At 34.6% G+C, this 144,179-nt stretch overlaps 2 protein-coding genes and 1 non-coding gene across 3 annotated transcripts; 1 reads left to right on the forward strand and 2 right to left on the reverse strand.

The window, feature by feature from the left end:
• Window positions 1-11,514: 11,514 nt before the first annotated feature.
• TRNAQ-CUG (transfer RNA glutamine (anticodon CUG)) lies at window positions 11,515-11,586 on the reverse strand. The gene has a single exon. It is a non-coding gene; the product is annotated as a tRNA-Gln (tRNA).
• Window positions 11,587-43,343: 31,757 nt separating this feature from the next.
• Window positions 43,344-112,352, reverse strand: LOC146539668 (uncharacterized). The gene is made up of 7 exons (XM_085184993.1): window positions 112,184-112,352; window positions 54,338-54,432; window positions 53,723-54,087; window positions 51,203-51,422; window positions 50,885-51,059; window positions 49,850-49,986; window positions 43,344-43,641 (listed from the first exon to the last, which is right to left on the reverse strand). The coding sequence occupies exons 2-7, from the start codon at window positions 54,393-54,395 to the stop codon at window positions 43,436-43,438; spliced, it is 1,161 nt and encodes a 386-aa protein (XP_085041119.1). The 5' UTR covers window positions 54,396-54,432; window positions 112,184-112,352; the 3' UTR covers window positions 43,344-43,435.
• A 15,010-nt stretch (window positions 112,353-127,362) lies between these two features.
• Window positions 127,363-132,921, forward strand: LOC146539669 (uncharacterized). Its single transcript, XM_085185195.1, has one exon. It carries the CDS (start codon window positions 127,363-127,365, stop codon window positions 132,919-132,921), a length of 5,559 nt encoding a protein of 1,852 aa, XP_085041321.1.
• Window positions 132,922-144,179: the final 11,258 nt, after the last annotated feature.

Below are 144,179 nucleotides of genomic sequence, written 5' to 3' on the forward strand. Positions count from 1 at the left end.
TGACTGTATCCTGTAAAAATAGGATAGTTTTTCATATTTAATCCTTGAGGTATTCTTCTCACTCTCTCTACCACTTGGGGAGGGAGTGGGGTGACGGTAACAAGGCTGGGCCCTTTGACCGTTGGTATCTGTCGATGCCCATTAATATGGGCACGGCTTTAGGATTGGAGCGAACTCCGGGGGATTATACAATGTTGGAGGAGAAGGAAAGGTATTGGAGGGATGAGCGTGTGCCGAAGGGGCGGTCAACCCAGCCAGGTGAGACCCTTGGTTGCCCCAAGGGAGGCCCGGCTGGGCGACCAGCGACCACTGTCGGTGCTCAGGAGTCGGAAATGGGGATTAGGTCTCGAGGAGTGTTGCGGGCATCTGGAGGGCGTGTGTGTAGTGGTGCTATGTTTATGAGATGTGTGTGGCTGGAGGTGTCGGCTCGGCGGAACGCATTGGTTGCGAGTCGGCTCACATGTTCCTCCAGGCTCTCGATGCGGAGGTCTCTATGCAGTGTTGCATTCCTCACGCAGAATGGAGCCTGGGTGACGCGGCGAAGTGCGATGTTTTGCACGACTTGCAACTTCTTGCGGAGTCCGGGGCGGGCCAGCGCGTACCACGCCGGCGCGGCGTATGTTAGGTGAGGCCTAACGTATGTTTTGTACATCTGTGTTTTGATGCGTAGCGGGAGGCGGGATCGGAGGAGCGGCCCGATGATGTGAAGGGCCGCCTTTGCTGCGTTCGAAGCTTTGGTGACTTGAGGTCTCAACGTTAATCTGGAGTCGAGTTTGACCCCCAGATACGTGACCTCTCTCAGCCACGGGATTCGCTGTCCTGAGATGACTATCGGCGGCGGTTTGCGGGCTCTGGTGTTGAAAATGATGTTCTGTGTCTTACTTGTGTTCAGTGTGAGCCTCCATTCGGCCAACCATGGTGGCAGGAGGTCGAGGGCTCGCTGCAGCTTCCCTGCGGCGTGTGTGGCGTTGAATGACGTGGTTACTAGCGCTATGTCATCTGCATATAGCGCTAGTGTGGCATCGGCGGAGACTGGGATGTCGTCTGTGTAGACGGAGTATAGCAGAGGCGACCAGATGCTCCCCTGCGGTACTCCGGCGGTGATAGGGTGGCTGCTGGAAATCGCACTCTCCACCCTAACGCGGAAGCTTCTGTTGGTGAGGAAGGCCGCGACTAAGCGGCAGGTGTGCAGTGGTGTGTCGAGTCGGAGGAGCTTGGCCACTAGCCCGGGGTGCCAAACCCGGTCGAATGCCCGAGCTACGTCCAAGAAGGCTGCTGTTGCACTCTCCTTCTTATTTGTTGCAGTGGTGATGTGGTGAATCGTCCTCGCAAGCTGCAGTGTAGTGGAATGGCCGCTTCTGAATCCAAACTGCTCTACGCGGGGCGTGAAGTTGGCCTGGATCAGCGGCATTGCGAGCTTCTCGAAAAGTTTCGAGAGCGCGCTCAGAAGTGTAATCGGCCGGTACCCCTCAGGACTTCGCGTGCTCTTCCCAGGCTTGGCGAGCATTATAACTAGGCCCTCCTTCCACGACTGAGGGAAGTAACCCAGTCGCAGAATGGCGTTGAAGAGCCTAGTTATGGCTGCAATGGTGCGAACAGGTGCGTGGCGCAGGGCTCCGTTGGTAATACCATCGCCGCCCGGCGCTTTCCTGGCGTTGAGGCGTACGGCGGCCTTCTTCACTGCAGTCGGCGAGAAGAAGTGTGGTGTTGAAGTGGTTGATGTGGTGTCAGGCTGCAAGCGTCTCTCTACCTCCTCTTCGAGGCGCTTGTGGTGTTCGGGCTTCATGCTAGGGTTGGGCGCGAATTGTGTAGCCAGATAGGTGGCCATGATCTCCGCTCTCTCCGCCGCTGCATAGCGGAGAGTACCATCTTGGTGTAGTAGCGGTCTCACTGGTGCAGGCCTTTTGGTTATTTGCCTGCACAGTTTATGGAGGGAAGTCTGGTCCTCGCTGGCGACCATAATTCGCGCCTCCCATGTTTCGGCCGAGGTGTTGTCGAGGGCCGCGCGGATAGCTTCAATAAGGTGATTGAGGCGGGTCTTCTTTGCTGGCTCGCGGGTCCTCTGCCATTCCTTCCGAACTTTCCGTTTCTCCTCCAGCATTTTGGTGATGTGGTGTGGAGTGCGGGCAAGTCGGTGGGAATGCGGTGTGTCTGTGGCTTCTTCCATAGCCTTGGCGATGGTTTTAGCCAATGTAGCCTCCAGGCGGTCAATACTGGCTGGTGTGTCGAGCGTCTCCGATCTGGGCGGCGTATTGGCTTGTAGTATGGCCGTGTATTTAGGCCAACTGATGTGTCGTCGTGTCGGTGGGCGCCGCGCTAGCGCTAGAGTGCCCGCAATAGTGGCTAAGACCGGTAGGTGGTCCGAGCCGTGCGAGTCTTGCAGCGTCTCCAGCGTTAGAGCGTCCACGCCCTTGTGTACAGCAAAGTCGATCGTGGAGACTTGAGTGTGTGTTCGCCCCCAGTAGTGAGTCGGTTCGTCCGGTGCAGATATGTAGTATCCGTGTTGATTGGCGTCTGAGTAGAGTTGTCGACCGGCGGTGCAGGCAACGCGACCGTGCCAAGCCGGGTGTTTGGCATTCCAGTCTCCGGCGGCGATGGTAGGGTGCACTTGATGAAGCAATGCTCTAACCTCGTCTGTCACCAGAGAGAGATGACATGGGCGGTAAATGGCGTAGACGTGCAGAGTTTTGCCTCCCAGTTGTAGCTCTACGCCGAGAGAAAGGAATGACGTCGTGTTAGGTCCAGTGATCGGTGTGTGTACAAAGGTTCTTCTCACAGCTACTAGCAGGCTGCGATGAATGTTGTCTTGATGTTGTGCGTCTAAGCGTATGATGTGGTAGCCCGGCAGATTGACGTTATCCGTTGGGCGGAGATGGGTTTCGCTGATGAGGGCCAGGTCAATGTTCTGGTCCCTCAGTGTCGTGCGCAGGAGTTGGATTTTGTTCCTGATTCCCGCGGCGTTCCAGAAAATCAATCGAAGCTTATCCATTGATGAGTTTCATCATGCCCTCTATGACCGTCTTGACCGGGTCTCGACCTTCCCTCAGGGCGATTAGTACCTCCTGGAGGGTGTCGATGGCTCGGCCTAAGACGATGCTGTCACGTCCGGTGTTCAGTGTTGTAGCCGCGCCGGTGGTGTTGGCGTGGCTAGTCGCGGCTGGTCCAGAGGCCGCCGAAGATGTCGGTTTCCCAGCGGAGGGAAGAGGGTCATCTCTGCGAGATCTTTTCCCTTTCCCTCGCTTCTTGTGTCTGACGCCTCTCTCTGTCGGCGGGTTGGCGGGCGCCATGAGAGAGGCAGCGGTGGCTTCGGCGGCTACTGTGTTCGTCATAACCTGGGCAGGCCTAGTTGGCCTCGTGTTAGCGGCAGTCAGGGCGACGGTGCCGGCCCTCTTGTTTCTGGCCTCCTTCTTGAATTGCGGGCATGCGGTGTGGTTGGCGGGGTGTGGCCCGCCGCAGTTTGCGCATGTCGCGGGTTCCTCTTTGGGGCGAGTACAGTCCCGCGCGAAGTGCTCCTCCCCGCACCTCACGCAGGCCTTACGCCGATAGCACCCGTGGCTGGAGTGCCGGAACGCTTGACATCTGTGGCATTGGGCGGGGCCTTTCTTTCCACGCCAGGCCTCAATGGTTATGCCCGACATGTATAAGAGCTCCTTCACCTCGTAGATGGCTGGCAGCAGGTTGGGCGAGTTTGTTAGGATAGCGTAGAAGATGCAGCCAGGCCGCCCCATCCTGGCTCTGATAGGCCTCACAAATTCGGCCTGGAAACCCTTCTCTGCCAGGGCCTCGATGATTTCCTCGGGAGTTGTAGATGCCGGGAGCCCTCTGATTGCGACCTTTTTGTTCAGGTCCGAAGGGAGGGCGTAGGAGAACCATGACAGATTTTCCTCCTTTTCCAGGTCGTGTAGGTATCTCTGCACCGTCCTGTACTCGTCTGTGGAGCCCGGGGTGAATTTGATGCCCTTTCCGAGAGGGCGTGCGTTGGGCGCATGGCCTAGTAGGTCCTTCAGCTTCTTAAAATGCATAGTCCAGTTTGGGAGGTCCTCCACGATAAGCGGTGGAAGCCTCGGTTTGACTGGAGTAGGAGGAGTCGGTGTGGCGGTCGTGGTTGGTGTAGGCGTGGCCGGCGTGGTGTTGCTGGCTCCCGCGGCTAGTGCGCCGGCGAAAGTAGGTCCGGCTGTGCTTGGGCCCGGTTGAGTGTCCGGGCGAATGCGTGGGTCGCGGGGATTGCAGACCCTCTTAGGTGTGTGTGTCTTGTCTGACTGGTCCGTCATCTCGGTGTCCTGTCCTGTGGTGTCTATTCTCTGGCTCCTATCGTGCAGGAACGTGGCAATGTGCGCCAAGAGTGCCTGGGATATGGAGCCTTGTATCATGGCTACTGCAGCCAAGTCGGCGTTTAATACCGACATCTCGTCGGGGTTCTGTGTTGCAGCGGGGCGCGGCGTTGGCGGCCGCTCCCTGGTTGTGGTCCTCTCTGTAGATCTCGAGGGAGAGCTAGCTCTTCCCTCGGCTGTGGTGGTGGTGGCAGTGGGCGGATGCGCGGTAGTCCCGGCGCGGTCCTGCGTCCTCTGCTTGTCCTCGGGGGAGGAGAATCCTCCTGGCGGCGTTTTGTCTCTGCTGGCTGGTGTCGTCGGGCGTTGCAGCGATGCTCGAATGCGAGAGCGCGAGCGATCTCGCCTCAAGCCGCTACGGCCGGTCATGATGGTGCAGCGTCAAAGTCAAAGTCCGCCGGTGGTAGCCATCGATAGAGGTGTCTATCGCAAGCTCGATGTGGGCGACGACTGGCGTCGCGGTCTCGTCGCAGCGCCTCAGGGCGCAGGTGATATCCACAAATACTTTACGGGAAAATATTTGCAATATCAGAGGTAGTAAGGAAGGCTCGTACCACTGGAGATAGCAGATGCTTACTCAACGGCGGCTAGCAGTCCTTTCATATTTAACGTATCCATTTCCATCGTATATGTGAGTTGGAACACTTGCTCGTATGTGACAGGGACGAGCAGCGATGTTTACTTTGTGCTCACACCTGCGCTCTCGCCTAATTGGTGACAACTTTAATTAGAACTTAGAAAAATTACTCTTTGGTACAATTCACTTTGAGTTACATTTTTTTTTGCGTTACGCTCTAAACAGTTTTTACGTTCGTTTAATTTTTTTTTATTGAAAATGTAGCGTCGAGTGATGGAACTTAACGCTGCTAGCTAAGAGAGCTAGGATTGTTAATTAATTATTTTAGTTTCTAAACTCCAGCATCTAGGGAAAGATAAAAAAGTGAGAAAAATTTGTGAAAAATCATTCAATTTCGTTTTTAACCACAAAGAGTTTTCCCATTCAACCCACAATAAAAAAAAATAGTATCGAAAATAGCTTGGAAAGTAGTGAAAAGTCTTAATATTAATAATTTTTATTTGGTAAGATACAGCGTAAAGCTATTACATATATTAATTATTTAAATTTTGTATTTTTTAACTTTTCAAGGCATCATTATTTACTAAATGGCCGTGTAAGTTTCTATTAATTAATTAAAATCGTATCAATATTCTAAATATACGCTTAGAAATTAAGCTTACTCCAGTACTTTTCAAAGGCGATGTTTGAAAACTGCAGCTAGATTTCTGTAGAATATGGTTATTTTAACGACTTAGCGGAGCTTTCTAACAAAAGTTCCTTTCTATCAACTTAGTCAAGTGAGTATGGAAAGTTGAGACATATAGACAAAACTCGCTCGCTCTTTATAAGAAGGAACATAGAAATTAAGTTTTTATCAGTTTTTGAAAAAGATAATATTATAAGTTTTGTGAAATTATAAGAACTTACTCGTCACAGCCATTTGAAAAAAATATTTTGCATTTTTAAAATTTTCTTTTCTTCACGTTGCATTCTGTATAAGTAAGTATATAGCTGGGTAGACAGAGGGAACCTAGAGTTAAACCATTCTGTTCCCTACTTTCAGCTATGGTTTCGAGACATTGCGTGTAACGTGGCGGAATTCAACGCCGCGCTGCTTCACAAAACTACAGAATTTATGGCGTAATTTAAAAAAGAAAAACAAAAACTTTACAGTTATAAATACAAATTTCAATTGATGGAATTGTCACAATTTTTGATATTAAATTCAGAAAATATCTATATTTTAAATCAATTATAGAAAAATGAAATACGTAAACACTCATTTTATCTATTCTATATCTTTATTATTAGAAAAGAAAGAAAGAAAATAAACTAAAGCTATATAATATCACAACAGCCATTAATATCTTTCTTAACAGCTCTTAAGTTACATGTGCACTGGTAGTAGTAGTCTCTAAAGTGTAGATTGTGTAATTGAAGACTCAATTTGCAGGAGCAGCTGAATAAAGAGTTAATTAATACATTTATTTCTACGGTTTTATTCGGATTAAGTAAGGCGAAGTAAAAAAGTTATAATTAGTTTATATAGAAAATTTAAAATATGAATGCTGGATATAAACGCGACGATTGTAGGTAATAAGCGTATTACACTGTTCAAGAATACTTAGAGGATAAGCATGTATGGAATGAATGTCTATTGAATGTAATGCAGGATAGCTGCCAGCAAATGTAATAGATTGTACCATTGATTTTGAAAAGAGCAACTGTTGAGTTTCTTGCCGGCTCTTCTCAGCAGAACTGCCTTCCGAACCGGTGGTAGCTTTTTGTTCATATGTACATTCGACGATTCAAAAGTGCTTATAATAAGTTTATTTGAATAAAGAATATTTTGAATTTGAATTTGAATAGGAATTATTTATTTTCTTGCAGTGGTAACATGATACCTATAGTACGACGTTAAGTTACCCCGTTCAATTCGCAATGTTTCGAAAATTGGTCGATTCGTATGGTTCTTACACAACGACCGTGAAGTTGCAAAAAATAATTAAAATATTAATAGAATTTCAATAGTTTTTTGTTACGAAGAAAATGGTGTGTGGTAATTGTTTGTCGTTTTATCCTAGCAGGGTTTAGTGAAATAAGTGTCAATACACTACGTTTTCCACTTTGAATGAATTCCAAATTGTGTGTTGAGTCTCGGAACTCAACGCCACAACTTGTGAATTGTTGCTAAATCAAAAATAACTTTTAGAAAATTATAATCATCCACACATCTAAATTACGGCATATTGGTATCTCAATTAGCTAATTTCCTTTACAAAATCGAATTATCTAAGCAGCTAAGAGTGTCGTGACATTTTTATTATTGCATTAGATTTATTTGAGAACATTTTCCTCAAAGCCTATAGCGAGTTTTCAAATGAACGGTCGGCAAATAGGCAATCAATTAGACGGCGAGCTCTACGTACACTTACCAAAGGAATTGGAGCTGTCGAAATGAAATGCAAAGATTTCGCTGACTCGGTGGAAATAAAATTGTTATATCTAGTATATATTTGTCTGGTAATATTGCAACGGAAGGCAGAGAAATTTAGTGTTAAGATTCTCCATTCATCAGTTTCGTCTGTTAATATTAAGTTTCCATTCTGCTAATGTGCGATAAGTTAAAAAAAAATTTGAAAAATTAAGTAAAAACGTACATGTTTAAATGCAATGGTTTTAAAATGAAAATTAAAAAAAATTCACAAATGCGCCTCCAGCTATCTTTTTATGAGTGCTTAATTTACAGCTTAAACTTCCTTTGAAAAACGCAGGGAATGTGCTCAGCGAGGATTTATTGGTGCGATACGTCATTTCGAATGGTTGGAACTTTACTGTGAATGCGTACTACTCTACTGACTTTATTATTAAACTTGCATGGGAAAATGTATTTAAAGGTTTCGTTTTTAAATTTTTAAGTGTTAGTCCATTATTGATTAATTTGTATAAAATTTTCTCTATCAGTTTCTTAATATACCTTAACATAATCTGTATAATATTTGTAATCTTTTATTGTTTTCTTTTCTATTCTTTATTTTTGTTTTCTTATCTAACGCATAATTTTCGCTTCCTATCAAAAGGATAAACCCCCATACAAATCTTAATAGCTACGTTTAAAATCCATTATAGCATTTATAATTACAAACACCACTACAGTATCTATTTGGGTACCCCGACTATATAATGTAAATTTATTTATTTAGTCCTAGAGCAAATGAGCTTATTTGTTTGCGGTTGCTTTCCTAGATTGCTTTGTAATGAGAGTCGTTGCTAGGATGTGGTGTGTTTCTTAGAAGTTAAAATATATATATTTTTTAGTTCTTAGATTCTCGTTATTTTGTATTAAGACTTTATTATTAAGATATAGACATTTTCTTAATCCCATAAAAAAGGGAATTCAAAGATTGCTTTAGATCACACTTAAATTATTTTTTATATTAAAGCGTGACAGTTAAATATTGGCCTCAGGTATCGTTAGTCGCCTCTACCTTAGACTGAGTTCCCACAAGGTTTCTAAATAATTGGGTTTCTTAAAACTCGTGATCCATGAGGAAAAATATAGCTTTATAAAGAAAGTTATAGCTTTAATATTTAAATATTCTAAGCAACGACTGTGAAACATGTATTTTTTATTCTCTAATTCCAAATTAGGGCAAAACAATTAAGTACCATTTTTAAGATTGCCCAAAAATATTTATAATAGAAACCAAATCTCACAATAACCTATAGAAATATAATACTTAGGCACTAGGAAAATACAGCTATTAAGTAGGGAATGGCTTCTGTAAATAATAGGAATACTTGTAATATTTACATGGCATACCACCCACATATTACCTCGCAACAAATATTTGTATGATGACATATCTATATATAAAATATATTGTTTGTAGGATGTTTATGTTCTCTATATGATTGGAGATAATTCTCCATTAATTGACATAAAAAATTTGGGCGGTACACAGAAAACGGAGTGCCTTAGTACTGTGTAGTATGTTCCTGTAGCCTAGCCTGCGGGTATATGCGGAATGTAGTATGAAACTGAAAAAATAAATAATAAAAAATCTTTTTATATTTTATAAAGCAGATCCGAGATTTGCTTTTAAATAAACATAATATATGTAAAAAATTAAATGTGTGTAAGCAACAATATTAAAGATTTTCAAATTCTCAAATATTCTTATAGAAAAATTACAAGTTTATATTGTTATGGCGCAACAGTTTTTTTAGTTTCAATATTTAAAACAAAATCAAGTAACGCCGTAATATAGTACTATGTTACAACTAAGTGGTAGACGTATTTATTTGCTTGCACTATTTTCCCTTCCACTCAGCTTTCATCTGTCTTGCTCTTGTATAAGATTACTGTTTGCTTTAGGCCCAAGATAAGAAAATAAAAGGACCTTTACGCTATGAACGCCACAAACAATGTTGTATGTGATGATATTTCATAGAAATTCTATTATATATGAAAAATAGATATTAGGTTGACGCTGTCGGGGCGCAGCGGGCGTGTGCCTGTAAACGCGACGATTGTAGGTTCGATTCGCACTCGGGGGAATGCCTAATTTTATTTATTAGTATTCTTATTTCTTCACTCTGGTACAAACTGGGAAACAGACGTGACTTTGCAATCGCTCTCTTCTCAATTTTTGTTCTTTTTTATGCAATGAGACAATATTATGGGTTCGATTTCACTCAAGAGAACGAAATATTTAATGTTTCTATTTCTTCACTCTGGTAATAAGGCAATGCGTTGAATTCCGCCACTCAACACCCAATATCTCAAGAATCCGGCGCATAGTGGGCAACAGCAGTGAGAACAGAGAGTACTACTAGATTCCAGGTTGCCTTTACCTACTCTGCTATGTCCAGGAGAGCATGAAGCTCTCTACTACTACATTATGATACTAGAGTAGTATAACAATGCTATAGTAGAACTCAGTATTTGAATTTTTGTGTTCATTTCAGAAATATATACAAACGTTTGTTAGCGCGTGGAGCGGACCGTAGCCACTGGCCTCCTTAAAGAGATACTCGTCGGGTTGCTGTAAACATCATTTACTGTATGCGACACGATATGTTTGGAATAAAATTTTGTCTACAATAATAGTATTCAATAGAAATTCTCTTATATATTTTTTATTAAATTATTGAGATACGTCCATTTTTATTTTTTTATAGAATTTTTTTTTTCAGCTTCACACTGTATCCTATACAAAGTAGGGTAGATGGAAGGAATCTATTTTTAAGACATTCCGTCTAATTTTCAAGATATTGCGTGATGATTGGCGAAACTTCACTTTTTTCATGTTTTTCCTATATTGTTGCTTTAGCTTTATGTTTTATCACATAATTCTGTACACATCTAGGCGGGCAGAGGGAAAATTAAATATTAAATATTTCATTTTCTCGAGTGGGAATTAATAACCTCCGCAATAAAAAATATATTTTTTGTATATTATTTTGTTAAGTCCTTTTTTATATATTTTTTAATGTTTAACGTCTCTTGTAATTGTTCCTCCTTTAACGGTTGAGAGAAGTCTAGTGGCTGTGTACTAACTTAGTAGTTGAGTGTAAAAAAAATAAGACGACACTAAGGAAATACGTAAGTGGATCCTTTTAGGATTGTGGTTTTTTCTTATCCTGGCTTTTAGTTGGACCATTAATTATTAGACACGTTCTGTTAAGTAAATAAATAAAAATAACATAATTATTTTATTTATATTACATTTATTGTTGAAAAATAAATATATATATTAACTACTAAATAGTAGTTTTTTTAATACACAAAACTGGAAATCGGACCCAAAACCGTCACATTTACATCCAGTCGCTATGCCTTTTCGCTACGAGAGCTTTAATGATAATATCTTTCATCAATATAAATATCTATAATTGAAGAACTGAACAATTTTCTTCTATAAAATTATACAAGAGAAGATCTCTAGAAGCATTTCTTTTCTTGAACGAGGACTTTTTATATGTAAAACAGTTTCTGATTTCTGTAGAACCTTTCCAGTTTCATCATCGGCACCGTAATGTATTTACTGAAGTGAATGAATGGGTTGAAAAATTATTTCCATTCAATAGACCGTTGATAAAGGGAAATATCTTTTATTTTTTATCAAAGAAGATAAAATGTCTTTCGCGTATTTGAATGGGCTTTTTAGTATCCATTGATTCATATAGGACTAGTTGCTAGTTATTGAGACTTAGAAATTGAGTTTCGTAGGTTCGACGCTAGAAAAAGAAAGGTTTTCGTAGAAAATAGCGTATAGCAGTAAGCCAGAGGATTTCTCTTTGTCTTGTTATCAGAACACAGGCAATGTACCCACAACCGATCCGAACCGAACCGTTGAGTTCTGCCACTCAACACGCAATGCCTCCAGAATTAGGCAGGAAGTGGGGAACGGAGTATCTTAACACTAGCATCCCTCTGCCTATCCTGCTGTGTGCGGGATACAGCGTGAAGCTAATTTATTTGATTTCTGAACTTAGAAACAACTTTCGTCTGAAAGTTTGTTAATTTTCAATTAAGTTTTAGGTTTGATGGTATAAAATATTAAACATTTTAATTGAATAAATACATAATTGATTTATATTTAAAAACAAAAACAAGCCACTAGGTCCCACCGAGATTTGAACTCGGATCGCTGGATTCAGAGTCCAGAGTGCTAACCATTACACCATGGAACCGGTGCCCGGTGCCCGCTACCATCTAAAGGAGAAGCCTTTTTTTCGTGTTTCGTATTCTTTTTGGTTTTAATATAAAAAGTAATAAGCGGAGAGAGCCTAGCGCTAAAACATTTCGCTAGGCAATGTGTGATGAATGGCGGAACTCAACGCCACGCTAAGCCCCGATACCAGAGCGAAGGAATTTAAATATTCTATAATACATTCCCCCGAGTGTAGATTGAACCCACATCCTGACGTGTTTACTTATGCGCCTGCACCACACCTGGCTTCACAATAAAAGAAAAATACACATATATCGACCTGAAAAACCATTTTCTAAAACACCTCGCTTCAACAGGAGCAGTACTCGTAGTGTTGCGAAATGAACCTCACTTACTTGAGTGTCGTTCATTTAGCTCGCAATCGTTTTATCGTGTTTCCCGAAGCGAGAACAATACGGCTACGGCTCGTAATCTACTCATTTTTGTATTCATTTTGCTGTGTTTCTAAATTAAAATCTTTGAACTATAAAAGGATATTTAAATTTGTGAAAGTTAAATTTTAGCTTAGGTTTATGTTAAGTAAATTTATTTTTTACTTTTTAGTTTATTGTTTGAAGTCAGTCACTCCTTAAAGTAAGAAATTAAAGCATATACATGTATAGTGTTAAAATATTCTGCTTTCCACATTCCACTAAATTTCACAAACATTGCAAGTCGTATCATGGGCACGTTTTGTTTTACCAAAACAGGATTAATGAAAATAATTCACACCCTCAAGTGGAGTTCCACCACTACACACACGATGTCTTCAGGATGGGGCGGAAAGTGAGGATCGGAGTGTCTTAATTCTAGATTCCCGTTGTTTATTCTGTTACATAAGGGATACAGCGTAAAGCTAAAAAATGTATCAACAAAGTTTTAGCTAACTTTAATATTACTATTTCATTTAATAAATTTTATCTTTTTTTATTAATCCTTTAACGAATTCTTTTTAAACTCAATATTGTAATCACGTTAGCGTTATATATTAACAGAATGAAATTTAAATTTTATTACATTCAACTAAAAACTTTTCGGCAGTAATTTAATATAGTCAGAACTTTGTAAATTAATTACTATAAATGGTAATCTTCAAGTAATTGAATCTAACGATATCTCTGTATTGAAATTTACGCCTATTGATAAATATTTTTGCTAAATATCGATATTTTCTTAATAGACCAAACAATGAAAAAAAATTTAAAACAAATATTTTATTAATCTTTCTTTTTTTAGTATCGAACTCCTTTTTTTAGTACTGTACTGTAAGCGTGAAGCTGACTTAATTTTATTTTTATTATTATAAGGTATAAATAGAACAAACTTATTATTAAGAAAAGATAAAAGGTACCAGCATCTTTTATAGGAGATTTTCTAAGAATTCATTAGTCCACACATCTAGAATGGGCTATTATCACACATTGTTAAGACTAATTGGACAAGGCTCAATTTAATCTTTTCATTTAGGCTATAACAATGCCATATTATGCATGAACAGCTTTCGTTATAGCAATTAATAATTAATTATTTAATTGCATAAGCTTCTCAGTTTGTGGTGTTATTAATTAATTACAATTCATTTAATGGATTCTTACACGGTGCTGGTATACAATTAATATTTGAGACTTTCGAGACATTAACTGTTGAGTGGCGGAGCTCAAGGCCGTCTTAACATTAGGTTCCCTCTGCCTACCTTATTATGTACATAGTGATTCTAAAAAAGATACGATAATATAATAAGAGATAAAGAGTTTTAACTTACGAATATCGATTTAGTTCCCATTTGATGCAATAAGTCTGATAGAGTATGTAGGCCACTGCGCTCGCACGTGCATCTCTATCTTCCTTCCCGAGTACGTGCATGTTGCAGAACGAATTCGAATTTTTATAGAAAATTTACTATTTTGTCTGTTAGTCTGTTATATATATATTTGTTACGAAATGAAATATTTATTTAAATTTATATTTCCATTTCTTTGCTCAGTTGTCGAGGCAAAGGGCGGCGAGTTCCACCACTTACTCGTAACACGCAATGCTCTCAGAATTCGGCGGAAGCTGGGGAAAGGAGTGTCTTAACACTAGGTTCCTTCTGTCTAGCCTGCTGTAGGTATATTCGTTGGCACTTATATCTTTACATCAGTTAATAAAAATTAATAATAAATTGTTCTTATTGTAACTTTGCAATATTATACATACTCGTATATTACTGATTCAGTAAGTTACTTTAGTTACTAGTAGTTTACTTAGACTGTCTCAAAACTTTTCCACGCATCATCTTCTATTTATAGCCTATACAAATAATTGATGCAAATTGTATAGATTTCTCATACAGTTTTATTACACTAATGAAAATGGAAAAGAAAATAACAATCTGTACAGGAAATAGACGATCTAATACGCATCGGCAATCGTAGGAAGTTTATGTGATGAAAAAAATATTAGGCTCGTAAAAACTATCCAACTTGCAGAGTATTCGCATTATGAATTAAAGAGCCGTAAAAACATAGTACACTCGACGTCAAAATGACGTTATCTATAATATAGTGATGGAGTTAGGGTATTTATTCTTATTAGTTTTCAATTTTGCGTGGAAATTAAAATTCATTTTCCCGAGTGGGAATCGAACCCACATCGATCACGACATTTTGAACCTAATATCATCGTCAGTATTTTCAGGATAGCGTCATAACTGTTGTATGTTCTGTTTTTAATTAAAAGTTTCCAAAGCATTTCATCGAACTGAATGGAACTTTCGCAATTTAAATAGGATGTTGTTATAATAGTATTCATGTTAATAATTATTTGCTTTTAATGAGCTTTTTGTATCCAGATTTATATTATGTTACGGCCATAATTTTATTAAATTATTTCATAATTTACTAAAATATAATACATTTCATATAATAGATAGATTAAATAATATTGCAGAGGTGGTACAGAGACACAAAGGATGGGAAAAATGGCAGATAGTAGGTTCGATTTCCATTCGCAAGTCCAGTGGTAGCTCAGGTAAAGAGGCAAAAAGGGCATCGTTGAATTCCGTTACTCAACACGCATTGTTTCCATAATACGTCGGAAAATAGGGAACGGAAGATCCTAATGGGATCAGAGTGTCTTAACACTAGATTCAATAGTACCGCGAAACTGAAAAAAAAAAATTCAATGAGTGGTGTTCTATTCCACCACTCAACACACAAAAATATTTTTATGTAACTTATTACCAAAGTGATCAGATCTCATATAGAGCCAAGTTCTACACGTTCGACATGTTCCAACTTTATGTATCTTAGATAAAATTCTTAAGGCGATGAAACTCCCAAGCCAAAATATTCACGAAGGTATTATGTGCGTGTTGAGTGGCGGAATTCAACGCCGCGCTTTGTAATATTAAACTATAGTGTTTTTTGCCATTTATTTTCTCTCCAAAGCAAAATGATTTAACGCATTGATTTAATTCTGTTAATAGGTGTTAGAAATTTTTATACCCAATTAAAACTGAATCGTAAGCAATATTAATAATTTAAAAAGGTAATTATTGTATAATTTCAGCGACCTACATTTATTTGGGCGGGAGTACTTTTGTTTTGTTTCCAGGTTATTACGTACAAAGGGTGTAACCCTTGGGTATCGTTGGCCGCGGGGCGGTTAACGATGCAGTCCAATTTATTGCAAGCGCTTAAAAAAGTAATATAACTTTTTTAGCTTTACGCTGCCTCCCGTACATAGTAGAGTAGGTAGAGGGAACCTAATCTTAAGTCACTCGATTGCTATTAAGATGCTTTCGTACCTCACTTTCCGCTGAATTTTGGATATTTCATTTTCCCGAATGGGAATCGAACCCACAACTTGTCGCGTTTATAGTTGCACGCTCGCACCCCTTCGCCACGACTGGCCTCAAAGGCAAATAATATAAATTAATTTTAAAAGTATGCTGAATTAATTATTTATCCATACCTATATTATAAATTCGAAAGTAACTCTGTCTGTCTGTTTGTCTGTCTGTCTTTTACGCAATCAGGGCCAAAACACTAATTTAATTGTAATAAAATACTCATATAGAGATACTTGAGGGTCTCGGGATGAACATAGGATACTTTTATTTCTCATATTTGTAATATTTTCGATATGTACCAATATATTAAAATACTTATTAATTTGACATGCAATTTATTCCGCCATGTTAATAACAACTGTCGTTGCTAAGCAACGGCTTGCAAATTTTGTTGTTAGAAAACGTCACCTAAAATGAGCTTGCTTAACGCATCTCTCTATTGAAAACTGAAAATAATTTCATAAATATAGTTAATAAATATTCGTCAATTCGTTCACGCGGGCGTAGCCGCGTTCGGGTCCGCTAGTAGCTTTATATATTACTTATTAGTTGTTTGGCTTAGCTCTATTTGAAAAGTATTTTGAAAACATAACATCCTATCTACGATTGAGTTTCTTAAGCAAAGCCATTATGCACCATCATCGTATTTTTCTTGTATATGTAATAACCAGAAAATGGTAATAATTGGTAATAACCTCAAATAGGAATCGATCCCGCAACAACTGCCCATAAAATTAGACACTGTACTGCTGCACCACTACGGACTCTTTATTTTCTTTTTTTTATCATCTTCACGCAGTATCCTGTACACGGCAGGGTACACAGAGGGAACCTAGTGTTACCCAATGTTATATTCCCTTTATTTTCTGTTAGAAAAAATCGCATATAGAAAAGTAAATTAAAAACCACTACTATACCATTTGTTCCAGAATACACAACTGAAACTACTGTCAATAAACATTTTTATCGGCCCTCCCTTTTATTTCTTATTTCAAAAATACACGAAGGATGTTTCTACCCTATCGGATATCCAGCTCTCATACCACTGGGCTCCGGTACGATAAGGCGGATCGTATTTGATTTGTTCTAGATCTGTGTCTAGTCTAGATATTTCTAGTGTTTCTTTTAGAAATAATCTAGGTTTCATTTCAACTGTTCACTCGATATCGACAAATAAATGGGTCGTTTTATATTAATAATGACAAATAATATATGTAACCGTAACCAAGGCTTTTTATCAAAATTTTTAAGAAGTTTTCTGGTTTTCTGTAAACGTGGCAGGTTTGATTCGTACTCGTTCTTTTGTTGAGGCAAAGCTCGGCGTTGAGTTACGCTACCTGACACGCCACGCTTGTTCATCGTGATGCAGGCCGTTCTACAGCAGAATTGCCTTAACGCAGTCTCTATAGACACGACCCAGGCTCCCCAGTTTTTCTTTAACGTGATTATTCATAAAAGTATAAGAACAATATACATATACATAAAATAAATTAGAATTTAACATACACAAGCTTTGAATAAAATATAATCACAAAATTATCCAGCTATTTTCTCATACCACAGTTTACCCAAAATAGAAATAATGTATAAAAACAAAGTCCGATTTTCCGTTAGAAATAACATTAATAAACTTATCTTATTTCTTTGACGCCCAGAACAAAAAAAAAGCCTGAAAGAGAGTTACTGGCCCCGTCGATACAAACGTTCTGTAAAGATCTTTTGTTTCCATTGTTCTATTATTACATGACAACTCCAGATACAAATAAAAGAAGTAATGATTTCAAATAAAAATGTATTTGGGGAATCAAATTACGTATTAAACTGAAAAACTGGTTAGGTACGAGTCGGAGTCGCCCACCGAGGTTTTTATTTGTATAGTAAGTTCTCACTTTTTGTCAAATTCCACGGCTTTTCCTCGGGACCGTCGGAAGTAAACTCGAAGTGTTTCATTACGAGGTGAACTTACTATAAAATGCATCAAAAACGATTTATAAATGGACTAACTTGGAAGATTTGTAGACCTAAATATTTGATATGAATTTCAGCTTAATATCTCCACGCGAGCTCAATAGTCCTAGGTTTGATCCTCATAGAAGAAACTGATCGTATTTAAATTATTTTTACTTTTCTGATTTGCTAAGGCAATGAGTGGTCATGGCATCTGCTACTATAACACCACATTAAATAACGTTTTCCAATTTCCACATATTTTAGGAAAATGGAAAACAGTGTCTTAATGGTAAATTGCTTTGTTTGCCCTTTGCGGGAGGAAATATTTATTTTTCCACGATTTACAATCTATATGAACAATTTTCAATCCAATGCAATTAGTTTCAGCTTCACATTGTATAAGAAAAGAGATCCTTGTGCCCTATACATTTCGTTTACCATTTTCCAAACGAATATCTAGAAAATTGAGTGGTGAAACTCCACTCGAAAATTTAAAAAAAATGTTTCGAATGATAATCAAACCCACAGCCATCGGGGTTATAGTTATTACAGTATTAAATTTCCAATACCACAGCTAATCGAAAACGAAACTGAGATAAAGATATTGCAAGATATATTACAAAGTTGACCCTTAAGTATTTTGTTACCGAAGTATTCTATAAGGTTTTACGATCCTTTCACTGAGAGGACGATATTTTTAAATCATGTTCAAAGGGTAACTTACTTTTGTGTGTTTGCTTTGAAATTTTTCTTTTGGTTACAAATTGGACAAAGGCCTGGGTTTTTATTAAATGTTAAGCTTCAGGGCTGTTTATAATAAGGTAATTTAGACATTTTTTTTCAAGTATTATATTGTAAAATTTAATAAAATCGAAACCATTTTAAAAATAAGATAATTGTATTTAAAATTATTATAATTATTGATTGTCCATTTTAATAAGATTTAAATATTTGGATTGCTTTTAATTTAATTTTTAAGTTTATTAAATATGTCTCGTATATTATGGTACTCAATCCGGATACTCAATCCGCTGTTTTTAAAATGGATAGAATGTTGAGAACGGAGTAATTTATCATAACATTGTCTCTCCACAATTCAGCATAGTGATAAAATACGTTAAGCTTTCCTTGCGACACTCGACGATGGGGATCTATCATATACCTCAAGTTACCTATAGAATATAGACAAAATCGGGCAAGCTACAAATGTAAAAGAGTACCAAAGAGAAATCAAATGTTTACAACGTGTCTACATACAAATGAGAATGGTAAGTTGATGGCCGTGGATTCGCATAAATTACGAAGACTTGTCACATTGTGGCCTTAGCGGGCGTGGATGCGGTACTTCGACGCTGTGCTCACCTCATTCCATTTCGTAAATCCAGATATATACTGCAACATATTGGTAAGGTGTCGGAATGTAAAAATAAAATAGATTCTTCGTGTTACGTTGTAAAAAGTAATGTTGCTTTTATTTCTTGGTCTACGTCGATGTTTTGGGGTGATTGTGATTTAGTCTATATTTTTTAATTTTTTTGGAAAGGTTAGACATAGAAAACTTAATGTCAGAACACTCCGTTTCCCTCATTCAATTTTCGAGACATTTACAAGACAATTCGCTAAGTGACGAAATTCGATGCCACAATTCTTCTAGAACGGAAAAATGAAAAAAAAAAAACATTTTCCAAAGTGAGAATTGAAATCACAACCATTATTATTTTACGCAAACACAATGCTCGCTGCGCTACGACGGTTTCGAGTAATACAATACGTAAGAAGCTTTATCCTCAAAAAGTAAGTCACTCTGTTCCAAATTAACTTAAAATACCATTTTAATTGTAATTTGGAGAGATTACAAGCGGCTAATGAGATAGACATCAGGATCGGAGGGATTAAGTGTCGTCGGAAAAGCAATAATCTGCAATTAAGAAGACTCTCTTGACTTAGTTAATGTAAAATGTTTCTACTCGCGATATTATCTTCTGTCGACATAAATTAGGTTTGATCTGAAATTAGTTGGTACCATTTTGGCACAGTTCATGATGGGTTTAAATCCTGTAGGAGAAAGAAAGAAAGAAATTTAGTAATTCAGCTATGTTAAGATATTTCGTTATCTTATTTAAGGAATTGTGTGTTGGGTGGCGGAAATTAACGCCGTGTTTTATTTTGCCACAGCAGAAATGAAAATAATTTATTGTTCCAAGTGGAAATTGGATCTATAACTATTACGTTTATAGTAACACTAGCGACCCCCTTGCGGCTTCGCCCGCTTTTACTACTGGATTATTCATATAATGTATGTTTGCAAAGCACTTAAGATAATGTGAAAATTAATTAAACCCTAATGCAACCCGCATTTTTGTAGTTTCAATAAGTATTTTTCAATTGTTTTACTCGGCAAGGATTTTTTAGTAGGTACCGTAATTTTAAATCTGTACTACTAATCTTTTCAAGTACTTATTAAAATATATTTAAATGACTATTTTTATATAGTTAAATGACTATTTTTAAACGGAAGAAATTATAAACAAAAGCCTACCTACTAATAACTACTACAAAAAATATGAAACCAAATATATCGCGCTGAAATAATACATTCAACTCCAATTATCCAATACGTGCAAACGCATCTAAATCTTCGTTGCTATGCCTCTACAGCGGGCGGGTTCTTTTTTTCGAGCTTGTGGTTAATGCTGAAGAGTGTATTCTGTCCCTGATGAAAAGCAAGCACTACGTGGCTGCCTGTGAGGAAAATTAAATAGAATGGATTGGCCGGGAAGCGAACCCGGGCCGCCCGCGTGGCAGGCGAGCATTCTACCACTGAACCACCGATGACTGCTCATGACGCACTTGTATAAGCAAAACGTCGCGGGGCGCGTTTCGCAGCAAGGATGTTTTGATATTGTAACAACTTCTAAAGTACTTATTAAAATGAAAATCAGTAAAAGACAGTTTTGATCTACATTAAATGGCCAACGTAACTACTATACTTATTTATATGCTGAGAGTAAGGGATAAGTAAAACTTGAGTCGGCACAGCTGATGAGTCAACGGCGTGATGTGTCAATAATTAAATGCGTTTTTCTCTAAAACTATTCGCAATTTCGAAATAGTGTAAAGAGCAAATTTTATCTTCGTTTAACGTAGAAAATTAATAAAGTATTTTAAAGGATAAGGATTAATACCATTATGGAAAAATATCCCTCACAATAAAAAATATATTGAAATTACTATTTTTAGACAGAAATATGATCACTACACGTTATCCTTAAAAGATAAAAATATGCTCTCGCGGACTTTTTTGTAGATTTTATTAAGAGGCACAGTACTCCAGTACATTATTTTCATGTAGTACTTACCATTAAAGCAGCGCATGCGCGAAAGTGTCTCAACGGGTAGGACTTTAGACACATTTATCGTATTTATGTTAATTTACATAAGAATGTACAAATAATAAACTATATATAAACCTTCCCTGAGAAATACTCGACTTAATGGTGAAAACCGCATAAAAATCCGTTGGGTGGTTTAGAAGAAGAAGAGTTAGAAAGTTCAGACAGACACGAAAAGCGACTTTGTTTTATAAGATATAGGATAGGATGTCGTTTTTAGTTTTAGTCATACGGGTAGGTGTAAAGGGCGAGGATAGCTCACACCATAAGTTCTTTCTACTTTTCCATAATATAATAAAAGTAATGATTTTTTTCTTACAAATGGAAAATCTACTTTTCAGTGTGAAAATATTTAGTCGCTTTTTTCTTTTTTAGATTTTGTAGATGCAGGCCGCACATAGCAGGGTATGTAGAGCGAACATAGGTACCTACTGTTAAGACACTGCGTTCCCATTAGAAGACTTCCGTTTCCCTCTTTCCACTTCCATTTTTTTAAGGGAAACGCTTTACCTCGTTCCCAGATTGAGGAAATGAAAACATTAAATATTTTCTTTAGAACCAGTAACCTGTCACATATGCAGACGCTCGCTTGTACACCTTCGCCACGACTGACATTAAAATATTTAATATATTCCTAATAAAATAATTTTTAAATAACAATTCTGGAAATACTATAAAATTTCGAAATTACATATCAAATAAAACAATTTACGTTAACAACATCTGTTGATCCGTTGTTTAAACAATACATCATAAAACAATGTGGACAGAATTTACGAAACCTTTGTTTCGTTGAGATTTGTGACGATGTTTAAGTTACCGTTTCTTTAAAACGATTGCAAGTTGGTATTTAATTTTAAATAGTTTTATTTGGCATTTTTTAAACATTAATTAAACATAATAATATAGAGGCTAAATAGAGAGTGAAGCCAAAAACAATCATCAGGAAAGCAAGGCCAAGTTGGCCCCTAAGAACCTGGGCAGGACGAGATAGTACTTCCCACCAAAACACCCATTGGCCCTTTATAGGGTCCAGGTTCGTTCTGGTGTACTGTTCTCATCTCCGGACTGATGCACCCCAGTAACAGATATAGTTTAGATATAGAACTATACTAAAATAATTAACGAATTATATATTTTAATGATATAAATAAATATTTCGAATCAGTGACTAATATAATTGAAGTCGGTTGCATTAGTGTGACACAAGCTTACCCACCGCAGACACTATTGTATAACTTCGAAAGTAATTTAAAACGAAAGAATTTTAGTTGAATGAAAAATTCATATAGAAATGGAAACTTTAAATAGGCGTAACGTTTTGTCAAATGATGGAGGCCTCTTTGTGAAAAGCATAAATATTTAAATATACAAGCACATATATTGTTTAAAAGCTCTCAAAAGCTTATATTAACATCACACTTAAGTTTTAAATCTAAATAACATATTATACAATAAAAAGACAAAGGAAAATTGAAGTTAAATTTTCTTTTATAATTTTGCTGTAGAACTTTTATTATTGTATAATGTTTATGGAGTATTTCTATTTTGGTTGATTTTGTTTTATTTACATATATTACAGCATTTGCGGGCTTCCAATAGAAAGAAAATGTGTTTTTCATTAAATAAAAAATACTTGTATATTTATGTTCTTTTTTTGTTATCTTCTATATATATAAAAGGACTTGTCCTCACTGACTGAGGTAAGACGCACGCACAGCCGTAACCGCTGATGGTAAAAACGTTAAATTTGGACAAAAGTTTACTTTCGTAATCTGGACATCCACTAAGAAGGGATTTTGAAAAAATTTAACCCTAAAGGGGTGAAAGGTTCGAAGTTTGTATGGAAAAAAAATTAAATCGGCACCGATTTTTATAAAATTTGAAATTTAGATTTTAAAAAATATTTAATTGAATACGTATTTCATCATTTTCTAGAATTCTCCCCCTAAGGGTGCAAATAAGGGGTTGAAAGTTTGTATAGGATTTTTTTAAATCGTCACCAATTTTTATAAAATTTGAAATTCAGACTTCTAAACATATATAATTAAACACATGTTTCATGGTTTTCTAGACTTTACCCCCTAAGGGTCCAAATAAGGGGTTGAAAGTTTGTATGGGAAAATTCTTAAATCGCCACCGATTTTTATAAAATTTGATATTTAGACTCTTAAAAATATTTAATTGAACATATGTTTCATGGTTTTCTAAAATTCACCCCCTAAGGATGCAAATAAGGGGTTGTAAGACTGTGTGGAAAAATCTTTAAATCGTCACCGATTTTTATAAAATTTGAAATTTAGACTAAAAAATATTTCATTGAACACATGTTTCATGAGTTATTAGAATTCACCCTTAAATACGCAAGCAAAGCTGCGTGCGTCCGCTAGTCGTATATATATAGAATTTAAAATTTAAATGAGTGAATATTTATATTTCGTAGTCTCATGCTTTATCCTACATATAGCAGAGTAGACATGACAGAACAATAAAAAAAAAAATTGTGTATCGTAATTTATTTTTTACCTTCACGCCGTATGGGACATAGCACGGTAGGCAGAGGGAATTTTGTAACCTAGTATTAAGATACTCCGTTCCCATTAAGGCACTTCCTTTGCCCAGTTTCCCCAGACTGCACACGTGACAGATTTGGGTTCGATTCCTGCTCGGTGGAATGAATTATTTCCCTTTCCTCGCTTTGGTAACAAGACAGCGCGGCGTTGAGTGCTACTTAACACTTAAAGTCACAAAAATTGGACGGTAAATTGGGAAGTAAATGTCTTTTTTCTGACGATCCTATCATATGGGGAATATAGCGTAGAGCTACTTCACTTAATATAATTAAAACTACGAATCTCGATATAAAGCAACAAAAATATCTATAACATTAATATTTTTCCGCGAAGAGGATCAGATTTTTACATCAATTTTATATGAAATCACGACCAATTCTTAACAATAATCCACTAAACGTGCAAAGTCGAGAGAATGACATACGATACCATCAAGTTTTTATCTCGCGAGATAAAAAGGTGTTACCCTAAATGGAGGGGGAGCGAGATTTATGTTTGCTAAAGGAATTTGTTTTATATTATGAAAGCTGAAGCGCTTTGCGTAATTGTGGTATGCTCGGTATAGAATTATAGGAACAAGTGCGGAACATTTTGGTGATTATTTGTGAGGGAATTAGTTGTTTTTTTTTATGAATTTTATTTTTAAAAAATAATAGCATCTTCACGCTTTCTCCCCCTTATACAGGATAGGCAGACGGAACCTAATATTGAAATAATCCGTCCCCCACGCACTACCTAACTTTCGAGATATTGCGTGCTTAGTGGCGAAAATCAATACCAGACTTTGTCTACCAGAGTAAAGGAATAAAAATAATTACAATCAAAACTCAAATAGAGATCGAACCCACAGCTTTCGCGTTTACAGACAAGCACTGTACCGAATATAATAAATATATATTTTTACTAGTGGGCCCGGACGCGGCTACGCCCGCGAAAATATAAGCCTAAATAATTAAAATAAATTAAAAAAATATAATAAGTGGAGATTTATTATTAAAAAGAATATCTGAGTAACCGAAATGAACAAACAAAAGAAGTAAAAGTAACTAAAGGAAATTCTTAATATTAGAAAAAGTACCTAAAGATTGCCGTGCGCGCGTACTAAACATTTTTCTATATTAAATAATTATTAATTTTTGCGAACAATATTAAATAAAATACCAAATGATTAAAATTACGATATTTTAAGTGTATAACAAACATCGGTATAGGCAACCGAACTGAGATAAATTAATTATAAGCAGCAAATAATTACATAACGTATAATAGTAATTCAAAAATATATAAAAATTTACAAAATCATCAAAGTCATCTGCCCGTTCGCGTCAGTCATACTATACCACTCGTAGGCTAGGTCATTTGGAATCAGTGACATCTCCTTATTTATTAGAATGTTATACAGTAAACTATAATTTCCATCAAGATGAAATGCTAAAAGTGACTATTATATTTATTTTCATAAGGATGAATATCAAATTATAGAAATCATCTAATTTTTGTGAATGTATACAAATCTATATCGGCGCGCGCTATGTATGCATCAAGCAAACTCACTTTGGGTGACGTTTTCTTAAAACAACAAACTTTGCAAGCCGTTGCTTAGCAACGCGTAGCGGCGATTGTTATTAACATGGCGGAATAAATTGCTTGTCAAATTAATTATTTTAATATATTGGTATATATCGAAAATATTACAAATATGAGAAAAAAAAAAGTATCCTATGTTCATCCCGGGACCCTCAAGTATCTCTATATGAGTATTTTATCACAATTAAATTAGCGGTTTGGTCCTGATTGCGTAAAAGACAGACAGACAGACAGACAGAGTTACTTTCGAATTTATAATATAGGTATGGATATATATTTTATTTTCTTCATTCACACAGAAAATTAGGTTATGAATAAAAATCCACTAAGATTAGGACGTACCACGCTATGTGCATCAGTGGTTAACCTTTAAAAGTTAAAAATGTTAGACAATTTTCTTTAAATTTTTAATCCCTTTCTTGATCTCAGGTATTAAAGCCTGCAAAGTACCTTATATTGTTATTTCCTTAAATATAAATTAAATAATTAAAACCACAATCCTTACTCATATATATTGAGTATGTATTCTTTTAATTTATTGTCCCTTAAAGATATTAAAACTAAAAAAAAATAGCGGTCCATGAGACCTCGGGTCCATCAATATGTTACAACATTTTAATGTTCATATTTAAAGGTTAATATAGATAAATATGTATATATACGTATAATAATATGACGATATCCTCATATAAGTTACTGAAATATAAAATATATAATACGTACATATATTTACCTTGATAGAGGGTTATTGCGTAAACGCGTGATATACAAACATTTAGATGATTACTTTTGAAATCGAATATCCCTTTTATTGTTCTTTTTTGTACAATCTAAATTAACTTTTTGTTTGTAATAGGCATATTTTGGGCCAATTGTGATATTTTTTTATTTCTCTTTTTAATTACATTGTTTTGGTGCAGATCGTCGTAGCGCAGTAGAACTGCATCGGAAAATAGCGGAGCAGTGGTTACGCGTTCGTTTCTCACTTGCTGAATGTAAATGCAAATAAATAATTGTTTTTATTTCTCCGCTTACGGCTTTTATTTCTCTCTTCTACGGTTAAATAAAAGTACGGCGTTTACGTTGTTGACAAGGTTAACATGGCGGAGGGGTACAAGCGTGCAACTGTAAACGTGACGATTGTGGGTTCGATTCCTGCTCGGGGTAGTGAAATATTTAATTATTTTCATTTTCTCGCTCTGGTAACGAGGCAAAGCGCTGCAATGAGTTCTACCACTCAACACACAATGGCTCAAAAATTTTGCGAAAAGCAGAAAAAAAATATTTAAATAAAATATAGATAATATGTACAAGACAACTTCTTCAAAAGTAGCAGGTATCACAAACGAATGATCCTACAACTCTCTATTTTTCTTAAAAAAAAAACTTTTTTTATAACATTTTGTGGGCAACCATTAGGGTATTAAAATATCTTCAATAGTATTAAAAATGCATTGCAATGCGACGTCAATTTCGTTAATGTAAGTTGGAAAAATTGTCGGCGGTTGGTTGTATCGGCGTCGCTGCGCTCGGGGTATTAATTATTAGATTTTCAATTAAAAGAAACCAAATCAATTTAGTAAATGGATTGATGTCGTGACGCAATAGAGAGCTACGTCTGAGAGAACGATAGTTGTAGATTCGGTCTCGCTCGAGGATATGGTTGCTTTTGTTTGGTTAGTATAAGAGCGGCGTTGAACTCCGCCGTCTTCTACGAGCTAAAAAATCTTTTAAATTTGGGATAAGTAAAAGTTGTGTAATAAAGTTCTTAATCCACCTCATATTATTATGATGATATGAAAAATATTTAAAAGTAAAAAAAAAGAAAAATATTTACAAATAAAAAAATACCTTTTTAATGAAATTGGTTTATCCGACTGTAAATAAGATGGTATGTGTTCAATGTCCAGTCATATATACAAATTAGTCCTTTATCTTAAAATTACTGATTTGTGGCAGAAGGTCCCATTTAGTTCATTCATCCAAAACGCAATGACTCTGAATGGATGGATGGTTCTTCCTTTCCTCCCAAATGTGGTGCAAAAAAAGTAAAATATATTTTATATATAGTTTCCGCATGAAGCATTAAACTATGGAAGACTTAACGGCTTATGTCTTAGTATAATGGTAACCGCAATGTATAGTAAGGTGGAAAAGTCGTGGCTGCCTTAAAGTAAAGTTTGAAGCTCTTAGTTTTTGTTCACTCGGAAAAATAATTAAAAGGCACCTCCTCCAGCAGCCACGACTCGTCGAGCTTACTATAGTGTGCACTGTACATAATGTTGCTATTAACTGTAGTTACTATAACCGTTATGAGATCTAATGTTTTGTAATTAAGTTGTTATACGGTTCGTTACATTCGAAATAATGTTTATTCAGTAGTTCCTTACTAATAATTTTTATGATCTTAACATGTTTATATTATACTTATGTTTAATGTATTGGTAGAAAGTTAATTATTTTTAAATTTTCAGTTGTTGGCATCGACTATAAGCGCGCTAGCTGTGGGTTCGGGTCCCCGCTATTTTCATTTCCTCTTTTATCTTTTTTATAAGTGGGGAACGAAGTGTCTAAGCACTAGGTTCCCTCTAACTGTCCTGCAGTGTGCGTGATACAGCGTGAAGTTGTTTTTTTTTTTAAATATTTATAACAGTTTTTTATCTTTTGGAAAGCTGAATCACCGTCGAAAATAAGTAAGAAAATAAAAACAAATCTTACGAATTTTTGTTTCTTAAAATTCATTGATAAGTAGATGAATTGTATAACAAACTATTTTGTTGCCAATTCCAAGTTGAAGGTTTTGGCAACTTTCCATCTTTCTTTTCTCTTTTAACGCTTCAAGTCCGATGCCAAATTATATTAAAATGTCTAAGAACAATTGCTTTCACGAAATATGACAAGTGTACATTATTAGGATTTTTTGTATTAAATTCATACAAAATTTTCTTTGTTATCGTTAGTTCTGTCGAAGCTAACAATAGCGATAGTTCAATATACTTTATATATTACTTTGGTTTCTATTTAATTTTCAGTGTTCCGTACGTGTGAAGTAAAATCAGAACCTTTACAACTATACAATAGAACCCTTTGTTCTGTGTCTGTCTGTCTGTTCATCCCAGAGAAGTCAGCATCAACGGCAGATCGGGGAAATAAAAATAATTTAAAAGTAAACGTAAAATAAATGAACATACATTCATCGCTTTCACAGTCAAATAAAAAAAAAGTCCCCCTGAGTTTTTGCGTCGGTTCTTTTTATGTCTGCAGTAGTAACTTAAGAGATGAAGGGTGGTAAATTAATTGACGGTTCAAAAATTAAGAAATATTTGAATTTGACTTTGAAACCTACCCACAGTTCCGCGATAGCATTTTTTATGTACAAAACACTTATATAAAACCAAAAAAGCTCACAAACTTTCGGGTACCACTAAATTAAACATTCCCCAAGCATTCAGCCGACGATACTGTTACAGTGAACGAGTCCATGTAACAGGAAAGAAATATCTAATGGAACAGTTCACACGCGAGTTTCGTTCGTGAAAAGAGAGGAAATCGACACGGCTTAACCTAATGTTGGGATATCGAGTTATTTACCGGATGACTACGAAAACTTAGAGTGGTTTCGTGGATTTTTTTAGCTAATTTAATAATCATTGCGACATGTGTGTATGGGATATTTTTGAATATTTTTTTTGGGATTGATGACAGCTTGCCTTTATCTTGAGGTTCGGTATGTATGCTAATTTTCGTAAGTGTTTGTTTGCTTGTATGTCTATCCACAAATTTCTCTGAAACATATAGTCGAGATGATCTTTTCTATTAAAAAATTTAAAAAGTCAATGTCAAATAAAATGCATACGGAATATATTCCGCATTAGTCAGGGTATGCAGTGGCGAGATACTCCGTAAGAACAAGAATGTTTATTTAGAATCAACCGCCACATTAGATTTTTTAGTTTCACGCTGTATCCCGCAAAACTCAGGGTAGACAAAGAAATCTGAAAACTTAGTATTACGACACTCCGTTCTCATTTAAATATTTCAGTTCTAAACAATAGTAGGGGAGAGCGGGGCTAAAAGTTACCGAGGTAAGTTGTTCCGATGGAAATAATTTCGCGGAGAAAAGTGATAGGAATATTTAGTAAACATATAGTGAAATGCAATGTGATAGCGCACCCATGGCATATTGAACAATCCAGTAGCATCCGAAACCAATGGAATAGCACACGGGTGTCGTTGGTGCACGATTGTAAATATTTTTGCATTTCATATTTTTGGTCTATCTCACAAATTTTAACGATTAGCCTCGAGTATGTTAGTGTTTTTTTTACATTATATTACGTACTCTTTCGGAACACTATTTGTAAACTATTTATGTTTTCTATATCTTATTTATATTTAATTTTTTTTCAACACGTGTTTTTGGGGCTAGATGTTCCCTTTTTTTGGGACATGTTGTGACCTGTTGTTGTGACGAAAAACTTTCACCAATTCATTTGTACCAATAATGGGATGTAAATATTGTAATTTTTCATACTAAAAAATATTGTAATTTAGTAACATGCGGACTTATGCTCGGAAATCAACTCGAGATTATGTGTCATATGAGTTGATGCAAAAAGCAGCGGATGTAGTTTTCAAAGATTGCAGGAATAAGATAAAAACTGTTACCAAGGAATTACATATACATATTAAGTGCGAAAATCTAAAGGTATAAATTTTTGTTTATTATTTTGGTTTAACAAAATCAAAATAAGTTTTATTTTATGTAAAATTATCTTTTACTTTTTAGTTCCGTTGTTTTTCGGTTCGGTTTTTTTTGTTCAAAATTAATTTTTTTTACGATTTAAAGTGATAAGTAACCTTAAAAGGATATTTCTTAAACGAATCTTGGTTGTGGTGGTAGTGGTTGGTAACGAGTGGCATCTGTTGTGATATGTAATGCTTGACTCAATTAGGTATTATTTTTGTGGAAACTAACATTTTGGTATATTAACAAGAAAATACATAAAAAATATTCGGGCCAATTGGGAACCTCTCCCTTCTTTGAAATCGGTTGAAAATGAAAACTTCTTTTTTGAGGTTGGTTGAAAAGAAATGCAACGATAGGGAATCTTACTTCTGACAATAATTTTAACAAAGTTTTCCCTTGTAACTATTCTAGTATAATTAATATTTACCAAAATAAAAACAAATTTTCTTAATTTTGACCGGATTTTATAATCAAAACCTAACCAAACTTTCATCAAACTATCCTTGAAGTGTATCCTTTCAAATAAGAAAAGAATCATTAGAATCGGTTGGCGTGATATTGAGTTATTCGTCATTTTGTCGCAAACGTACCAATACAAATTTAATACTTATATGATTTGCTCATAGATACCATTGTCAAAAATAGACCAAATAAAAATTAGTTCCCACATGGGAAGTACTACCTTTCAAATTAACAAAAATCATCAAAATCGGTTCACCTAATCAAAAGTTATGAAGTAACATACATAAAAAAAAGAAACAGTCGAATTAATGATCTCCTTTTCTTACAGAAGTCGGTTAAAAAAGATTTGCTTTTGCGCCTGGTAGTTATAATGATACTATTGATTATTCCTTAAATAAACAGGCTTTGTTCGATTATTTATTGTTTTTATTTTGCAAATAATAGCTTTAAAAATATGGTAACAATTTACCTCAGTCTGTTAACAACTTGCCCCAAGTCGGGGTAAGTTGTTACTTTCCGACTTCAGTCATAAAAAAAATCATAATAAAAAAGACTTACAAAGAATACCCCAAATTACTGTTTTAATTGCAAGTCTAGATATGTAAGTTGAAATTGATTATATTGTATAAATACTAAAATCAAGTATTCGTAGCAATATTTGAGGTTAAAAAAAAATCGGAACTTTTGGCCCCGCTCTCCCCTACTCTGGAGAAAATAAAAATATTAAATAATTCATTTCCCGGAGTGGAAATCGAACCCTAAACCGTCGCGCTCATAGTCAAACGCTTGTGCTGCTGAGCTACGACGACCTCAATAAAAGAACATTCGATAGCTAATATAAACTACATACATACATATATACATTATTCATACAAATAATGAACATAGAATTAGTTGTACGTGCCTCTAATATTTGTGGTGAATTTAGAATTTGCTAAAAGTATTTTTGCTTGCGATAAAAAACATTTCAACGCACGCATTCATATTTTGTAAGGTATGCGAGACACGTTTGGAGTTTTCGGTAATTTCAGTAAATCCATTGGCAAATTGTTATTATTGAAGTTTTTGTTTTTTTTATATATGTACCCTCTTTTTGAGCACAACTCTCTTTATGGGTAGAGGGTTCCTAGTGTTGAGCAATTTTGTGTTTCATTTTCCATTTCGTTGACGGACATAATGTATTGATAATGTACGAATATTGAGGGTAGTGCCCAACGCACCGCTCTTTTACCATTAGGTGGAAATAAAAGTAATTTAATTACAAACCATTTAAATGAGTAGGATTTAAAATTTAAAAACCACAATCACCTCTTACATCTATTAAACTATTAGTTTATAGTTTCCTCTCCTCAAACTCAGATAAGTCATAGAACTGTACTGATGAGTTACATCGTCAGCAAAAGAAAAGGTGAATCAGTCCCTGAAAGATGAATCAGTCCTTGCCCGGACCCCAAACCTGTACCAACGAACTAAATGTCCACTGGTTCCCAAACAACCTCACATTTCAAACACAGTGTTGACTAAAAGGCAAAAATTTCAGTTTCAAAATTGTGTAATATGGGGAAAAGTAATTGTTAATATAAGAAACACTAAATTATACTGTATTTACATTGTGTTAAAGTTTGAAATTGATTGTACAATAAATATACAGTTTTTAAGCTCCAATGCCGGCTTTAATAAAGCTAATTAGCGGCGGTATTTTCTACGTCTGTCATTTTGTAAGCACTATATGAGCATATACAGCGTGCATATTGAGATGTGAGGGAAGTGTGACTTGAAATAGGTCGTTAATTTCGGCAGTGACATAACTCTTATTATTCCGTGTGCACAGTACCAGAGAATATACATTTTTGTTGTTATTTTTTGCGTATTTTTCGTTTATGGACCCGGACGCGGCTACGCCCGCTTGAACTATACGAATATTTATGAAATTATTTTCAGTTTTCATCAATAGAGAGATGCATTAAGCAAGCTCATTTTGGGTGACGTTTTCTAACAACAAACTTTGCAAATCGTTGCTTAGCAACGGCGGTTGTTATAAACATGGCGGAATAAATTGCATGTCAAATTAATAAGTATTTTAATAAATTGGTATAAATCGAAAATATTACAAATATGAGAAAAAAAAGTATCCTATGTTCATCCCGGGACCCTCAAGTATGTCTATATGAGTATTTTATCACAATTAAATTAGCGGTTTGGCCCTGATTGCGTAAAAGACAGACAGACAGACATAGTTACTTTCGAATTTATAATATAGGTATGGATTTATGTATTGCTAAATGATTCACTGACCTCAACGGAAGTCGGCGACTCATTATGTAAATATGTGAATGTCTTAACACTAAGTTTTCAGGTTTATAGTGAAAGGATACAGTGTGAGGCTAAAAAAAAGAAAAAATCAAGTAGAATCGTCGAACATACAACCATCGCGTTTACATTCCACTGAGCCACAATGGCCTTATATCAAATAGTACGTCATCCACAAACCTGGCATATCAGCGCATATCAGCGCGCCCAAACATCGCGGAGTGCGGGGTTTAAGTACAATATTGTGCTACTCCAATAGAGCCAGGTATTCACACGAGGCACGACAAGCACGCCGCTTAGTGAAAACATAATGCAATATATTGCAATTAGGAAGGTTAATTTAATCATTCTAGACGGTCGTCAATTCAGATCTATTATTGAGTATCTTTTATAATTTTTAACACACGTATTAAGAGTGCAGAATAAGCTTTTTTTCTATAATAATTTTATTTATATCTGTATTTACAATTTTTGAAGTATAATAAATAAGTATAATAGTTTTGGAAAATCATAATTATAGAATAACTAAAACTATATTTTTAGGAACGACTTGTAAACCCTCTTAGAGACCGTCCAGTGCTCTGTCTACCGACGCCCGCCAAGAGGCACGCTACGTTTTTACATTCCAATATGGTTGCGTGTGTTTCCATAACGCGTGCATGTGAAAGGAATGTGCTAAAGTAAACTTCACTCATATGCTTTTGTATACACACGGTGGCCTTTGTCGTAAAATGTTCCCGTATTATTGCAAAATTACAAGCTTAGCCTATTGTGGCAGTTTTATTTGCGTATATCTAGTAGGTACTATTCAAATTTTTATACGTTTGTAAAAATTTATATATTTTCCTAAGTATGGAATAACGCTTTAAAATTGTTAAAAATATTGAATAATATTTCTTCAAACAATACTAAATTATTTTGTTTTTATTAGAGAAGCCAATTCTCTTCTTCCAATATAAGCACATATTGTCTGAGAATATAAATCATTGAAATTGAAAATTTAATTTCTAGGCTTCATTTTCGTATAGTTAAGAAACAATGTTACGATGTTTTAATGAAAGTTATTAACAATAAATCTAGTCTATTCTGTATTTTAGTACTCTTATATAAAATTAATATAAGTTATATTATTAGTATCGTCGTCGTCGGAATGGAAGTCGAAATTAAAATATTAATAATTTCATCCCCTCGAGTGGGAATCGAACCCACAATCGTCGACGTTGTAAATTTTTATTATTTAAGTATAATCCGAATTCATCATACGTTTAAAATACAATTTCTAATTGATTAAGCTATCACATTTATATAAGCTGTGGCTAAAAAAGATATGGCGCAGATTTGATAAGAACTTACTCTATTTGCTTTCCAGCTCAGAATATGTCTTCGTTCGTTACATTGTAAAGTCACACATTTACTTTAATTAGAGATACGCGGTATTTGAATTTAAAACCTGTTTGAAATGGTAAAGTAGTAATTATATTTAGTATATATACTTTTTTATCGTCAGAACAGTGTTTGTTCTTCGCTTTCCGAGGCACTGCGTGTTGAGTGGCGGAACACTACGCCATACATTGTCTTGTTACCAGAGTGAGGAAAAAAATAATTAATTTCTCCCAATTGGGATCAAAAACACCATATTTCGTTTACGATCAGACGCTGTTCCACTGTAAAAATATTTTATTTCTTCAAGTGGGAATCGAACCCACAAACTAACGCATTTCTCCGCGCCACGACTAACCTTGGTTTTATATTTATAATTTGATTATTTACTTAAAAATAATGAAAGAAACAAAAGGGAACCTAGTATGTGGCATTTCACCCTTTGTTATCTATTCAGCTTACATAGAGTAAACATTGCAAAAAAACCTTAGTCGTTATAGTAAAATATATTTGATTGCAACTACACAACGCGCGTTCTGGGAGCAATTTGGAAGTATATTACTACAGTTCTTGTACTTTAAGTTGCGATAGCGAAACGTAAAGACGTTTTCAGGCGGTACAAATACAAAGGATATGCTTATTCAGATTTTAGTTTTTATTATTATTGTTTTATTTTTAGCTTTACGCTGTAGAATCGTAGGCAAAGGGAACCCGGGCCCTGGCGTTAAGACACTCTGTTCCTATTAGTACACTTCCGTTCACTACTTTCCGCTGAATTCTGGAGGCATTACGTGTTAAGTGGCGGAATTTAACCCCACACTTTGCCTCGTTACCCGAGTGACGAAATGAAAATCTAATGTGAATCGAACCCGCAACGATCGTATTTACAGTCAGGGTGAGCTAATGTGCTACGACGGTCTTTAAATTCCTCTATAAAGCCATATTTGCACGACTATTTAAATATGAAAAATGAAAATTATTTTAAAATGAAGTTAATTTATATATTCAGCTATTGTAAACCACTCAATGTAAATGATAACAAAGGATGGCAGGTGGATTTCGTCAAACTTAAGAGACGATGTCACTTTATAAATAGGATGTGAGTATGCAATAGGTTTAGAATATATTGTAGCTTATAATATAATAATTAAGTACTGAACTATATTTTATTTCCTCTATGAATTAATTACCTTCAATTTTTTCCAAAAATAATCTAGATAAAAATCAATGATAGAAAAATCCCGTTGCTTTCTCCCCCGTCTGCTTAGTTACTAATATTTTATATTTTATAATTTTGTTGCGGATATCTATATTTTTATATTAAAGAATGGGCATCCTAGTCTATGGGCGGCCATTAACGTTATTATTCCTATATGATAGTCCTGTCAATTGATAACAACTTATGTTAAGAACATAACCTTGTTTTGAGTCCTGCAAGGCTACACGCCACACGGTAACAGCGACATTCCACGCACAGATAAAATCGTACTTGCAATATCTGTCGACGACAACGCTTTTTATACCAAGGATCGCTCCAGTTACATCCTAGCTGAAAGACTGCAACGTACTGCCAGCGCCCTAGAGGATTCCGTTCATCGCTTTCCGTTCAAAATCCGACGTTCAGCAAGTGGCGGTTTTAGGTTATCCCGGAAAAAAGCATAGCCGTCTTTCTCCGTAACCGTTACGAGACTGTCTCGACTATTTACCTACAAAGCAAACTCACTCTTTGTGCCTCTGCGGTGAGACTGGCCTCAAATTTATATTACATTATTTTCATTTTTACAATTTTTAAAAATATGAAAATTGTTTTCATGTGGCATAATTATATCCAAATAAAATAAACTTACTCAACAGATATTCGCAATTATTCAATTGTACTCAGGGCGGTGTCATTATCAATTTGATCGGTGTTACTTTTTACTGCAAGTTCATTTTCTTTTTTTTTAATTCAAGCTATCGAAATAAAATAAATGTCTCTAAGGACTGATTATTGGCTATTATTATTTTTATACTCAATATAGAAGGGTAGGTTAGGTTAAGTTTGGTTAGTGTAAGAACGTTCTTTGAAATTTCATTACCCACTTTCCTCCCGACCTTTGAAGCCACAACCAACACGTTTACCGTCTGACGCTGTGCTGCTGCACACAAGCACCAAAGCTCTAAAACCGAAATAAAATTATTTAGTACAATCGTATATCACATTCAGAATTGTACATTCCAAATAATAAATGTTTTCACGTATCATCATATAAACCTCCTCCTCAAGTGTCTTTTGCAGGTATTCAGTAGAATTTTAAAAATAAATTTCAAAAATTGCGGTCACAAAGTGCGTTTGACGTGTACCGACCGGGCTTGTGTCAGGAACGTAACTCTGGAAATCGGAATTCTCATGTTGCTATGAACGAAAACCTTTATTTTAATTTTAACTCATTATGGAGGATTAGTAATATCATATATTTATTATATAAATCCATGACTTTTAGGCAAATAGTTACTTAATGGTCTTTAGTTAAATTTTTGGAAATTTCATTTTTTTAAGGTTCCGTACCTCAAAAAGTAAAAACGGAACCCTTATAGGATTACTTTGTTGTCCGTCTGTCCGTCTCTCAAGACCTTTTATCTCGAGATCGCGTGGAAATATTATGCTATAAAGTCCACACTACAGTCCCTTACAGACATATTCATGCAAGGGTCTATTCTGCTTTTATATTTAAATAAAATATGTATTTAGTGTAAAAAATACTAATAAATATTATAAAACCAGTCCATGCTAAAGGAATCAAGACTGTAATTCCTGAAATCCACTCGCTAACTTTGAACGATTTGCTATCACTGCTGTAATCTAAGGAAAGGAGTTTCAAGTATGCCAACGATGGAGATCTCTTAAGTTCAGATTACTTAAAGTTTGTTTTATAATAGAACAGTAAAAAATGTGTGTCTGTACATTTTTAAAATATACTTTACAATTTTATTAATTTTTAACATTTACATTTTGAAGTCATCGTTTGATTGTATGCGTGATGGTTGTGGGTTCGATCACTATTCGAGGTAATGAATTATTTTACTCGCTCTGGTCAAAGTGCAGCGGCGTCGAGCTTCCAGACCTAACATGAAAAACTCCTGACATTTGAGCAGAAAATGAGGAACGACATTACTTAACTAAGTTCTTTCTGCCGTATGCTGTATGCAGGATATAATGTGGGACTAAAATAAATCAGTAAAATTGCGATTGATATATACGGAAATATATACTTGTATATACTTGTCAATCTCGTGTAAAAGTATATTTTTGGATCTGACACATTATTCTCGAAAAGCGTCAGACACTTTGCAACGAAAATTATATAAGCTCGCACTATATTGTTCTTCAGTTTGTATTTTAACGAGTTACAACTCAGGGTTTATAAATTTACGAAATTTCTTCTTTCCTAAAATTTTAAGGTTCGATTCCCTCAGGACGAGGACAGATTGATGATGATGACACACAATGTCTCGAAAACTAAGCGGGCGGTTAATTCTATTTATCCTGATGTATGCAGTAAAGTCTGAATCTATTAGAACTAATTCTTTGATAACTTGCTAATTTAAAAAGCTAATATAATAAAAGTTACTCGTACGCTTGTTTGCTTTGTCTATTCCATAATGAAACAACAAACCTTGGAGCGACTAGCATTTTATAGTAAAAAAATTTAAAACTGAGATATGTAATATTTTAAATTTTACCTGTTTAGCGAGAATTACGAATGACTTGTAAATATAAAAAAATATATTCCGATCTATGTCAACATTCGTATTAAAAATACTTACAGAAACGTAGGTGCATGAAAATAATGACGTACATTATGAGGATCTCGGCGTCACAAGTATGTCGAGATTGTAACTCGAGGCTTTAGCGTCGAACAAGTAAGGATAATAACGTTATTTATGTAAAATATAGGGGGCATTCCACGTAAAGTGGACAGGTAAAAACTGGTTAAATAAGCAACAGCTTAGATGCATAACAATGCATCTATTACTCTTTTTATATAAAAACCTTTAAAATTGTTCAATCCATCGCTATTTAAATTAAAAAAATAATAATTTATTACGAAACTATATTTGAAACTATTATTTTTTGTTAAATTCTATTTCTCAAACATTGACTCATTTTAGTTAAAACAAAAAGGAATTAAATAATACCGTAAGGTGGCGGTGGAGTGACGAGTGCAGATCGCGGCAGCGCTCCAGAACCACCAGTGTAGCACACTATTAGCTGTTTTCAGACTTGACTTGGCTAAATTTAAAAAAATATAATATTATCTTTATACTACTGTTATATTCATTCTAGAGTTGTGAATGGCCGTTATACAAAAATCATGGTTGAAGAAATTATGTTCTACCGTTTAAACAATAATCAACACATTTCTAGTTTTTTGTGTTGCATTTTTTATTAATAATAATAGTCAAATAATCAGCTTCACGCTGTATCCCGCACACAGCAGGCAGAGGCAGTGAGCAGAGGGAATCTAGTGTTAAGATACTCCGTTCCCCACATTCTGCCGAATTCTTCACATCACCACGTCATATACACAGTTATTCAGTTCAGTTATCTTATCATGGTGTTTATAAACTTATAATACGAATTAACATATCAACTTTAATCAAATATAAACTCACAATCAAAATTAATTTAAGCTGTCACCAAGTTGTCATTTAAAATAATATTTATGGTAGACTAAAAAAAAGGTTTATTAATTATACTTTTTTCTTTTAAATTGTGGTTAAATAAAATAGGAATATATGTAGTAAAATTTATTTGATTTAAAATTAACAAATATATTTATAATTATATTATTTATATAATTGGCAAAAGTAAACACCACGCTGAACGTTCCCACAACCTGTCGCGTTTACAATCACATGCTTATACTCCTGTCGCACGATTTCAAATGTCGAATGTTTATATCATCATCATCATCATCATCATCAGCCTGTCCTCGTCCATTGCTGGACATAAGCCTCTTCATGTTTATAATATAATAATAGATAATACCATTAACACACGCAAATTCTAATAAAATATTATTCAACCAAATCTTTATTCCAAAACACTACATACACGAGACACCTATATGTGAGTATTTATTCCGTGGCTTACAACTCTATTTATATAGGACGAGGATAGATTTTTATTTTCTTGTACAAATAATATAGAAAAGGTTTCGTTTGTTCCTAGCTATCGTAAATACGATGATCGAATTTTAAGATCCAAAGCTTTGAAAATAGTGATGTGTTAAGAATTGGTTGTCGCTAATCTCAGGAACTTCTATTTCAAATTAAAAAAATATTTTTATATTGGATTCCAAATGGAATGGAGAATAATTATAGGCATTAGAGTTATCAACGGTGGTTATAATATGTCATACTCCTTCCTTTCCTTTGAGGCCGTGGTGCAGAGGCAAAAAGTGAGTAAGGGTTGTAAGTTCGATTTCCACACGAGGAAATGCAATATTATAAGTATTAAATATCTTCACTTGTCTTAAACTTTTAAGCTATTTAATTTTTTGTAGCAGCATAGTTGTAAAACTTGTTTGCTGTTGTTAAAGCTAATGTGTATCTCACGTTTGACCCCAGAAGTAGGGCACAGTGAAGAGGATTTTGTTCGTGACTTGCTTATAGGAAGCTCATGAAGAATATATAGGAAGTCGATTAAATATAAGTACATCTTCTTAAAAGTTGAAAAGAAAAATATACATGTTAATAAAAAATACGATTATAGTATGTACCTACCTATATGTTTGTGATTTCCGTTATTATAAAAAAACCATATATAAAAGCTTAAAACCTTATCTAGCAGTTCTATACAGAAATATTGTACACATTTTATACACAAGTCCATAGTAAATGGTGTTAGGCTCTAGAGAACAACGTGCTATAACCTTGTCGCACCTGTTACTCGTATGTTTCTCAATAATTTATTTTCTTCAAGCTAGAGGCCGTCATGGTGGAACAGCGCAGCGTCTGACTGACTAAGCGTGGTGGTTGTGGATTATAGCCTCACTCGTATCCTTTATTTATCTATATCCGTATCCTTATGTTTGTTTTATACTTTTTCTGATATACTGAAAATTAACGATAAACGACAACGGAAATAACTAAAGATTTGAAATTAAATGAAGACATTGAATATTTCCAAAATAGGTGGATTCCAATCCCAAGTCGCTCAAAAAGAAAAAAAATTGATTTACTGCCAGATAAATAATTTTTCTTAGCATCCGCATACCCTGCAGGGATATTCCGTGGCATAACTTCGCTCTTCTTAATTCATCAATCTCTTGAATGGGAATCGAACCCCATAACCGTCGCGATCACAATCAGATGCTATACTCGTATCGTATCTCGCTGTGCCTTCACGGAATTTGTGTGTTTTGAGTATACATAATTTAAAATAAACATCTACAATATATAATTGATATTTAAAAGCGACAGCCATCATTACTATTTCCATCTCCACATCCAAGACGCGGAGGTTAATGAATAGAATAGAATAGAATAGAATAAGATGAATTTCTAAACAACACATGTACTACTCATTTCACGGTTCAACTACCGTCGACTAGTGTCGTTGTGTTTGATTTAAATTGTTTCTAATGGAGATTAGCTTTCTGTGACGTAATGCTTTAGATGTTATATACAATGTTATATTATAATTAATTCTTCAAATTGAGGCCAGTGGTGGCGCAGGGGCACAAGCATTCTTCAGGGGGTAATGAGGCTGAGGGTAAAGAGGCTGATTTCCCGTTTCCAAGTAGAAATCGAAACCACAACCTGTCACGTTTACTGTCACGCGCCTTACCTTTGTGGCACGACGGTTCTAATATGTTTTTTACTAAATATTACATATATTTAAAGTTGGTTAAATCACATACAGATTCTAGTATTACGTATATATTTTTTAAATGATTGTATAATAATTAAGAGGTTTAAGTGCGCATTTCACGTTCACATGCGCCTGGTACATTAACGTAAATATACATTATATACGAGTATATTATTGAAGTACGAAGTTATTCGCCATGGTAAGGTTAGTTTAAATTTACATATATATATATATATGTAACAATGATAATCGACCTAGTCTTATATGTTGCCAAATTATGGAAAATTCCAGATTATATAGTACCTATTTATATATATTTATTTATTATTATTTTTTTACCTATACATATATACTCTGCAAGCAGCAGGGTGCTTATCTTGCTTAGAAAGCCTTAGTTTCAAGATACTAAGTTTTATGAAAAAACCTAGAAATTAGAAAAAAGCAAAAAACTTTATACGAAAAGAATAGATTGAATTGCAAAACTTAGTGCCGTAGTTGACTTATTACAGTGGGAAAATGAAAATAATTTATTCTCCTCAATGAGATTGAACCCTCAATCATCGCGTTGACTGACGCTATTGCAATGTACCATAGCGGTCTTAAACCCCAATTCTTCATTTGAAATATTCCAAATCTCTGGTAAAATTTCGCTACCTCTTTAAACTTGATCTTGACTGAGAACTCGAGCGCTTTCGTTACCTTGGCATCGTTGTTCGCGTAGTTTGAAATCTTTGTTTTTAATTTATATGAAACTGCAGCAGCTAAACGATTATCCGCAACTAGAGTGAACTGGTCTTGTGATTGAAGGGTTCAACTTTATATATATTCGGATTTGTGTGCCTTAGTAATATTTAAGATATAGATATATTTATGTGTGATATCTATATCTTAAATATTAATAAGACACACTGTATTCTGTATCGTAAAGCAGGGTAGGTAGATGGAACCAGGGAATTTAAAACCGCGCTTTTGCTTAACAGAGTGAAGAAAACTAAAACATAAAATATTTTATTCCCTCAAGTAGGAATTGAACCTAAAAATACCTTAACAATATGCAACAAGTATGTCCGGCAACCCTATAAATAGTTGTGGAATATTTGACGCACTAATGAAATTACTTAGAACTAATGTTGACTCTTTCTTTTGATTTAGTTTGACCTTTTAAAACAATTTCATTAGACCCGAGCAGTAAACGAGAATTTGAGGAAGTACAACAAATATTTATACTACACTTCAAGAAGAAATAAAAGGAGACTGAATTGAGTAATTTTATATTCATTTAAATTTCTTAGATGCTTCTGCAAATTGTTTAACAACTTTTTAGCGACCTTTTAATAAATTAAAACTCAAAATATTCTCGATTTAAATAGAGCAAGTTTTTGCAAATACTTTTGAACCGTTGGATGAATACGTTGCTACTATCACCTGAGAAGGCAGTTCTACTGAGAAGAAAGTCAATCTTAATTTTACTCATTTATTAAGGAAATGGCAAAAAAGAATTATGAATTAAGAGTGAGAGTTGTGAGAGACCTTGGATAACCTTCAAGATATCATAATCTTAATATCAGTAATTTTACAGAATTCACTTGTATGTTTTTTTATTACATGCCTCAGTTCTCAAGAAGGTAGTTTTTGAAGTTATTTCTTCAAAAAAGATATCAAAGATTGTATCGTATTACTAAGCCACCCTACGTCCGTTTCTCTGTACGTGGTTTGTAATATAAATGTAAATAACTATTGAGAATAATTTAAACATTGTATCTGCTATTGACAAAGTAATAAGTAGGCACAGCGTCTGACTGTAAGCATAACGGTTGTGGGTTCGATTTCTTCTCGGGAGAATGATGGTAACAAGACAAAACACGGCGTTAAGTTTCGCCGTTCACGCGATGTCTCGATAATTTTGTGGAAAGTGGAACTTAGCACTGGATTCCCTCTGCCTACTCCGTTATATGCGGGATTCAATGTGAAGATTTTTTTTCTTCAAATAAATCATAGTTACCCAGTCGTTAAACACAAAATCTCGGGAACTCTGGATGTAAGGAGAAGGGAATAGAGATTTTTTCAGATTTTTCACTATTTGGAAATCGTGCGAAAAATGTCTAAACTAAAAATGTTGATAATTCTCTGCTTACCCTGCAATGGTTCGTGTAAAATATTGCCAAAAGTGTAGAAAAAAGTATAACTGAAATATCATCATATACAAAAAAGGAGTACATTAAAAATAACATTTTGTCCAATAATTTAAAATGTATTTGAAATAGTTAATTTCCAAATATATTTTTAATTAAATTATGCAAATTAATTAAAAGTAACATTGTGCTATTAACAATTTATTTACAACTTATATACATGTGTGATATACGACTGGCCTCGATTTTATGCGAATCGACTTTTGCTTAACCTAAATTAAATCTTTTTTGTCAAAATTTTTTTTTTGATTGACACTACTGATACTGATAAAAAAATATAATTAAAACATTTTTTACGGCTTTGTCTAGATGATTAATTGATTAACTAATACAAAAAATGTTTTTTTAATTCAACTGAGTACCTAGTTCCCGCGATTAGGGTGATCAACAAAACAAGCTCTTCAAATTTATCATATTAATATGGATTTAAAAAACAAATAAAACAACCAATTTATAATGAAATTTTATTTCCAATTATCTATTTATATAATATAATATATTAATTACATTTTAAAATCGTTTTATTTACATACATATGTTCATCACGTCGGCAACAATATAACGGGGTGGTGATCGTGCATCTTATTTGGAACTTTTAACTTACTTTTAAGTACTAACACTAAAAACGATATCGCGTCACGTAATAACGCAGCGTGTGTAGTAATTAGCGTCACAATTACTATAGTTGTTATAGTTTTTAACGACGCTTGACACGATGAGGCCCCAGCATGGAGTTCGGCGAGACTCTCTGAAACAAAGTTATAAGGATATTTACATTTGATATAAATTTTATATTATTTGTAAATTCTGAGACATATTTTTTAAGGACAAGAGCACAGAAGTGTGAATGTAACGCGACAGTTGTGGCTTCATTTCTCATTTATTAATATTTTCATTTTTTCGCTCTCACACTAAGACAAAATTTCGGAGTTAAGTTCTGCCACTCAAAAAAATCGGCAGAACGGAGTGTTTTAACACTAGGTACCCTCCGCCTACCCTGGCTATATGAGGAACACAGCGTGAAGCTGATTTCGATTTGATTTATTTACGGATCCACGGATTGATGATATACATAGCTAAAATAGAAAAAAAACGGTGGAAAAAAAATAAAGAAATACATTGCTTCAGTATAAAATGTTAAGGTGTGACAGTTTGACATTCACTCATTCAATTTGTCACCCAGTACGTATTTAATAATATTTTTCAAGGGGCTATATTACAAAGAGTCTTCGCTCCTTCAAAATATGACAGATGCTTGACAAGAGAATGACAAAGAAATTATATAAAAATATATCTTTTAAATAACTTATATCACTCCATCAACCAATTTATGTTAAGATGAAAGTTGTGTTGCTATTAGCATGTCGGAAATATTCGTAATACATTACCTACTGAAGCACTTAAAAAAGATTTTAACTATTAATTTAAAAAAAAAAAAAACTAATACACTTAAGATTTTGTTAGCTTTACGCTGTTTCCCACATATAGAAGGACTAGCGGACGTGCGCAGCTTCGTTTGCTTACCCTTAGGGGTGAATTCTAATAAACCATGAAACATGACTGTGTTCAATGAAATATTTTTAAGTCTCAATTTCAAATTTTATAAAAATCAGTGGTGATTTATAGATTTTTCCATACAAACTTTCAACCCCTTATTGGCACCCTTAGGGGGTAAATTAAAAAAAACCGTGAAACACGTGTTCAATTAAATATTTTTAAGAGTCAGAATTTAAAATTTTATAAAAATCGGTGTTGATTTAAAAATTTTTCCATACAAACTTTCAACCCCTATTTCATCCTTTTAGGGTTAAAATTTTTTAAAATCCCTTCTTAGTGGATGTCCAGATTACGAAAGTAAACATCTGTCCGAATTACATGTTTCTACGCACAGCGGTTACGGCTGTGCGTGCGTCTTACCTCAGTCAGTGAGGACAAGTCCTTTTATATATACAGGGTGTCCCAGGAGTCAACGATAAAACGAAAACAGGTGATAGACCAAGTCGTGACAGTTATGAGAAAAATATAAAAAAAAATCTGTGTCATGTATTTTTGATATTATATTGATTTAAAAAAATATCGGAAAAACCGACACCCTGTGATGATTTTTCAAGTCCTAAGACTACAAATATTACTCTTTTTTCATTTTTTTTCTGTAATGTAATCATGAGTAACCCTTCTGTGAATTACAGTTTAAGATTGAAATATACCTGCATCAGTTTTCAATAAAATGTGGTGTTTTTGCCAAACATTAAATTCAAAATATTTAGTACACCCAACATTAACCGCTTGTACTATAAAAAAAATGTACTACACTGTTTTTGCAAGTAACTTTAAAAGTTGGCGCATTTAATGTGGATTCCGAAATGGTACGATACTTACTGGATTACTTCTTTGTTGAAGAGAGAAAAATCTAAATACACGATAATCGGTATGACGTTCAACGTTTTGGTATCTTTTTCGATACATTCTAGCTGTAGCATTAGCATTACATAACCATTCTCCATGAATGAAATGCATATTGGCAATGTGTCAAAGACCGAGTATATGGCCTGCGAGAGCCCGGACTCGAGTACTATCCTTATAAGTCCTGGGCCAGCCCCTAAGTCGGAAAAGGTTTGGACGGTATCCTGCGACCACAGACCACACCAGTGACCTCCCGCCACTTAGCCCAGGCAACGCTTATCCGACCATGGAGATCGTAATCGATGCCTCCAGACTCGTGCATGACGGATCTAAGATACCTGAACTTTTCCGACTTAGGGGCTGGCCCAGGACCTATAAGGATAGTGTTCGAGTCCGCGATCTCACAGGCCATATAATCGGTCTTTGATACATTGCCAATATACATTTCATTCATGGGGAGTGGTTATGTAATGCTAATGCTGCAGCTAAAATGTATCGGAAAAGATACCAAAACGCTGAACGTCATCCCGATTATCGTGTATTTCGATTTTTCTCTCTTCAACAAAGAAGTAATCCAGTAAGTATCGTACCATTTCGGAATCCACATTAAATGCGCCAACTTTTAAAGTTACTTGCAAAAACAGTGTAGTAAATTTTTTTTATAGTACAGTCGGTTAAAGTTGGGTGTAGTAAATATTTTGAATTTAATGTTTGGCAAAAACACCACATTTTATTGAAAACTGGTGCAGGTATATTTCAATCTTAAACTGTAATTCATAGAAGGTTACTCATGATTACATTACAGAAAAAAAAATTTAAAAAGAGTAATATTTGTAGTCTTAGGACTTGAAAAATCATCACAGGGTGTCGGTTTTTTCGATTTTTTTTTAAATCAATATAATATCAAAAATACTTGACACAGATTTTTTTTTATATTTTTCTTATAACTGTCACGACTTGGTCTATCACCTGTTTTAGTTTTATCGTTGACTCCTGGGACATCCTGTATATAGATAGGCAGATGGAACATAGTTTTAACACTCTCCATTGTCCACTTCCGAATTTTCGAAGCAGTGGTGTGGTCACACACCTGTGCCACAGCACCACGAAGACAACTTAAGAATCGAAAATTAATTAAAATTATCTTTATTTAGAAATAAATAACCGATAATTAAAAAATGTATTGAATTTTAATGAAATAATTTGCAAAATTGAAATTTCATTTGCTCCAATATGGAAACAAGGGTGTGGTATTAATTTTGTATGAAAGCTGTAACTTTTCATTAAAATCTGTCGAAGCTAACAAAAGCGATGGTTCAATTTCCTTCATCCTGTTCTAGAATAGAGCAAATAATATCACTTTGGTTTTAATATTAAAGCTGATAGTAATTAAAAATTCTTTGTTTACATAATATATTAGATTATTCGATCTAAGTTAAATTTGTGTTCAGGCTTATAAATGCGAAGGTTGTGGGTTCGATTCCCGCTCGGAAAAATGAAATGTTTCATATTTTTCTTTCCTCGCTCCCTCAATAAGCCGATGCGCGGCATTGAGTTCTGAGCCTCTCAACAAGCAATGTCTCAAAAACATGGTGGAAATGTGTGCAAAAACTGGGGAACAAAGTGTCTGTTTAATGTGTTTCCTTTCTAATTATACTCCAGAAACGCGTGTGATTTAAAATACATAATAGAGAGAGTTTCCAAGGGGCGCAGGTTCAAATCCCGCTACGTTCAAATTTTTATACGTTTTCTTAATAAGTATTATTCTTTTCTAAATATAGAATAACACTTTAAAAATATTAAATATTATAAAATTAAAGTAATTTCCTTGAGTGGGGATTGAACTCACTATCTGTCACGTTCACTCGTGCCCCTGCGCCACGACTTGCCTAAAAGACGATTTCTCAAAACCAGACGTCAACTGGTTCTTATTAACAGCAACATTCACTTATAGTAAGTGATTTATCACTAAGCAATAGAAGTTTGTCACCAAATGTCCAAAATATCACCATATCAACAACCTAACTGAATAAGAAATTTCTTTCATAAAGTCACGTTACGTCTTCATACGTTATCACGCGACGTGCCACTTGACAGGCTCGCAACACATAATGGATACAATTTGTAAAGAACTTTTTACATTTAGAATATCATACAAATACATTATACTCGCTACAGTAGAAGAAATAACCGTATTTCAGACTTTTAGATGAGCTTTTATGGCCAAAGTTTAAAATGTTATTCTTTATCTTTTATTATAATCTTTTTAAATTATTTTATTGTACTTGGCTACATTTAAATTTTTGTGTGAACTATAATTATATTATCAGATTTTACATGGTTGTAATTTAACTCTATTCGCAATTTGTAGAAAGGAAAATATTTCAAAGAATATCAGAAAAGTTTTTGTTATGAAATAAGAAAGAGAAAGTTTTGAGTTAGCTTTTTAGTTTGTAGTTGTAAGTATAGTATATAATACTTGAATATTTGTAACTCATTCAGGATAACACTAAACAGATTTACATAAATTATAACTTATAGTTCGGGGTTGACTTTCGCCACTTAACATGCAATGTCTCCAGAACTCGGCGGAAAGTGAGGAACTGGGAGTGACTTAACACTAGGTTCCCTCTGTCTGCTGTGTGCGGGATACAGCGTGAAGCTGATTTGATTTTTTGATTTTTTATAACTTATAGTCGATCACTGCTAGCTTTATATCAAACCTCTTCTTTTAATTTATTTGAAACGCTGTATTTTCAACCAAAAAAAATCATATCTATAAATAATTGCTCAATATCAGTTTCTTTGCGGTTGTCATAAAAAATCTGGGCCTGTTTCGAACAATGTAAGGAACTTATAGTTCTTGTAGTTGTAATTTGGTTAAATAGACAGAGGACTTCCAACCGTAGGTGAGCCCTAATGCCCATCTAAACGGTCCCCTTAAACCTTATATTTGGGTCCCAAGCCCCAGATACTGCTCTAACCTCTTCACTCTGAAACCCAACAGCCCACACGCTAAAACCATGGAATCCTAAGTAGTTCCTACTAGACCTTCTAAAGTCTACTAGATCTTGTAATGTTGCATAGAGGATAGTATAATAGATTAATATACCGTTTTCGAGAGTTTGTATAGCAGCTCAATTTAAAGTTGCTTCCTGTACGTATTAAAACTCCAGCTGAAACTTTTCTGTTGTTGTAAGCTCGAACTTTTCACCTTCATAATATTAGCTTTTCAGTGCACGTAGGTGCTGCTCATACTTTCTATTACTTTTTGTTTACTTTAGGAATAAAAAAAATATGATCATTTGCGACATAAGTTAGTCTCTCACCTCGCTCGTATTGAGGTCAATGTAGGAATATATTAAATATACAAAATCAACTTCATACTGTATCTTGTACACGGTAGGGTAGGCAGAGGGAATCTAGTGTTAAAACACTCCGTTACTCATTTAATTTCTCATTCTCATTCAACCCACAACCGTCACGCTTACAGTCACGCTCTTGTACTCCTGCGCCACGATGACCTCAACAGTACAGCATGAATATGCAATTATTTATCCTTTCACGCCAACTAATGAAGCTATATTATTTAATTTTAATTTTATTCTAACATTTTTTAAAGCTTTTCATTTATTTATAGAATTTAAATTATAGTTAATTAAACTTAATTAAGCCACGCGAATGATGCCAATTTACAGTTTCTCTTTTCCTTTATAAGTTGATTTTTATTTTCGAATTATTTCACACAATTTTTTAAATAATTTGTTTTTAAAGTTCCCTATCTCAAAATGTAACAGTGTAGTAGAGTGTAGTAAGTTGGTAAAAAAATGAGCGCAACAGCTTGCGAATTCGATTCTCATTCAAGAAAATAAAATATTTAATATTTTTATTTTCTCGTTCTGGTACCGAGGCAAAGCACGGCAGTTCCATCACTCAATATGCAATGCCTCCAGAATTCGGGGATAAGTGGGAAACGGAAGTGCTTTAATATGAACGGAGTCTTTTAATAGTAGGTTGAAGTAGGCAGGTTCCCAGGTTTCCTTCACCTAAAAAAAGTTGCCAACTTAAATAACGTTTTTCTACATCAAACCGAACATGAAGTAACGTCTCCCAGTTGTGATTTCTCACAGCCTATCCCACGAGGTAGAAGCTAATGCTGAAAAATTTGGTTGCCTTACTCGGAAACAGAATTTATGATTATTCTTTCTTTGGAAAGATTTGACTTTGAGTTTTATTAAAAGTGATGAAAGTTATAAATTATATTTGTAAAAGTCGTATTTTACGTGATAATAAAATGAGGCTAATCGTAATGCAGGGCGCAAACGTGCGACAGGTTGTGGGTTCGATTTCTACTCGTGGAAATGAGGTATTTATTTAATATTTTAAACATATTTAATATAATGCCTCAAGATTACTGGGGAAAATGGGAAACAGAAATGTTATAATGGGGAACGGACTGTAGAAACATTATGTTCCCAGATTTCCTCTGTCAACCCTGCAACGTGCAAGATGCGGCGTTAAGCTACAAAAGAAAAAAAATATAGCACTATTACCATTCAACACATGAACAGCTACAGTATGAGGCCTCGCGCCGCGCACAGCACAGGTGTAGTTACCAGCATCGCTACTGTTGACGCGCGCCAGTCTCAGCACGCTGTCCGCGCCCCCTGGCACCTGTTCTGTTTTTACGCTGCAGAATATAATGTTAATTACAAATCTTATATTATGACAAATCGCGGCGTTGAATTCCGCTGCTCAACACGCAATATCTTGAAAATTTAGCGGAAAATAGGGAACAGTACAGGACAGGACAGACGAACAACAAAGTGATTTTGTAGGTTCCGTTTTTTTCCCAGAGAACCCCAAAAACCATAAAAAAGGGAAAACCATTTTTCACTTTATCTTTTTTTATGTTTTATCATAATCAAAGGCTAATTTATTATAACCTTTGCGTAGACACGTAATGTATGGAAACCATTATTTATTTATAATGTCATCTATTCTGTACACGTACGAAAAGGTTTAACAGTGTCATATCGCGTCCCAAAAGTGCCAGGTAATATATATTTATATATATTTTAGCTTCTTTTGAAGGGTGGGAAGAGAAGGATCATTTATCAACGTTGGAACACATTGAACAGAAATCCGGTATAAGCAGATTTTCCTTTTACAAAGTAGGTTAACTGTTAAGATTAGAATGTTTGGTTTGTGTTCATTCAATTTTATTTTAATATTAGGTTCCTAGGTTCCCTTTGCCTACCCTGCTATCAACGTCAAACTAAGAATATATAAAAGAAATACATAAAAGAGGTGCAGAAAAGATTGCCTTTATCTATAAAATACACTTTTATATTTACAATATTTAGATAGGTATAATATGACATACTTGGTTCGTTAGTAATATTGCCCAAATATATTGGTTTGTAATTTAAATTTGATATATGTATATGTAGTTCCGCCACTCAACACGCCAATGCCTCCAGAATTCATACATCGTGAGACTGAGTAGCAGAACTCAACTTTGAATTTTGTTTCAGTAGATTTTAATGGAAAAAAAATATATATTTAAAAAATGTGCGAGGATTTACCTAATTCCGCCTCTAGTAGTATCAGCATTGAGGGCTCTTCCCTCATGCAGCCAAGTGAGGACAGCTGGGGTCTCCACATGGCGAGCTCTACACACCAGGGCGAGGGTGGATTCAGCCTCGTAATACTTCTCTTGAAGAGGACCTCCCGCTTCGTCGACCACCCATACTTGTGGCGCTAGTGATGATAGTGCTTTGTTAAATTTTAACTGACTTTATTATAAATTTAAATATATTTTGAATATTATTAGGCATTGCATTATAGACTGTATGTACGTATGTGAAAAAAACGAAGTAAAGAAATTGGAAATATTTACTTACTATTCACATGTAGATAAGTCCTGCTGACTCTAGGTGGATGTGTAGATATCTGACATTCGTAGACGCCTTCATCATCAGGCTTGACTTCCCTGATGAGCAGCCTCCAGTTGCCAGGATAACGTTTCCCAACTGATACCCTATTGTCCGCTGCATAAGTAACTGCACCTACTGTGAGAAGTTCTGGAATTTCATCACGACCTCTCCGACGGACCCAGGATACCTAAAAAATAATACATTTTAATTAATTCTGTTTTTTTACATATGTTTAAATATACTGAAAGAGTCAGTTCTACATAAATATTCACATAATTGCCTAAGAATAACATTGTATGTTTTACTTCAAAAGAATTAAACGGGTCATACATATTCTTTGTGATTGAAGACAGGAAAAGAAATGAAATTCATTAATTATTACCAACTTCACTTCAATTTGGTCGTCTTTTCATTTTCTTTTACTCTACCCTAATAAATCTGGATTGGAATTATTCAGTTCGTTACAGAGCTCGAGTGAGGAGACTATTGCGATCTTAAATAACATCTTATCTACAAGCAGTACGAAAATAAATTTTAAGAGTCCATTATGATTGGCCTCGAGAGCTTTGGGTTCCCCGATGTCTATATAAAACAGACATTCTACCTACAATAATTATCGGCTAATATCAAACAATAAAGGTTTTATAGTCATTTCAATGTCTAAATGTTCTCATTTCCACTAATAATAACAATAATCGAGTGAAACAAGATTGTATTGCGTTTGTAATGTAGGTTTAAGTCGGTTATGGTTGCTTTAAAACGAAGATTGCCTTTTGGTTATTCTGCTTATAGTAATAACCAGTGATGGGCTTAAGCACAGTTAAATAGCTATAGACTTTAAACTTAAAAATAAATGATTCAATAACATTTTATGAAGTATAAATGAGAGATTTTGTTACGGTAATATTCCGTTATTTTATAATCTAAAAAACAATTATTGATATAATGCTCTCATTCACTCAACACGCAATGTCTCTAGAATTCGGTAGAAAGTGGGGAATGGAGTATCTTAACACTAGGTTCCCTCTGCCTACCCTGCTGTGTGTGGGATACAGCGTGAAGCGTATGTTAATTTACTTTTTAAAGTGTGTTTAAGTAGTCGGGTTTCAGTTTTTAAACTTTCTTTTTTTCCCTTAGTGTATAACTATTGAGAGAGATAAATAGTTGTCTACTACAGTAGAGAAATGAAAATGAATTAAATATAACCCATTCACTGGGAATTGAACCCGCAATAAATGCGTTATATTTGCGTTTTTTTTCGCGTAAAGAACTCGATTCTTTTAATCAGACGACAACACAAGTAATCTCCATACTATTTACAAATTTAACAAGCCATAAATCAGACTGAAGCGTTCTCGAGCATTTCTCTTTGTCCACGTTTTCATTAAGCGAAAGGAAAATTCAAATTGAAACTTATTTTGTCAAAGTACACTGGACTGGCAGCGTTGGTGTCTAAATTATGAATACTATTATAATTAAGTGCTATACTTACTTTTGACATTCTGTTAGAAAATTTCTAATATTAATTGATAATATTAAGTCGGTGATCCTTTTACTTTCCTCTGTTGTCCGTCTGTCTGTCTATCTGTCTCTCTGTTTCACTGTCTGGCTGTCAAGACCCTTTATATCAAGAACGCTTGGAGATATCGAGTTGAAATTCAAACCATATAAGAGACCTCCAAATTTAGTACGAAACCCTCACTGAGCGAGCCCGGCTCGCGTGTGTCGAGTTTTTTTTTATTATAGCTTAAAACATTTCGCCTCCCATAGACCGCCAAATATTCGAGTCCTTTACCAGACTGAGGAAATGAAAACAATAAATATACCTAAGTGGAAATCGAACACGCGATAACTACAGCCATAAGCTGAGGCAAGTCGGTCTCTAATATATAGGTTTAAAAATTTCATTTTCTATTTCTTGGTTCACAAAATTAAGTACACGACTAAAACTCCAGACAGGCCACCACCGTAAGTGTTGTTTTATAAATAGACTCAGCCAGTGTTATTGTGGAACAAAAGAAACCGGTCAAGAGTAAGTCGGATTCGCGTACAAGTGCTGCTCAGTAGCGTTTATAATGTATCTTGTTTTTGTTTTAACTTTTCAAAAGGACTAATGTTGCATTTTTTTCTTATTTATTTGTGTGCATTTTTTGTATATATATTTCTGTTCAAATATTTAATATTTAATTTCCTGGGTTTGGTTATTAGGCAAAGCGCGGTGGAGAGTTCCGCCACCCAACACGCAATGCCTCGAGAGTTCAGAGGTGCCTCATTGCTCATCAGAAATATATGAAAATTTATATTCTTTAAATGTATATTTAAAAGTTTAAAAAAAAAACACATATCACATTTACTGTTCTTCAGCGTATGGACAAGGAGTAGGGTATGACCGTCGTGCAATCGTACTGATGAGACGTCAATTTTTGTAGGTCTTCAAAATTGAAGACATAAAATTTTTTTATAAAAGTATCCAGAATTTAAACTTACTGTTTTATCTTGCAGAAGGCTTATTCTACAATTTAGATGAGCATCTTCACCCAACTGTATAGTTATCTTAGTTAAATTGCCATCACTATCTTCGAAAGTTGGCCCATATTTTCTGTCATGGTCAAAGTATATGTTTTTAACAGCTACAACGTGTGGTACCATCTCCAGGTTAACATTAGCTGGAGCAGAACGTGTCCCTGAATTTTCAACAGGTTCTTGGGAGGGTTGTGGAACTTTAAATGACTTGGTGCTGTCTATAGTAGAATTGCCAAGGCGAAGCATTACAGGCGCGGGCACAATGCCTGTGCTAAGTGCGTAGAACGGTGTTACCGTTTGGTCTTCTTCTGTTGTTGATGTTGTGTTTTCTATGTGAAAAGAAGAGAGAACATCAAATTAAAGAGTTAAAAAATACAATTTTTAAAAATTTATAAAAATCTTGTATGGCTCGAAAAAGTGGTTAGGCTTGAATTTTTTTGTAACAACATCCTAGTCTTAAAGTAGTTTTTTCATATTAACATAGATAATTTCCAATTCCCTTCGGTGATAAAAGAAAAAGAATGTTAAAATACCGAAGTAACAGTATTCCTAGTAATCAAGACAACACCATTTGCATACCTGTAGTAAATTGACAAACAGCTATCTGAGTGAAGAGGAATACTCCTACACTCCACATAGCGCCTGAACGAGGCTGCGTCAAGGGCCTTCATAATCTGTAACGAAAGTTAATATGTCACTAATTATAATGATAACTTAAAAGTGTTGAAGGACTTGGGGATGATAACTTGAAGCCGTCTTGGGGCAGTGGCACAAGTAGCAACAGTAAGTAAACGCGACAGTCATGGGTTCAATCCCCACATTTGTTGGAACGAAATAATATTTATTACCATTTTCATTTCCTCGCTCTGGTAACAAACTGATATTTATTTTTGACGGAAATTATAAAAGTTATGTTAGGTATAGTAATTTAAAGCCGAGTTATCGGTTCTGAATTGAAAATCAAGAATCTTTTATAAGCTTAAGTATTCTTCCAATAGTGGATTGAATATGGGAATAATAAAATGAGCAACGTCGCATTCCAATTATTATTATATTGAATTCTCTTAACAATACAAAACAAATATGTACAAAATGTTTTTATATCGGAAGTTATATTCAAATGAATGAAGTTTTATATTATGTTAAATTTATAAAATACTAGCGGCCCGCTCGCGGTTTCACCCGCGTGAACTATGTTATTATTAATTTCTGTCTCCATGGCTACGTCCTAGTGACGTCTATGCAAAATTTGAGATTCCTAGCATTTGTAGTAACCAAGTTTCATACAAACTTTCGATCCCAAAAACAACCCCTTAGGAGTCGAATATTGCAAATTCCCGTCTTAACGAGCACCTACGTCCTATAAGTAACTCCTATGCAAAATTTGAGATTCCTAGCACATGTAGTTTCTGAGATTTCGTGATGAGCGAGTGACCTTTCGATTTTATATATAAAATATAAGAAATAGGGAACCTAGTGTTAAGGCCGCTTCTGGATAACTTTCCGAATTTCCGGATTCTGGAGGCATTGCGTGTTGCGTGGCGGAACTCAACGCTGTGCTTTCCCTCGACATCAGAGGGAAATAAATAAAATATCAATTTAAATAGATATTTCATTTCACTTGAGTGAGGACCGAATTCACAACCAGCCGCTTTTACAGTCACATTTATACCCCTGTGATATTTATTTTACTTTCACAGAGCTTAACGCCTGTCTTTGTATCAAATGACAAATTTTTGAATATAATATCTACTTTGAATTAAAAAAATATGTAATTGATTTTAATAATAATTAAATATTTAATATAATTCTTGTATAAATATATATTTTTACTTAATATAATTTGACCTCATTTGACCTCTTCATTTGTACCTAACATTGGCGTTAAATTATTTCCAATTCAGGTTAATTGCTATAATTAGAAACCTATACGTATACAGAAGACATTAGTGTCTAGAGTAATATATTATAATGGATTAAGGGTAAGCGTAATCCTTGCCTCATAATTTTGTTTTCTCTTCACGCTGTATCCCGCACATTGAAGGGTAAGCAAAGGAAACATGGGAACCTTGTGGCAAGACACTCCGTTTTTTAACTCTTTTCGCCAAACTCTTAGGACCTTCGCGGCATTTTATCTCGGTACCAAAGCGAAGAGAAATAAAAATATAGAATATCTTATTATACCCCGAATAGGAATCGAATCCACAACCGTGTACAGTAGCGTTTACAGTCGTACGCTTGTGCCCCTGCGCCACGATAGCCTTAATTATTTGTTTAGTTTATTTTTATTCTACCGCTACCTGCGGCTTTGAATTAATTATGTATGTATTTATGCAAATTTATTCCTAACCCAACCACTTTTTAGGGTTCTGTCGTCGAGGGTTAAGATCGTCGGTTGGAATTAATGGGTAGAACACGAGTATCACGGATTACGCGTTTAATTGCAACTCCTTTTCAGCTGTTAAGGCGATGGTCTTGTCAGGTGACCTGATTTGGTTAAGTTATAAGCGAAATGGTTATTTAGAAAATTATTTTACTTCCTCGCTATAGAAGACGTGCGACGTTGAGTTTTGCCATTCAGTACGCAATGTATCGGAAATTGGGTGGTGTGTGGGGAACGGAGTGCTTTAACATTAGGTCCCCTCTACCCCACTCCGGTATGCGAGAAAAGCATGAGGCTGAAAAAAATACGATAAATCAGCTATTACAATATATCACATTTTAATAACTAGAAATGAGTTTTTATATAGAATGTATAAAATAAAATATTTTTTTTACTTTGTCTTAGTCGCTGTCGCTTGTAAATAGCGTGTACTTGATTACATTTCTGTAATTTCCTATACAAAATCTGTTCACTGTGAGAAGAATATCTTTTCTTTTTCTTTAAATATACAATTTTAATATAAAATCATAAATTAGAAATTCGTGTATTTTTTTGTAATTTCAGATAAAAAATGTTAAAAATTAAATAACGGTTAACTCTTTCTCTACTTATTTATAACATTGACATAGTATATAAGATATTTGTTACAAACAACTATATAAAGATCTTAGCGAACAGCTACACTGGATCGAGAATTCATTTGAAGAATCCTCATGAGAATATCGAAGACTTTCCGTAACTTCATAACTGAGTCTCTCTAGATAGAAGTGGAAGTCAATTTGAATTTTAAATGACCTGCGACTTTTTTATATAATAAAGTCATATTGGCTTTTCTATATATTTTATAGTTATCATAAAAATGAAGAGTGTTGAAGCCGTCGTGGCCCAGGGGCACAAGTACTGTAACGCGATGGTTGCGGGTTCGATCTCACTCAATGCAATCTCTGACACCAATGCAAATCCCGGTGTTAACTTCCTCCATCCAATGCCTCAAAGTGACGAACAGAGTTTCTTAACACTAGGTTCCTTCACTTACCTTGCCGTGTGCGGGACACGTGAAGCTGATTTAATTTTTTACTTAAGAGTCTGGGTTTGTAGCCTATTGAAAATGTTCAAATATATTTATGGAGACAGTGGTTTTTTTAAATAACATTCATATTACTAAGTAATAACCAAAATTAAATCTTATCTATATATATAAAAGGACTTGTCCTCACTGACTGAGGTAAGACGCGCGCACAGCCGTAACCGCTGTGCGTAGAAACGTGACATTTGGACAGATGTTTACTTTTGTAATCTGGACATCCACTAAGAAGGGATTTTGAAAAATTTTAACCCTAAAGGGGTGATATAGGGGTGGAAAGTTTGTATGGAAAAAAATTTAAATCGGCACCGATTCTTATAAAATTTGAAATTTAGATTTTTAAAAGTATTTAATTGAATACGTGTTTCATCGTTTTCAAGAATTCTCCTTCTAAGGGTGCAAATCGGGAGTTGAAAGTTTGTATGGAAAAAAAAATTAAATCGGCACTGATTCTTATACAATTTGAAATTCAGACTCTTAAAAGTATTTAATTGAGCACATGTTTCATGGTTTTCTAAAATTCTTCCCCTAAGCGTGCAAATAAGGGGTTGAAAGTATGTATAGATTTTTTTTTAAATCGGGAGCAATTTTCATAAAATTTGAAATTCAGACTCTTAAAAGTATTTAATTGAACACATGTTTTATGGTATATTAGAATTCACCCCTAAATACGCAAGCAAAGCTGCGCGCGCCCGCTAGTTACTTATATATTAATCAGTAGTTCAATATGGAACAAAATCGGCTTTTCTCTTAGACAAAACTCAGCCTTGTGTTCGAGTTGTTCTAGAAGTAAATCTAAATTCTGCAGCGACACCGCTAACCGCAGTTAAACTACCGCCGTAAAGCGGTTTGCTATTTGTATAAATTGGTTCGCTTTGAATTTGAACATTATAGAAGTTAATATAAATTTAACTATAAATATAGATTTAAATTTGAAAAATTAAAAAAAGTTATAAAGTTAAAATAAAATATGAATACTTTAAACGTTTTAATTGACACATTTAAGCAATTTAGCTAGAGTGATTATTCTGGGAGGCCAGTCGTGTAGCACTCTCGCGTCGAGGCAAAGTTCGGCGTTGAGTTCCACCACTCAACACGCAATACCTCCAGAATTTGACCTCGGTGGAAATCGGGGAACGGAATGTAGGTTCCCTACCTTGTTATGTATGGAATACGTAGAAACAGTCACAGGTTTGTGCCCCAGTGCCAAGATGGCCTTAAATTTTCAAGCAAGCAAAGTGAAAGCAAAAGCGAAGAAATTAAAAAATTATTGAATATTTCATATTCTCGAGTGAGAATCAAACCCGCTAGCTGTCGCGTTTACAATCACACTGAACTGAAAAACATATAATTAACGTATAATTGGTGCCTCCTGGAACCCTCTCGATATATTTATCATATTTGCATTAGGCAATATATAATTTGTTAAGGAAATTAGTACTTCCCTCTTCGTAAGGATACTTGTATAAGTAATTTAGAGGCCGTTAATCGCAGTGGGTGCGTGAAATACGGTTAACCCATTTTTGTTTTATCCTTTAGATACGGTAAAGGTACAGTTTAGGTAGGTTAATGGGTTCTTTTTTCTAACTTTTTCGTTTTAATGGCGGAACTCAACGCCGTACTTTTTCTTGTGTTTAATCGAACCCACATTTGCAGGCTGCCGAAAAGTTAGAAGCAGGAAAATCACTTACAACTTTTAAATAAGGAAATATTATGAAATACTATATTCCTTTATAATATTTACAACCTTTTATAAATACTGAAAGAAAAATGTTGTTCCATTAGGCATGTATGTATATTTTGACATCAACTTTGGTATTAAAAAAGTTTTGAACTGCTGTTCTGTAAAGTTTGACAAATGGCGGATCCGTAATATACTGGTTTGTATACTAGCAAAGTACCCTGGCTCTTCTTCTAAATATAGCTACTTTACCAATTTACACCAATATTATTATTTTTTATAGCGTCACGGAATCTATTGTTAAGACAATCCGTTGAAAATTAGCTGTCGAATTCTGCAGATACTGCATGTTGAACGGCGGAACTTAACGCCGCGCTTTGTCTCGACATCAGACTGAAGTTAATGGAAACATTAAAATATTTCACTTCTTTTAGTGGGAATCGAACCCACAATCACCTACGCCACGACTGGCCTCCGACCAATATTCTGAAGTTGTTTGTTTGGACGTGCCTATCTCTGAAACTACAAGTTCAAATTAAGGAATCCTTTTGTGTTAGATAGTCCTTTTAATTAGTAGGCTTTAAGCTATGACATCATTTTAGTCGTTTCAAAGTGAATCCACCAGCTGCGCTCAGAGTCACCTCCCACACCAGGAATGTGTGACGTGAATCATACAAAACGAGTAAATATTTCCATTTAGTCACGCGTATACAGTCACAGGTGAAAAAATGTAGTGGAGGATATCATCTCTTCGCGCCAGTCGAGTCAACACGCAATGCTTCCAGAATTCGGAAAATCTCGATTGCGAAATGGGAAATAGAGTGTGTTAACACTAGGTTCCCTCTGCCTACCCTGCTGCGTGCGGAATACAACGTAAAATCTAGTTTTATATAACTCGGCTTGTATACGAACTTAACAATACAGTTTGTTGAAAGCCACATCAAAATTTCATCAGCAATTTTGGGCGTTTGCCAAAGAAAAGGAAAAAAAATATGGTAATTATTCTATACTTATATAAATATTTTCATTCAAATTTATATTAATGTAACTCAAGATTTTAAGAGAACGTTGAAAGCCTAACGACCTCTACAAAATATAAAAATATTTTTTATTCTAATTTAATTAGTATAAATTTCGTACGGTAATGACAATTGTAAACAAGCAAAAAAAAAATAAAGAAAAAGTTCAAACGTTATTGTGAAAATTAAAAAAGTTGTTTTTCTGTTAAGTTATTGCTTTTATAACTTGGTTACGAGTTTCTGAAATGTGTTTTAAGTAAAAATTTGAATATTTTTTAGCTTCAGGCTGTATTCTATACATACATAGCAGAGTAGGCATAGGGAACCTGAGAACATATTGTTAAGACATCGCGCCTATAAAGACAAATCCCCACTTTCTACCGAATTTTCAAGTCATTGTGTGGTGGTGGCGAATGGGGTGACAAAACTCAATTCCGCGTTGTTTTTTTCTTTTTTAACATCGACAATATCAAATTATTTATTCCCTTCAGTGGAATCGATCCCACAACCGTCGCGTTTACAGTCACTGTGCTACGACGGCTTCTATATATTGTTCGTGTATTTTAAATAAGTGTTGTTGTTATTCATTGTTTAAAAATATATGCCAAAAAAATATTGAAGCTAAATAAATATTATTTTCCTTTTGTAAATGAAAGAAATCGAGCTTTGCTGCCAAATTTTTTGTACGTAATTGAAGTGGGTACTCAATATTTTGTTTTACTTTTTCCGTAGTTCCAGTCCGCTGTGAGCCGGCGAAGTCATCGTACAAGTGTCACTCGACCGTGTTTTAAAAATATTTGAAATTTAAATGTTAAAATGATTTGTAAAAGTTTTAAAATACAAATTTCTATGAAAAGTAATAATTGTTGTTGTTAAGAATACTCAATAGCGACAAAGAATAAGTGAGTTTAAGTATTTTGCTGCAAAATTTGATTTATGATGTAATAACCTGATGAAAAAGAGGTCTCGGTTGACCTTCAAGGACTTAGATGCAGGAAAGTCACTTAAAAAGCATGAGAACTCTGAGGACATTTAGGAAGAGGTTAATGATAGTAGACGAGGCGATAGAGGTGGGCAGAGATCACAGCTTCTAGTACTCTATTTTCTCTGATTATTCCGAACGTGATGATACTAGCTGAGGAAATAAAATAGTCCATTCTCGTGATTAAAACCGAACTTACAACCACCGCGATACTAGTCAAACTGAACTGTTGTGCTAGGACCTCCTCTAAATTTAGATGTCCTTATTTAAAGTTCAATTTATTATTTCAATTTCTGCTGGAATCCTTTATACAAAAAACTATGCTACCCTTTTCAGCGAAGAATTGAACCTGTATACCTACTTCAATAGAAAAATACCATCCAAACGAATACATAAATGAAATAAAACTTTATAGTAATTTGACAGTGTCGTGTGCCGTCGCTCTTCGTGTCAGCTAAACTTTATTGGTACTTCTGTACTTTTCATTTAGAGCTGTCTGACTAAAAGGCAATGCCAATCTCCATTACGTTTTCATGTCCAGAACAAGTGAATTCTAAACGAACTTTCGTTCTCTTTGACATTAAGATTTGGAGAGCTTTTTAGTTTCCTTTTTGTTTTTTGTATGTTGATGTGAAATAAATGTGCGTGAAATGTATGTGGGTCCTATCATAATAAATTAGAATATTTATGTTAAAAGAAATCAATATTTATTGTCATTTTTAGGGTTCTGCGCTTGAGAGAAAAAAAACCGGACAAGCTCAAGTCGGGTTCGCCCACCGAGGGTTCCGTTTCGAGCTTTTTCTGAAATTCAAGCTTAGCTTACCCAGATCCCTTTCATCTGATACTTTACTTAAAGTAGCGCCTTATAATATACACCCGGATGGATATCAAACAACCAACTCGTTCACAGTTCTACGGTCTTCTTTATAATATACATTATATTTATAGTTTATGTATATAAAATCTATTAATATAAATGAAAAAAAATCCTGATTAAATCCAATTTTCAAATACAAACAACACCTACTAAAATAAATTCCCTAAAATACAAAACTTACAAAGCTCCTTATAAATTTTGACCTGTTCCCAGAAATGCTTGGTAAAGTTGGAAGTGTGGAACTTAAACTATTTGGAGAACTAAAGCTAGTTCAAGGCCGAAATATCTTACAAGGTCAGGTTTAATAATATTTTAGTTATTTAAATATATTGTTTCCAATTGTTTTTTGAATTCACACTTTATCTCGTATAAAAAAGGAATGGCAGAGAAAACCTAGTGTCAAAACACTCTGTCTCTTATCAAAATTGGGGTGCTGGGTAGTGAAACTAGCTTTGAGTAAATAGAAGATTTATTATTCGACATCAGTTTTAAGTTAAAATGTCAATATTTTTAATTTCAAAGCATATACTTTTTACAACTACAAAATGATAGCTGATTCCACCCTATCATAAAAATAAATGTACAATTCTCAAGCGGAAATCGAACCCACATTTATAGTCTCTTCATTTATAGTCAAACGCTGTTCCTCTCGCCGCAACGGCAGTCACTTAGTATACGTAATGTAATTTTACTGAAGCATAAAATAAATCTAGTTTATAACGTTGTTGGAAAAATTTCATCTAAATGTTAATGACTGAGATAGTCATATTTTTAATTTTCTGTAATAATATACATTAAATATTAAATTATTCATTAAATATTAACATAAATAATCTTAAAGTAACAATTTACGACGCCAGTCGTGGCGTACGGTTACAACGGTGTGACAGTAAGGTCGACAGCATATCGGTTCGTTTCCTACTCATGGAAATAAATATATATAAGAAATATAATGCCAAAAGCTCGGCGTTTAATTCCGCCACTCAACAGGCAATGCTTCGAAAAATTCGGCAGAAAATTGGGGAACAGGGTGCCTTACCACTAGGCTCCTTCTCCTTCCCCTGCTGTGTGTGGTTTGATGCTGATTTATTTTTTTATAAAATATTGTATCTCTAAATTTTATAGCAAAGCCACCGGCCATACTTAGAGTTTTACATTTAATTACAATATTTCTTGCATAATTTTAATTACTGCTTTGAGTTCTCAACTCACCACTCAACTTGCAATATAATTAAAATTATATTGAAAAATATTCCATTTGATTAAAGAGATGAACATTTCTTGTATTTATTTACCACAATAAATAAATGTATAGCTTCACGCTATATATATAGCAGGGTAGACAGAGGGTACCTGCTAGTAAAACACTCGGTTCAGCACTTTCATTCGAACTCTGGGGGTATTATTCACTTTGATACCGCAGCAAGGAGATGAGAAATGTAATATTTTACTCTTCTAAGTGGGAATCGTACCCACAACCATCACAGTCGCCCCTTGTGCGGCAGCGCCGCGACGGCATGTAGAATGGCCTAGGCCTAAAAAATAAATATTTTAGCAAATTCTTGAACGATTTTTTTCATATACCTTAAAAACTTTGTGTTCGAAATTATGATCATTTAAAAGTAATAGTAATTTACTAAAAATAATTAGAAAAAACATGTAAAAAAGGGAGAACAGAATAATTTATGTGTAAAATTTTGTAAAAAAAAAATATTGTAGTAAAACCTTTCTGGGCTAAAAGCCTGAAGATTTCCACCACCGCATCTCCTGTAATCACGCGAGGCGCTCATTTCAAACCATCTAAGACACATTTGGAACATTCTAGTCATTTGGAAAATGCTTAAGGGTAGAAACACTTAGAGAAAATCTTTAGATTTGTTCTCTGTATTGTATATTGTATCCGCTTCCCGATCGAATTCCAAAAATCGTGTTGATTGGTGAAATTCAACGCCGCGCTGTTGAGTTTTTTAGCTTTAAGCTGTTTTCCGCAGGTTAAGCAGAGGGAACCTAGTGTTACCAGAGCGAGAAAATGAACATATTAAATATTAAATTGCCCGAGTGAGAGTCGAATCCACAACCGTCACGTTTACACTTAAAAAAACAACATTAAGTAAATAATAAATAAATAATACATTTTTATTACCTTACTTCATGATACAAAACCTAAACTACTTACAGATTTGGATCACGTACACATAGCTATTAGACCCCCATTAGGTTAAAATGGTCGGTTGAACTTAATACTTCCTATATTGATATATCCCTTAAATTGACTGGCAAACTTGGGGCTTAACGGTGAACGAAATAAATAGTAATATTTTCTTTTGGAGTATTGTAATATAATTTAATAAGGCTATTTCATTTTATTATGCAACAATAATTGCGTATGTTTTTTTCTTCAATATAAAATGAAGATTTTTCATTTCTCCGAGAGGGAATCGTACCTACAACCATTATGACTATAGTTAGATAGATGCTGTTACACTGAGTTTCGATCCTTTGATGAACTCCAGAGAAATTATTTTTTTATCATTACAGCGGGCGAAGCCAGTAAAGATTGATGAGGGAAGCTAGTGAAGATTGATGGGCGAAGCGAGTAGAATGCAAAGCAAATCGTTTTAATATATTGTTGCTTTTTATTAAAAAAAATGAGTCAGCTTCACGTTGGATCCCGCACACAGTGTCTTTTTAGTGTAAAGACACTCCGTCCCCCACTTCCCACCGAATTCTGGAGTAGAATAGTCCGCCTCTCAACACGCAATGCCTCCAGAATTCGGCGGAAAGTGGGGAATGCAGTGTTTTAACCCTAGGTTCCCTCTGCCTACCCTGCTGTGTGCAGGATACAGCAATAATAATTTTCCTGGGCTGTAATCTTTGGTACATAATTAAACATAGGTACTATTATTTCTTGTCAGTCAGTCCTCGTCACTAATGAATGTAAATTAATATATTTAATTTAATTTAATTTTTAAATTTCTTGATGAAGACCACAATTTAACTGGTATAATTGCAGAAAACTTTTTACGTAGCTCTAGTTTTTGTCAAGCACACTTACTAAGTTTCAAGGTCCGTTTTAATGAAATAAGCAAATAAATTAGAGGTAAAATTCCCCATTCACTCATTGATAAGTTTAAATGTACTATCGAAATATTTTACTTAGTTTTGTTTTTCTTTTGTTTTCCAGCTTCACGCTGTATGTCGTTATCTAGTGTCAAAATATTCCGTTCCCCATTTTCTGCCGAATTTACATTAAGTTTCGCCACTCAACACCCAATGCTGCCAGAATTGGGCGAAGTGAAAACGTTAAATTGACAAGAAAATAAAATCTTCAAGGTAACATCCCTTTCTTGATACAAAGAGACCTTCCTAATCTGACGTGAAATAGGCGGGTTTAAGAGGAAATCTTTACATCCGTTTACTATAACATTTATGTACGGATATGACATGTTATTATAAGGTAGTAGTAATCATTTCGTTATATCTTCCTTTGTTTAATATTTTGGTAAGGGTTTTGGGTTAGTAAAACTATTGCTAAGACGCTCCGTTCCTTACCTTGTGCCCAATATTCAATGTATTTGATGAGTGGCAGTTTTCAACGCCGCACTTGTCTTGCTAGGGCGTTAAAATGAAAATTATATTATATATTTTTCTAAGTTAATATGAGCCCACAACGAGATTACTTAATTTTTTTAACTTCACGCTGTATCCTGTAAATTATTATTAACAGGTAGACAGGAGGAACATGGAAAACTAGTGTTAAGACACTCCCCACTTTTCGCCAAATTCTCGAGACATTGCGTGTTGAACGTCGGGAAAAAAATCTCAATATAATTAAATATTTCTAATTTTCCTGTTTCAAATATACATGTTTGAATGTTTAAATTAGAGTCAAGCAGTAAATCTTAATTCGGGAAGTCTGTCAACGTACTCGTATAACAATAAAAGTCATCATTATTCCGAGGCATGAATCTTGATTCGTCGCCTTCTGAATTTTAAATTCGTCACCAAACACTGTGATTTTTGTTTCTGATGAAAAATAGCTTGTAATTTATTCCATTTGATACTCTTTGATTTTTTTAAATTTATATAGCAATATTTATTATGTTATAGAATATCATACGGTAGGACGGTATATCACCTTGTTTTAATTGACCAGATTACCATTTAGGCGAAATGGTTTGTTTTGATTTTTTCGTTTCCTTTTCGCCACTCAAAACACAATGTTTTTGAGATGAAGTTCTAAAGGTAGGCGAGAAGTGGAGAACGGATACACTAACATCCCTCGGCTTACCTAGCTACATGTAAAATTGTGTGGAACAAATAAAAATATTATAAAATAATGGAAAGAAATAAAATAATAATGAAAACTCATTGAAGCCGTCAAGCCCAGGTTCAAATTGAACTCGCACACAAAGAGTTCCTTACAATTATCTATGAAAAATCTCTAAACATTTATTTTATTTTATACTTGTTGTCTGTCTAACTATTACGGTTCATGAGACACAACCTAGTAATAGACAGACAGATAGTCGATAGAGTTTTAGCAATAGTCTTATTTTACCGGTTTAGTACGCAACCCTAGAAAAGAAGATAATTAAAAAAAATTAAATCTATTTAAGCTGATATTGCATAAAATAATCAAAATCCAAATCATAACATGCCTCAAACTAAGAAAACTAAAATATTATTCTGAAAAATCGAAATATATAACTTTATGCTTTTATAATCCAATTCCACGAGTCGTTATGGTTTGTTTGTAATTCTGTTATGTTTTCCTTGAAGGGTTGATTTTGTTTACAATTTCTTCGTCGTTAATTATTATTATCGTCTTCTAATGGCTTCCTTTAATGGTAAATGTAATAAATTATTTTTGCTTCATCTAAAAAAGTAAAATAAATTTAATATAATATTTTTCTCATTCTACCTTCCTGCGTCTTATATTACAAGATAGTCGCCGCTCGCATTTTTTTTATTTATAAATTAAATTTTAAAAAATCGAATAAAAATTTAAAAGTAGCGAGATATGAACCCGCATCTCTTAGCAATCGACCGAGAGCCGTGAGTTTATGTCCCGTCATGTTAAATTTTTAAAATAAGTGAAAATATTAATAGTCACAATTTTAGTTTTAAAATAAATTCAGAGAAAATATATTTGTGTTTAACGAAATACACGAATCAAAAAACTCTTTAAAACCTACAATAGACTAACGATTTTCAAATATCTGAATATTTTGTTCTTTAGAGCTCGTGTGAAGAACAATAGTTCTATTGAAACATAGATGAATATCAACGGAATTATACTTTCGTGTTTCGAATTTCAGTTCGTGCTTACATGTAATATGACGTCATTACACTTTAAACTCTAAAAATCTTAGTTTTTTTTTTGTCGTCGTAGCGCAGTGAGGAAGCATGTAGTTTCGATTCGAGGAAACGATATTATAATTTCGATTTGTAAAGAAGACAATACGCGGCGTTAGGATCCGCCAAACGTTTCTGCAATTTTGAAGGTAGGTAATGGAGTGTTTTATTATTAGGTTCCCTTTGCCTACCCTGCTATTTACGGGATACAGCGTGAAATAAAAAAACTAGTATTTTTCAGTATAGTGTTAAAATTATAAATACTTACCCATCTTACAAATATACTAAAATACAAGAAAAGCTCCACAAAACCTAATACGTAAGTATAACACGAACAAATCCCAAACTTATACTCACAAATATGGATATACTTGTAACCTTGGATCTAAGATGTCACATAAAAAGTCATTTCTATGCTTATCACAGCCATATCCTTACAATGCAGTCGCCTTATGCAAGTAGGTCACTCGAAATAGGCCAGAAAGCTTGGAAACCAAAGCTCGACGGAAAATTTACCACCCCCTATGGAATAGTTGGATGTAGTGAGATTTGAAATTCTGAATGTGTTGTGTTTGTAATTCGTTGACAAGTTGTATTTTTTGTTTAGGTTTACGCTCTAGGTTCCCTTTGCTTGCATATTGTGTGCGGATGCAGAAGGAATTTGGGAACCTAATGTTAGGATACTCTGTTCCCATTAAGACACATCAGTTCTTCCACTCAACACACAATGCCTCCAAAATCTGGTGAAAAATAGGGGATGGAGTGATTTAACTCTAGGTTCCCTCTGCCTACCCTGCTGTGTGCAAGGTGAGCGTGAAGCTGATTTATTTATTTTATAATTCATATATTTTTAACTTTAATAAAAAATATTTTTAGTACGTAATTCAGATTACAATAATTGTTATTTAAGCCGTTTTTGAATATCATATGTGTAGTTAAAAATTTTTATCTGCTAAAGTTTTAATTTCATGAAAAATTTTATATTCAGAACACGAGTGAAGCTTATGTTAAAGTAATCAGCCTTATACAAGAGTTCGCCGTTTTTAAATGTTGCCAAGCCAAAAAATATACTTCATTTAAATGTAAATATATTATTTAAATATTAATTTATCATCTACTCGTGATACGAATATTCTTTCATTATAATTTTAAGATTAATTAGTACAATAGACTACTTATATAATATGTATTTATTATTTTAAATTATTAATTCAAATATGAATTAAACCTTTTCTTAATACAAATAGGCTTGAAAGAACACAAAGTATAGCTGCTTAGTTAATATGCTTTGAAATTCATGTGACAGTTGTGGATTAGGTTCCCACTCCGGGAAATAGATTATGAATATTTTCATTACCACGCTCTGGTAAAAAGACAAACCACGGCGTTGAGTTCCTACCCCCGCAAGCGAACTACAAAAAAAAATAAAAAATCTAACAACCTGCAATGAACTAGAACAAACTATTTCAAATATAAAACAAAGTTCTATATACTAGAGCGAGAAAACTCATTTGTTCCAGTAATAGCAGTTTTTCATATTTAGCCTCCATATAAGAAGCTATACGTCTTGATTTAAGTTAAGTCCTTTCAGCAAGAAATCGTTGAAAAGGTGAAAATATTAGGAATATCCTTTGAAAAATAGTTCTTGGAACGAAGCTTTAGTAGTAGTTTTATATATTATATATAATGTTTGAAATGACATGTTTTTAGGGTTCCGTGCCTCAAAAGGTAAAAATGTAAGCCTTATGGGATCACTTTAATGTCCATCTGTCAAGACCATTTATCTCGAGATCGCGTGGAGGTATCAAACTGAAATTAATATAAAATATTCGTCTAGTTCGTTGCTTCTAGCTTCTAAATCAATACAATAAAAAACACGAGCATTTTCGCATCAATTTTAATGCATTTACAGTTATGAAATTTGGCACGAAGTCAGAAAATGCTATACAAAAATTTAAAAAAAAAACCGAAAAGTTAAAATTTATACATTAGTTCGTTTCATTTAAAGGGAAGTAACTCGGTGGGTGAACCCGCAACGCTCAGACTTTGACGAAAAGTGGGGAACGGAAGTGTTTTAATGGGAACAGAGATTCTTAACACTAAGTTACCACTTAGGTGCGGGTCTCAGAGTAAAGCTAAAAAAAACGTTAGTTCCTGAGATAAGCGCGTTAAACTAAACCAATTCATAAGCTTTGTCATATTAGTACAGAAATAGATAGATAGACCTTGCTAGTCTGGTTTATCGTACCACTGGGTTACGGTTCAAAGAAGCTGTACGTGACGCGTGTTATATCTCATTGTTATAGCACGAGACACTCGTATCTTATGTTCAGTATATTATATTAAAACCCTGACATTTAAAATAACTAATTATGCTTTTCTATATAATTACTAGATTTCTGCTATTTTTATCTAAAATAATTATCTCTAGAGAAGCCGGTGCGTAGCGGCATACGATGGTTGTCGTTTCGATTTCTTTTCGAGGGTACGAATTATTTTGTATTTTGAATTCAGCCAATCAATTCGAAATATTTCCTCTGCCTACTTTGTTGGATTTTGCATAACTAGATCAAAAATAATCCATATTATAAATATGAAACTTCAATGCTATCACCAAGTTTGCAATTTTTCAAAGTAAAGTGCCTGGAATAGCACCCATCCATGTGAAATAATACCTACCTCAAACCCAACGAGAGAAGTATGTACAAATATTTATTTTATTTTTATATTTTTAGCTTTACGTTTATTTTTATTCTTTTAGCTTCACGCTGTATCACGCACACGATAGAAGGGTAGGTGGAGGGAATATGGGAATCTACTAATGAGATACTTTTAATATATTGCGTGTTGAGTAGCTGAACTTCATTAAGTTTTGCCTCATTCCTCTCGTGGCATTCCACGTTTTGCCTCGTCACCAGAGCGAGGAAAATAAAATTATTAAAAATATAAATTCCTCGAATGAGAATCGAACCCATAACCTGTCGCATTTGCATTCAAGCGACCTCAAATAAGTATTTGAACCCATATAAATAACCTTGTCTCATCGATCCTCTCATCCATAAATAAAGTAAGACGCAGTACGAAGGTAAAGGAGCGTCCGACAAATTTATGTGCAAACGACTAAACTCCCCAGGTCATGCTCTGTCATATTAGGGTCTGTGAAATAGAAACGATGGGAGATAGAACACGTATTTTGAATAATAATATTATTTCGGTCCTTATACTGTGTGTGACCCTGGTGGCCCAGGGGCACAAGGGTTTGACTGTAAGGCGACGGTTGCGGCTTCCAAGCCTACTCGAGGATTAATTATATAAGCATGAATATTTTCAGGTCTTCACTCTGGCACCAAGTACAATAGCCCAAAGTTGAGTTCCGAAACTCAACACGCAATGCCATGAAAAATTCGGCGGGAATTGGGGCACGTAGTGCCTTAACACTAGGTTCCCTCTGCCTTCCCTAGTATGTGCGGGATACAGCGTGAAGCTGATGTTTTTGTTTGAAATAGAAACGATGGGAGATGGAACATGTACTTTGAATAATAATGATATATTATTTCAGTCCTTATATTGTTTGTGGTGTCTTACTTATGTTACTCACGTATGACGTTTATAATCAACAAGGCATTTTGGGGACCGAATTGTAGGGAGATACATAATTTTCTTGATAAAGTTAACGTTATATTTTATTTGGAGCATAGATAACTGTGCCTATTGCTCTTTATTTCCTCAAATTTACACAGGCACAGCATGAAGAAAACATTTAACATTTCTTTACTTGTTTACTGCATTTTAGATAGATATGAAGCCAGTCTTGACGCAGTGGCAATGCGACTATAAACGTAACAAGTTGTGGGTTCGATTCCCATTCAAAGAAATTAAAAATTGAATATTTTCATTTCTTCACTCAGTCTGTTTTCGCTTCGTCTCAACACTAGGCTCTCCCTGCCTACCCTGTTACAAGTGGCATACAGGGTAAAGCTGAAAAGGAAAAAAAACACAAAAGACCAATATATTCCAATTTGAACGAGTAGTTCCTGAGATTAGCGCCATCAACCAAACTAAAAGTTCAGCTTTATAATATTAGTATAGATATATAAACACAGTGCAACCTTGAAAATGTTTCCGCTAAAAGTTTCCGTCTCTACGTTTGAATAGTCGATTTCCCTTGACACGAATGATTAATTTTGTTGGCACCCCTGGGGAAATTATATATATCACTTGCCTTTGTTTTGTCAAAGTGGAATTGTTTTTTTATTACGACAGGTGATCCTTTTATTGACTGTCGATTGTGTTTACGATTTCCGCTCATAATATGATTGTTTGTTCCCAAATTCCCCTGCGGATGGAGAATTGAATTTGTTTATAAAAACGGTGTTTACATCTTTTCCCAGCAGGGTTCGTGGAGAGAACCTAGTGCTAGGACAATTAGTAAGCTACTTTTTGTCTAATTTTAGAGACATCGTGAACTAAATGACTGATCTCATTTTTTATCGATATAGCAGAATAGGCAGAGAAAAGTTAGTTACAAAACACACTGTACCCCGCTATCCATCATGTTTTAAGAGATATTAAATAACTAGCCAAAACGAGTTCCACAATTTAACATGCAATGCTTCGAAAATTGACAGGAAGTTTCAGAAACTGGTAGACGGAAGTGTCTTAATGGGAAGCAAGTGTCATAAAACAGGGTTCCCAGGTTCCCTCTACCCACTCTTCTGTACATGATATAGCAAAAATGCCTAGTTATTTATCCTGAAATTATTAACTAGAAAACTTTCATATATCCACATACTATAGCAAAGTAACTTTGTTTCTCAACTCATAGTAAATTCCTCGCATTCAATAGGTACATGAACTTCCCACGCGGAAGCTCCAGCTATTTTCGTGACGTCTTAATCCAAAATTCCAACTTGACTGACATTATAATCGCGCCTAGAGCACTGTTATCCTATAAAGGATATGTTTTCTGAGAAATATAATGAATAATAAGTTATGGCTCTGTGGCATAAGCGTGTCACTGTAATCCAACGGTTGTGGGTTCGATTCCCAGTCAAACAAACAACATTTTTTTTAAATTTATTTGCTCTGGTGTCGAGGCAAAGCGCGGCGTTGAGTTACACCAATCAACACGTAATGTATACAGAATTCTCTTTGCCTATCCTGCTACATACGGGATATATCGTGAAGCTGAAAAAAGGGAATGTTAGAGAATAACTTCATTTGAAATTTCACATGAAATTATTTTCTGACTTTCCCGTATTAATATTTTGTAATTCTCTTATATCACCTTATATGGTATAAGGAGGTAATTAAACTTTGATCGTTATTCTTTAACGCCGCCTTTATGTATACTTTACGGGCTATTATTACTTTTATGTGTTATAAGAGTTTTATACTACATTTATTATGATGAAAAGAGTTATTAAGGTTTTGTAGTTTGAAGTATTATAGAGTTACAGCTAACTTAGTAAGGTTATATGCTTTTAAGGAATATGATACAAAATGGCAGCTTTACACTTTTTCCCCGCTTGCGTGCTAATTTTCCCGATCAATTTTTGAGGATTTGCGTGTTAAGTGGTAGAATTCAACGTTGAGCTTAGTTTACCAGAATGTAGAACATAAAAAATTTCACTATGTTGAAAAAATATATAAAAATACATACATTTAAAAGTACACCCAGCCTTAAATAAATTGTGCCGCAATATCGTCGACAGTCTTTCTCTTTTTATAAAATAAAACGCATCCAATAAATCACTACTCAATCAATATTGTAAACTAATAAAACACAAAAATAGATATCATAGAAGCATATTCTCATACTTTAGTGGATTTTTTCTGCGTGACGCGATCAAAATCGTATGATTTACGACCATATGAACTGTACCTGGTACAAAGGCATACGAACTTAGTCTACAAGGCTTAGGATAGTGCGTGTAAGAAAGTTGAATAGCCGGGTGAAATAATATAGATACATAATATATACCAATAAGAAGTTAAGGATTTGATGTCCGGAGAAAAAAGGGGGAAGGGGAGGAATTCTAATTTTACTGTATACTTATAAAGATGACCACGACAGTGATATTCAAGACATTTTGCTATTTTGTGGATACCTTTTTTGGTTTCTCAGTCTATCCAAACTCCATCTCATAGGTCCAATTTAGTTTTTCTGATGACCATCTCTGGATAGTTACCGGTTGCTCAGTGATTACCTGGCTAATGCAGAAATGAGGAAATCAAAGATGCAGAGGAGAATTGTAATCTTATACCCGCTTCTGGCTTGCTTCTAGTCTGGTTTCCACCACTTCGTGTAGGACCATCCAGTATTTGACGCGTCATCGTCCATCAAATCTTCAATTTGAGGCTGGAAAAGGCGTATGGTCTTTATTCTTACTTCGTAATCCAGTAGCCACTTCATCTAAATTTCATTTTGTATGGTAAATACCATATGGTATGAAGTTTGGATGGTCAGAGTCAAAATTCCGTTTACCATAAAAGCTTCTCATAGCTGATCGCAGCTAATATGTCGCTGAAAAACATTGTATCCTCTACAAAGAAATATAAACATAATAATAATATGTATATCGTCAGAATTCGTGACTTACAATCTTCACCAAAAATAATTCCAGCGTGTTTTTCATCATTTCTGTTCCATCCGCTATAAAGCTCATGCCTACTCGTAAAAAGCTTGTCAGAGCTTCCCCTTTAAAGATAAGCCCAAATCAAGCAAAGGAAATACTATCAATGTTTTACTTTTTTATGCAAAGAGCTGTAAACACTGTAACGTAACGAACGGCTAATGAGACGTTATATTTTTAAAAAAATACTACTTGACGGAGAGTGGAGAACGGAATCATCTTCAATGGGAGTGGGGTTCACTGATTCTCTATGTCTACCCTGCTACGAGCGTGAAACTAAAAAACAATTTTATTTTATTTTCTAATACCTATGTGCAATATGTATTTTTTACTTTTTTACTTTTGTAGATGGGTAGAAAGAGAGAAGTTGAAATGAGGAGCTGAGTGTTTTAACACTAGGCTCGCTTTGCCTACCGCCTGTATGTAAATAATAATAAAAGAATTGTTAATGTAAATCACTTAAATACAATGAGCTTTTAACAATATATGCATATTGATTTTCTAAAAATAAATAGGGTGTGTCAGTTAATAGAAGTAACTGACATCCACTTACTATACTTGCAGTAGTGTAGTTCTTTGAAGTTACAGAACAATTATTTATGAAACGCAATTGTTGCTTGCAAATTAGTAGTTGAGAAAGAAACTTTTTGCTTCATTTTAATTATTTTTAAACGGTTTTATTTAGCTCACCCCGTTTGTTTATTTGTTTGTTTGGGTCGAATTTAGTAATTGAAATTTAACCCTCTTCCCGTTAACCGATTGATCTGAAATTTGGTATACGCCTTTGATTCTGGTGACAATACAATTATCCATATTCAATATTATTGTAAATCCAAGATGGCCGCCGCTACAAGATGGCGGACAACTTAGTTTTTTTCAATCCCATCAATATGGATATCAAATGAAAGGGCTTGTCAAGTAGAATTCAGTGGACTATACAAAATCAAAATCCAAGATGGCCGCCACTACAAGATGGCGGACAAGTTAGTTTTTTTCAATCCTATCAATACGGGTATCAAATGAAAGGGCTTGTCAAGCAGAATTCAGTGGACTATACAAAATCAAAATCCAAGATGGCCGCCGCTACAAGATGGCGGACAAGTTAGTTTTTTCGATCCCATCAATATGGGTATCAAATGAAAGGGCTAGTCAAGTAGAATTCAGTGCACTATACAAAATCAAAATCAAAGATGGCCACTGCTACAAAATGGCGGATAATGTAGTTTTCAATCCCATCAATATGGGTATCAAAATAAAGGGCTTGGTAAGTATAATACAGTATACTATACACAATTACAATATGAATCTCCCACCTAAGTCAAGATCTGGTATCCTGTCGAGGACTGTATGGCGTTAGGGTGGCTAAAAATGATACGTCGCTAGGGGTACACCACCCAAGTTAAGGTAAAAGGTAAAAGCGCGCCGAGAACTGTATGGCATTAGGGTGGATAAAAATGATATGTCGTTAGCGTTTTCCCCTCAAGATTCAGGCACATCTTGTTGTACATAGCCTTGCCCCTCTATTGGACCTCTGGGGGGGTTGACCGTAAAAATGTCCACTACTCGTGGGAACAAAATGGTAAAAACAAATTCTACAAAAAATAAAAACACAAAAAATGCAGAAAAAAATACAAAAACCACAAAAACAACAGAAACAAAAATAAAAAACACAAAAAAAACAGAAACTACAACACAACGAAAAAGGAGGCTTCAAAAAAAAAAAGACAAGTATAAAGCTAAACGCGCAAAAGAAAGTGAAGATCAAACTAATAGCCGACTACAGAAACGACGGGAAAAATTAGCGGCAGAAACACCTGAACAACGTGAGGCCAGGCTTAAAGATATCCGTGAAAGAAAAACAGAGCGGTTAGCTATGGAAACACCTGAGCAATATGAGGCCAGGCTTAAAGAAAGCCGTGAAAAAAAAAGGGAGCGGTTAGCTTCGGAAACACCAGAGCAATACGCGGCCAGGCTTAAAGAAAGCCGTGAAAAACAAAGGGACCGGTTAGCTTCGGAAACATCAGAGCAATATGTGGCCAGGCTTAAAGAAAGCCGTGAAAAACAAAGGGAGCGGTTAGCTTTGGAAACGCCAGAACATCGCGAACTCAGGTTAAATGAACAACGTGAGCGTACTCAGCGATGCAGAGCTAAAAATCTGCAGGCGTTCGAGAATGCTATTAACACATTTTGCATACACGTTTGTGATATTTGCACTAAACGTTGCTACCCTAATCAAGTTCATACGGTACGGTTTAACGTTGCTGCATTAACGTATCTACCCGTAGAGTTAAATTCAAAACCATCATTAATATTATGTTCCCGTTGTCAAACACATGTTACCAGTAATAAAACAATAGCACCACCAAAAGCTTTCTGGAATAATCTTGATCCAGGTTTTATACCAGACGTAATCCGGACATTGACACAGGCGGAGCAACGTTTGCTGTGCAGAATTATTCCCTTTCTTAAAATCGTGAAATTTAGTGGCCTCTATGGACAGTACGGTTTCCGCGGACAGGCTGTTTTGTTTGCCCAAGATATCTTTGAAGTCAGTGAAAGATTACCTAATATGCTTCCAAGATCATCAAGCCAGGTGGGTATTATTGTGGTTACTGAACGGTTGGAAAATTTAAGCAAAACCAGAGAATTCACGATATGTCGCGAAAAAGTCTATAGTGCTTTAAGATGGTTAATTACAAATAATCCGCTCTACAGAGACATACGTATTGACAACTATGCCCAAATTGATGACCAAGAGTTAGTACGGCTTAGTGTGCCCGAATTACCTGAGGAGGAAGTATCCGAAAGGAATGTAATTCGAAATGCATTCATTCCAATTAATGACGTTGCAAGAATTATACGAGCTTCATGGCATCAAGGCGACCACAACGTGTTTACTTCAGGATATGCTGGTGTACAATGTAGTGCCATGTCGTTAGCTAACATTGTGCGAGCCGCAATTCTAAATCCTAATCAATGGGATGTGAATATTCTGAATACTAATATGTTAGCGGGTGACTCCTTGTATTGCCGGATCCGTGCTCAGCTGCAACCTAATGAACTGGATGAAACAGGATATTTAGAGATGCGAAACTTTAATGTCGTCAGACAAAACTTACAAATGTATGATAAACAATTTTCTATAGATTACGATGATGATACTCTTCTATTCGGAAGTCTACAAGATGTTGTTAATAACAATAATATTGGCATTACATTACTTACAGCTTTAACTCGATTATTTGACGGCCATTCTGCGGGAATATTGACAGCTTCCAATAAATCTGTCAGCGTATTTCGGAGTGCAGACAAATACTATTTTGCTGACTCTCATTCCTGTGGTCCAAAAGGAAAACCAACACCAGAAAATGGCAGAGCCTGTTTTATAGAATGCGACAACTTGCAAGAACTTTGCCGTATCTGTAAAAGATGCCTTGGATCACGGAATATCGCGTACACCCTAACACGCATAGACGTCAGTTTAAGGGAAGATATTATCACTCATCAGGGTGTGCAGGTACAGCAACAGAAGGATATCATTACTCATCAGGCTGTCTCAAACTCCCGATCTGAAACTATCCCTATACAAACGTCAATAATGTTGCCAATTGATACAGTCCAACCTGATGTTGAAGATGAGCTTGAGGTATCTGAAAATGTAAACGAAATCAGAAGAAAGACAAACAATAACATTGTCAATGAAACTTATGAGATAAAGGCAGAAGAGTTCGCGTGGTACCAGCTCTTCCCGTATGGCAAAAATGGGTTTAAAGAACAACGACCCGTAAAAATAAGTCCTTTGGATTACTACCAATTTCGTATATTAGGTGCTGATACCAGGTTTCAGCGCAACGATTACCTGTTTTATGCTCTATCAATGTTTGAGTACTATCGAGTCAAATCAACCATTGCAGCATGTGGGAGAAGAGTTGAAGGCGAAAACGGCAACCGAGTAGAAGACCTACACTTATACTTAAAAAATCTGAGAGGCTCCGCTGCTTATTGGCGTAGTGCTCTTAGTGATCTTATAGCACAAATAAGATGTTTAGGACCTCCCACCTATTTTGTAACATTAAGCTGCAATGATCTCCACTGGGTGGACATGAAAAAAGCACTCCTTATGAGTGACAGTAAAGAACACATTAACCCAGATGACATAGATATTCAAGAAACTCAACGGCTCATCGAAATGTATCCAGTTGTTGTGAGTAGACACTTTATGGTTCGAGTAAATGCACTAATGCAGTTTCTTAAATCTGATACTGAAATATTTGGTGGTAAAGTTCAAGATCATTGGTGGCGTATCGAATTTCAGAACAGAGGAAGTCCTCATCTGCATATGGTTGTATGGGTCGACGATCACCCATCTGTTGCGACACCTGAAGGAATAACTCGCATTGATTCAGTCTGTAGTACTGCCATTCCTCCGGAAACTTCAGAACTACACGAATTGGTTAAAAGTTGTCAAATACATCGACACACTAGCACCTGTAAGAAAAATAATAATACTCGTACAAATGAAGCACATTGCCGTTTCAACTTTCCTCGCTCGGAGTGTTTAGAGACACATGTTATTGATCCTTCGTCTAACGAATTTATCTACAATGGTGGTCGCATCTGCGTTCTGAAGAGAAAAAGCGAAGATTGTTGGGTAAACAATTACAGTCCTGCTTTGCTAAAAATGTGGAAAGCGAATATGGATATACAACCGTGCGGTACAAATGAGTCAATTGCGTATTACATCGCTAAATACGTATCAAAATCAGAACCTACGAATCTGGATGGTGAAGTAACTCGAGCTATTTAACAAATTAGGAGAGAAGAAACCGACGTCTCACGTAAACTTTTTAAAATATGTATGCGCATATTAAAAGAACGTCAAGTTTCAGCTTGCGAATGCGTGTTCAGGCTTTGCCATTTAAGTATGCGTGAGAGCTCGAGAAAAACAATCTTCGTCAATACTCGTAAACCGGAACAAAGATATAAAGTCTTGAAGTTTAATGAAGCTGGTCAAGCAGCAGGTTATTGTGCCAATATATTTGAAAGATATGAGAAGCGACCAGCTGAGCACCCCAATTATGATTTTAACAATATGTGTCTTATAGAGTTTGCGATGTTGTTCGAGCCACATTACACGAAACCACCAGTAATCAATGAAGAAAGCATCGACACAGACTCGTATATACCGCAACACGAGCAAACAGTAAAAAGACGTCTTATTACTCTAATAGATAATACAAAAATGACTATTAGAAACACGCCAGCTGTAATACGGGTTCCTAACTTCGTAGCGGCTTCTGATCCAGAGTCATACTATTATAGTTTACTACTTCAATATATGCCTTATCGAATTGAGGCCGAACTGTTAGGAGATTTTAATAGTGCCAGAGATGCGTTTCTCGCCAACGAAGAAAGGTTAAAAGAAACAAATAATTACTTGGAAATCTATCGCGAGCGTGACAGGCAACTTGAAAATGCATTCGCGCAAGTACACGCATTTCAGATTCTGGAACAAGCAGAGCCCATTGAACTAGACAATGAAGAAGAAGTTCCATATTTGCCAATGAATCAAGACCAGTTCATACAGGCTAAGCAGTCTATGAATGCCGGGCAAAAGGAAATTTTTACAATGGTTACCCAGTCCATACAAAATCAAATGTCAGGTTCCGAAGAACGTTTGAAAATATTCTTTACAGGCGGAGCTGGTGTGGGCAAGACTTTTCTATTGAGGTTACTACGAGACCAAATAAACAGGTGTTACGCGAAAGATGCAGTTAAAGTATGTGCACTAACAGGAGTTGCAGCCAGATTAATAAATGGAGCTACGATACACAGTACATTAAAATTGCCTGTACAGAAAGACGGTCGAATAACAGGTATGTCACCACTCTCAGGAAACTTTTTGCGAATAATGAGGCAACAGTGGCACGAGACAGAATTTCTGATTGTTGACGAAATTTCCATGGTGTCCTACCAAATGTTGTGTATGATGGACGCACGATTAAGGCAAATTAAGAACTGTGAAGATGAGTTCTTTGGAGGAATAAACGTATTACTCTTTGGTGATCTTTTACAACTGCCTCCTATTAAACAATCTGGAACGCCTGTATTCAAACAGCCAGAATATCTCCAACCAGCTACACATCTCTGGCGTTTATTCACACTGTGTGAGCTAACTGAAAATATGCGTCAGCAAGGTGATCACACGTTTATTGATATATTAAATGCTTTAAGAGTCGGTGAGCTAACTGCCCAACATTTTAGTATTTTAATGGGAAGATTTCTTGAAGACACAAGTGATGACTTTTCAATAGACAAGGCGTTAAGAGTGTACCCCACAAACCAACAAGTCAACGACCACAATTCTGCCGTTTTGAATTTGTTTAGAAACAAAGGTGCTCGTATTTATAAAATAAAAGCACAGGACCAGCTAGTACACGCTGCCCGAAATGCAGACAAAGTGGATATAGCTACTATAATACCAGCTGATATCAATAAGACTGGGGGCTTACCTGCAGAATTAGAAATATTTGTGGGAGCAAAAGTCATGTTGCGGTCCAATATTGACGTTTCAAAGGGCTTAGTTAATGGCGCTATAGGATATATCAACGAAATCGTTTGGCCCCTATTTCGTCGAACTCAGATGTACGCAACAGACGTACCTTCGGTTCGAATCGACTTTGCAAGAGACGGCGTACATCTTATACACCCGAAAGCCATACAGTTTCCAGCAAAATTTAATTATGGGACGGCTGAAAGACGAATGTTGCCCTTAATATTGTCATGGGCTTCCACGGTGCATAAAATGCAGGGTAGCACTGTGGATCACGCCGTCGTATACTTAGGCGCTAAACTATTTGAGGAAGGCCAAGCCTACGTTGCTCTTAGTAGAGTCAGATCTTTGGAGGGATTACGTATTGAAGAGTTTGACTGCAATAAACTAACAGGCAAGAAACCTTGCAATAATGAGGCACTAAACGAATTAAACAGAATGAGAAGTAAAAACTAAAAACTTAAAAATAAAAAAGTAAAAAAAAATTTTTAAGTTAAACGGTTTTATATTGCAGATAAATGTACTAAAAGCTAAAAAATAATTTCATGAAAATTATGATTACTAAAATAAAATCGTGGGGCACGTCCAATATCTACAATTGAAAGACATAGCGTGAGACTTCACCCACCTAGTGGTAAGTAGCAAGTGTCCCCACGATTTTATTTTAGTAATCATAATTTTCATGAAATTATTTTTTAGCTTTTAGTACATTTATCTGCAATATAAAACCGTTTAACTTAAAAATTTTTTTTTACTTTTTTTTGTATTAAATTTGTATGTCTTTTAAAGTAGTCATAATTAATGTTGAAGATCTTGCTATGTATTTTACTTGTTAATTAGTGGAATTTAATGGTGTGCTATATTTTATCAAAGGAGGGAAATCAATATAATTTTAATTTTATTATTTCAACGAATGTTATTTTTGTTCAATATGTAACGTTTCTCCACTATCAAGAAGACCTCTATATTTCATCTATACATTTGTACGTACGTAGAAAATGGATCTAGAGGGAACACAAAATTACGTCACTCGACATGCAATGTCTGGACTTCGGATAGAACCTGGAGAACAGAGTGTCTTAGCACTAGGTTTTTTCTGTCTAGGTACTCTAAATATATAATTTTGTTATATAATATTTGCAAAAAAAAAAGAAAAATATATTAATTTTATATGAAATAGGTGATTTAAAACACAGCATTAGGTCGATTCATCTCCCCATCGCGTTCACAGATCATTTCACTGAAGCCCGCAACACTCGTTATTATATTTTGAAAATGATGATATTGGAACTTTGTGATTTTAGCAAGCATTTTATTTGTTTTTAATTTTCGCTTAATTAAGCGAAAAACCGAGAATCCATTATGGATTCTAATTGAAATATCACACAGGTACAGTTGGTGACATCGAAACAATTAACATGACACACGCTTCACGTTCTTTTCTGTATGTTGAAGGGTAGATAGAGGGAGCCTAGTGTTAGGATACTCCGCCGAAGTCTGGAGGAATGAGTGGTGAAACTCAACGCCGCTGCTTTGCTACTACACCAGAGTGAAAAATTAAAATATTAAATATTTCACTCCTGAGTGAGCGTTGAACTCACAAACTGCTTTCCTGCGCCACGGCTTTAATTACATTTAAAATAACAATAAAATACAATATCAAAAACCCATATTAAGCTTCAAAAAAGAAAATATTAAAATTATTATCAAAAGATAGTAAAGGATTCGAACCTAAAACAACTTAATAAATACAAAAATAACACACAATTGTCAAATTGTCTCACATTACCATGAATTTTCAATACGAAGCGCTGACAACCGTCCCACGCACGTGTTTATTCCCATGGCTTTATACGAGAGCTTCCCTTAGAAATATTATTTGGGAGTATAAATAATACTAGAGTTTATTGAGAATGTTTATTGAGGCTGTCGTGGGGGGGGGGGGGGGTTTACGTCAATTTCTTAATATAGAGGTTGTGGGTTTGAGGTTCAATTATGGGTGTGATTATATTTTTAATTATTTTCTTTTGTTCACGCTGGTAACTAAAGTTAGGCATGGCAGTTCTGCAACTCAACATTCAATGTCTTAAAAATAGGGCGGAAAGTGGGAAACGAAATGTCTTAAATACAAAGTTTTCTTCTGCCTACTCTGCTTTATATTCCTTGCCCTGTTTGTGTGTATAATATTTGTATATTAATGAGATATACAGGGCAAATACATAGGCTATATGTAAATTATGTTTTTTGATTAAACGTTTCAGTTTGATCATTATCTCGAAATTTTTAGTAATTGGATTTACTCTCTTGGCCATCAGAGCGACAATATATCAAGTACTCAGAGGTTTAAAATAAAATACATTTTTAACTTCATGGTAATTTCGTACCACTTGAGGTGTCAGCGAGGAATATAAATCTAACAACGTTCCCTCTATACGAAATGCGTGAAAGAAAATCGGATTTACAAACGTGTGACAAATCGTTCATTTGCAAACACCTAATGTTATAAAGTTGTCTTTTTTTTGAGAAATATAGATATTTTTTTTTACTTTTGGTTTGACGATTTTTTATTTTGTTTCTCTTTTTATATTTTGTAAGCAGTGAGTGTTTTAGATATTGAAATGATTTTTTTGACGAAACACTTTCTAAGTTATAAGTTATTTTGTTTTCTATGATATGCATATATTGGAGATATGAAATCCTGGGTTCTAAATTGCACCAGGCTGAAAAAATAAAAATATTAAATATTTTATATTCTCGAGTGGGAATCGAACTCACAACTTGTCGCGTTTACGTTGTCGCACATCTATGTAATGACGGATTTCAAATTTAAATTTAATATAATAAAATTTAATTTAATATAATAAAGACCATAAAACCGTAATTAAAATGAAGCTGTATGAATGTTTTTAAAATTCTTACAAAAGTGGTAAACGGAAGTGTCTTAATGGCAACAAAGTCTCTTATTACATCACTTACTATCAATCATTAGTAATTTAAAAAGTATTAATTACTAACTTCATACAACCAACACTTGCATTAAATATTCAAAATATTAATATCTATAAAAAATTACCATAAAAATATATCAAAAATGTCTTAAAAATCATGATTTTGTAAATTCTTGACATACATTTATGTATCTTGCTGTTACCTTGCCGTGCGAGGTCACACATGTCTCTAGGGCGAAACGTTGTACGAAGCAACTGAGTATTAAAGTAGTATGAAATAATATCATGGTATTGAAAACTTCAATCCACGCCCGAGATTACTAAAACTATATATTTTTTAATTACCCTGTATCCAGCTCATAGCAAAGAGAACCTTGGGACCTAGTGTTAAAACACTCCGTTTCCATTAAGACAATTCTGTTCGCAACTTTCCGCCTTTCAACTTTCGGTATTGTGTGTTAAGTTACAGAACTCAACGATGGGCTTTGTCTGTTATCAGAGCAAGGAAATGAAAATATTAAAATATTTCATTCCCTCGATTGGAAATCGAATCCATAACCTAACCGTGTTCGTTTGTTTCTTTGCGCAGATAGGAAGCGTAGCGTTAAGTTCCGCACAATTAAAATAAAACTAGATGAAAAGTAAATAGGGGTAGTCCCCTATTTACTTTTCATAGTTCAAGATCAAGATAGTTCTTAGCTTTAGGTTCCCTCTGCCTAATCTACTATATGGGATATACAAAAAAATCCTTATCATCATCACCACCACCTAGCATTTTATTGATTTACATAATATAACGTAACACACTACAGACAGAGAGATATTGTATCTGTTACTGTAACATAATTGGTAATTCAAATTTGTATTACTTCAAGTTCGTTACATATGCAGATTTGAATACCTGCAATCCAAGATTAAATGTGCATGTATACAGTCTCTTTGGTATTAAACTAGTGTCTATATATTATTTAGTAACGGAGTGTCTGAAAATATGTTCTCTCTACTTACCCTATTATATGAGAAATACAGTGGGAAGTTATAAAAATAATTATTTGATTTTATTTAAAAATGACAACAATTATGAATAGCAATCTTAATATTTAATTCACTACACAAAATGCAATGTCTTAAAATTCGGCGGAAAATGGGGAACGGAGTGTCTTAAAACTAGGTTCCCTCTGTCTACCACTCTACTGTTTACAGTTTTGCATGAAATTGTACTTTAGGTCATATATTAAATATTTAACTATTCTACATGAGCTTGAAAATATTGTTAGTCTCAATACAAATATTATAAATTAAATTCCTAATATAATATTCCAACAACAGGTGTTTCTCTCCAAAGCCAACGAGGCCACGTTCCTGAATTTCCACATTGCTTAACATATATCTAGGCGAAAGCTTACTCCTGCTATTTAATAAGAAGAAGAAAGATATTAATGTGTGGGATTGAAAGCTCAGAAAGCTATGGCTTTAATAGAATTTGTTTATATATATAAGTGGGGAACGGAGAGTCTTAACACTAGGTTCTCTACTGTGCTGATATAGCGTGTGGGATATATATAGCGTTTTTAAAGTCTGTACTACTGAGTACAGACTTTAAAAAAATTTTACAATAATAATTTTTATTTCTGTATTCCTTATCATTAAATGAAAAACCTACTCTAAGATTAGCCTATATTACAATTATTTTAACTTGCACAGCGTTAAGTTGCGCAAGTCTACACGAATGTCTCGAATTAAGGCAGAAAACGGAAAACAAAATGTCTTATCGGTTTGTTTTGTTACATGCTGAAAAAGCTTGATATTAAAGTAAGTATATGAATATAATAAACAAGAACAGTTGTTTCTCTCTAAAACAAATAAGGCTAAGTTCCTAATATAGCCACATGGCTTAGCCCAGGCATAGCAAGAACTAATAATATCTTATCAAAAAGATCGGGGTTCGATGTTCGATGTATGTAATTAAATCACGTTAATGGATGATAGACAATAGAATGGATGGTTCTGTAGATATCTATCTATCCATGAATGAAATTGGGTGTTCCAAAAATAATTCTCTTTGGTACTAATTAGCTAGTGGAAGTTCATGTGTTATATATTTGTATGACTAAATATAAAGTTTATGGATTAATACTGTTAACATGACAGGTTGTGTGTTCGATTCCCACTCAAGAAAATTAAATATTTAATATTTTCTATTCTTCGCTCAAGTGCCGAGTCAAGCGCAGCGATGAGTTTGGCCATTCAACACCACAATTCAGCGGAAATATATTGACACTGGGTTCCCAGGTTCCTTTTGCCTACGGACGGATCTACCTTGCCATATGCGGGTGAAGCTATAAAAAAAATTATATTTTTATTCCGTATAAAGTTACCTTGTTCTCAAATGACATTTTTATTCTGTATAAAATACATGAAGGAGTGATACCTTAATCTCGTTGAAGGGCTGTCGAATCGACAAAAAATGAGATCAGAAACGTGAGGCCAATTACAATTGTCTATAAGGAAAACTATAAAAATATAACCCTTTTTATTTTACTTGAGATATTGGGTTATAGTAAAAAATATCAAATGTATAGGTTTGTTTTTTTTATTTGTCAAAACGAGTTAGTTATATTTGATTTTATAGAAATACAGGTTGTCGCTCGCCACTTCGTTGATATAGATTTTAAGACTAGGTTCCCAGGTTCCCTTTACTTACAGCGTGAAGTTAAAAAAAGACCTTTGTCTAACGACAGCGGAGAAATGAAAACGTATTCCCCTCCGAGTGAGGATCGCATCCACAATCATGACGTTTTCATGTAGACTTTGAGCCGCTAAGCCACGACGGTTTCAACAAGTTTAAGTTTAAAATTGTACTAATTTCAAATTATTATAAATCTTTCATATACAAGTAAAAATATCTTAAACTTTGTATTTAAAAACTATTTTATTAAAATAAAATACAATTATTATTAAAACTAGTTCTTAACTATAAGAGTGCTGGTAGTGGAATTGCCATATCCCTAAGGTTGGTCGGCTTTAATACAAATTCGGGTGTCCCCACCCCTTTGGCTCGTTTCCCACGATGCTTTGTTTCTCATGGAGTTATTATATGAAATTCCCTGGAAGTCGGAAATCAGCGAGCCTATTGTCATCGACATCCAAATGTTCATGTGCCCCAACATGTGCAGCAGGGTTCTCGTAATGCTTTTATAGAACTTTCTCTCGGAGTCATAAATCTACCATAGGCCCACATGCCGTCGAGCTCTTGTTTTATATTTATTATCTTTTATTTAAACCATTTGTTACAACAATGCTAGACTAGGTTGACTGTCCCCCTCCAAATTCGAAGTACATGTTTCGAACGAAACCTGGATCTGAGAATTTAAGATCAAATTAGGCATATCAATATAATAATAGTTATAATAGTTGTCAACCATATTATACTATGTCGTGATTTTCATAGTTAAATGTTGGAATTTCATTTATTCTCCATCTTCATCAGCTGTAATTCTTTTTTTTTTTAATATTTCCTTTGCATATTAATGTTCTAGTTCAGTATAATCTTCGACATCATATATTTCATTTCCATTGTATGCTATAATTACCGTTCGCATTATAGGATAGGGACAGGGAAGGTTGTATTGGATAAAAGGTACAATATTTCATATTTTCTATATACTACTTTACACAATTAAAAAATTGATATAAAAAATAAATCAATAAAAAATCAAATTAAGTTTACAATACAATCTAGTATTTACTAAAACAATTTTATTTTAATATGTTCTAAAATAATATGTATACTTTGATATCTGTGATTTACATCTTTCTAACTTATGTATAATAATTTTTATTTCTAACTTTTATATATTTATTGTATAGCACTTTCCTTCTAATATTCGAGTAGGTTTTACTACATTTTCCGAAGGGTCTAACTACTGGAACTTATATCCGAAAGAATAGAGGATTCTGAAACAATTAACTCCTCTACGTGATAAATTTTTCCATTGCTTATTTTATATTTATTATGCGGTTCTATACTTAAGATTTTGTATGGACCCAGAAATCTTGATTTCGTTTTGTGCCTATCTGCCATTGAATTTTTTAAATAAACCTTATCATCTATTTTAAATAACTTTGGAGGCTTAATTCGTTTATTCAATCTATCATTCCTATAATTCTTTTGTTTCCTACATAATTCACAATTTACGATATATTTCTTAATAATCTTTCGCATATTTTCAAAATAATATTTTTTCCGTAATTGCTTATAAACACTTTTAAAACCTGCATGTTTATTATTTAATAAATGACACTCTTTAATTAAATGTAATTGTTCCTTTTTTTTATCTATCTCTATTAAAAACTTAGTATATCTTATTGGCTTAAACTTACTATGATCAAAATATTTCCTATATATTTCTGAAACTTTAAAATATAATTCTTCATTAGGAATTATAAACGCATATTTTTCTTTACTTAAATATTCTAACATAAAATTTTTAATAACTTTTTCCTCATTATTTGGTGGAATATAAAAATACCACATACTTTTTTCATATTTCGCGCTTTCGTTAGGTGCACTTTCAAACACTACACGTCTTAAACATTTCGGTGGATAATTGTTAATAATTGGTATGCCACTTTTTTTATTGGTATTACTTAATATTTTATTATCTGAAAGCAATGAATTGGACCCTGTATTTACAGTAGAGTCCGTTTTACATGGTGTATTGTCTAACGATATTTCCTCACCACAATGAGATTGTAATGAATCCGAACTTGTCTGGAATATTTCAATTATATTTAATGCATCTGCAACTTTATTTTCTTTACATTTCACATGTTCTATACTATGTGATTTTTTGTCGCGGTCGGCAACTTCGCGAAAATTTAAATTATTATTATCAAAATTATTTTCATGGTGGAATACTTCCTCAGCAACAATACCTTTCTCTAAACTGACCTGACCAGAACGCAATGGAGGGGCTGATTGCATTGAAACATCCCCCATTTCCTGCGGGATCCTATTTGTATTAGGATGATATTGGTTTCTTTTAAAATAACTATTCTGCGGCCTAGTAAAAAAAATATTTGCATTCGGAGTCCATTGATTTTTATTATGGTTGTAATTATTATTATTATAAAAATTATTATTATAATTATGTCGCATCGGAAAATTATTCGATTGCGATGTAGACGGATAAGCACGTCTCTGGTTATAATTAAAGTTCGAATTATATTGCGAATACGCATTTTGAAGTACATTACGCGGCAGCGGTAAAACGTTATAAAAATTTTGTTTAAAATTATCATATCTCCCTTCTGCTTCTAATTGCAATATTTTAGTTGCCGTTTCATTAAAATTACAGTTAGATACATATATTTGGTCATGATACGGTAAACTTTTTCTTAAAGTATTCTGGGCGGTATTTATGTACGGCTCCATTACCTCATCTACTAAAAGTTTTTCACTATATTTATCTAATAATTTATTTCTAATAAAAAATAACTTTTGTTTTAATTCGAATATTAAATCTTTATATAAACCTTTTCTCTTAACATTTCCTAACTCTATTAATAACGTATTTAAATCTCTATTATCTCCGCATTCTCTTTTTAATGCTAATTCTATATTATTCCATTTAAAATCATGCTCAATCATAGATATTGATATAGCAGCTTTAGATTCTAATTTACTTAATAATAACATAACATTTTGTGGTGTATCTCCACCCACTATTTGTAGCCATTGCTTAGCACAATTAATATAATTATATAAAGTAAATGCATCGCCATTATACGAAGGGACGAACGAAAGTAAGGTTTTTGGATCCATTGTTTAATGTAAACACGGGACTCTAAAATGGTAGGACGACTGACTCGCGCTACTTTCACTACTCTCACTATCAGAAGGAGAGTGAATAACACTACTAGTATTCCTATAGCTATTTTATACAAAAGTTGGGAGTTTCAGATGGGAAGGAATGGTGACAAAGATAATGCTACTTGGTACTTACAGAATTCTCACGACGGCAGCTTCTTTGATCATTTTCTTCCACTGATAACAGTATTTTTACGTATTTATTTGGTTTCGTTGCCTAGCCATAGTCTTGAGAGACTTCGCGAAACTTTTGCGGAATTACTTATGATTGCACGTTTTGTTCACTTAGCTAGGCCCCACCGATGGGCGCCAGTAAAAATCTCTTAAACTTTGTATTTAAAAACTATTTTATTAAAATAAAATACAATTATTATTAAAACTAGTTCTTAACTATAAGAGTGCTGGTAGTGGAATTGCCATATCCCTAAGGTTGGTCGGCTTTAATACAAATTCGGGTGTCCCCACCCCTTTGGCTCGTTTCCCACGATGCTTTGTTTCTCATGGAGTTATTATATGAAATTCCCTGGAAGTCGGAAATCAGCGAGCCTATTGTCATCGACATCCAAATGTTCATGTGCCCCAACATGTGCAGCAGGGTTCTCGTAATGCTTTTATAGAACTTTCTCTCGGAGTCATAAATCTACCATAGGCCCACATGCCGTCGAGCTCTTGTTTTATATTTATTATCTTTTATTTAAACCATTTGTTACAACAATGCTAGACTAGGTTGACTTACATATAACATCGACAAAATATTGAAGCTGTAACCTTAAAAATATTGGCACCAACGTACCACTAAACAATGTGGGAGAAAAGCTTTCTAATCTCAGCATATTTTAGTTAAAATTGTGTAATTAAAAAAGCTAGGCCTTGGCCTTGATGCAGGCGCTAAGTTACCACTTAGAATAACTTAAGAAATCTTTAAGTATCTTCTATATATACTCTCATTCTATTCTATGAATGTTGGGTTGAATTGAATGAAAATATGCACGTGATAGATATAAAAATAATATTGAGAATATAATAAAACAATGGCCCTTATGATACAGTGTTTAACTATAAATGCGATGGTTGTGAGTTCAACCCCCACTTAGGGGAATAAATTATTTCCATTTTCTCTCCCTGCTAAAATAAACAATGCAGGTTCTGGATTCGATTTCCACTTCAAGTAATGCATATTTAATATTTTCGTTTTCTCCTTCTGATAATAAGGCTTAGAAAGTGGAAAATTCTACAGCATGCCGATAAAATAAATAGACAAAAACTAACATACACATTTTTCTTAAAATCTTTTACAGTTCGAACAGAATCGAACTCATAACCGTCGAATGGTCAGCCAATCTCTGTCCACTAGACCTAGATGACGTCAACGGATAAATAAATATAATTAGAACAATCTAAAATAGAAAAGTAAATATCACAGCGAAGTTAAATCTATTTTATTTACACAGCAATCTAACCTTTGCGAGATGTAACGACGGCAGTGACATATGATACTAAATGCCACCCAATGAAACGCCAGCGAACGCAGTTGATAAGCAAATGGGAACGAGAGTGGGTGATCTAAGTTACAAACTGTGGGAGAGAAAGTAGAAAAATATCCTTATTTTTGAAGTCGGTTAAAAAATTTCAACGTTGAAAAAATTTAAGGTATCTGGAATCGAATCCGCTCTTGGAAGCCGTCTAACGAGAGGATAGAGAATTTACAAGATGGCATCGAGTAAGACCGTTTTGATAAACTGGAGGCATTGCATGTCGAGTGGCGGGGCTCAACGACGCGCCTTGCCCCAAAGACTTACCTAAATTAAAAATTTTGACATAAATGATTTTTGTATATTTTGTTTACATATTATTAAAAAGTACAAAGATGTTATTTTTTTAAATATTGACTTTGTCATGACAAGTTTTAAATTATATCGCTAGAGAGAGAATTTATCAGTCAATCTGCAATGTCCATTGAAAGCGAAAAACATTACTATCCATCAAAATATTATGAAAAGAATTAAATATAAAACAAATGGAATCCTTTTAAACACAACAATTCAGAGATTGATGAAACTAAAGTATAAATAATTCTTCTTGTAACTTTAGGTAGAACGAACTATTTTCAGTTTTCACGAAACTGTGGCTCTGTTTCTTCATTAAGGGAATTAAATTGCCAGAGGGAATAAAATTTATTCAGAAGTACTCGGATACTATTTTAAATTATTACAAGAATAATAAACATTTTAATCTTACAATTGTGACTAAAATCTTCTATAGGTATACTATAGAAAATTGAGGTCGTGGCAAATGCGAGCGACTGTTAACGCAGTGGGTTCGATTCCCACATGAGGAAATAAAATATTTAATATTTTCATTTACTCGCTCTGGTAAGACAAAGCGTGGCGTTGAGTTACGTCACTCAACACGCAATGACTTCAGAATTCAGTGGAAAGTGGGGAGCGGAGTATCTCAACATTAGGCTCCCCTGGTACATCGCCTACCTTGGCATACGGGAAATTTTTGAATGTATTTAACATTAAACTCTACAGAGTGGGAATCGAACTCACAACCATCCCACTTACAATTACAAACTAACAGCTTACAGCTGCTTTAGCTGCCTTAGCTGCCTTTTCCAGCTTCTCCTCTTCTTATCATAATCTCCATCCCACATGACTTGCACCACAAAGCTACATTATATTATAATGGGCACAGGTACGGATGCTGACGCAGACGTAATTGTGTACGCCATTGTGAAAAGTTCACTGTTCTACAAAACAATAAGTAGTTTTGAGTGGAAGTGAAATACAAGTTTACTTTAAGTTGTATTATAGTGATTGTTCGGGCGTGACTCGTTCAAGTAGCTTTTGTTGCTTAAATTCCTTGGTGAAGTCATTTTTGGGAGTGTATGAGATTTGTATGATAAAATGTGCTAAGAATAATAAGTATTTTTTTTGTGATGGTCGAAGTAATATTATTATCGAAAATAATTGATCTATCTATGAATAGAAGTTTACTTTTTACATTTATAACTTTCTTAAATTAGCAATATATAAATAATATTGCTTTCAATCCTTTTTAAAATGTTAGTAGTTTGTTAGTAGTTTAAAACAGCAATAAAAGATACTTACAATTTTTCACTTTCGATACTTTATGTAAGGGCCGACAAAATATCTCATTTCTTCAAGTGAGGATCAAACCTATAACCAATCACATTTATAGTCGTTGTGGGTTTGATCCCCACTCGAGGAAGTGAAATATTTATTTACATTTATATTTTGCAGCGTTGAGTTCCTCCATTCATCACGCAATGCCTCCAGAATTCGGCGGAAATGGGGAACAGAGGGTCTTAATATCAGGTTCCCTCTGCCTACCCTGCTGTGTGCAGGATACAGCGTGAAGCGGATTTTGAAAATATATACACAAAATTCATTACACCACATTCATAAGTCCAATTAGTCAAGGAAAACTTACAATAATGTTCCCCCAATACATATTTTCATACAAACACAAACCTCAGCTCGACTAACAACAACTTTTATAAGCGTGTTACTAGTTCGTTGAAGTTCCGATTAGATTTCGATATCGATAGAAAGTTGAGAAGCGATTGAACCATATTCACTTCATTATATTCTTTTTATCGGATTTTCGGAACACACGAATACATACATATGTTGTTTAACGTGGTACTATGTTGATATACTGAGAAAAGTATTTGTAATATATATGTATGGCTATTTAAGGTCGCTATAGCGCAAAAGTACAAGCGCGCGACTATTAATGGAAAGGTTGTGAGTTTGATTTCCATTGGAGAAATAAAATAATAAATATTTTCAATTCATTCTTCGCTAATAAAAGGGTAGACCCGGAAACCAAGTGTTTATGAATGATATAAATATGTTTTTTCAGCTTCATGCTGTTTCCTGCATGAGTCATATATATTTTTTTTATTTCATGAACAATGTAGGAAACAGCTAAATAAAATATATTCATATATTTAATAAAAAAAAACATTTCAATAAAAATCCCTTAAGTAACAAGTAAGTAAAGAGATAAGGGAAAATGGTGAACGTATCTTAAATCAGACCTGTTTCCCTCATCGCTCCGCACAAATTACAGTGGTCACCGAAATGACCAGTCATTGCCCACTGCTCTCGGTCTGTCTTTAAGCTGGAGATACACTGGATCACAAAATATATTAATATCTTCCGTTACTGAGTGACAGGGAGATAGATGTCTACAGAAATCTGAGATTTGGCGTACAGATTATTTAGGGTATGTAAAAGAGCTCTAAGGCGAAGGTAGTATTTTAAGTGAATCTATTTTTAATAATTTTATTTCCTCGCTTTGGTTGCGAGTAATTTCTTTACCTAGAGCGGCATTTAGTTCCGCCACTCAATATGCCATGCCTCCACAATTTGGTGGAAAGTGGGAAACAGAAGTATTTTAATGTGAATGGGTAGTCTTAACTCTAGGTTCCCAAGTTACCATTGCCTATTCTGTTATGCGCGGGATACAGCGTGAAGCTATAAAAAAATATAGTCAAATAACGTGTAAATATTTTTACTAAGTAAATGGTATAAAATTTGCAATGTTTGATATATCTATCTAATATGTATGTATATATATATATATATCTTTCATATATGTATCTACAAGTAAATACTATATAAATATATCTTGCTGCTCAAAATCTTAAATGTACGCTGTCTGAGATGTAATGCTAATCTTAAGATTAAACGAAAAGCAGCTCATCTCACATCTGTGTAGTTAGTTAGTTCAGTTTCTATAACTAAGTCTTCCTTTACTAGGTAACTGACAGACAATGCATTGACGAAACTATGGATGCAAGTAAGTTAGGAAGTATAGTGGAGAATTTAGAGAGGATTAGTTATAGTTGTAATTTTTAATGGAACGAAAAAAAAAACGGGATTTTCCATCTCAGAATCTCGCAAATAAAATTGGGGGCGATAACTAGTCTTTTTAAATTAACAGACTAAGTGATGACTTATGGAAAATGTGGAAAATGAAAATGACCTTCCTATAATAAGCAATTTCTTTCGAAAATCAAGTAATACTTCCCAATCGTAACATAAAAATCAAAAATAAGATATCACCAAACGTGATAAAACATGAAAAATGTACGCAAATCCACCCTCGTGTATCACTGCCTATCTAATCCCTTAGCTAAACGTACCCCATAATTACCGGCGGGCCGGATAGACGTATCTACGACAATCACACTGTCGAGTGGCGCCGCGCTGCGGCCATTTGGTGATTGAACATATATGTACGGAGTTATTTCATTTATGTAGAATTTTGTTTTGTTTTTTAGCTTCAAGTTGTATCCCACATAGCAGGGTAGGCAGAGGGAAGATGGGAGCCTAGTGTTAAGACACTCCGTTTCTCACTTCCCACCGGATTCTTGAGGCGTTGCATGTTGAGTGGTGGAACTTAACGCCACGCTTTGCCTTGTTACCAGAGCGAGGAAATTAGAATATTAAATATTTCCCCATATTTTGCGATGCCCAAATTCCGTTAAATTTATGAGACATTGTGTGTAGAGTGGCGAAACTCAACACCGCGCTTTATGTCATTACTAGAGCGAAAGAATGAAAAAAACTTGAGTTGGAATCGATACCACTACTTGCCTTTAAAACCAGGCGCTAAGCCGCCGTGCTACGACAGTAAATTTTATTTCTTTTTTCATTGGGTAAGAAATTCTAACAATAAATGAAGATATGCGTCGACAGGATTGGAAAAAGAGGCATGATTAGACAACTTCTTCCGCTGACTCACGGCCGAAGTTTTTACCAAGATTGACTTGACGACTTAATTATATTCGTTTTTGTGTAAGAAAATTAAATGTTGAACAAAATCTATGTGATTCTTGTGAGCTTCACGTTTTTGTTCGCATATAAAGGAAGGCACAGGGAACATTCATTCGGGTTCCCATTTTCCGGAGTTAGTTAGTTAGTTACGGAGCTCAAAACCAGCTTTACCAGAGCGGGGAAAATTGAAATAATTTAAAACATAATCATTCCTCCAAGCAGGAATCGAGCCTGCAATCATTGCATTTATATTTAGACACGATACCACTGCGCCACTACGGGTTCAATTCATATAGAAATTTTCTATAACAAGCTAAGTTATCCTAAGAGATTTAGATCTCACATCTTTTGGATATCGTCCAAACGCTGCAAGCTAGTCGATAAGTTAGTACCTATATATTGCGTCGAGTCAAAAATTCTATATAGATGCTACAATTTTAAAATTAATTATTTTATTATATACTAGTATATATTTATTTCAAAATATTTATATAATATTGCAAAATGTAAATATTACTATTATTAAAATTGATAAAAATAGGACCCTTCTAGATGTATGCAATGCTTATAGACCTATGAGAAAATTTTGTGAAAATTACATAATTTTTTTTTTATTAAAGTGGATAATTACAATTTTTTTCAATAGTCAAGATGCTATCCAAAAAAAAGAAAATATATTTGCATGTACATTTCTTTTATTTAATTTCTTTTTTCTGGTTCACATTGTATCTGGCATACCTATAGCAAAGTAGGCAGAGAGAACCTAATGTTAACATATCGTTCCCCACTTTCTGCCGCTCGAGGCATTGCGTGTTTGATTGACGGAACACAACACCGCGAAATGAAAATATAAAATATTTCATTCCCCTCGAGTGGGAAGAAAATAGAATATATATTAACAATACAAAATCCATTAACATCAAAGAAAAGACTATAATTTTCTAAAATATATGAAGTATTTCTAAATTCATCTAAAATATACAAATATAGCAGACGGCGGGATGAGAAATTATTTATACACCATTAGTCCCCTGGCATTCGAGACTCACTTATATTCTAGTGCCAGAGTTTATTTTTAGTTTATATTTGTTACGATTATAGATTTGATTCTCCGTTGAGGCAATATGAAATTATTGTAGCTTGACGCTGTATCTTGCACATAAGCAAAGGAACCTGGAGACCTAAAGTTAAGACAATCCATTCCCATTAAGACACTTCCGTGCCTCATTTTCTCCAGAACTCACGAGGCATTCCGTTTTAAACACCGTGCAAGAAAATGAAATATTGAATATTTTCATTTCCTCTGGAAGCAAAACAAAACGTGGCGTTGAGCTCCGCCCTCAACACCCAATGCCTCCAGAATTCAGTATAAAGTGGGGAATGGATTTTTTTTAATGAGATCGGAATATCTTAACACTAGATTCCTAGATTCCCTCTGCCTACCCCGATATGCGTGAAATACAAGCTTGAAGCAAAAAAGAAAATGAAATCACTTGTAAGAACCGTTTCTTAGTATTGAATACTTTTTAAAGAAATCCTATATCGCTTACAGACAACAAATTAAATTAAAAACAAACCTCATTTAATATTCTTCGAAATATTTTTCCAAGCTTATCAATTATTATAAAAAACATTATTATTACACTCGAGAAAAATATATATTTATCCCATATTGTTTTGTCGAAAGTCGTATCTACGGGGAATTAATTTCGACGGCCTACACAATATCTATACTTATAATAAAATCGTAAGAAGGTCGGTGACTGTACTTGGAAGATATTTAAAAAACAAGTTATTTGGGAACCTTTATTAACTTAGTAGAACCCAAAACAATGATTTTTAAAATTTTTGTCTGTTTGTCTGTGCGTTTGATTTCGCTAATCTCAGAATCGGCTTAACCGATTTAGATACAGCTTTCACTATTGGATTCTGGCAAGCTCTAGAAAACATCTAGGGTTTATTTTGTTACAATCGGTTAGGTCAATTTTTCTTAAATACACTTAAATACACATTTGTATAATTCAAGCGAGCGTAGCCGCATGGGCCCACTAGTTAATAATGAAATCAAATATAGGTAACCTTATTAAAACAAAGCAATACAATTATATCACTTCAACAAAATAATCTATCTGTTAATTAGTATACAAAATTTAATTGGAACTCTATAGTTAATACATTTGTATAGTTGTGTACTAACTGTACACATAATTAGATATTAGTTAAAATTGCATAATTAACTCTGTTGATGTCTAATTATATGGAAGTATTGACATCAATTCTGTACTAATTAGTTTTGATCAATAGTAATTTATATATTTGACGTATAAAATTGTCTATTGAAGCTGGCGGCACAGCTGTTTATGTAATTGCATCGGTTGTGGGACCGAAGCCTGTTCTGAGGAAAAACATAATTATTATTTCGCTCTGGCAGTAAAATAAAGCACGCCGTTGATATCCACCAATCGATATGAGCGCAAAATTGGGCCAGGCAGAGGCCTATCCTGCTGCCTCCTGTATATACCCACAGGAACATATTTTAACTCTCTTTATCCGTAGACTTTCTATAACAGTCTTCTGTATCATTCTTACGTTGTGAATTCTTCTGTAACATTATTCTACTATTGTAATGATAAAATATGATAATAGTGATGATAATTTACCAAACACTGCCTAGACAATGAATAAATTAAAGCATAATAGGCAGAGAAATCCTGGGAACCTAGTGCTAAGACATTTCTGTTCCTCACTCTCCGGTAAATTCTGGAGGCATTGCATGTTGAGAGATGGAACTTAACGCTGTGCTTAGCCTCGTTACCAGAGCGATGATCAAAATATTAATTGAAAGATGATCCGGTACATGAATTAATAATTTACAATACACCAACTGTGAGTATTTTCAAATAATATGTTTAATTATTTAACCATATATTATACGAAGTAATGTCTTCCTAAATGATTGATATCATTATTTAATGAAAGTAATGAATTACATTACGTGTTTTTAAGTCATCATTTCTCATTATTGCTGTCGTACCGAATGTAATAAGTTGACGTTATACGTGATTTATCATAAATTAATTAATTTATAATAACAGTAACATATCCAGAATTTGGCGAAAAGTAGAGAGCAAAATGTCTTAAAACTATTCTCTCTACTCTTTTACATGTAGAATAAGCCTAAAGCTGAGAAAAATACGATAATATTTTACTACTGCCAATACACTACAATTATTTAGTTATATTTTATTGATATATACTATTCTATATTTACATACATCCTTCCATTTTAAAATTCCTTCCACATATTTTGGGTAACAATCCTCAATTACCAGGAAATATTGGGTGAACTATACCAACTTCCATTTGATGACCATCGAAGCAATGCCCTTCCTCCATAATAACAGTGAATAACTTATGAAATGAATACACTGCCATATCGATCGCTGTCTCGACACTCTAGAGACAAGTTGGGTTATACGATAGGACATTTGTATGCGAATTTCAATACACTTCTGGACAAAGGAATTTGGTATGTGATGTTCTGTATGTAAAATAAGGGTTGGTTGTAGTGTGTTTGTTTAGAGATGTTTTCTTTTATTTTTTTTTACTTTTTTTACACTTACATGACATTTCATTTACTCGAGTGGGAATCGAATCTACAATGTACCGTATTTACAGTCGTACCCTTTTCTACCTTTGCTTCACGACTGGCCTCAATTTATTGTTTGACTTGAATAACTTTTTTTATCTTCGATGTACTGAATTCTGCTATTCATCGGACATGAAACTCGTCAGAATATGGGGGGACGAAATGTCTGTTATTCTGGGAAAAACGTAAATCGATTCCCACCAATATACGCTTTCACTGAGGTAAAAAATAAATGTAAAATTATTTCACATGCCATGCTTGCATGGTTTTGAAAAATTCGAAAAGTCAAACAAAATATCTTGACGTTAATGTTTTCTCTATCCACCAAACAAACACCATACAAATACCCGCAAAGCTATTAAATATTTCAGAAGCTTGTGACGTCACAAAGTCACTATTAATAATAACAACTTTAGTCAAAATTACAGCATTATTTGAAATTCCTAAGCAGACTAGCAGTAAATATTTGAAGTATCATAATACGACGATGATGGAGCTTGTGTATTATAGCTTATAGCTTTATGGAACAAAGCTATTATGTAAAATTAATATAAGATTAAAGTAGTGAAGGTTGCGGGTTCGAATTTAGTTGAAGTAAATATATGTTGTTTTTTAATAGGTAGGCAGAAAGAATGTAAAGGGAGTATATATCTACCACTAGATTGATTTTGCTTCCTCTTGCATATATGATTGATGCCACTGTGGTTCAGTCTTAATATAAGCGCGAAGATTGCGGGATCGATTCCCATTTACGAGAATGATTATATTTCAATTATTTTATTTGGGGGAACGGAATGAACTTAACTTAGTTCCTATATCTAGCTTTCTGCGGAATACAAAGTGCAGTATAAAAATAATAAATATTCTTATTATTTAAATAATAAATACTGACAAATAACAACCAGCTGTAATCATTTCTACAGAAGATATGTGAAAATGAAGTATACATAAAAACACTTCAGGGTAGATTCATTTAGGTTCATTCTAGAAAATTAAAAAAAAACTATGGATTACATTTTGTACGTTACAAGCCCTGAGTTTAAAGTAGGTATATTATATAGGCACATTATATATATATATATATATATATATATATATATATATATATATATATATAATGTGCCTATATCTACCTATTATACCTACCTATTATATATATATATATATATATATATGAGAATTGAATCTATACAACAGGCTGAGATATTTTTGAAACGAAATTTCACAAAGTAATTGTAGTAATTTTAGTTTCATATTTAATAAATTACTCTTAGAAGTCTTCTTTCGATGTTTAATTAATGAAAGCCGTTTCATTAGAGTTTATACTTAGTTTTAGTACTTACATCTTCTAAACTGAAAATAAATCATAAATATATTTAATAAATATTCATATAGTTCAAGCGGGCGAAGCCACCTAAGGAGCTTGAAATTCCAATAGGAGCGTCTCCACGCAAGCAATATTGTTGGTGTACATGTATGTATGTATGTATACTGTATATATATAAAATCTAAATAATTATGTCTATAATGTTTTCTAACGTATCTCCTTTTTACTACAAAGTAAATTGAATTATAGTACAAAGTAAGGTATAAAAACAATACACAAAACTAAAAAATTCTCAGAAAATCTGCTTTGATATCACTATTACAAGAAAATATTTTAATAGGAAACCTTATATATTTTAATAAAAAATACAAATGTATTTGGTAAATTTCTTTGTTATACCTTTAATGGTTTCAACGAAAAAAAATAATACTTCAATTTTTGATATCTCTATAAATGGGGATGAAATAATTTGATTATATATTTTTTTCTCTTGTGAATAAATAAATATTTCACAATTTATATTTTTATTGATAAAAAAAGTAGACGCATCATGTAGTATAAGCCTATCGTTATATATATATCATTCCATACATTCACTTATCTACTCTTAGAAACAGAAAGATAATTTTGTTCGCAACACGCCATTAATATAAGAGCCACCGGCGAGTTTGGACGTGTTGGTTGTCTGTCAAAAGAGTGGCGGGCACGGGGCTGTGAAATACTTTCATATAGTTAGTGCCTGATTTTATTCACAATAAACTTAATGTTTTTAGGGTTCCGTACATCAAAAGGTAGTAACGGTACCTCTATAACACTTTGTTCTTTGTCAAAAGTAGTTCAAGCAAATTAATATCAAATATTCATGGTAGGCCACGACAGTCTCAACTAAAAGACATAAGGTCAAAAATTCCATTTTTTTCCTTTTCCAAAGAAATTTTCAGAAATTTTATCTTAGTGCCCCCAAAAGACACACAATCACTTAGTAACGAAAGTTTTATACTTCGATAGACACAGATTTAAAAACAAGCTATTGCTTATTCTTGAAGACCAGAACCCCCAAATAACCTGCATATTTAAGGATTACTGCTAATTAAGTTCTAACTGGATTTTCTCAGCAGCAGCCTTCCGTGGTAGCTTCTTGCAGGACTTAATTGATATTTTAATGTGTAAAGTCTCTCTGAAGACGCCAAAGGTTTTGAGTTCTATTTCCATTCGAGAAAATGAAATATTTAGTATTATCATTTCCTCGATCATGTTCTCAGGTTCCCTACCTTGATACATCACATTTGGACGGTTTAAGAAGAGAAGCCAATGTAAACGAAAGATCGTATAGTAATACATCTTCAATTTAATCTTATAGGTGTAAGTGTAAATAATAAAAATTCTATTCAATGTTCGTATTCTATTGATATTCAAGGAATTGCTGGGCGTCAACGTCGTCGTCGATTCCAATAAGCATTCTAGTGAACTTTCATGTATTTATGTATGTGTGGGCTCTTTGAACATTATTCTGAAGAAATTGAGTATATTTTCTTATGTGTAGAGACATACGTTACATATAAGTTCGATTATCTCACTTGGTCCGTTGGAAGAGATTCTTTCTATCTATAATAGGCACGACAGCTATTAAACATAATAGAATTAATAGATTATAAAACATGCAAAGTTAGATTGTTTTTAATCTTTATTTCTGCAGACATATAATGAATGTTGGAAATTTTATATTATTTTCAACAAAATAATTCCTAAAATATGTTATTGAGCCCGTCATGGTACAGCTGCACAGTTGCTCATCGTCTGACTGTAAGAATACGACAGTTGTAGGTTTGATTTTCACTCTAGATAATAAATTATCTCCGTTTCCTAATTCTAGCAAGCCAGCAGCTCTGGTTAGCAACTGGACACAGCGTTGAGTTCCGCTACTTAACACGTAATTTCTTGATGGAAGTGTATTACTACTAATTTCGCCCTATGTAACCTACACAATACAGTGCAGAAACTAACAAAGAAAAATACTTTTATGCTTCCATTCTCGATGGTAAATTCGTTACAAGAAATTTAGTAGATTTAACCCGTGGACAGCGGTTGGTGAGGGATAATCCTTAATTTAGGGTTGGCTACAGTATACACTCGTATACGTTTCAGTAAAACAAATTACAGAACATATCGTCTACGGAGTTTTATGTTTCTTGAAACGAAGTAAAACAAAATTGTGATTACTATTGGAATTTTGTTAATGTCGATGATGTTATTATATTTTTCGATTTTGTGGATTTTGGAAATATATCTTAGGATTTGAGGTCAGGTTGTGAGTTCGATTCCTATTTGATGAAATGAAATCTTTTTTTTTCGCATATTTTTTCGCTCTTGTACGATTCAAAATCTATTTTGAAATATTAATAGCAATATCAAAGTTAAATATGCATATATTTTCGGGACTTTTAAAAAGGTAATACGGCGTTTAATTCCGGTACTCAATGTAATGTGATTTTAAAATTTATCTATACGGAAAATACAGCATCAATATAACAAATTATAATAATATTATTTTGCGAATTTATTTGTTGAACTACGTAAAATATAATTAAGGAGGAATAAATTAATTTGTTTGTGAAAACACATTCGGTGTTATTTCACTAATAATTTACATTGAAATTATAATTTTATATATTAAACGAATTGCTTATTAAAACAGTCCTTTCACTTAATTATAATTTTAATTGTTTATTTTTTTATATAATCGAGGTCAATCAGGGCGCAGGGGCACAAAGCGTGACTGTAAATACGATAGGTTGTGAGTTCGATTCCAACTCGAGGAAACGAAATATTTAATATTTTCATTTCTTCGCTCTGATGTCGAGGCAAAGCGCTACGTTAAGTTCCGCCACTCAGCACACAACACCTCCAGAATTCCGCGGAAATTCGAAAACAGAAGTGGCTCAATGTGACCGGAGTGTCTTAACATTAGGTTCCCAGGTTCCCACTGTCTATATGCGGGATACAGAGCGAAATTGAAAGTAGACACTACTAATACAATAGTAAATTCACTTATATCATTGCTTATCTTTCCACTAACCACGGTAAAACGTTAAGCATTACGCAGACTACACCCAACAATTTAGCAGTCACGCTCAAAATTCATCCTCAAAAACATTTTCACCTTGAAAACCGCCAAAAATAAGCGAAAATTTCACAAGAATTTGTATTCATAGCCGTTATCCGGCTCCAAAATGCGCTACCTCCATTAAAGTTATACTTACGTGAGATTAAACTTCTCGGGCTAAGTACACGCCGGGAACATTCTAAACTTAAAGTTAGGGGGTTTAGTCTGGCTTTTTTAAATGAAGCTGGAATTTTCTTTCATCTACTTTTACATGTCTTTGGTATCTTGGAAAGGACAGTATATGATTTGTTCAGATATTCATATTATAAATAGCGATTTCTTTTATCTTAGTGTCAAAGATTATTAGAATAATAATTCGTCTAAAATTAAGCTAATCTATCACTTTATTGACCAAGCAATAAAATAATATAAAGGAAAAGAAAAACCAAAAAGAAAGCTGGATATAAGAAGAAGGTATGCTTCTATTTTAACATCTCTTATACATGTATAAGAAATGAAGAACTGTACAAAATATTTACATAAATTATAGCCTATGTATTATTTTAATATATAAGCGATTATTATAAAGTTTCATCTAAATTTGTTTAGTAGATATGGTGTAAAAGCAGAACGAACATCCATCCATCCTTCCTAACTTTCACATTTAATATTACTAGGAAGTAGGACAATGCAAAGGCGTTTAAGTTCCTAATTATTACGTTCTTTGTTAAGTTAAAGTTTTAACTTTGAAATTTAAGTTGTTATACTAACTGTGATGATTACTTCAAAGTACGTAGTCGTAAGTACGAGTTAACAATTTATTCGTACTACAATAATAACTATATATTTAATATATCTTGTTATTATTATTTTATCATACAAAAATTGTGTGTTTTTTATTTTTGTATGATAAAATAATTATATAACGAGCGAGACGAGAATTTTGTAATAACAAAAAATAAGCAACTTAACTCATAGTTTATAAAATTATTGCGCAGAGATATCTAATAACATACTTGTATCTCATATTAAATAATATTTTTTTATCATCTTACCGTTTCAGCCATGTAGGCAGAGGGAACCTATTGTTAAAGCTTTCCATTCTCATTTACAACACAATTTTAGAGATATTGCGTGTTGAGTGGCGGAACTCTACGCCTTCTTACCACGAGGAAATGAAAACTCCCGTGAGTAGAAATTGAACCCACAATCCTCTCATTTATAGTCAAATACTGTGCCATTTAAATTCTGTATATGTATTTTACATAATATATATAAACTACGAAGGTTCTAATCTATTTTCAGATGCAGATAGTAGCTCTCGTATCGTATGCCATCGATGTGCCTAATATCAGATAGGACGTGACGGTTAAGGAATCGAATTTACCACCTATTCTAGTAATAAATATAAATTCATATTGAAATATTTTATCTTATTTGGAATGTATGTAAATATATATATTTTATGTACAAATACAATAAAAAATATTATTTTATATTGAAAAATATTTCTGTTGGAAAATCCATTTATCTTGAAAGATTATTTACTGTTTTTTGAGACCAATTGTGTTGCTGGGGTACAGGCGTGTTACTGCGAGTAAATGCGAGAGGTAGTGGGTTCAATTCACACACAAGTAGAGTATATTATAATAAATTCAGACATGATAACCACTAAGCCTCAGGGGTACAAACAGTTGGCAACTCACCACGCGCGTTACTTTAACGAGTTGGCATCTTGCTTCATTTGTAAGGCTATTTAACTTTGACATGTATGTAAACTTGCCTTTCCTCTGAGTATGTGGCAAGAGAACCTAATATTATGTTATTTTATATATAAAAAAAATTTGCTTCACTGTGTATGGCACACGGCAGGGTAGGTAGAGTAAACTTAGTGTTAAGACACTCCGTTCTCCACTTTCTGCCGAATTCTGGAGGAGTTTGTGCTGAGTGGTGGACTCAATATCGCGTTTTGCCTCGACACCAGACCGAAGAAATGGAAATATAAATTTAAATAAATATTTCCTTTCCTCGAGTTGGGATCGAACCCACAACCAGTCGATTTTGCAGCACACTTTCTGCCCCTTCGCTACAACTGGCCTCAGCTTATTTAATATCAAACAAATATACTGAAATGAACAACTCAAAGTTTCAACATAAACACAAACAGACATACATACGCTTTAGAAATCATAATAATTAAGTAACACATTGGAGTTATAACGCAATTACACTAAGTTGGTAACTTGTATGTGCTTAGGAAATTCGTTGTGAAGTTAAGGGTGGAGTTAAGTAAACTGTACCCCTGGTTAGACGCTAATGTAATATGAATCTAATGAAAACTCTAAATCTGGCCATTATTGATATACTAATATAATATATTTGGGGTATAATAATTACATATATGGATTTCTAAGTATAATCTAAGTTGAGGCTGTCGTGATGGTTGTCGTTTCGATATCCATTCAGGGGTATTAATTATTTTCATTTAGTCGCTCTGGCAAAACTAGTATTAATCCCGGTGTTTTTGTAGTAAACCCTTACTGTAATTTGGAAAGGTTCGCAAAACAATTTGGGAATCCAAATGAAAGTGTCTTGCCATTAGATTTTTTGTGCTTTCCCTACATTATATATGGAGCTAAGCGGGAAGTCAAAGAAGAACAACAAAAAATATAGAAGTAGGGACTATATATCCATTATAGGTTACAACACAATGCCTCGCGTTGCCTCGTGCAGGGCGAAGAAATGAAATGATTAAATATTCTAAATATTATCCTCGAATAGGAATCGAACCTGCAACTTGTCGCGTTTATAGTCACACGCGTATATCCCTGCGCCGTGGCTGGCCTCAAAATAAAAAGCCTCAGATTAAATTTTATGACAAAAATACTTTTTACATTCACTTTTTTTAATATAAGAACTTAATCATTGAATTGCCTTGTAGAAAAAATTAGGGCAAGCTGAGGCATGAATATATTTTAAATGGTCACTTTCAACTATTAGAACTGCAACCTTTGGACATTTTTTTCTTTGAAACGAATAAATTATTTGAAGCCACACCTCTTTCATATAATCTGTACAAATAAAGTAGAAGGCTTTTAATATTAGTTATTCTTTTTAAGTTCAGAGGAGTGATTTAGATTTATAATCTAAATCTATTTATATTATATTTTATGAAGTAACATCTAAATATCATTCATGTCATTGCAGAGAGGAATATCGTCTGGCTGTAATCGCGATGGTAGTGGGTTCGATTAACGGGGTTGGTCGTTGGGTGGGTTCCAACTAAGAGAAAGATTTTTAAATCCATTCGGCAATCTATTTGTTTCTATATACAGTACTCAACTGTAATAAATAATATTTTAACTTTATTATGTGGGATAAAGCCTGGAGCTAGAAAATTAGCAATTAGCCACAAAACTGATGTCTGTGATGTGTTGTAAGCGCGACAATTGTAGGTTCGACTCCCACTCGAGGGTATGAATTATTATCATTTTCTCGCTCTAGCAACAAGAAAATTTTTAGCGCTAAATCATCCACCACTCAACACTTAATGTCTCAAAAATTGGAAGGGGCAACGGAGTGTCTTAACGAGAAGCTGCAGCATAAAAAATACGGAACCTATTCACAAATAACATCTCTTGCTTGTTATAAAATTATTGACAAACGTAAATTTTGAAAGCCACCGACCGTAATTCTATAGTTAAAGTCAAACAGATATCAAACATTTTATAACAATATTTGTTTCGGGGAAATGGACTTTTGTCTCTTTTAATGGATTTTACTCGCTTTATTGTAAAGTTTTTTTATTTGTATATTTTTTGGAAATATATTTTTATGTTGGCAATAAAAAAGTACTAGGATCTGGCACATGCTGTGCACGCCGAGTGGAGCTGAGCGAAGCTATGGTGCGCGAAATTTAGCGAAATTTTCTGTTTTGTCCGGGTTAGGTTAGGTTAGTCAAAGTTTAATCTGTGCGCGTGAATTTCAACACTTTCCACAGCTTTACTCTATGGGATACATTTTGACCATTTACTAAAAAACTACAATTACAATTATCATATTACTGGAATCACCGTGTCGTCCACAACGTTCCTGCAAAATGTCAGAGCTATAGGTTTAACGTTCTAGGAGGAGTAGCATTACAACGAAACACACTTGTAACCAGTAAGAACTTCGCTTCGCTCCACTCATTGATATTGCTAGCTTATTGACTACTCCTTCTCTTACATTCAATGCGTGTCCAGACGCACACGGATTTACACTATATTCTCTTGACCTCATACAACCATGCGAGAACTTTTAAAAAATTATTAATATTAATAGCATTTAACATAGTATATTAATTTTATTCTTACTAGCTATTTCAAAAAACGTCTGAGAACTAACCGATTTTCCGCAGTTATTGTAAGAAACGAATGTCGGTCATAAATCTTTGTCCGACAGAGAGACGAGTACGTACAAGTCAATATTCTATTTCTATTTGCAACTCGAATTGCAAATATATACTACTATGAAAATGGCTAACTGAGATTCGTTAAGCACTTATTCATGAATTTTATATAAATATTACTATAGATTTTTTAATAAAAGTACTGAGATCGTCGTTCTTAGTCGGGTCATTTATTCGCTCTGGTAACAAAAAAAAGAGCGGTTTTAAACTCCGCATAGTGTAGGCAGTGGGAAGCTAATGTTTAGACACTCCATCCTCCATACTTTTTGGAGCATTGTGTGTTGAGTGGCAGAACTCAACGCTTTGCCTCAACACCAAAGCGAAGAAATGAAAATATTAAATCCTTTACACGTCGAATGGGAATCGAACTCACAACCCGTCGTGTTTACAGTCACTAGCTTGTTCCCCTGTGCCGTGACTGGCCTGAACCTGTATTATTAATTCAATATTAATAAATCTTTTGCTCTCTAGACTACATATGCCGTTTGTACCTTCACTACTCTTTACGGATTAACTCAAAAAGCTACAGACATAATCCAAGCGACGTCAAACATTTCTTATTATAAATATCTAATAAAATATGACGTCTCGTAGAGCATTTCTCAAGAGAGAGAGAGAAGTTTAAAGTTCGAATCCCGATTGAAGTAGAAAAAAAATAATATTTATATTGAATATATTAAAGTTTAGCTGAATTGTTATGATTCTATAATAGGTTTTCAAAATTAATAATTGCCTTTATCGCAATATTTCGAATATTTCGAAGCAAGTAGTGGGATACAAAATATCTTAACACTAGGTTCCTTTTACCTTCCTTGCTATACGTGCCTATATAGCGTGAAAATAAAGAAAAATATAAAAAAAGAGAAACATGCAAAGTGACAACGGTTAGCTTCAAATACGAATGGCACTCAACAATGCTTACAGATTACGTCGGTTTGAGAGGAGCGTTGTAGCTTTGAAGACCTCTGCACATATTTGGATATATAAAGTAAATAACTTTAGAAGTGGGCATCCTATAAAGAGGAGGTATTTCTATTATATATTTTTTTAGGTTCTCGCTGTATCCCGTATATAATAGTGTAGGCAGAGAGAATCTAGTGTTAAGACACCCCGTTTCCCATTTTCCCTTGAATTTTCTAGGCATTATGTGTCGAGTGGCAGAGCTCAAATCCGAGATTTGTTTTGGTACCAGGGAGAAGAAGTGAAAATATTATCAAAATATTCTCATAGCGCAGAGAAGCAAAAGCGCGATCGTAAGAGCGACAGGTTGTGAGTTCGATTCCCATTGGAGAGGGAAATGAAATATAAAATATAAAATATTTCATTTTCCTCTCCATTTTCTCCTTTTTTTCGCTCTAGTGGCAAAGGGTTGACGATGAGTAAGGTCTGCAAAATTCGGCGGAAAGTAGAAAACAGAATTTTTTATTAGAGACGGGACAGCATGAAGCTAAAAAAAAAACAAATTATTATCCACTCCTTATGGAGTGGATAATAATTTTATTATTAAAATTCGAGTAATTCAATTAAGAAAAATCGTTCAAACGAAACAAATTCACAAACGATTGTATCAAATGCTACGAGTTTATTAAATAATAAATTTGCCGCTCGAATGTTGTTTATTTAAGTGCCTTTATAGGATGGAGCGGTCTTCAAAAATGTACAAATTAAATACCATTTTACGAATCACCTTAAAAATGGCGACGAGATTTTCTGATAATGAAAAATATTTTGTTGCCTAAATCGCATCACTTATATTTATCTTCTATCTATATATATCAAATCGAAAGGTCACTCACTCATCACGAAATGTCAGAAACTACATGTGCTAGGAATTTGAAATTTTGCATAGGAGTTATTTATAGGAATTTCCGATGTTTAGTGGTGCTCGCAAAGACGGGAATTTGCAATATTCGACTTCTAAGTGGTTGTTTTTGTGGTTGAAAGTTTGTATGAAACTTCGTTGCTACAAATGCTAGGAGTCTCAAATTTTGCATGGACGTCACTTATAGGACGTAGGTGACGGACTCATGGAGACAGAAATTAATAATAACGTAGTTTACGCAGGCGAAGCCACGAGCGGGCCGCTAGTTATCTATATTATTATATACAAACGTTGAAGAGTTTTTTTGGTTGAACGTGACATCCTCAAAAAGCTACGGCCTCAAATTTAAAAAAAAACGATATTATGTTTTTTAGTCTACATATCGAGGAAGGCTATGTTAATTTTAATCATTATGAGGAAACCCACAGTGTCAGTGATCAGAGAGTAATTTAGGTACTTGGATTGTATTGATATATGTCATATATAAGTCTTAATCTTAAATGAAGCCAGTCGTAGCGCAGCGGAATAGGCAAGTGACTGTAAAAACGACAGGTTGTAGGTTCAATTCTCGCTCTGGTAACGAGGCAAAGCGTGGCGTTGAGTTCGAATAGTGGCGAACCTTTCAATACGCAATGTCTCTAGAATACGGCGGAATGTGAGGAACACAAGTATCTCAATTGGAACGGAGTGTGTTAACACTAAGTTCCCAGGTTCTGCCTACTCTGGTATTTGTCTTATTTATTTCCGCCTAACTATGCAGAAAAGCCACAGCTAATATCTAGTTAGCAATAAAATTATATAGAACAATGAAATAAGCATTAAAACTTAGACATAGGTACTAAAAGATTTTTACGAGTTTTTGTTTCTGTTCACGCGTTTACCGCAATATGCAGAAATAAACTTTTGATATGAATATGTCAGTCGGTATCATTTTATTATTTAAATTTAGATTAAGACCGTCGTCGTCCTAGATCTTAACATTAGGTTCCCTCGACCCTGAAGCTAAAAAACGTACGCAACATATAGAACTTCTTAAAAATATTAATTAGTATTAAAAAATATAATTTTCCACCCCTTATAAGTTTTCCTTTCAGTTAATTGTTGTAGTTTAATAATAATTAGCAACTAGGAAAAAAATACATTTTATACTTTACTCAATAAACTATAATTAGCTAACTTTTGCACGTTAAGATGTTATGAGTGGTTTTCGATTTCCCATTTACTTTAGTTTCTTAAGTAAAAAAAAAGAATACTTTAAGCATGTTTTAGGGTTCCGTATTTCAAAAGTCTTATAGTACTTAGTTGTCTGTCTATTAGTCTGTCAAGACAAAGTAGGGGATCTCAAGTTCAAGTGAATAACAAATATGTAGGTCTATGGTCCCTCAGAGGACAAAAAGATACGAGCCGAGCATTTATACATCGTTTTTGCAGCATTTTGTATGAAATTTGCTGTGTTATCAGCATGGTTACTTTAAACGTGATTATGAAAAATCCAGTTTTTTAACACTTATTTTAAATATTACTTATATACTTTTGTATAGAGTGAATAATAAAATCCTATCATTTTCCATATTTTTGAAGAAACAAAAATTGATGAAACTAACTACGCCATAATTATTTTTATTTCTTAAAAAGTGTGTGTATTATAAGCAAATAATGCATGATGCAGTTCCACTCAACTCGCAATATCTTCAGAATTCGACAAAAAATGGGGAAAGCAAGGCCTTAATACTAGGTTCCCTGTGCGTACTTAAAAAAAATAGGCAAATAATGTTTCACATCACATTGTACTTAATGCTGCTACAATATACCAGAATCATTCTTTTCATGTATCATATAGTACGAGCGGCCTTTCCGTCCCAAGAGTGATGACGCAATAGTCAATGTGATATATCTTTGCTATATAAAGCCATATATAAAAATATATTTTTTAAGTAAAGACATATTTATATTATGTATACTGTAACTTTAGTATGTTAGCTGTACGAAATCAAAATATTTTTGTATTCAAGTAAACTATTCCAAGCCAGTAAATAAAGTTGCCAAGAAAAAATCTCAAACTAATAAGTAAGTTAACATGAGTAAAGGTTTTTAGAATGAAAACTAACTTTAAGAAAACGATATATTTCTATATAAAAAAAATCGAAAATAAAAAGCTCCCGCACACAGCAGGATGGGCAGAGAGGAAACTAAGTGTTGAGACACTTCGGTCTCCACTTATTTCTATATATTGATTTCTTATATGATAAGAGTATCTTCATTTTCTCTAAAGACCGAAGATATAAACATACATTGAAAATGCCGAAAACCTCTTTTTATATTAGGCAAAGTTTTAGTATTATCACCAGTTTCACAAGTAAAGCGATTTGCAAGATTCTTTCCGCGTTAGTAAGCTTAGTTGAGCCCGCTCGGGTTAGACTTCGGGCGAAACGGCTTATCCAGAAATGGATGAAATTTTAAAATATCCACTTAAGCTCTAAGCTGTGAGCTAAATTTCTTTCGGGATTTTATTTTAGCAATATGGGCGTTTATTAAAAATATTTCGCTGTAAGTTAGTATTTTATTATTTTTTAAAAGTTTTTTGTACAGCCTAAATTATTTTAGATATGTTATATAAATAAATAATATAAGCAACTAATACATGTAATCCGTTTCATATTTATTTTTATAATTTTGTATAATTTTTTTTCTTAATTATATGAAACAAATTAAAATTAAAATATATATCACTATTATATATGTAATATTACTTTAAAAAAAGATAATCTAACATATTTTTCACTCAACCAACAAAATTATATATTTCAGGTAAACTCCAGGCTAAAATAAGCCGCCGAAGTGAGGTCCTAATTAAAAATACACAACTAACCTGTAAAATGTGAAGGTCATCGCTGAATTTCGCAAATCGACGAATTTGAACCCAGTTACTTGTTTTAAATTAAAACACAAACACAACATAGTCACAAATTATTTTTACACAATTTTTTTAAACACTACCCTCACTCACTTATACTCCGATACTGACAAAGTTATTTCGTAGAGCCGTCGTAGCGTTCGAACGTAACGTGCGTAGCGTTCGGTGTAGCACGTCTGACTGCTACGCTAGTCTACGAAACGCGCAAGTCCGAACTACCGATGGCTTACTTGATCTGTGTTAAACTCAAAATTTTGTCACATTCATCTATGTATTATATTTGAGTATATAATAAATAATAATTTAAATAACTTCATAAGTATTATTTTACTTATAAAAAACATACTAGGCTATTTATTTATTTTTTCAGGTTCACACTGTACCCCGCATATTGCAGGGTAAGTAACCAAGTGTTAAGGTACACCGTTCCGTATTTTAGCCGCCGTGGAGTGGCGAAACTCAACGCCGCGCTTTACCTTGATACCAGAGCGATGAAATGCAAATTTATTTCATTAAATGTTTTATTACATTTCGTGGCCAACACAGATTAAAAGGATTGAGATATAAATGCAGCTTTTATTTACAAAAGGCTATGACTTACTAGCGGGATAGCCAGAGAGAACGGAGCGCCAAAGGCGATGTTCTCTGCATAGCATTTTCGCCTCGCTTTTTACGTGACCTTCCTGGAGGAAGGATTAATCTTGGAGTATAATCGATACTCTCTTATATGTGTATTTGTGTGTGCATGTTTGTGGTATGATAAGATCAACTGAGGACTTATGTATTTTATCTAATTTTGAATTAAATAGTCGTATGTGACTTATTTTTTTTTGTTATTTAATCTAAAATATAGCGCTTTATAACCGAAACAAATAGCTTTAAAACAACTTTTTCAAGAAACTAGACCCGCTAATATTTTTAAGGGAAACTTTTCGTAGGGATGAAAAACGGTCCAATTATAAAGGCATCCCCGCTTAATTGTCTTTTCTTTGTGCAAAGTTTTACATAAGTTTTTTTTAGATTGCTACGCGCTTTCCCGTTCGTGTTATATTAGATATAGAGCAAAAAAATCACGTTACGAGGACAGCGGAAAACGTAAAGTAGATTTATTAATACTTATCGTTATTTATCCTCAAAGTTGTTGATAACGGAATTCGTAACCCTAATGTTTCCTAAATCGTTTATGTTTTAAGGAAAAACTTGTATACGGGAAGAAGCACAGAAATATTTTGAATAATAGTTGTTATGTTTGTGAAGTATTTTTGCATGAAAGTTAGTTTGAATTGAAAATATTAATAAACAATAATTCATTTCTCTGAGTGGGAATCGAACCCAAAGATGTCACGTTACAGTCACACCCTTGTGCCCCTGCGCCACTATGGCCTCAATAGAACTTAATCTGAAGTAACCAAAGAACTTATGAATATATACAAAGTTCAAATCTGTATTTTTTATAAAGATCAAAGATAAAAATAGTACACAAATCTTTTTCGCCCTAAAATTTATTATGTCATAAAAGGAAGAAGAAACAGCCAAAGGAAACCATTAATTTCAAACTCGAGGTCTCGATAAATAATTAAAAACAAGCATTGCAGATACTGAGAGATAATGTTCAAATTAATTGCAGCGAAAATTATATTTACTAATAATTAATAATTTATTTTTATAACATAATATCTGTAGAATTACACTATTTTTTTTATCTTCACGCTGTGACCCTCTCATTGCAGGGTAGGCAGAGGAATCCTAGTGTTAGGACACTTCGTTCCCCATTTTCCACCAAAATAGCAAATAAATAAATATTAAATATTTATTTTCTTCATGTGGTGCTCAAATTCACAACCTGTCTTGTTTACAGTTACAATCTTAAACACACGCCACGACTAGTCTCCCAAATTACATATAATAACTAGCGGCCCGCCCGCGGCTTCGCCTGCGTGAACTACTTTATTATTAATTTCTGTCTCCATGAGTACCTACGTCCTAGAAGTGATGTCCATGCAAAATTTGAGACTCCTAGCATTTGTAGTAACGAACTTTCATACAAACTTTCAATCCCAAAATCAACCCCTTAGAAGTCGAATATTACAAATTCCCGTCTTAGCGAGCACCTACGTCCTATAAGTAACTCCTATGCAAAATTTCAGATTCCTAGCATATGTAGTTTCTGAGATTTCGTGATGAGTGAGTGACCTTTCGATTTTATATATATAGATATGTATTTAAAAGGTTTAAAACACTCAGTTCTCTGCTCTCCATCCAAATTAATAACGAGATATTATTAATAAAGTAACGGGATGGAGATGAAAATAATTAATTTTTAGTAGCATCGAAATCCCACATTCATTTCTTTCCACTATCATTATTCCACTGCGCCATAAGAATCAAAAAATTGAGAAATGATAGAAAATAACAAGAATTCAATATGAAATATCAATATTTAACACTTATAATAAGACTATGTTTCATACCTCTTTGAACCTCATTCAGCCAACTTTCCTTTTGGCTTAGAGGCTTTTACCGTGAATATTTCAGGAATAAGCTGTATCATCTAAAACGAAACGCGGCGTTGTACTTTGAGGGTTACCAGGCGTTTACATTGAATTGAGCACGCTCTTATCTTTAAATATCTGGTAAAATTTATAATGGAATAACTATAATAAAATTTTGAATTGATTTTGAATTATTAATTGATTCATAAATATTGCAAACGGCTAAAGTTTTTTAAATAAAAAAGTCTGATTTATATTTGTAGAAAGTTAGTGCTTTAACACTATTTAAAAAAAAAAAGTAACAGAAGGACATATTATTAACTTTTTCTATTCATCTATTTTTTATTTTGGAAAATTTGAGTTTTTTATATTTTTACCTCGTTACTTTAAAATGATTACCAAAATGAATAGTCACTTAAGATTAATTTAAGAGATTATTTTCTAAAAACGCATGGGCACCCTCACAAGAGTGCAGCAGCTGGTGGTTCCAATTTCGTTGCCATTGCATTTTAAAGGCTAAATTTGTGCCTAACAGACATATTTAAATGTTATAACGGCATCGTGAAAGCAACTTGTATCGCCTATTGTCACTTTTGTTTCGTTTTTAATAGGATTTTTTTATCCGACTCCGGTTAAGCTAAAACGAGGGTGGTGATTTGACTGGTATGTATGTTCATGTGTTCGCTAAGACTTATAAATTAATCATCCTAGCAGGGTAACGAGAGAAAACGGAGCACCAAACGGTACCGTCTCTGCATACCTCTTTCGCCTCGTCCACTGTCATTGACCTCTTCATTCGCTCCGAGAGATCCTTATGCTTTTTACTTATCAAACTCACTGGGGAAAGGTTAACCTTTCCCCAGTGAGTTTGATATTATGTTTTCGAAGGTCAACCAAGGTCAAACATACAAAAAGATTTTTTTTTTAAAAACCTACATAATAGCAAATCACCGGCTATTCATAACTTCAAAAATGTCTATAAGTTTGGTACAATTACCCCTCAAGCCCTTAGAGCCCGCTTAATTACCCGTCAGAATGAACAGACAAATTCCTTTGGGTGCAAACTATTCTCATGGCTTCTAACAATATTGTACTATATTTTTATACGCAGAAAGTATTAAGTAAGAAATTGTTGGTTTGTTTTTATTTTCTTGTTTCATTTTATTTCTTAGTTCATTGTGATTACTTACTTAAAAATTATATTTATATAAAGCCCGGCGATGATTACGAAAAATTTGGCGGAAAGTGGGAAACGGAATGTCCTAGCACTAGTTCCCTCTGCCTATCCTGCTGTGTGCGGGATACAGAGTGCAGCTGATTTAATCGAGATTTAATTTTTACCTATATTTGAGGCCATCATGGCACAGATTCACAAGCATGCAATTGTAACCTCAATAGTTATGGGTTAAGAGATATAGAACTACTCATAGCGCTTTATCTTGTTACCAGAGCGAGGAAATGAAAACAATACGTTTCCCCGAATGGGAATTAACCCCACAATTGTATTTTTTACAGTCAAGCTGTTGTCGCAGCGACGTCTGTAAAAATATAAAAAAATATCGAAATATCATTATTTGGTTTTTGTGACCTATATAAGTATAAGTACTTATAGGATATGTAGAGAATGGAGTATCCTAACACTAAGTTATTTTTTTCTCTCTGTGCTGTGTGCTGTGTATTATGCAGTGCAGTTATTGTCGTTAGCTGTATATCATTACTGTTATTATACGAAATTTTATGTAAGCAAAATAAAACTATAAATTGGCTAAAAATTTTAATATATTATATTTTAAGTAAAAAATAAATAGAAATATAATATTTTTTTGATATTTAGTAATTTTATCTAAATTATATACTAATATACGTAGTATAGCAACACTTTATAAAGGCATTCAAACTTATCGGACACTTAGATAATGTTGCCCAACTTCCGGGAGCGATTACAGCAAAATTAATAACCTATTGGTGAATGAATGGGGTCTTTAAGGAGCAAACTATGGCTGCTAAGTTTTGAATTTGACACTGAATAGATAACTTTACGTCTATTTTGATTTATATTTATTTTGTTATATTTAAAGTACCGTTTTTTTTTAAATTTTTGTATAAGCTCCACGTTTTAGTAGGTAAGGCAGAGGCAACTTGGTGTTCAGACACACCGTTCTCCACTTTCTTCCCAATTTTTGGGGCATTGTTTACATTTACACCATTATACCATTGCGCCATGAAGGACCAATGATTTGAAAACGATTGTAATATACTATATAAAGTTATGATTTTTTTTATAACTTTTATAAATTTATTGCATTTAACATGAAAGATAATAGTATAAAGTTAAACTTTCTTCTTAAGTTCAAGTTTCTAATTATTTTAGTTCTTTGTTACTTGCTGTTTGCCTTGATAAATTATAGTTTAAAGTTATTTATTAGTTTTTAGTCTATAATAATAACTTCATACAAAATTTACGAATCAATGCGCTCTCAACACGCATTGCTTCAATTACGTGTTGAGTGGTAGGACTTTACACCGTGCTTGACCTTGAGCGACGAAATGAAAAAAATAAATATTTAATTCGTCCAGGTAAGAATTGAACCCACAACCGTCGTGCTTACAATATAAGCTTCTGTTCTAGCACGACAACGGCCTTTAAACGAAACGAATGAACTATCCAACACAAAAATATTTTTTCAATTCAAACCAGCAGTTCCTGAGACGCGTTCAACCAAACTAACTCTTTAGCTTTATAACAATAGCACAGAATCCCTTAAAACGACAAATTCGAAGCCGCAAAAAACGTAAATTCATAAACACGTATCTGCCACGTTATAATTTATATATAATATATAGTATATACGTACGTCTGTGTTTAATCGCGGGATTGCAGGATGATAAGGGATGGCTAATCCCACCCCCGTTTCACCTAAAGTGTGATTTATTTACTTATTTTTAAGGGATGTTAAATATACTCATTTCGAATGTGACGAGGCCTCTCTGTGTAACATTGAATAATTAATGAAATGATTTCGTTCTAATACATTTTTCATTGTTAAATTGTAATGTTTGTTTAACGTTTCAAATGATTACTTTTTTTTTTTGTTGGATATTTTTTTTTTTTTTTTTTAGGTCACGTTGTATCTGACAGCGTAGGCAGAGGGAACCTAGTGTTAACACTTCCGCCGAATTGCGGGTAGCGATGAAAATAAAAATATTTAATATTTAATTTTGTCGAATGGGAATCGAACTCATAACCTGTCGCGTTTACAGTCACACTTTGTGTCTATGCGCCACGACCAGCCTTTTTTAACGATGCTCCGGTGTTTTTTTTTAATATTTAATATTTAATTTCGTCCCGTAGGAATGGATTTCTTCGATCTGTTGTCGTGGCAAAGCGCGATGTTAAGATCCGCCACTCAACACGCTATCTATTAGAAATCAAATCCACAACACTTACTTTAGTCACTAACTTGTTAGTCGGAAAAAAAAATTGCCTGTACTCGTATACTAACTTTCATAACATAACGTTTTAGGGAAGCTGGCAAACATACGCCTATATAACACAATAGATTCATATAAAATGGTAAAAAGTAAGTGTTATGTAAAATCTCAGGAAAGAAACCTAAAGTTAGGGTACTCCAATGGTCCTATGTTAGGTATTTTATTATGAGCCTAACAGGCCGGTTACGTGCCGGAATATGTGACCCTAAAAAAGAGCAAGTCCATTCGAGCGAGTGTGCAAAATGTATGTAGTGTAAAATATACAGTATAAATGTCTAAATCTATATAGAATAGATAAAGATTTGAATTTTAGCTTTTATAGCAAGATAAGTAGGAGCAAACGTAGTGTTAAGGTACTCCGTTCTTAATATTCTTCTCAATTTCGTGTTAACTAATGGAAGTTAATAAAAGCGATGATTTCACCGTTTTGGTCGTGTTCTGTTAAAAAACAAGTTTTTTAGTTTTTTAACTAATATTTTTTTATTGGTAGAATCAGAAACTCAGATTTCTTAAGTTAGTATAAATATTATATAATCATACAAATTTGGTATTTAATAATAGATTACAAGAACAATGGAATAATAAAATAATTTTATATATAAACACAAAAGGAGATACATTTCAGTGGCAGTATCTCACGTTGTCAACTACACATTCGACCGTGAAAAGATTGCTTAATAAAATTAGGCACAGTTCCAAGTTATATATATATATTTTCATTATAAAATAATATATGTTGGTTCTTATTGTCCTTTGAGGCCGTTACGTCGCAGTGGAACATCTTGTTTGATTATAAGTGTGATGTTTATAGGTTCGATTTAGATTTTGGACGAAAAGCGGTGAAAAGATTGTCTTTCACTGTGTACCCTGCAATATGCAGGATACAGCATGAGCTGAAAAAAATATGACATTGGATTCCAACACTCAATGGACATTAAATCAACATAAAATAAACATACAAATATTTTGTAATAAATATCTATATAATATGGATAATGTAATATATATTATATAAATACTTATTTGTTCTATGCTATTAGATAAGTATAAAAAAACAAATAAGTAAGTAATAGTAATAAGTACCTACTTATATTATAGGATTAAATTGGTTGAAGAACGAATCCCTTTTGATGATTCTTCTTTTTTGCAAAATTATACAAACATACATTTGAAGATATCGTGGCGCTGTGGCAACATCTCTGGGTAGAAGCGACGGTTGATTCAATTGTCGACCTCTCTTCCCTCGGCGCGGCGTTGTGTTCCGCCACTCAACACACAATAATTAGATGGAAGACGAAAATTAGATGGAAAGTAAAGTCAGCTATAGGTTTTATTCGCAGTCAAATAACAAAAACATAAAAAAGATATCGATTCTTTCACTTATCATAATATATCCGCAAAACCCTGTGCTCTGTGCTAGGATTCAACTTATTGTGTCGTAAATATTTCAACAGCACAGCCCTAACGTGAAAGCTTTTTAAAAAATTGGACTATTTATTTACTTTTTTATTGTTGACGTGTTTTATAAGGCTTGTAGGTAGTAAAGATATTTTTATAGTGTTATTTATACTAGGCTTCGTATTTATTTTAGCCTGTACGTTGTCGAGGACTACAAACAGCTATCAAAGGTACACTTTGATATACAAAGGTTTTATTAAGATCCATCGAATAGATTTTGCGTAAAAAGTGATCAACAGATATGCAGGTAAATATTTAAGAAATAATCTTTTTGGCTTCTGTTGCTTGTATAAAAACCTCTAGAAATATTGTTTTTAGTTTACATTCGATGTACAGATTTGATTTCTTTTACAGTTTTATCAATTTTAGTAAACTATGGAACATTATACAGGTATTATCGAGTGCTATTTTATATCAGAAACTCGTATAGGTAAAAATATAACATTAGTATATTTTAATGATAATTAGTTACTTTTTTATTCCCTCGAGTGGGTTTCGAACCTACAACTGCCGCGTTACACTCACACACTTGTGCCAAACGCCACGAAGGAACAAAATATTTATATTTTGATATACTTAGATTTTTAAACCAATATGTAAAATTTTAAAGCAACTTCGTATGTATTTGAAAAATAAATGTAATAAGATAAGGATACTTTAATATTTTCAGTTCGACCGTATATGTTATACTTACTTGCTATTTTATGATCGAAAGAATACGCTAGCTTTACTAAGATTTAAAAATATCTGAATTATAAAAGTTACTTTTGAATGTTTCAGTTGAAATTTCATAGATTATATGGCTGCAATAAAGTTGTATTGCATAAAATATAAATACTGACGCGAAAATTTGTTATTTTTTGGTGTTTTATCAGTGTGTATTATGTAAATACTGGAACGGCAACATAGTTTTTTTCATTGATTAATGAAATATTGACGCCACTCAACCTCAAGAATTCGGCGGAGTGTCTTAACACTTTGTTCCTATGTTCCCTCTATCTATCTGAGGGATAAAAAAATCTTAAAGTCCATGCAAGCAAAGCCGCAAACAACGGCAAGTATTATACAAATTAGGGCCCGCATAGTATATTAGAAAAAGGGATATATAATTCACTATGTATTACATGAAATTATCTTTACAAAGTGTACAAAGTTAATTAAGTTTTACTTTTGGTGAAACATGTTGAGCTAAAAAAGTAATTTTCGTGTTTGTACGTGTTGGGGTTGAAGTACAAGCATTCTGTTACGTACCAATTTTTAGCATCTTCCATTTTAAAATTCTATACATTTTTCTTGCTGAGCTCAAAGTTTTCGTTATAGACTTAGTCTTTGCGACTTTCTCAGAGTAATATTCTAAAATGAAATCCATTTCTGAAATGAAAAAATATATAAATATACTTTTTTTTTACATACAAGTTATTTAAAAAAAACCAGTCGTGGCGTAAAGGAACAATTTGATTATAAACGATGCCGTTTTGGGGTTTGATTCTTTCTCGAGGAAATGCAATATTTAATATTTTAAATTTTTTCGCTCTGGCGTCGAGGCAAAGTACTGCGTTGAGTTTCACCACTCAACAGGAAATGCCTCCATAATTTGGCGGAACATATAGAATGGACGAACATTTAAAACTGGGTTCCCTCTGCCTACCTTGCTGCGTGATATAGCGTGACGCTAAAAAAGTTATTAAAAAACATAGAAACATTTATATTTAAATCAAAACCAACTAGTTTTTCATCCAATGTCGATATGTCAGAATTTAAATTGAAACTCGAATGAGAATGGGTTATATCAGTTCACCGTAGCGTGTCATTACTAGCTAATAGTAGCAGGATCAGACCAGCACAAATTGTTTAAACGAAAAAAAATTCTATTTTCACGCTGTATCCTTTATATAAGCAATAGGCAGAGAATATCTAGAGTCAAGACACTCGGTTCTCTACTTCTTTAGCCACGAACTCGACGCCTCGAATTGAAAATATTAATTGATTTCACCGAACGGAAATCGAACTTAAAACCGTTACGCTCACATTAGAAGGATTTCCCACTAAGCCACCATCTCCACTGAGAAAATATAATTAAAAAATATATATTCACTTTCTTATGAACATACATAAAGATATATAACAATGACGAGTGGAGTGTCTTAACACTAGGCTCTCTCTGCCTACCCTTCTAAAGCAGCGAGAAGCTAAAAATAACATTTTACCATAATATAAAATACATTACTTAAGATATCATAATATGTAAGGAACATTACCATCTGTATTTCATTACTTTGTTTTACACAGCTCGTAATTTAGCAAAGATACTAGTAACCTTTAACAGAATACATAAAAAATCCAATTTCTCCATCAAATTCCAATATCAAAAGCCTTATAAAATGTTCCCCATAATAACCACATTTTCCATTCAGTTCAATTTTCCCCTAAGAAAAGGCATAAAGAAATGAAATAATGAAGGTTGGTGGTACCGAATTCGTTTCTGATTTAGAGCTCTGTAAACAATCACGGCGTTTGGCATAGATACGGATATATTGTGATTTCTATGACTATTTCGTACATATATTATTTTGGTGCAAGTTATAAGATTTATTGATGCTATCCTAACGCAGGGGAACAGGGTTCCCGTTCGTAAAAGTGAAATATTTTGTTTTCCGTGCTTTGAGAAGACAAAGCGCAGCGTTGAGTTACGCCATTCAATATGCAATGTCTGAAATTCGGATGGAAACCAGTGAAACAGAGTGTTATGTGGAATAAGCCTTTAAGGTTAACAAAAAAATCTCAAGGTTAATTTTAGTGACAATATTATTCAAACACTCTATGCTGTCAAATAATTCATCATCATAATCACAGTTAATCACCCTGTCCTCGTCCACTGCTGGACATCAGTGCCGTAGCTAGGGTATTTGCTGCCCGGTGCGGCTTAGGGGACTTGATGCTTGATGATTTCCATTCAACGTGACACTGGCGAAGTGATTAGTGCTGAATTGGCACGCTTGGAACGCCATAAATAAAGAGCAACAACAACAACAACAAAATGTGACATTGGCTACCTTTAAAAACAATTAATAGTCGACTTTGATGCCCCTTTCCTTTTGATGCCCGGTGCGACCGCACCGCTCGCACCCCCCTAGCTCCGCCACTGCTGGACATAGGCCTCTCCAATAATTATAATTAAATATAGTTATAATAATTATAGTCAAATAATTATTATGAGTGAGAATGAATGAGACTACAAAAACAATTTAATATAAAACATAATTTCCTATACTGCGATCTATTACAGAATTTACCAAATATATTGGTATAATATGCTCTATTTGACATATATATATGCGATAAATTCGCTTGTTTAGCAATTGCCCACTCCAGCCTATTCTGGCATTAGTACAAAGTACCTCTAGCCTCGGCGCTCTCATACAACCTATTTACCCATTTGGCAAAAGATTACACTTGTATAAAACATACACAAATTTAAGTTAAAAAACGATTTTATGTTGGTGTAATAATTTTGTTTTGGTATTATTAAGACCTTTTAAAAAAATATTTATAAGATATTTAGTTTTTTACCAGTAAATACGTTATTTATCTCTATTATTTTTTAGGGTTCCCTACATAAGAAAGAAAAAACGGAACCTAAAAACATGGAATATATCAACATCAGATTAGATTACCCTTTTGCCAACCAGTGTGAGAATTGAATTCCTCAATTATTACAACTAAGAAACTAACAACTAAGCTATAACATTTTCAAACACAGCTGTACCATTTACTTCATATGAACATAAAAATGAAATAAAAAGGCAAAATATATAGAAATCAATAAACTCTCACGTTTGGACCACCCGCAACATCCTCGGCGCGGAAGTGCCTCCTGGCTTTATTTCCGACACACCATAAAAAGGTCGCGATGCCAAGAGGCTGGTATTTCTACGTTTGTTTATAACTGTGCTGATTTTTCCCACACATGTATTTGTATGTATGACTCATTCAATTTATGTATACTTGTTGTTTGGGTTCGATTTCCATTAAAGAAAATAAATGGCACAAAAGCAAAACCCGGCGTTCAGTTCCGCCACTGCCTCAAAGAACTCGGCCGAATGAAGGGGACGGAGTGTATTAACACAAGGTTCTCTCTTGCCTACTCTACTATATGTGGGATACAGCGTAAAACAAGTAGGAATGAGTAGAATTAAATTAGTTATTACATGAAAATTTGCATATAATTAAAGCCCACTTTAGATTTCAACTAAGATTGGCATCGAATATGAAACTGATATCATAAACAAGGCCCATAGTTGCTGTGCAGTTGATTTATTGAAGCAAATTGCGGCGATATACGGCGGAAGTGACGTCATTACCCTCTATCGCCCCAACCTCATGTTGTTCAGAGGATCTATGAATTGGTATAGAATTTGAAACGATTAAATATTTTATCTGTGTGTATTTTATTGTTTTGTGTCATTTGACAAGAGGATACTTTGATAATATCGACAAAATATATATTATTTATATTTTTTTTCACAAGCAATGCCTCCAAAATTCGGCAATAAATGGGTAAAGTCTTTTAAAGGTAGAGAGTGTCTTAACACTGGGTTCCCATGTTCCCTATGCCTACCCTGATACAGGTGGTGTTAAAAAAATATATACTTTGTTAAATTTTGATACCATATCCACCTAACTACTCTCTACGGTGGACGACCAGCGTATGTGGCTTCCGCAACTCGGTTACATGCTATTACTGGCCCTCGCGAAGGTGGAGTTGAACTTTGTTTCCGCAAAAACGAAAATAAAATATGTTATGGCTAAATTTTCTAACTAAACTTTTCAGACATCCGCAAAAAATTCGGATAAAACTCAATTATTGGAAAATGTGAACTGGCGCCTATATATATATATATATTAAAAATTTATATATATATATATGTGTGTGTGTGTGTGCATATACATATCTATTATCCATACTACTACTCTAGTTATTTTTCTTTTGCACTGTTAAATAAATTTTCTTCAATTAGAAAGGTGGCAAACCAAATTTTGTGTCTACTCACTTATATTAGTTTAACCTTTTCCTATACCTGAGGCTTTGAGAGCAGATAGAGAGAAATCGTCTTAGAATAATTACTCCGTTCCGTTAATTCCTCCGTAAAACATTGCGTATTGACGGAGCTTAACGCCACACTTCGTCTTCTAGAGCGAGTAAATAAAAAAAAGTAAATATAATCATTCTTCTAAGTGGAATTCGAACTCATAATCATCGCAACGCTTTCCCACTGCCTAAATCATACCTCACGCTTTATAAAAACTATAAAATATAAAACATTTTCAGATTTTATTTTATGGCTATAATATTCTAGAATAAATAAAATGTACAATAAATTTCTATTTGCATTTAACTTTTAAACTGAACCTGCCGCGCTAAATCATTTCAGGTATTAAGCCGTAACGTGCGATTTTACGCATTTTCCCATTTAAACTATTACACATAAATTATCTAAGCTAAAACATTTTTCTTTTTTATTGTAAAATTTTGAACATAATATTTTTATTTTTGTATTTCATTGGAGTTATTTTACTTAAATAATGTTCGCGACAACCGACGCGCATCATCGGCTGTGAACTCGTCACAACATGTTAGAGACTGTTTAGTTTGGCAAAAAGTGACGTCATACCACTCTCGTAATTTTGAATGTTATTATTAGTGTCTTTTCTAAATTAATAGTGTTTTTTCCTTTGTAAATAAGTAATTACATTAAATAATAAATATAAATAGATTTGGGTTCCGTTTTAGATAATAATTTTCGACTTTATATCTTATTTGTATAGTTGTACTATGATTTGCCGCATTAATCGCTTTTTATATAATAGTAACTTCCGTATAGTAAATTTTATTATTAATTATTGTTTGTCATAGTTTTCTGTAACAAAATAACAGATTTGTATATTCCTAATGTGTGTAATTAATTTTAGAGAGAATTTTCATTGTAAAAACTCATGTAAAATTCGTCATCGTAACAGCATTTTTCGTAATTTAATAATAGATAATACTTAAATAGTATAATGTTTTATACATAGATAGATAGATATTTTTATGTTCTTTTAATATGTATAAATTGTAAAAACATCCGATTTTTAGTTATTAAAATATAAATGTAAATGTGTGATAATCATAGTAAAAATATTGTTGTAAATAAAGATAAAACGGCTCGGTGGCTCGCGGCTCTCGTTACCGTTTAGCTCCGCGCAACGGAGGTGCGCGTCGGGCGAGACAGAGTCAGTCGGCAATCAACGGTGAGCACAACAGGAAGAAGATAGAATCGGAACAAGACACGAATAGAGCCGACAGTCACCGACCGTTATACAGTGATCAACATCTTGTTTCAATATCCTGTTTCAACATCCTGTTTCAGTATCTTGTTTCAATGTATAGCAAGAACGTCTCGCAAGAACGTCTCACAAGAAGGACTCACAAGAACGTCTCACAAGAAGGACTCCCAAGAACGTCTCACAAGAACGTCTCACAAGAACGTCTCACAAGAACGTCTCACAAGAAGGACTCACAAGAACGTCTCACAAGAACGACTCACAAGAACGTCTCACAAGAAGGACTCCCAAGAACGTCTCACAAGAACGTCTCACAAGAACGTCTCACAAGAACGTCTCACAAGAACGACTCACAAGAACGACTCACAAGAACGTCTTGGGGTCTCAGCATACTCCGTGTTCCCATGATCTGGAACCTATAGTGTGCAGGGCGTCAGCGGCTCATTCACTTGAGTTCCGCCCGTCCGGTACAACGTGCTGGTCCTTCGAGCTGGATCTGGGGACTCCTCACCGAAGCTGAAGCATCATCCGTCATCGTGCAAGTTATCGCAGTGCTCCGTCGCGCAAGTGCTCCGTCGCGCAGTACTCTATCGCGCAGTGTTTTCCGTCGCGCTCGCAAACGCATTCGCCGTCGCGTTTCGCATCCGTATCGACTGTCGCGCTCGCAACTGCGCTGACGTCACATATCCCGTCACGTCGTGAGTGTTTTGTGCATCCGCCTTCGTGAGTCTTCGTAAGTGCTCCATCGCGTAGTGCTCTCCGTCGCGCCGTGCTCCATCGCGCAGTATATTCCGTATTGACTGTCGCGCTCGCAACTGTGCTGAAGTCGCCTTACTCGCCTGTAGTCTTCGTGAGTGTTCGTGCATCAGCCTCTGACATCCGCCTTCGAGTGTTATCGTGAGTCTTCGTGAGTGTTCGTGCATCAGCCTCTGACATCCGCCTTCGAGTGTTATCGTGAGTGTTCGAGAACCTTCGTGCATCCGCCTTCGAGTATTATCGTACTACATCGCGCAGTGCTCTCCGTCGCGCAGTGTTCTCCGTCACATAGCGCTCTCCGCTGCGCTCTCCGCCGCCTCCGTTGGCGTCCGCATTGACTGTCGTGCTCGCTACTGCGCTGACATCTATCGCGCCGTAAGTCACGTCGTGAGTGTTCGTGCATCCGCCTTCGAGTATTATCGTAAGTCTTCGTGAGTGTTCGTGCATCATCCTCCGACATCCGCCTTCGTGTGTCGTCGTTCGTCTCCGAGAATCTTCGTGCTTCCGCCTTCGAGTGTCGTCGTTCGTCTCCGAGAATCTTCGTGCATCCGCCTTCGAGTATTATCGTTTCGTCTTGGTGAGTTTTACCAATTATCGTAGGTTTTTACTAAGATGCCTATCACAAGATCAAGAGGTCGATCCGAGGGATTGAGATATGAAGCCGACCCTTCATCTAGTCACACAGAGGTGACACACCCGCCTACGAATACACAAGAGGATTCCGAAATAGAAAAGAACTTAATAGTACCAAGTGACGAAAAGGAAGACTCAAGAATTATTTCAATTAACAAGGAGGAACAATTTGAAGGCACACAAATAAAGTCGACAACTTCGAAACGTGCAAACTCGAAGAAGTCTACGAAATCCAGACGTAGAGCAAGAAATGCTCGTGAAGAAATACTTCGCATCAAGCTTGAACTCGCGCAAATAGCTCTGGAAGATGCTGAATCAGATAGTTCAGAATCCCAGGAAGATAATATATCGAAAACCGACTACGTTAGCTCCTGGATTGAAGATAATGCACAAATCGTACAAAAATCACTTACACCATGTGCAGATGTTCCGAGGCAACCACATCCAGTGCCGTCATGCTATAGAATGCCTCAACATCCGAATATCGGCAACAATTCCGAAAATCAACAAGCAATACAGAGAGATTCAACAAAGGAAATAGAGGAGCTAAAAAAGGAAATAGAAAATTTGAAGAAAAGATGCGAAAAAGCCGAAACCGCTCCTACATCGTTGTGTATGAAAACAGAGGTACCTAAACCTACAATGTTACCTCCATCATCGTCATACAATTTTCCCGTCGCGTCCAAAGTCATCATGGATCTTCCTACATATAGTGGAGTGTTAAATGAATGGCTATCATACAGGGCCATATATGAAAACACTAAGGGATACTTCAATGAAGTTGAAAATACAGCCAGAATTCGAAGAAGCCTAACTGGAAAAGCATTGGAAGTCGTCGACACACAACTCATAGCTCATTCAAAACCGGATGCCATCATAGAAGAGCTTGAAATGAATTTCGGTCGTCCAGATGCAATCGCATATAGTGAATATGACAAGCTTCGATCTCTACCTCGTTGTGCTGACAATCCAAAGGAGATACATGCATTCGCCAGTAAGGTAAGAAGCAGTGTCAATCTGTTTCGCGCCCTCGATTTACACAACTTTATCACTGCGCCAGATATAACGAGGGCCCTTCGTGAAAAGCTACCATCGTCGTTATGTACCAGGTGGTACGAGGAACAAGCATCTATATTCAAACCAGACCTGACGCACTTCAGCGAGTTTCTCACCAAACAAGCAGCATGTCGCACACCTTATTCAACAGAGATCCCGCACTCAGAGCCTACTCGTCGTGTGATACATAGAACGCACAATACTACCGAAGAAAGGAAAACTAATAGATTTCATGGAATGGTGAAAAGTACGTGCAAAATTTGTAACAAAGAAGGTCATCACAGTATTAGCTGCAAGAAATTTCAAGATGCCAACTCAGATAAAAGATGGGAACTCGCCAAAGAACACCGACTGTGCTTCAGATGCCTGCGGTTCCGACAATCAGGACATTCCTGTAAACCACAGAAGTGCAATATTAAGGGATGCATCGGTACTCATCATCGATTACTACACTATGATAAAAAGGAGAAATCAGAAATTCGAAATCAACAAGAAGAAAAGGAAACCGTGGCCAACGCATGGGTACCGTCAAAGGCGCATGCTTATCTTAAAATCATACCAGTCAGAGTTCATGGACCGGCGGGAGAAACCTCCGCATACGCTCTATTAGACGACGGATCAACTGTATCTCTCATAGATGAAGCTTTGGCAAAGGAAGTCGGTGCTGAGGGACGGCTGGATCCTTTAAAGATGGAAGCAATCGGGGATATAGTTATTGAAACGCCGGGATCAAGGCGTGTTACCGTGACACTTGCTAATTCACAGAAAAAGAAGATTAGCTTTACAGCTCGTACCGTTCCGCATCTTAATCTTTCCCCGCAAACAATTCGTGAAGAAGACTTAGCTGCCTGCGATCATCTAATAGATTTGAAGAACCAGCTCACCTACGACTCAGCCACGCCTAAAATTCTAATTGGTCAAGACAATTGGAATTTACTACTCGCCGAAGATGTCCGTATAGGACCGAAGAACCAACCAATCGCTTCACTCACGTCGCTCGGGTGGGTGCTACATGGTGCGCACAATAGGACATTGGGTCAGAAAATCCATTTCGTCAATCAAGTTACTGCTATTGAAGATAGAATGGATGAACAACTGAGAGATTACTTTGCCTTGGAATCTCTTATCATTAATCCGCGTCGGCCAGACTCTGATCCAGAAATAAAGGCTGAAAACATTTTGAAGAAACACACACACCGTTTACAAGATGGGCATGTTGAAACCACACTTTTATGGAAATCAGAGAACAGCATCATGGTTAATAATTATGAGTCGGCGCTGAAGAGGCTCATATCAATAGAGAGAAAAATTGATCGTGATCCTGAACTGAAAAGGAGATACACCGAACAAATGGAATCACTCGTCCAGAAGGGCTACGCTGAGGTGGCACCTAAAAGTATCTCTCCAGGCAGAACATGGTACCTGCCACACTTCGACGTGCAAAACCCGGCTAAACCAGAGAAGCTTCGCATTGTTCACGACGCCGCTGCTAAAACCAAAGGTATGTCACTAAACGATTTCCTCTTGACTGGACCAGACCTTCTTCAATCGCTTCCTGGAGTCATGATGAGATTTCGCCGTCATGCTTTCGCTGTATCAGCCGACATAGCCGAAATGTTTATGCAAGTCAAAGTAAGACCTCAAGATAGGGATGCCCTTCGCTACCTGTGGAGAGGACACCGGCGGGAGGGAACTCCTGAAGAATATCGCATGACGTCGCTTATATTTGGAGCTGCGAGTTCACCATGCACCGCGATATTCGCTAAAGATTGGAACGCAAAAAGGTACATCGACACGCATCCAGAAGCAGTGGAAGCTATCATCCACAACCACTATATGGATGACTACCTAGACAGTTTCCGAAGTATAGAAGAAGCTATAGAAACTTCCAAAAAGGTCCAACATATCCACGGAGAAGCTTGTTTCAAACTCTGCAAGTGGGTTTCAAATATCCCGAAAATAATAAATGAACTTGAAAAACAATCAAATATGACAGAAACTATTAACCTGGGTACCAAAGAAGAAAAGATTTTGGGTTTAATGTGGAGACCGTCAACCGATGAATTACGATTCAATTTAAAACTAGCAAGATTACCGCCCAGTTTATTAAAGAAAACAGCTCCTACGAAGAGAGAAGCTCTGAAGATAGTTATGTCACTCTATGACCCACTTGGTTTCGCTTCACCCGTTACTATTCGTGCTAAACAAATTCTTCAAGAATCTTGGCGAAGAATTATAGATTGGGATCAACATCTGGATGAAGATCTTTCCAAGCAGTGGGCAGAATGGATGCTACACCTTCAGAAATTGAAAAATGTGAGCTTACCTCGATGCTACTCTGGTTATAGTGATGCCACATCTGTACAACTACATATATTCAGCGACGCCAGTGAAACAGCCTACGCAGCAGCTGCCTACTGGAGGGTGGTTGCTCCGGATGGAAAAGTCCAAGTCAACATGATCATGGCTAAAGCGAAAGTAGCCCCGCTCAAGGTTATGTCAATTCCTCGTTTAGAACTACAAGCAGCCGTCATGGGAGTTCGCATAGCAGAAGCTGTCATAAAAGAACATCGTATTGCGCCGGAATGCAAAATCTTTTGGACAGACAGTAAGACAGTTCTGACGTGGATAAGAAATGGAGCCAGGTCTTATAAGCCATTTGTCGCACATAGACTAGCAGCCATTGAAGAATATACCAAAGTTGAAGAATGGCGTTGGGTACCTTCTAAGCTCAATGTCGCCGATATAGCCACCAGAGAAGTACCATCTGATTTTGGAGCTGATCATGAATGGTATCACGGGCCTGCCTTCTTGAAAGAAAATCCGAGTACCTGGCCTATCGAAAAACCGGTCGTGTCAAATAATACTGGTGAAGAACATACTTTTACCGTTAAAGAACTCCAGCTGAAGACAAAATTACGTGAAGCAATTCCTGATCCACAACGCTTCTCAAAATGGGAGCGACTACTTCGTGCCACAGCTAGAGTCTTGCAATTTTTAGATATTTGCAGAAATAAAAAAGAGAAGATCTTTTATAAGCGAACACGTAGAAATATGGAATCAGATCCTACGTGGAACAAACGAAGAGAAACATTGCGAAAGAAATCTACTACTCTACATAGCAAGAAATCTATGGATTCCAACAATTTTCTGATATTGGATTCGAAGTACATTACAAAAGCAGAAAATCTTCTCATCCGAACATCTCAAGAAGAATCTTTCAATGAAGATATCACAGACTTAAGATACAACAGGACTATTGCCAAACAAAGTCGCCTTCATTCATTACCCGTAGAACTCCGAGATGACATTGTCGTTCTTCGCAGCCGTATAGCCGCCGCCGAGGGAATAAAAGACGAAACAAAGAAACCACAAGTCTTAGATGGAGATAACTACATCACACAGTTATATATTGATTGGACCCACCGTTGTCTTCACCACAGCAGCACCGAAATAATAGTAAATGAAGTACGTCAACATTTTTGGGTAATTCGTCTTCGTCCCACCGTGAAAAGGATAGTTCATCAGTGCCTCAAGTGTCGTATTCGCAAGGCACAACCCCCACAGCCTTCTACGGGTGATCATCCTAAATCCCGTCTCGCTCATCATCGAAGACCATTTACATACACCGGCTTAGATTATTTTGGCCCTCTCACAGTAGTCGTCGGCAGACAACACGTGAAACGTTACGTCGCACTCTTCACGTGTCTTACCACTAGAGCAGTTCACCTGGAAATCGCCGCCAGCCTAAGCGCAGACTCTGCCATACTTGCATTGCGAAGATTCGCTGCACGTCGAGGATGTCCTTCCGAAATTTACTCAGATAATGGTACAAACATGCATGGAGCAGACAAAGAACTTCGAGAAGCATTCAAAGAAGAAGCCAGTCGACGAGGCATCGCATGGCGTTTCATAACACCATCTGCACCATTCATGGGAGGCGCATGGGAACGTCTTGTTCGCTGCGTGAAAACAGCTCTATACACTATTCTTCGTGAGAGATACCCCCGAGAAGAAATTTTGGCTACATTACTCTGCGAAGTAGAATATACTGTGAATAGTCGTCCCCTCACACATGTTTCTGTAAACAATGACGACGAAGAATCTATAACACCCAATCACTTTTTACTTGGGGGTTCAGCTCGTCTACCTGTACCTGGCACATTTAGTGAGGACGACATCGATAGCAAAAAGCAGTGGAGACGCTCACAGATATTAGCGGACATGTTTTGGAGACGCTGGGTTCGCGAATATCTCCCTGAACTTCAACACCGGCGGGAGCCTCATGGTCGAGGCCCTACTTATGAAATAGGTGACCCGGTACTTATAGCCGACTCACAACTTCCAAGAAATACGTGGCCAAGAGGACGCATAGAAAAAGTATATCCAGGTGCAGATGGACAAGTGCGAATAGTTGAAGTACGCACTAAGGGTGGTCTTCTGAAAAGGCCAACCAAAAAACTCGTTCCGCTTCCAAAGTAAGAAGACGTCGTCGCTCACCGCGGGAAAGATGCAGCATCACATCGAGACCTGATTCTGCACGGCGGGAGAAATGTTCGCGACAACCGACGCGCATCATCGGCTGTGAACTCGTCACAACATGTTAGAGACTGTTTAGTTTGGCAAAAAGTGACGTCATACCACTCTCGTAATTTTGAATGTTATTATTAGTGTCTTTTCTAAATTAATAGTGTTTTTTCCTTTGTAAATAAGTAATTACATTAAATAATAAATATAAATAGATTTGGGTTCCGTTTTAGATAATAATTTTCGACTTTATATCTTATTTGTATAGTTGTACTATGATTTGCCGCATTAATCGCTTTTTATATAATAGTAACTTCCGTATAGTAAATTTTATTATTAATTATTGTTTGTCATAGTTTTCTGTAACAAAATAACAGATTTGTATATTCCTAATGTGTGTAATTAATTTTAGAGAGAATTTTCATTGTAAAAACTCATGTAAAATTCGTCATCGTAACAGCATTTTTCGTAATTTAATAATAGATAATACTTAAATAGTATAATGTTTTATACATAGATAGATAGATATTTTTATGTTCTTTTAATATGTATAAATTGTAAAAACATCCGATTTTTAGTTATTAAAATATAAATGTAAATGTGTGATAATCATAGTAAAAATATTGTTGTAAATAAAGATAAAACGGCTCGGTGGCTCGCGGCTCTCGTTACCGTTTAGCTCCGCGCAACGGAGGTGCGCGTCGGGCGAGACAGAGTCAGTCGGCAATCAACGGTGAGCACAACAGGAAGAAGATAGAATCGGAACAAGACACGAATAGAGCCGACAGTCACCGACCGTTATACAGTGATCAACATCTTGTTTCAATATCCTGTTTCAACATCCTGTTTCAGTATCTTGTTTCAATGTATAGCAAGAACGTCTCGCAAGAACGTCTCACAAGAAGGACTCACAAGAACGTCTCACAAGAAGGACTCCCAAGAACGTCTCACAAGAACGTCTCACAAGAACGTCTCACAAGAACGTCTCACAAGAAGGACTCACAAGAACGTCTCACAAGAACGACTCACAAGAACGTCTCACAAGAAGGACTCCCAAGAACGTCTCACAAGAACGTCTCACAAGAACGTCTCACAAGAACGTCTCACAAGAACGACTCACAAGAACGACTCACAAGAACGTCTTGGGGTCTCAGCATACTCCGTGTTCCCATGATCTGGAACCTATAGTGTGCAGGGCGTCAGCGGCTCATTCACTTGAGTTCCGCCCGTCCGGTACAAATAATATTGATGAGGTTTCAGAGATGGGAATATTTAATTTGAGACATTGCGTTGAGTAGCGGAACTTAACGCCGCGCTCTCAGTCAATCATTAATAAATCGTTTAAGGATCTGAATATACGTGTATACGTGAATGGCGTATCATAATATACTTTTATTTTACAATAAGTTATATATACGCTACGCTAGATACGCTAGCTTTACGCTGTATCCCGCACGTAGCAGGGTAGGCAGAGGGAACCTGGGAACCTAGTGTTAAGATGTTCTCATTAGGACACTTCCATTCCTTACTTTCCGGAGAATTCTGGAGGCATTGCATGTTGAGTGGTGAAAGTCTACGCCGTGCTTTGCCAGAGAGAGGGAATGAAAATATTAGAAATTTCATTTCCTCTGGAGGAAATCAATTCCTCATCCTGCCGCGTTCACAGTCGCACACTTATGCATAGAATATATTCGTTAAAAGTTGCGAATTTTCCTTATATTTAATTGATTTAAAGTATATTTTACAAATTGATTCCAAAGTCAAAGTCAAAACCAAGTTCTTAATTCAAGTGTAGTAATTAAGCAAATAAACTTATCAAACAAAAGTACCATTACTCACTTCCAATAAAATTATATCCATAAGTTGAATGGAAGAATACACAGAAGAAATAAAAAAAGATTTAAAAGTGGTTTCTGAACAAAAAACCCTATTTAATTTATCAAATATGATATTTCATAAATATTATTGACACACATATCTAAAACTTATAATACAGAAATCTCAGGGTAAGTAATTTCGACATATATTAGACAAACTTTGTACGACCAAATTCTGAAATTTCGATATTTTTTATATTTCCAGAACGAGAAAATAAAAAAAACATTACTCCAATGGGAATCGAACTTACAACTGTGGCTTCCGGTCAGGCGCTTTCGTGACTACCAGACTCTTAGGTTCCCTCTGCCTTCCCTACTATATGCGGGACATTTTCGCATATACCACCTCTGCACCATCCTCATCTCCTAAAACATCACTGTCAGCAACGGGGATCAAATCAATCGGTAATGATTCTTTGCTCCCAAACGACAGATTTATTACGATCGTAAAATATAACAATGGAGATTTACACTTTATTAGAAAACGGTATGTTTCTATTCTGTAAGTATATACTTAGATGGGGTTGAGTTATTTTATGAATGAGTTGTTCTGTATGTGGAGGGACTATTAAAGAATATAATATATTTTGTATATGAAAAATTTAAGTCGAGTTGAGGCCAGTCGTAGCCCAGTGGTACAGAGTGTGACTGTAAAACCGACTGGTTATGGGTTCGATCCTCACTCGAGGAGATTAAATATTTGTTTAAATCTATGTTTCCATTTCTTCTTGTGTCGAGGCAAAGCGCGTCGTTAAGTTCCGTCACTCAACACGAAAAACACGTTAACGTAATAAGTTAAAAGTAAAGAATTTATAATTATCTATTTTATCAAACATTACTTAAAACAACCGTTCAAAATAATCAAAATGAATCATTATCCATACCTATATTATAAATTCTAAAGTAACTCTGTCTGTCTGTCTATCTGTCTGTCAGTCTTTTACGCAATCAGGGGCAAACCGCTAATTTAATTGTGATAAAATACTCATATAGAGATACTTGAGGGTCTCGGGATGAACATAGGATACTTTTTTTTCTCATATTTGTAATATTTTCGATATATACCAATATATTAAAATACTTATTAATTTGACATGAAATTTATTTCGCCATTTTAATAACAACTGTCGTTGCTAAGCAACGATTTGTAAAGTTTGTTGTTATAAAACGTCACCTAAAATGAGCTTGCTTAACGCATCTCTCTATTGAAAACTGAAAATAATTTCATAAATATATTTAACTAGCGGACGCGTGCAGCTTCGCTTGCGTAATTAGGAGTGAATTCTAATAAACCACGAAAATCGGTGGCGATTTAAAGATTTTTCCATACAAACTTTCAACCCCTTATTTGCACCCTTAGGGGGAGAATTCTAGAAAACGACGAAACACGTGTTCAATTAAATACTTTTAAAAATGTAAATTTCAAATTTTATAAAAATCTTTCAACCCCTATTTTACCCCTTTAGGGTTAAAATTTTTCAAAATCCCTTCTTAGTGGATGTCCAGATTACGAAAGTATACATCTGTCCAAATTTCATCTTTCTACCATTAGCGGTTACGGCTTTGCGTGCGTCTTACCTCAGTCAGTGAGGACAAGTCCTTTTATATATATAGATAAATATTCGTATAGTTCAAGCGGGCGTAGCCGCGTACGGGTCCACTAGTTAATTAATAAATCTTGTAAATAAAATTCATAAATCTACGCAAGGAAAAATCCAAATGACGAAACTGACGTCCAAAAATTACGAGAACCCAAGTTTGAGTGTCGTGTAGAACTTTTAGCAATTAGAGTCTCTCGGGTTCCCGGAGTAATATTAAAAGGCCCGTGCTTTACTGGGTCATGGAAATAAAACTACCAACAATACAAGTACTTAGTGAAATTACATTGCTAACTAATTTTATTGCAACTTCTCTCCCACCTTGGAAATTGAGGAATGGAGACGGTGTAAATGAGAAAAATCGTTGTTGAAATTTTTCTTTTAGAATTCCTATTGACATTGACACCCGACCCGTTACAAAATGGAATAAAATTATTCTCATCGTCAATCTCTTTTTTTTTAATATTGGAAAGTGCTAGACAAATTTAAGATTAATAATCGGATGCTGTGATTGATAGCAGCTTAAGTAATTAAATTGGTTAAATTTTAACATATAAAACCTATTTTTAACGAATAATTAATTTTATTTTTTATCAGAATCATTTAGGCTCTGTAAATGTGTGAGATATGTAAACATAAATAATAAATTTCACATAAAAACATTATTTTTGTTATTTTTCTAAAGTTTTAGATAGTATTATTTATTAACTAAAACAATTTTCAACAAGTTAATTCAGGCTAGTCTGAATTCGTGTGAACATATATATTCACATAATATTTGTTTTATATTTTTTAAAAAAATTAAAGACTACCATGATTATAAACATAAAATTGCTTTTAACTCACTTTTAATTATTACTGCGAAGTGAAAACATGCTTGTTCTGAGAATATTTCTTTAATGGGCCAGCAGTGTCAGAAAATCATTACCCCGGTTACAAATGAAACCACATCGCATTTATACAGTATAAAGGAGAGTGAACTACCATTTTTGTTAATATGAAAACCTTTTTTTAATTAATACGAATATTTTTTTATTTATTTTTCTCCATGCAAATACTTGGTTTTCCAAAAAATGATTATATGAAGTTTAAAAATTTTTACGCCGTTAAAACTCAAATTCCGAAAAACCTTAATTCTTTATATATGTATTTCTGATTTTTATTATTAAACTGAACCACTAGAATAAAAATTACATTTGTATCTCTAAATTGCTATATCTTAATGTTGATCTAGCCTATTATGCGAATTAAACCACGTTACTTTTTCTTTGTACACATAGAGTGTCCTAGATTTTGAATTACCACCACCCTCTATGGAATATAGTATAGACAATTTAAGAAAAAGAGTAAAAGAATGTTTTTTTTTCAGCTTCACACTATCCTGTATAAATATAAAAAATATGAGTAGAAGAATGAAGTAGGCACAAAAAAAGCTAGTATCAAGACACTCCATTCTCCATCTCCATATTCTGCCCTAACTCTTGCCTACCAATCTAAATACTTTTAGTAGTTTTTTTTTTATTTTTATGCTTGCCTTGTTAAGCGAGGAAATGAAAACGTTAAATATTCTACTCTCCCGAGCGTGGATTCAAATCTACAACTCATTCAATATGATCATCTTTTGAATTGGAAATAAATCTACGACCATCGCGTTCATAATCAAACATTGTTCCACTGTACCAGAATAGCCTCGAAAAATATATATTATGTAGGCCTAGCAAAAACGATATTATTTTTATAGGATCGAAAACCACCAAGTACCGATAAAAGAATGAAGATAATAAACGTTGAGATAGATTCATGAATTATTGAATAACGGACGGGCGTTATAAATCTTGGAATAGAGTTTGTACGAGGAAATGTTATGTGCGCAAAATTCTATTGAAAAATTATATCATAATTTTCTATTAATAACGTTTATAAATATTTGAATTATTTTTGGTGGCTGTGGGTTCAATTTCCCGTCAGAGGAATGAAATATAAAATAGTATTTTCATTTTCTCGCTATGGAAACGAAGCAAAAGCGTGGCGTTCCTAGGTTCCCTCTGTCTACACTGCTATGTACGCGCGAAGCTCATTGAACTATCAATCAATCAATCAAATCAGCCAGTTCGGGTCCACTGCTGGACATAGAGCTCCCCCAGGATGCGCCAGAGCTGCCGATCCTTTGCCTTCCACATCCAGTCGAAGCCAGCAACCTTCTTCAGGTCGTCGATTTAATTTAATTGAACTATAATATAAGAAATTAAATAATGCCTTTCTAATTTCCCCTATTCTGAGTCCGGAGTATAAATCAAGTCAGTTAGCCATGCATGTATCGTCCATTTTATTTATCGACTATTTATAAAGTTACGTACACATTTGCTTATAGAATTTTTAAATTATAGCATTAATATTTATATTAGAGATTGCTTATGTAAGTTTATATATTAGGGTAGGTAACAAAATAAATTAAATAAAGCCTATTTTAGTTATGGCAAAGGGTCTAAAATAATTAATTATTTTGTAGGCTCACAATTTTATGCTTGCCATTTAAAATGAAGGTATTAACCCTTTAAGCAAGCGGAAGCAGGTGCACCCTGAAATATAGCCGAGACAAACCTTCTTTATTTGTTTCTTGTTTTCGTTCTTATTATAATGATATATTATAGCAAACGTTATATTTTATAAATGTTTACTTTTTGCAAAACATTAATTTTGTCATGATTCGATTCACGATCGCACGTAGCAAAGTAGGCAGAGGCAACTTGGGAACCTAGTGTTAAGACATTCTGTTCCCAATAAGACACTCCCGTTCGACTTTTAGTCGTATTCTAGAGGTATACGTGTATTATATTCTATATTTATATATAAACATAAAATGTGTTTTTTCTTGCATGAATCTGATATAAAAACTGAAAAAAAAACATATACAATGACAAAAACAAGATAACAAGAAAAAGAAATTGATTTACGTAGTTTCGCATATAGCAATTAAGGCAGAGGGAACCTAATATTATAACACTTCATTCTACACTTCCGCACTATATTCGAGACATCGCGAGCTGACTGGTCCAAACTCAACACCTTATCCATAATAACATTAGATTTTTACCACCCACCACCAACTCCTAGTCCAACAAATCTCCAACTACACCACCTCAGCGTGTATGTTATAATTTTATTCAAAAAATATATAATAATAATATTACACTATTTAACTTGAAATATTCCCTCAAATATCAATAACAATACCAAAATTAGGATGAAAGCAGATACTTTAGATTCAAGGAGACAACAATGCAGGGACTTGCAAACAATTTGCAATAGTTAAACACACTGTTGTTCTGAACTGACGGAGTTTTGGTGAAGTCCACCGGCACCGATCAACGTCCAACTTACCCTGAACTGGAGGAACACTGCTTAATAGGCTACGAATGGCGTTGTATTTACTAATATTTGGTTACAGATAGGGTATAAGTGTTTGAGTTTATACGAAATGGTCGTTACTTCGAATCTCGATTGGCAGTATATATTGAAATGTTTGCTAAAAATGTTAGGTGTAGGCAAGCTTTTAATTTATAAAATAAAAAAAGTGAAAAATAAGTGCTCTAAAATTAGTTTACTTATATATACAGAGATACTATTAAGATTAACTTACAAAATAAAGGAATGAAAGTTGTGGTCATTTGAATGCTATATATAACGTTAGAACCGTTACAGTTTTTCTTTGTAAATGAGTTCGAATTTCGATAAATATTCATTATGGATGTAAACGCGGCGTTGAATTACGTCTTGCCTTAATATGCAATACCGTAGATTTCGACGAAAAATGTGGAACGGAGTATCGTAGTGCTAGGTTCCTTCTGCCTATGCGGCAGTCAGCAAGTAGCTAAAAAACAGCAACCAACATTAGACATTTCTATTAGCTCCAGATTTTAATCATAATATGTAGGATATACCTACATATAACATAATGTTAACTTCAGTTTCTAACATTAACTTGCAGCCTTAGGCTACGTCAGAAGTCTGTTATAATTATAACAACATTTCCATAGACAAGGTTACATAGAGTCTTAATAGTACCATAGGACTTATAAGGTCCTCATAAACTGACTTTAACTTTAATGAAAAATAGCTATAGATTGCAAAAATGACTAAGATAAAAGAAAGTTTATATATAGTTTATTATTTTTATACATTATGTTTAAATTTGAACATTAAAATGGTAAGTAAAAAATTAGCCTGATCTTCGCTCTTAATATATATTTTTATCTATAGAGAAGTTTGTGCTAACTGGTGGTCACCAGGACACAAGGTGTGACTGTTATCGCGACCGTTATGAGTTCGATTCCCATTAGGGGGAATGAATGATTATTTATTAATATTTTTAATTCTTCGCTCTAGTACCAAGACAAAGAGCTGCGTTGAGTTCCGCAGTGGAGTATCATAAAATTAGGTTATTTTTACCGCGTAAACCTGATATAAATAATTTATTAATTGAGAACTGTTAAAACAAAACACTACCCCGTAATTGAAAGAAAATAAAATCACCCTTTTAATTTTTGATACGCAAAATAAATTTACTCCACGAAAAAGTGATTAAAATGTTATTTATAAAGCTTAAACTCAATGAAAAAAGTTTCATTGTTTATATTTTCCTTTACTATTTCCATTTATTTGCGAAACAAAAACTACTGACCATATCATGGTGTGTGAGTTTTATCACTTTTATGTTTTTGTTTCTATACAGCTATTTTTTTGGATCACGCCACACTAAAAAAATATATCGAAGAAATGAAATATTTACTATTTTCTTTGAAATGAAATATTTATTATTTTCTTTTCTGTGGTGTGCGGTGTGAGCATCCAGTTAAAGCGCAATATTCAGTTCTGCTACTCATCATGAAATGCCTCCAGATCTCGGATCTCGGCGGGAAATGAATAGCGCAGTGTCTTAAAAATAGACTTGTTTTTCTACTTTGCATGCGTGATACAGCGAGAAGCTGCAAAAAAATAAAATAACCATATTATATTGTTAAAGAAATAAAATATTTTAATCACAGGTATGAGAGACAAGGTGTGGCGCAGAGGCACGAGGCAAACGCTGTGAGTTTGTTTTCCACTCGAGGAAATGACACCCTACACGTTGATTATGCCCTCGAATGCCTTTTGTCTTAGCAGTTTGATCGGTTCCTTCATCTCTGAAGATGAGGTTATGATAAATTAATTATTTCGTCTAAACATACATGCCATGTATTTGGATGAACTATTTTCAGCAGTACCTTTCATTTGCAAGGCTTGTGTAAAATATTTGCGTATCTAGAAATTTCAGTTAGTCAGACCATTATGTAGGGGAGCGACCTCATCTTATAAAAAAAAGTTACATACATACATCAAAGAAAGAAAAAAATAGCCCCCAAAATCTCAATGCAATATATTCCCTAATATTTCTAAATTTACATAATTTTACCCCACAGTCACTGAAATCTCCTTGGAAATAACCAAAAAGCATTAAAAACCCCATACAATGGTCTTTTTACCAATTTTTATAACTCAATAGAGGTTACAGGGTGTTCGGTAAAAAGTATTTCCGATGAGGCAACCCGACGTGAATACGAATGAGTCTCATCTGTATAGGATAATAAAATTCAAAAAACGTCACCGTTCAATGTAAAAATGGATTTCGTTTAAAAATATGATTATCTGTTAGAAGAGGTTAAATATTCCAAGAAATGTTTTTTCTTACAAAGGCTTGCTAGATCCCCATGTTTACAGAACGGAGTGTTAAATCACTAGATATAGTGTTAATATTATCTATTATTTTCGATTTTTTGGTACTGCCTGGAAAAATTCCCCGATGAAGAATCGAATCCACATACATAAGATTGCTATTATAATTATACAATGTTATTCGCTATATTACTCTACTATAAGTAAATTTGATATATAACGTTGCAAGATGTCCATACATGCCAAGTGCACTATTCACACGCTTAATTCCCTATGGATTTCAGCAACGAGCGAATGTTAAGCTCAGGGTACAATAAGTAAACACGACGGCTTACCTTATAAAGTGGAATTGGTCAAGATTTTTTCTCTAAGAATTTTGAAGTGTGCAGAACTCAACGCCGTGTTTTGCCTCGACACTAAAGCAGAGATATAAAAATATTTAATTTGCTCGAGCAGGAATCAAACACAAAGAAAAGAGGGCACGAGCGTGTGACTGTAAAAGCCACACGTGTTACAGGTTCAATTTCCACTTGAGGATAACATTCTTCGCTCTGGTGATTAGGCCAAGCGCGGCGTTTAGTTTCTCAACTGAATACGCATATCACAAAGCCTTCATAATTCAGCGAAATAAATATTGCCTATGTATGTTGTAGCGTAACTCTCACCTACACAGAGCAGAGAAAACAGAGAGAAAGCTCAGAAATTTAACGCCTTGCTTTTATTTCTAAAAAAGAGAAATGAAATTTATCAATTATGTAAGTGGAAACTAAATCTATATAAGAATATATATGACAAGCCTTACTCTATGTGCCTCTACCTTTAGAACTGTCTAGCATTGTTTCAGCTCTGGCCAGTAGTGAGTATAAATTAGGTTTTGAATGCATTTCTAGTAACAATGATATCTTTGTAAGTTAAAATATGTTAATAATAGAATATGTTAATAATAGAATATAATATATTTATTAATCTCATTTGTTCAATTATAATATTGTTGTTAAATTCGATGCTCTACCTATCCGGGCAGGAAATTTTAAGCAATTTAAATAAAATCATTCCCCCGAATTTGACTCGAACCCACAACCCAAGTTACAATTAAACGCTGCCCCACTGACCCATTATGACCTCAAGTAAAACGTTACCAAAAATTACTAGTTCATACAAATATTCCATGTCAAAGCCTGATAAAGTCACGACAAAGTGTCGCCGTGGTTTTACTTAACTCAAGATATACATGAAATATGTCTCGTATGGGACGACGGCCAAATCGACCGTCACAAATAAAAAGAAACAAAATATTTAGCTTGCTTATATTGTAATGGTATTTGGGATTGATTGCTATGAGATACGGCTGCTCGTCCTAATGCCCCTCTACGTCGATGTTAGACCCAGTTTATGGATTTTCAAAGGCTATATTACATTTTTCCTTACGTTTTTATGAACGTTCTGTCGTAAAAAATAATTTGGGATGAGATAAATTATTCATTATATTATGCTATTGGCAAGAAGAGTGGTAAAAGAGGCAGGGATATACCTCGTTTTACTTTGAGACTGCAATATATACGATTCTATTGGAGGATGGTCATGTAAAAAGCATGAGAACCTCCCGGAGAGCTTGTACGGAGAGATTGATGAAGAAGTAGGTCAGCATACTAGCGGCAACGCTAATCGCTAGATCGAACATGTATTACGATAATTACTCTGAATACTCCGCAAAAGCATTTAAATAACCAAACCATTTGGTTCGGAGCTGTCTTGAAATTAAGTAGAATGTAATAAATATTTTTTTTGTTATGTTAATTTTTACATTATATGGAGAAGGCGAACAGAACCTAGCGACACATGGCTCTTCTTTGTTTTGTTTCCAAACTTTTTCTTCATTTTTTTTTATTTTGAATGGAAACCTGAGGTTGAATTTCATTTGAATAGTCAAATAAATACTATAAAATGACTAAATACTAATAGCTAAAAAAATAGAAGACAAAAAGTATGATATATGGGTCATAATCAGAAAAGTGGACATTTTCGA

This window comes from Heliconius melpomene, chromosome 4 (assembly GCF_056956725.1).
Source record: "Heliconius melpomene rosina isolate 202511_hmr_F chromosome 4, ASM5695672v1, whole genome shotgun sequence".
Taxonomy (NCBI): Eukaryota; Metazoa; Arthropoda; class Insecta; order Lepidoptera; family Nymphalidae; genus Heliconius; species Heliconius melpomene.

Excerpts from the sequence above, each read along its gene's own strand:
- LOC146539668 (XM_085184993.1), bottom strand. The coding sequence starts at position 54,395 with ATGTGGAGTGTAGGAGTATTCCTCTTCACTCAGATAGCTGTTTGTCAA. Across the intron at positions 51,423-53,722 it reads GCCTTCTGCAAGATAAAACA|GTATCCTGGGTCCGTCGGAG; the intron begins GTAAGTTTAAAT and ends ATTATTTTTTAG. Across the intron at positions 51,060-51,202 it reads GACTTATCTACATGTGAATA|CGCCACAAGTATGGGTGGTC; the intron begins GTAAGTAAATAT and ends TATCATCACTAG.
- LOC146539669 (XM_085185195.1), top strand. The coding sequence starts at position 127,363 with ATGCCTATCACAAGATCAAGAGGTCGATCCGAGGGATTGAGATATGAA.